At 40.5% G+C, this 121896-nt stretch overlaps 1 protein-coding gene across 5 annotated transcripts; it reads right to left on the bottom strand.

Annotated features, from left to right (window-relative positions):
• Nucleotides 1–385: 385 nt before the first annotated feature.
• Nucleotides 386–116069, bottom strand: LOC126194988 (nicotinate phosphoribosyltransferase). 5 transcript variants are annotated; one of them, XM_049933409.1, is made up of 13 exons: nucleotides 115800–116069; nucleotides 113956–114126; nucleotides 100819–100945; nucleotides 98399–98482; nucleotides 97613–97740; nucleotides 86608–86726; nucleotides 86234–86427; nucleotides 64024–64164; nucleotides 63804–63928; nucleotides 37577–37720; nucleotides 27514–27650; nucleotides 22190–22318; nucleotides 386–2345 (listed from the first exon to the last, which is right to left on the bottom strand). In XM_049933409.1, exons 1-13 carry the CDS (start codon nucleotides 115915–115917, stop codon nucleotides 2268–2270), a joined length of 1695 nt encoding a protein of 564 aa, XP_049789366.1. In that variant the 5' UTR covers nucleotides 115918–116069; the 3' UTR covers nucleotides 386–2267. The 5 variants fall into 5 exon arrangements, with proteins under 5 accessions (XP_049789366.1, XP_049789373.1, XP_049789388.1 ...); XM_049933416.1 differs by having other exon boundaries at nucleotides 86249–86427; XM_049933431.1 differs by having other exon boundaries at nucleotides 100819–100880; nucleotides 115800–115941.
• Between the last annotated feature and the right edge of the window lie 5827 nt (nucleotides 116070–121896).

The raw sequence follows: 121896 nt of genomic DNA, 5'->3' as shown, positions 1-121896 counted from the left end.
TGACACGTTCCACATCATTACGAAGTGTCGTATTCATGATCTATGGAACAAGTATTAATCTAATCTAATCTAATAAAGAAAAACAATTTCATATTAGTACAAGGAGCATTCTCAGCCAAGATATTTCTCAAATAATTTAAATCAAAGGTGACATTACTGGGCTCTGCGCTTGGCTTGAAAATACTGTTTATGTTGTCAGCATCTCTCACAGAGTTTTGCACCTGTTTGACAGTCCACACACCCATGACCACTATCTACCAATACGATCTTCTTGTCTTCTTAACTCTCATCAACATACATCACCATATCTTCAAGAAGTGATGAAGGATTGATCTTGGGAAGTAAGACAAACTTTTTTATTTAAGGACAGATTAACTAGGGAATATATAAAGAAAATATCACATTTATATATTCTGCCATAAATTTACAAGGTACATATACTGAACATTTTTACAAAATCAATACAAGTCAATACATCTTATGTAAACCTTACAACATGTCTTACACCAAAACTACATTAACCTTCAATGATTTACAGTAAATGATTTGCAGTAACTGTTTGTGTCTTTGTTGTTATAGATCCTCAGTCAGAATGTTACCTTCCATAAGTAACATACCATTTATTAATTTACAGGTTATTTAATACTCATGTAATTCAACCAAAAAAGTGAAGTATATTGGAAAATAGACATATGATGAAAAAAGAGTAGAACAATGGAAAGTCCAGGATGGAATATGACCAGATGGAAACGATAGATTGCCACTCACAATGTACAGGAAGCATTGAGCTGCAGGCAGGTACAATGAAATAGAACACTGAAATATTTTCGTTTTCAGACACAATCCTCCTTCTGAAGTGGAAAACTCACAGTCACACAAGTACAACTCACACTCACACATGGCCACTGCCTCAGGTACCTCAGTGCCCAGAGGCAGTGGCCATGTTTTTGTGAATTGTACTTGTGTGAATATGTGTGAGTTTTCTACTTCAGAAGAAAGAATTTGTCTGAAAGCATAAATATTTTAGCGTTCTGTTCATTGAATATGTCTGCAGTTTGATGCCTCAGGTTTGTGGCAAGCAGCAATGTATCCTTTGCATAATGTTAAAAAAAAAGAGTTAAACTACATAAAAAACAAAAATGTAATACTTAAGAAATGTTTTTACACACATCACAGCCCAAAATTACAAGAACAGATGTCCTAAAAACTTATCTTACAAAATATGTCATTTCTCTAAAAGTATACAATGCAACATTTAAAATTTACAAAAAATTAAAACTTGTATTAACACAGTTTAGACAGTAACACATTTGTGCCCAAGTGTTCACATGATTGTTTTTTGTATGTGTTTATTACCTACAGCATGATGTATTTAAATGGTAATTTACAGTGTACATAATAAATGTTTCTCAACAGAGGTTTGCTAACAGTGTTGAAGTCCAAGAAAAAAAGTGTCAGATATGACTAAGGTTTTGCTCATCTAAGTATCTGTGCTGTATATAATAACAGTCAGCAGTTTTTATTATTAACAGTCAGCAGTTTTTATTATAATCAGGTGTGTCGGTTCACATTACATTTCACAGTTCAATGCAGAGCAGTTATTCAGTTGTTCATTACAACTCATAAGCAAACAGCTTGGTTCCTAGGCAAGAACTCCGAGCTAAAGTACTAAGTAGTATGACAGAAGCTCAGATGAGATAGTTTACCTCTATCTCTCTCTCTCTCAACTTATGATCTAAGCAAAAATTAAGAGAACTTCATTCACCATCTATGTGATTAAAGCTCTGTAAAATACAGGACCAATGATGATAACTACTCCGCTCAGCAAGATCTTTTTCCAAGTGCTCAACAAATGTTGCACTACTCTCTCCTTAGACCAAATTACACAAAGCACCTATGCAGACAGAAGCAAAAGATTGAAAAGCAATGTCATGTGCTCTCCAAAAGCATTAGACCAAAGTGATGCAGACACTGACATGTAGCAATCATCTGGAGAAGCTTCCCCAAAATTAAATCTATCTTTCTAATTTGTTTCTGGTAAATATGACTGCCTCAGCTAAAACTTTCTTCAGTATAGAGTATGAAAGGAAGTGTTTAAAAATAACATTCTGTACCATTTATAGTTCTGATACCATGCCTGAGCAATATCTTAGTATAGTAACTTTGTGCAGTATGTTACCAAAAATCATCATTGCCCTTGGTTACAATTTTTAACATATTTACACATGAACTTCCTCATTCTATAATATTTTATAACAATACTATATTTAATACAGCTCACCAATAGGAGCATTCTGAAGCCACAGCTCATGAATAAAGGTGTACAGTTCAGAGCTCACTGACACCTGTTGAAACAAAGAAGTTCAAATTGATATAATGAAGCTAGAGACAAAACAAATAAATAAATGCATAAAAATATAAATTACTTAAAAAGTAATATGCAAACATCAATTCAGTTCTCGTTCCATAATGACAACACTATTTTATGCAACCTACAAAATCACTGGGTCTCAAAGGGATATACACTCCTGGAAATTGAAATAAGAACACCGTGAATTCATTGTCCCAGGAAGGGGAAACTTTATTGACACATTCCTGGGGTCAGATACATCACATGATCACACTGACAGAACCACAGGCACATAGACACAGGCAACAGAGCATGCACAATGTCGGCACTAGTACAGTGTATATCCACCTTTCGCAGCAATGCAGGCTGCTATTCTCCCATGGACATGATCGTAGAGATGCTGGATGTAGTCCTGTGGAACGGCTTGCCATGCCATTTCCACCTGGCGCCTCAGTTGGACCAGCGTTCGTGCTGGACGTGCAGACCGCGTGAGACGACGCTTCATCCAGTCCCAAACATGCTCAATGGGGGACAGATCCGGAGATCTTGCTGGCCAGGGTAGTTGACTTACACCTTCTAGAGCACGTTGGGTGACACGGGATACATGCGGACGTGCATTGTCCTGTTGGAACAGCAGGTTCCCTTGCCGGTCTAGGAATGGTAGAACGATGGGTTCGATGACGGTTTGGATGTACCGTGCACTATTCAGTGTCCCCTCGACGATCACCGGTGGTGTACGGCCAGTGTAGGAGATCGCTCCCCACACCATGATGCCGGGTGTTGGCCCTGTGTGCCTCGGTCGTATGCAGTCCTGATTGTGGCGCTCACCTGCACGGCGCCAAACACGCATACGACCATCATTGGCACCAAGGCAGAAGCGACTCTCATCGCTGGAGATGACACGTCTCCATTCGTCCCTCCATTCACGCCTGTCGCGACACCACTGGAGGCGGGCTGGACGATGTTGGGGCGTGAGCGGAAGACGGCCTAACGGTGTGCGGGACCGTAGCCCAGCTTCATGGAGACGGTTGCGAATGGTCCTCGCTGATACCCCAGGAGCAACAGTGTCCCTAATTTGCTGGGAAGTGGCGGTGCGGTCCCCTACGGCACTGCGTAGGATCCTACGGTCTTGGCGTGCATCCGTGCGTCGCTGCGGTCCGGTCCCAGGTCGACGGGCACGTGCACCTTCCGCCGACCACTGGCGACAACATCGATGTACTGTGGAGACCTCACGCCCCACGTGTTGAGCAATTTGGCGGTACGTCCACCCGGCCTCCCGCATGCCCACTATACGCCCTCGCTCAAAGTCCGTCAACTGCACATACGGTTCACGTCCACACTGTCGCGGCATGCTACCAGTGTTAAAGACTGCGATGGAGCTCCGTATGTCACGGCAAACTGGCTGACACTGACGGCGGCGGTGCACAAATGCTGCGCAGCTAGCGCCATTCGACGGCCAACACCGCGGTTCCTGGTGTGTCCACTGTGCCGTGCGTATGATCATTGCTTGTACAGCCCTCTCGCAGTGTCCGGAGCAAGTATGGTGGGTCTGACACACCGGTGTCAATGTGTTCTTTTTTCCATTTCCAGGAGTGTATATTTATACATCTGGTGTCCAATAGTGTTTTTTATGTCATCATCCGCATGTTAATCTGCACATAATAATTATTACAGAATTTAAATACAAATGTTTGAATGGACCCAAATAGAGATGACGTGTAGGACAGAATATTAGGCAAACACGAATAAAATCAGAGAGAGATGCAATGACAGCAAATCAAATGTTGTACCAATTGACAGCAGTGATATGCAGGTACTTGGCCACAGAATATGACAACAACATAGGATGACAGCTCTCTTGCCCACATGGCTGTAACAGACATTGGGTTTGTCCACACTGTTGACTCAATGTTGTAGCACAGAAATTAGTGTAGACTCACTTGCCCTGATGATTTGATGCCACCTGCTGTGTGCTGAACTTCTGACACACATACCACCTAGTTGGCCTATAATATCCAGAAACTACAAATATCTCAGATTGGAATGGACATGAGGGTGCCAAAATATTGTGTTTAATGGTGAGTTCCACTTCCACCTACTCAACAATGATGGCATCATATGCATAAGACGTTCTTGGCGTCACAAATATATACAAGACTTGTCAGAGTGATTACAATCTGGTAACCTATAATGATGTAAATGAAAGTATTATTCCATGAACTACTTGAACAAACACAAAAAAATTATACTCCAGTATATCCACATCTGTAGTATATGCTGATGAAAATTTCAATCTTATGCAGCTTATTTTCACTACACAAAAAAATTCCTACAGGTAAAGTATGGTGTGAGTACATGATAGATGCTGCGTGTATCTATTGTTAGTGGAACTTTTAAGGTGAAGATCGCAACACAGCATGCCCAGTGGACATGAATGGGCAGCTTATCACCATCTGTTGGACTTTAAATTATTGGCATTATGGATATGGGAGCGTCATATAGGTAGGTAAAAGAGACAGTTGGCTGTAGTGTAATGACTACAGAATAAGTGGTGACAAGATGGACTCAAGATAACAGTGTGGCAGGAAGATTAAGCATGGGTCCTTCCTTAAAGACATCATGAGAAGGTTGTTGGACTGTTTGATTAGGTCTGACAAATAGATGAATGACAACAGCTGAAATCTTGGCAGAGGCTAGTGACAAAATGCCACCATTAACAGAGATGCCAATTTTTAAGAAAGTGAACAAATAATGTGTCAGATAGTGCAGGTGGGAGGGGAAGAGTGGCAGTATATTTTGATGTGTCACTAAATCAGACATTACTGTAAAACCAACAAACAACTGAAACAAATGGAGTATATTCAATGACTGATATACAAGGAGACCCCACTTTTCTTTTCTTTTCTTTTCTTTTTTTTAAATAACTGCTAGAGTTTGATGTAGTCTCAGACCTGCACTATATCTCTGAAGGAGACGTTAAAGGGCCATTTTTTTTAAATGGAACAGTGAGTTTTGAAATCTCATTCCAAATTCTGTCAGCCCTCTCATTCTTTTCAAAAGAGAATGCTTCAGATTGGTTAACAACTGCACTTTGTTTCCAAAGATTCTATTTCTCCCGATGATAGAACGTGCTGAATAAACTTTTCTTTAACTGGCTATTTGCTGACAATGTACTTTTATGTATTTGTATGGAGCAATCTGACATTGGAATAAAAACTTTTCAGTGTAGTTTTGTCTAGAGAAACTTACTTACTGTAAGCCCTCATATTTGCCCCCAATGACCAACTCAGTCACTTTTCTGTGCCTTAACAGACCAAATATCACATGAAGCAAATTACTATCAAAATCTGGAACTGACGAATCTCTCTCAAAGTAGACAATAAAATCATTGCAAAGATTATTTAATTATGAAGGAAGCTTATTCATAAGTGGGGTCTCTTGATGGAGGAATATATTTAAGAAGTTGAGAACTGGAAGAACAGAGCTGAGAAACAAAAGATAAAGCTTAGTAGAAGGATTTTCAAACTGTGCTTTAACCTACAAAAACTGTGCTTTAACCTACAGACATTTTGAATTCAGAATATGATTTACAGAAGAACACTTTCAAAGGGTCCACTGTTCTAAGACCCTCAATATACACCGTAGCAGAGACAATCACCTAGCAGAAACTTACTTCAATATTTTGCGTGGCTTTTCACCAAAGACTCACTGGCATATCTTCAAAGCATTTTGCCCCTCTGAAATCTTTCGCAAGTAATAACAAATGTCAGTTAAAAATTGATCAATATTAATATTTACAAGACCATTAAAGCCCTTTAGAGAGCTAAGTGCACACAATGAGAAGCACAGCCTTGCTGGTGAGTATTAGTATTTTCTTTACAAATAAAGGAACTTACACCTTTGGAAACACTAGCCATAGTACTTTCATTGTCACATGTGAAACCTACACAGTTATCCCAATGACTCTCCGTCTTCTTCAGTTCATTATCCAAAACATTTAATTTTCTTTTGCCTGTATTGTCATTGGTTTCTCAGACTAAGAGAATTAAAGTTGAAATCTGCATAGTTTTGGTGTCAAAAAGCAACAGAACTACTCGGTAGAGCTTCATATCATTACTGCTGTCTGGGGGCAAAGTGCTAGGACTTCATTAACTTCATTACCCTTCCCTCAGTTGTAGAAGCCACACTTTTAACTAGTGCTCCTGTTTTTGTTCTCACACAACCGTACTTGAGGCTATTTTTGAATCAAGAACCATTTTCTTGAACAAACATCTTACATGGTCACTGCATACTAAAGGAAAGTTGTGCTCAACAAGAAAACTGTAAATAATAACTCTGCATTTGTTTTCAAATTTTCATTTTCCAAGGATTGCATAAAAATTGTTAAATTCTTGTTTCCTGTATCTGAGTGAATTTTGCTAGCAACGTATTTGCGGCAGTGGTCTCTTCAAGCAACTACAAAACACATGTGAATCACTTTAGAGGAGTGCAGTAAACAGGGCCATGCTTTTGAGTATTCCTCCCTAATTTTTGAACAATTCTTGGTTTCTTAGCAGTGTCACTAGTCCTGGTACCATCACAACACACATTTTTGCTGCACCAGAAATCACTTCATTGTATATTTCAAAATCTTTCAAACATATTTCCTTAGTATGCAGTAGAAGAGCTTTCTACGTTAATCTGTTTACGACAAATGCAATAAAAGCTTGCTAGTATGTCACACACACACACACACACACACACACATATTATTCACTGAACAGAGCTAGACTCCAATGTGTCATCACAACAAAACAAAGACACCTGCACTGGAACTCGCCAGGAAGAGTCACTGTGTGAATAGCATAGAGAACAACTGCACAACATATACTACTTCATTCCTGGTTATACATTACAATGAGTGAAATCATACACCATACGTGGTATTTGGTTTAATCAAAATTCTAAGAGGGGCAGAAAAGGGCAAGTACCATTTAACAAAAATGTGAAAAGAAATATTGTTGAGAATTCAAATTGTAAAGAATAATTTTCTCTTGTACATCCTTTTGAGTACTTTATACGCTTAAACTTGTAAATCAATACAAAACTGAAAAAACATAATTTTTGCCATGCCACTCATACAGTCATAATTACTGAAGGAAATTCATAATTATTATGACCGATTCATAATAGTTGCATCTCTGCCATAAACTGTCAGGAATAGATTATTGGAAGCTGGGTTAAGATCTGGAGTTGGCATGCTTCATTTACCACTGACACAATACCACTAACAACTGACACTTGCATGTGGTAGAACCACACTCAACTAGGGCACTGAGTAGCACTCTGTGAGGTTCAGCAGTGAATCTCATTTGTGTCTGTGGCGCCCAATCAATGCCACTGTGATGACTTAGTGGGAGGTCACATGAAGTAGCAATTTTCGAGATCCTTAATTCTCCAGTTCCTGAAATTATGGTGTGGTGGGGGGCTATTGGATATAACAACAAGACTGATCAGGTAATCGTTGAAGAGAGGCTGAGTGCTTGCTGTATATGGAATGGTATGATATTTGGAGAGTGTTTGTTTCCAAGCACAATGAATACAAAAGGATATTTATGCTCATGGGGTCACACCACATACTAATGTTGAACATGGACATCAATTCCAAATGGTAAGAAAGTTTAATCCTTTAATACCATTGTGTGATGAGCGTTTCTACAGAGATTGATAAATACCAAATTGGTGCTGATGATGTAACACTTTCCATTTCTGCCAATGCATATTTTAAGCAGAACAATGGACAAACACAAAATCTTTTGGCTTGAGGTGCTACTACTGGATGCAACAGACAGATGATATCTGAAACACAGTCATCACATCAGAAATGTATCAGTGCCTACTACACATGCCATAGTTAGCATGATAATGCGCAGCACATAGACAAAAATGTTTAAGTATTCTTCAAAGAATGACTATACCACTGATTCCCTGACTTGCCCAACTGCCTGATATTCATCCATATAAATATATTGGATACTAATAAACCCTTCTTGGAGTTTCAGCCCCATATTCATGAGCTTTCAGCTAAAGAGCATTCAGTTTAAACCTTTTCGATGTACAGGCTGCAGAAAAACAATCTGACCAAAAGAGTAGAAGTGAAAGACAGCATCAAAAACGGAATCTGCGTGTATGAAATAGGCATAAACAGATGCATCTTTTCGAAGGAATGTAATTGAAATCTGACATATGGATGTCTTTGCTCAAAATGAAACGTAGTTCACAGGAAAGGCACATGTGAACAAAATTACCTGGACTAATCATTCATTGCAACGAGAAAAAGAAAAAATTGAAGCATCACCCCCCCACGCGCATCATACTTAGCTGATGTACCGTACAGTACTTCTTTAAAAATGAAAACAATCACATGTTCATGTTTCAATATGTAATAAAAAGGTCAAACTAAATGAAAAATGAGTATGCTATTGAACACAGACTGGCCACCAGTTAATTAATGTAAGTATGTCGTAGCAAGTGTTCAAACTGACCGCTGTTTTCATGCTGGCATAGTGCTGTAAATATTCAGTTGCGACTCCCAGTTCCTATTCCCAAGTTCATTGATTTGATATTGTTTTTCTGCCCTACACTTTTGGTGAAATTGTTTTTCTGCACCTTGTATAACTCTTGAACACAGTTGAAAGCCTGAGATCACTTTTTTCAGTCATGCATACGTACATGTATGTGGTGGTCGCAACTCATTCAGCATAAAAATGAAATGATAGTATGGCATTTCTGGCTGGAGACTCTACATAGGGTTGTTCAGCTGCCTAGTGCAAGTCCCTTTGTTTGACACCACCTCAGTGACTTTAAAGTCAATGATGATTTTAAGGACAACACAATATCCCATTCCCGAGACGAAAAATTCTCCACCCTGGCCAAGAATCGAACCCGTCCCTACAACACTGCAGTCATCCACAATTAACACTCAGCTATGGAGGCAGACTAATTCGTCATAGTCCTCCAGGACCTGTTGTTCATGCTTTTTAAACTCCATAGAAACTGCCTTGTGAGAGATACTCCTGGAATACATCCAGGAACACTTTTATTCCATGACACAACATATAGAGGTTTTGACTGCACCTCATGTGTTGTTCACCCCATACCAAATTTCTAGAACAGAAAATATACAGTCTAAAAATAGAAAACATGTCTATGTACTCCTGGACATATACTGTGGTATACTGCTCATTTAAATCAAACATATCATTCCTGGCATTGCAAGTTCCAGTTTACAATGCAACCATTATTGGGTTTCCATTTGATTCGCATGTGTGTGTGTGTGTGTGTGTGTGTGTGTGTGTGTGTGTGTGGAGGGGGGGGGGGCACTCCCTAGTTGGATCTTTTGTGAAGTAAAATAAGTGAAACACAATCTCTCACCAACAGCCAACTGCTATGTGGCACATAGACACACACACACACACACACACACACACACACACACAACAGAGAGTGGTTCTCAATAGGTTTCAAGCGCTGGTTCTTTTCATAGCAACTGTACACACACAAATGCCACTGTGGGAGGATGTATTTGGGTGTCTGTGAGTCTGTGTGTGAGAGATTATGTGTACTTTTGCTAGAAAAACTGCCAGAACCCTAAAGCTAGGGAAAACTGTTTTCGTTACATAGGTATGTTCCATGCATTAATCCACTAAAAGTGAGTGGCTGTCTTTCCCTTTTTTTATGTATTTTTTCATCCAGGAACACAGACAATTTGTTAACACAGTAGAACCTCGATTAACCACCACATTTTAAATAGAGAGAAGGGAAAACAGATATTTTTGGATACTGGAAATATATTTGAAGAAATAAATGTTTTTTGATCCACTTTCTTAAACCTTGATATTGGCTGCATTATGCCACTTGTTTGCCCGCAATATGTCCGTAGCTGTGTCAGTTGGCTGTTGTTCCAAATATCCTTTGCTGCATAGTGGCTGATCTTTTTGTGTTCTTCATTCTCTTCATCATCTAACTCCTCTTGCTCAACATTATACGAGTATTGCTGCAAAGGAACATCAATGACTTGCAAATTGGTGACTAAATCTGCATTGCCTGATTCATTAGTTTTTGGACATTCTTGCTCTTGGTTTAGGCTAGGATACCTTATCCATGATTTCTGTCGAGTTCTTACCTTAACCCCCTGGTGCAGCGGACAGCTGTTAATGGCACTTCTTTGGTGTTTATAATCAGTTCAGAGGCTGCAAATGCACATGGTCTACTTCTGCTGTGCCCTGTGTGCATTTGGCAGGAGAGATTAAAAATGCCTAAGATGTGACATTAGCATCTGCCCACTGTAGTGAACAACTCCACAACAGGTTTAAAGTTTTTCCCGAGCTTGACCAACTGTGTAAATTACATATTACACGGAGATGACAAAATGTCATGCGATCCCTCCCAATATTGTGTCGGGCCTCCTTCTGCCCAGTTTAATGCAGCAACTTTATGTGGCATGGACTCAGCAAGTCATTGGAAGGCCTTGCAGAAATACTGATCCAGGCCGCTCTATAGTCGTCCGCAACTGCAGAAGAGCTGCTGGTGCAGGATGATGTGCATCAACTGACCTCTCAATTATGCCCCAAAAATCTTTGATGCGATACACGTAGGGCAATTTGGGTTGCCAAACTATTCGCTCGAATTGTCCCAAAATGTTCTTCAAAACAATCTTGAACAATTGTGTACCAGTGACATGACAACGTTGTTTGTGAACATGAGCTCCCTCTAGTACCATGGAAGTTATTCCCTTATGCCCTAACAGGTGCTCCATCATCCTGCCCATTCTTCTTGTCAGTGTTACCCCTATATTCCTCTCCTTCCGATTCTGTGGAGAACTTTAACATTCCTTATCTTATCTGTCCATCTAATTTTCAACATTCTTCTGTAGCACTACATATCAAACGCTTCGATTCTCTTCTGTTCCGGTTTTCCCAAAGTCCATTCAATATTGTGTGCATATGTACATTCTTAAAAATTTCCTCCTCAAATTAAGGCCTACATTTGATATTTATAGATTTCTCTCGGCCAGGAATGTCCTTTTTGCCAGTGCCAGTCTGCTTTTTATGTCCTCCTTGCTCCACCACCTTAAGGGTTATTTTGCTGTCTAGACAGCAGAATTCCTTGACTTCTACTACATTATCCACAATTCTGATGTTCTGCTACTTCTCATTACTTTTGTCTTTCTTTGTTTTACCTTCAATTTATATTCTGAACACATTAGACTCTTCATTTCATTCAACAGATCCTGTAATTCTGCTTCACTTTCACTGAGTACAGCAATGTAATCAAGAAATTTTATCACTGATATCCTTTTATCTGAATTTTAATCCTGCACTAGAATCTCTCTTATTTCCATCATTGTTTCTTTGATGTATAGATTGCACAGAAGACTACATCTCTGTCTTACACCCTTCTCTCGCCGTTACTGTTCCCTCTTTATTCTTGTACATATTGTATATTATCCGTCTTTCCATATAGCTTATCCTTGCTTTTCACAGAGTTTCAAACATCTTGCACCACTTTACAGTGCCGAACGCTTTTTCCAAGTCGACAGATCCTATGAACGTGTCTTAATTTTTCTTCAGTCTTGCTTCCATTATCAACTGCAATGTCACATCTGCCTCTCTGGTGCCTTCAAAACTTCCCTAAAGCCAAATTGATCATCATCTGGCAGATTCTCAATTTTCTTTTCCATTCTTCTGTACATTACTCTTTTCAGCAACTTGGGTGCATGAGCTATTAAGCTGGTAATGCAATAATTCTTGCACTTGTCACTCTTGCTATCTTTGTAATTGTGTGAAAGATGTTTTTCCAAAAGTCTTATGGTACATCGCCAGTCTCATACATTCCACAAGCCAACATGAACAGTCATTTTGTTGGCATTTCTCTCAATGATTTTAGAAATTCCAATGTAATGTTATTTATCCCTTCTACTTTATTTGATCTTAAGTCTTCTATGTAGCCTCCTGTTTCTTCTTCTATTACATTAGACAAATCTTCCCCCTTATAGAGGCCTTCAATGTACTCTTTCCACCAATCTGCTCTCTCCTCTGCATTTAACAGTGGAATTCCTATTGGAATCTTTAATGTTACTCCCTTTACTTTAAATTTTATTCATTATTGCAGAATCTATAGCATCAGAGAACTTCAAGCATAGCTTTTCATTCCTCAGTATTTCTGAATCTCACTTCTCATTTTTTCTTCCCAACTAATCTCTTAAATTTCAGCCAGCTCTTCATCATTACTAAATTATGATCTGAGCCTATACATACTCCTGGGTGTGTCTTATAATTCAATATCTGATTTTGCAATTTCTTCCAGACCATGATGCAATCTAACTGAAATCTTCTCATATCTCCCTGCTTTTTCCAAGTATACCTCCCCCTCCTGTGTTTCTTGAACAGAGTATTCACTATTACAAACTCAAATTTATTGTAGAGCTCAACTAGCCTTTCTCCTCTCTAATTCCTTACGCTATACTCAACTGATCAGAAATCCTGATCTTCTTTCCATTTCACTTCATTGGCCTACACTATATCTAGATTGAGCCTTTGCATTTTCCCTTTTCAGATTTTCTAGCTTCCCTACCACATTCAAAATGCTGACATTTCACGGCGTGAATCATAGAACATTATCATTTCCTTATTTGATCTTTTCCTCATGGTCACCTTCTCCTTGGTAGTCCTCTCCTGGAGATTTGAGTGGAAGACTAGTCAGGAATTTTTCACCAATGGAAAGATCTTGACACTTTCCAATTATAGACCACATATCCTGCGCATAAACACTGTATCTTTAATGCAGTAGTTTCCACTGTATTCTGCATCCTAATGCCATTGATAATTGCCAATTCTTCCACATTTTAGGAGCAGTTTCCCACCCAAGGGCAAGAGAGTGCCCTGAACCTCTGTCTTTACAAGGCCAGACTTTGGGCGACTTCTTATGCTGAGGATATTTTGATTACTAAGCAAAGATGCTACTCCTGGACCATGGCAAAGACCATCAGCTCTTACCAACTGAAATCAGGACTCACATGCCCAGGCTAAGGTTTTCCAGTAGCTAGGGTCTGACCAATACAGTAATTAACCAAGGAGAGGCACTACAGGTGGTGTCATGCTGTTAGCAAAGGCACTTACGTCGGTCATCTGCTGCCATAGCCCATTAATGCGAAATTTCACACCACTGTCTTAATGGATAGTCATCATATGTCCCCCATTGATTTCTGTGGTTATTTCATGCGGTGTTGTTTGTCTGTTAGCAGTGACAACTCTATGTAAACACTGCTGCTCTCAGTCATTAAGTATTTTTGGCACACTCCTAACTCTGTGGATCCGAACTATTTCCGAAATGAAATGTCTCATGCAGCTACACTATGTGATCAAACGTATCCGGACATCCCCAAAAACATATGTTTTTTATATTAGGTGCATTGTGCTGCCACCAACTGCCAGGTACTACATATCAGTAGTCATTAGACATCATGGTAGAGCAGGGCAGGGCGTTCTGCAGAACTCGTGGTCTTTGAATGTGGTCAGGTGATTGGGTGTCACTTGTGTCGTATGTCTGTAAGCGACATTTCCACACACCTAAACATCCATAGGTCCACTATTTCCGATCTGATAGTGAAGTGGAGACATGAAGGGACACGTACAGCACAAAAGGATACAGGCCGATCTCGTCAGAGTGCCGACAGTTGAAGGAGGTCATAATGTGTAATAGGCAGACATTTATCCAAATCATCACACGTGAATTTCAAACTGCATCAAGATCCACTGCAAGTACTACGACAGTTAGGCGGGAGGTGAGAAAACTTGGATTTCATCGTCTAGCAGCTGCTCATAAGTCACACATCACGCTGGTAAATACCAAACGACACCTAGCTTGGTGTAAGGAGTGTAAACACTGGACGACTGCAAAGTGGAAAAACATTGTGTGGAGTGATGAATCACGGTACACAATGTGGTGATCCGATGGCAGGGAACGTCATCTGCCAGTGTGTGCAGTGTCAACAGTAAAATTCGGAGGCTGTGGTATTATGGTGTGGTCATGTTTTTCATGGAGGGGGCTTGTACTCCTTGTTGTTTTGCGTGGCACTATCACAGCACAGGCCTACATTGATGTTTTAAGCACCTTCTTGCTTCCCACTGTTAAAGAGCAATTCAAGGACGGCGACTGCATCTTTCAACACAATCAACCACCCGTTCATAATGCACGGTCTGTGGCGGAGTGGTTACATGCCAATAACATCCCTGTAATGGACTGCTCTGCATAGAGTCCTGACCTGAATCCTATAGAACACCTTTGGGATGTTTTTGAATGCCAACTTCGTGCTAGGCCTCACTGACCGACATCGGTACATCTCCTCAGTGCAGCACTCAGTGACGAATGGGCTGCCACTCCCCAAGATACCTTCCAGCATCTAATTGGACGTATGCCTGAGAGAGTGGAAGGGTGGGCCAACATCATACCGAATTCCAGCATTACCGATGGAGGGTGCCACAAACTTTTAAGTCATTTTCAGCGTGTCCGGATACTTTTGATCACATAAAGTAGCTCCAATTACAATTCTGTGTCCAAAGTTTGTTAACAATCATCGTGAGGCCATAATCATGCCAGAAACCTTTTCATATTAATCACCCGAGTAAAAATAACAGCTCCGCCAATGCGCTTTCCTTTCATACCTTGTGTATGCGATTCTACGGTCATCTGAATATATGCATATTGCTGTTCCATGACTTAGCACCCCAATGCACATGTTAAGGCTTCAAAAAGATTACAATTACCCTTCTGTTCTCTTCAACAATGTGCTGATGTATTTCCTGCTGTAAAATCATGTTTTAACCAGTCAATAACTCCCTGATCCATTGGTTGGATTACCTAAGTCAAAGGGGAAACGGGGAGGAGCAAAAACATAGATTTTATGTCACCTTGTTGAAGTGGCTTGAGGTATTGTCTAGGAATACAAATGTGCAGAGTGATAGGTTTTTTGATTTCAAGTATGTTTCAACAGCTAGAACAAACGGATCCAAAATCTGTTCTTCTAACAAATTACCATTCATCCAAACACTTTTTCAGCTTTGTAATAAACAGAAAGTGCTGGCATGTTTATGTTTTTCACGGCTCATGTTTTCTTAGATTTGTCAACTACAATCAATGACAATTCATGCTCACCACTTTTGGTTCTTTTTCCAATCTTTAACTGTTGTCACTCCAACACAGATTTCAGAGGCTGATTTAGTAAATGACTCGTTTCTGTCAGGTCTTTGTAGAACACTTAGTTTCTGTTCATGTGTGCACACAACGCGTTCCCTTTTCTGATTTGTACACTTCTTAATCACAACTTAATAAATTGTTTATAACTATACAGCAACTTTAATTTTAAACAGAATACAGTAATAAACTTCCCGCATTTCTGGCACTGTGTTAGAGGAAATGTACCACTTTAAAAATACCCCAATGTAATAGCCACAGTCCAATTACTAGTACTCTGGAAAAAATGAAGTTTCTTGAAATATGCAAAGGTGTCACAAATGATCACAATATGTATTTGTTCAGAAGGACAGTGGGCCATAAATAACAAGACAAGACATTCACCTCTGAAAGAAGCATGTATAAGACGAATATGCCTGGTTTAAAATCAGAAGTATTTCATACAAAGCAACAAATGAAAGCTGTCAAAGTGCACAATGCACATATATAAACTGTAGGAGCAGATGACAGTATAATTGTCAGAGAGATTCAATGTTTTAAAGCTGCATGAAGCTCTACAATCCGTCACTGACATCTTTGTACTGACATCACATTTCACAGTCCAATTTCAGATTCAAGACATGTCCATTTCATTTGTCCAGTTCTTTTCAGAGCAGCCTTCCACAGACTTTTCACATTAGCAAGAAGGAAGAAAAGACGAATAAGCATGGGCAAAACATATGCAGGGAATTTAAAAATGCAACATACACCAATATAAGTACACAATAGGAAATAATTTCACAAAGCTCATGGTTTCTGTCTCAAATACTGGCAAAAGCACTTGTTAGTCATACGATTTCAGAAACCGTACTGAAAACAAAAATGGTGTGCCTTTAGAATTAAGCAGGCAATGTTGGATCGTAGTACTAATTTCTCCCATGACCAAGAGCAATCATAACAATTGTCTTGTTTCACAGAAAGTAAACATTCCATCAGTTACAACTTGAGAGTAGCAATGCGTGTAAATCTGCTACCTCACATGCAGAAAATTCAACAGAACTTGCCATGCACCGCTATCACTCTCGGCAATATGTCAACATACACTGACGAGCCAAAACATTATGACCGCCTGCTTAATAGCTTGTTTGTCCGTCTTTGGAATGAAATACATCACTGATTCTGTGTTATCAGGGATCCGACAGTTTGTTGGTAGGTTTCTGGAGGTAAGTGGAATTGGATGTTTATGCGCAAGTCATGCAACTCGTGTAAATAACAGGCCGCTGATCTGTGTACTCAGTGATTGCATACGATAGTGACCCAGATGAGTTCCATTGAAATTACATTGGCAAATTTGGTCACTGAGACATCAATGTGAGTTCACTATAATGCTCCTCAAACTACGTAGCACAGTTCTGGCTCCAAGACACAGAAAATTATACTGCTGAAAGATGAAATTGCCATTGGGGAAGACAAAAAGCATGATGGGATGCAGGTGGTTTGCAACTGTCAGTGTCTCTTCAATTACTACCACAAGTCCCATGCAAGAGCAGGAGAATGTCTCCCATAGCTTAATACTGCTCCCACCAGCCTGCATCCATAGCAGGCTGCACATTTCAAGTTGCTGTTCACTTTGATGACGAAGTTTGTGGGGATGACCATCAAGCCAGTGTAGCAAAAATGGGTTTCTCCTGAAGATCTGACATGTTTCCCTTGACTGAAGGTTGAACCCAGATGGTTCTGTGCCTACTGCAATCGTATCATTGTTTCAGCATATGAACACATAGGGGCGATTTGCTGCGGAGCTCCATGTTCAACTATGTACGATGAACAGTGTGCTCCAAAACACTTGTGCGTGCACCAGCATTGTGCTCTTCCAGGAGAGACACCACATTATCACCATTTGTCCTGCATTACAGAGCAGAGAAGCCTAGAAACCCCACATTCTGTGAAGAGACATGGGCATGCAACCATTTAGTGTCTGGTGGTAGTTTCACTGTCTTTCTACCTCTTTCCGTAGATGCTCACGACATAAGTATGTGAACATTCAATCAGATTCACCTGTTTTGAGATACTCATTACGTAGAGCCTGTGAATAACAATCTGCCCTTTGTCAAAGTTTCTTATCTCAATGGAATTCCCCACTTGCAGCCCATACTCACTAGGGTGACTCCTGTCTATGTCTGCTCCACTTTCAGACATTTGTTACCGTGCCATGTACCTTGCAAACCACCAGTTGGCATCCAACCTCACGGTGGGCAGTGGTCCTAATGTTTTGACTTATCAGTGTATTTCCTATCTTCCTGTCACAGAGCCACTACCCAACATCACATACTGAAAATAGAGGTGTAACTTCAGCTTGCTCCATCTAAAGCTGAACCTGAAAACTAGACTATGGGAATAAAAAAATATTTTAAAAGTGATTGGTAACAGTTTTCTGTATTTATAGTTACATTTGATTCTGCATTAAACTGTTATACACTCAATAACCTTGTTTGTAATCCAGAGCAAACCCAAAAGGTCCTGTTATGTTTGTCTAAGGATATATAAAATAAATGTGTCAAACATTTAGGAATTTTTATTGATGCCAACTGAATTGGGAAGAACATATCAATCAAGTTTGCAAAAAGATACTCACCACTGTCCTATTAATGTGTAAACCGAGAAATAAGGCTCACAGTAGTTAATTTTGTATGACACATTTCGTTCCCTTTCAGTCACATATCTTATTCCCATACCTTTCTGGCAAAAGCCTCAGATAACGGCTGAAATGAAATCATAGCATATGGCATTATTGACTGGGGGACCCCATATGGGATTGTTAGACCACCTGGTGCAAGTCTTTCTATTTGATACCAAATCGGCGAATTGCGCATCTTTTGTGATGAAGATGGGATGGTTAAGGTAACACAAACACCTAGTCCCCAAATGAAGAAAATCTCTGATGCAGTGAGGAATTGACCCCACAACCCCCATTCTGGAGGTAGCGAAGCTAACCTCTAGACTATGAGATTCAAACACAAACAGCTAAAAAATGGTTAACATATGGAACAAAATTTACACAATTCTCAGCCAGCCAGCACACAACTGCCCCCCTCCCCCTTGCCCTTTCCCCTTAGGTTACCTTGATGACTGTGGCATCAGAAAGGGCATCTGGACACACAATTAAATGACAAAATAAAATTTGCTTATTGCTGAAAAAGCTGACCCTGTACCACATGGGATAAATACCTGGAAAAAAAGACAGATAGATATGGGGACATGCCCCTATTTATCAACACCTAAAAGAATTTCTGTTTAATAAGCTGTGATCTCATCAAACACTGTTGTCCTCTTTGTACCAGGTTTAGAATACTAACAGCATTGCCAAGAAGAACACAAAAAATTGTGTAGTGATCAAAGCAATTCACAAACACATTACCAGAAATAATGCAATGAATGACATCCCAAAGCACAGACTAGAAAAATTGAATCTAGCAGAAAGTAAATGATCTCAAAAATTTTAATCTCTCTCTGCTCAATCCATCCCATTAAAATATTTTAAAATTCAATTATATAACTGGCTGACAGGAAACTCATGTTACACTTTGAGAGATTTGAACAACATTGACAATGCTGATTTTAATATTTAAGGCTGTGGCTGTATCCTTTGATTGGACTAGACCTCTGTTTATACTAGGTTGGTGCACAAGTTTGTAGCGCTTTTGTTTCATGTGTCAGTATTCCGGTTGCTATGGTATACTTACATATTGTCATTTTGTTATTTGGAGACAGTGAGTGGAGCTGTGGACACTAGAAAATGGAGTGTCAAGTGGAGAAATTTGAACAATTCCGACATATTCCTCTGAGTGACAACAGTGGAGACAGCCAGAAAGGTTTGCACCCTATATGAGGATAATGACATTGGACAGAGCATGGCAAGATAATGATTTTCGCGTTTTGAGTAGGATCATTTTGACATTAGCAACTCTCAATTTTCAGGAACACCTTTGAGGTTTAAGGAAGATAGTTTAAACACATTAATTCACAATAATCCAAATCAGTGTACTCAAGAACTGGCAAATGTGACAAACTGTGATCATCCAACCATCATGTGATATTTGCACACAATGAATATTAGAGTATCGCACGCACTGAAGCTGAAATCACAAAACACAGTGGGTGGTCATCTGCTTTCTCATCCATCATCAATTGGCTTGTGAACAACATGACCACTCCTATCCCGTAGTGCTGCTAGTGACGAAAAATAGCGTCTTTATGCTTACATAAGAAAAAGAAATTAATGGTTGTGCCCAAACACAGCAGCAACTCCCCAAACAAAGACATGTGTGCTTTCACAAAAGATAATGTTATGCATCTGTTGGAACAGCAAAGATGTGGTGGACTATGAATTGCTTCCCCAAGGTGTAACTATCACTGCCTACATTTACTGTCAACAACTGAGACACTTTCCGGACCATAAGAATGACGACCTGGAAAACTGTGTCAAGTGATACTAATCCATGATAATGGTAATGCCCACCTGCATCCTGCTTGACTGACAAAAAAGATTACACTAGAGTTGGATTGGGAGGTCATTCCGCACCCACAATATTTATCTGAGCTTGCACCCTCTGATTTTCACAGTATCTGCTCTCTATCTAACAACCTTCAAAGAACTTCCTTTACGGATGAAAGCATGCTCCTATCATGATTTGACGAGTTCTTCACCTGAAAATCACACGATTTCTACAGCCATGGCATTGAAAAGTTACCCCAGCATTGAAACGTTGTACATAGTGAAGGAGAATATATGAGGGTTGTAAGTACATAGACCTGTTTATTTCTACAATGGTTTACATCAGTTTACAGCTTGAACATTTAGCTATTTTGCGACATAATCACCATTTCTGTCGCATTTTTGTAGACGCTGGGGCAGTTTTTGTATGCCCATGTCATACCAGCTCGCCGCCATGCTGTTCAGAAAGTTATGAACCTCTTCTTTCACATCGTCGTCGGAGCTGAATCGCTTTCCGGCCAAATGTTCTTTTAACCTAGGGAACAGATGATACTCACTGGGCGCCAAGTCAGGACTATAGGGTGGGTAGGTGATTATGTTCCACTGAACCTGTTGCAGGAGAGCAACAGTTTGCTGAGTGATGTGTGGGCGAAAGTTGTTATGGAGAGTGGGTACGCCCTTGCTCAACATTCCTCTTCTCCGGTTCTGAATTGCCCGTTTGAGTTTTTTCAGACTCTCACAGTACCTGTCAGCATTAATTGTGCTCCGAGTGGGCATGAAATCGACCAACAATACCCCTTTCCGATCCCAGGAAACAGTTGTCATGACTTTATCGGCAGACTGTGTTTGTTTGAATTTCCGTGGCTTTGGCAAAGAAGGATGCCGCCACTGGCGTGATTGCTGCTTGGTCTCACGTGTAAAGTAGTATGCCACAGTTTCGTCACCCTTGACAATTTAGTCCAGAAAGTTGTCCTGTTCGGCTGCAAGGCGGTGAAGAAATGCGTGGGAAGCATCAACTCGTTGCCACATGTGGTCCTCAGTCAGCATGCGTGGCACCCATCTTGCGCACACCTTCCGGTAGTTCAATGTTCCCGTTAAAATTCTGTGAGCGGTGCTTCCGGAAACCTCAGGAACCAACGTGCAGAGATCATCCAGGGTAATCCGCTGATCTTCACACATGCTTTGCTCAACCTTCAACTGTCTCCTCAGAAATTGACGGTCTCCCACTCCTTTGTTCACCGTGAATTTCGGTCCGACCAGGTGCAAACTCTCTACACCACTTACGAACATTTTTGACATCCATGCAAGACTCACGATACACTTCTGCCAAGTGGCGATGAATTTCAATCGGTGCAGTGGCCTTTGCGTTCAAAAACTGAATAACTGCACACAATTCGCACTTGGCAGTAACATCCAACAGGATCTCCATTCTCAACGGCTGCCAAGCCAAGACTGAGCGCCTCAGCGTGGCGTGCACATGTTTACACACAGCGCGTGAAGCACTCTTCATAACAGTGTGACCAACTGCCACACAAACAGAGTTATGTACTTATAAAAAGCAGGAGACCTTACTTTTGAGATTACCCTCGGATTATTGATGACTAAACTCTCTGTTGTGCGTATCTGTTGTGTATGTTAAACTTATGGAAAAACACTACGAACTCATGCACCAACCCAATACATATGATGAAGTCTGTATCATATAAAATGATCAGTAGTGATTAGAGATTACATACACCAAATGAAAGTTGACCATGCCCCTTTTGAACTGCAGAACTTCCGATCATTCTTATGCTTCCTCCAAGGCATGATCATTTTGGCAAACAATATTATGTAAAATAAAACAAAAAGCTACTATGTTCATTTTACACAATGCTTAAGAGGGCATCTTGTGCCTATCTTTTCTGTAATGCATCATCAGTGTAGATTTCCTTCTTCTGAAGGCAAAAAGATGTGGTGCCTTTATAGACCTGTATGTATCGTCACAAAACTGCCCTGAAGTGTTCTATGGCTGCATGGAAAGTAGATAATCATTACAGTCTTCTCAACAATAGGCATAAAGCTAACTATAATTATTTACTAATGGTCACTAATTTTTTAAGTGCTGATAAAAACTTTTATATCAGTCTTACCTTATATGGTGTTGGATTCAGATTTCGTTTGTGATCCTGCCTCAGAGTGCGTAGAGAAGCATGGACTTTTGATCGCACTTCACTGAGTGTAGGAAGAGGGCAACAAATTTTACCATCCTGCCAGCAAACCTTAGAAAGAAAGCACATCAATTTTAAATTATGCCTGTATGACAGGAATTCCCAAAAAACATAAAGACAAATGAAACACACATCAGAATGAAGTAATCTGTAAAATATCTTGATAGGAACCAACATAAACTGCTTAAGAAAGTTTTCCACTGGTAGCATCAAATAGTTCTTTTTTTTCTTTTTCTCTCTTTTTTCCTTCCAGCTGGAAACCTCTTGCCTCAGTATTCTTTTGACCACAGGAAATTGTTACATACAGCCATCTGTGTATTGGAGGTAAAAGCAAATATGTATTCTCAGTGTAGTTCTGCAGTATGTGCCGTGTCTCCAAGCATTAATGAGGCAATGCAACTTGAGTACGCAGTTCAGTCTGTCGACATGGCTGAAAGGGCAATTTCTAGTTCAGACCATGTACACAATATCACTTCACAGGAAAAAGTATTGCAGCATGGGAAGCTGCCCATCCATCTGACATACACTGCACTGATGTCATTCGATCTTTTGACCAACAGTGTGAGACAAAAATCACTGAAGGTCTGCCTTGTAATGAATGCCCAGGCAACAACACCAGCTGATGATCATTACCTACAAACTATGGTTCAGAGGTACCCAGAGGAGGCTATCAGCAGGACTGTGTTGATCCAGACAGTATGCAACCACTTCCACATAACCAGTTTGTCCTTGAGGAGTCCATAATAAACAACAGGGCAAATCCCTTAGTACTGTGGTGTGCGAAGAAGGCAGACAAGAAAATGCCTGAAACGAAATCTGGATGAATGCTGTTCGGTTCTCTTCACCAAAAAGTTTAGGGATTTCTCTCTGACACCTAATAATCATTGAAAGAGTGTGGAGGCAGCCACTTACCAAAGCACATCTTGAGTTTGCTCAGATTCTACCATCTAGGGTATCAGTCATGTTTTGGGCCAGTATCATGTATGCCTGTCACTGCTATCACAGGTAATTTGAGGGCTACGCAGTATCGGTACATAATCCTCCAAATGTTGTCCAGCTTTACAATCAACATATTGGTAATGGGTTTGTTGAAAGACAGCAATGCATGAACAAACTGTGTACATCTCTATAAACATAATTCTTTCCCGTCAGTCAATTAGAAACTTGATTACAGTGAATATGTATGGACTCTAGCATGGTATAAAAGCTGATCCAGCATGAGTTGACCTCTTGTTGAATTCCAAGATGAGTAGAAGCCACTTTTCTTCATGTGACATACGATGCACATGACCGTATTTGTTGTTGCTGTGATCTTTGGGGCATCGCTAAACAAGAAATTATCTTCATCAAAAATGTGACTAGCTGCTGTGGTAATATGAACAACACACGAAAGCCATTCATGATTTTACAAAATTTTTATTATCTTGGCATGCTGGTCAGAGTAAACAAAGAAGTTATGCAACACTTCCAACAAAATGTTCCAGTCAGCCATCCTCTCTTATTTCTCTCATAATATTTATATTCTACTCAATGTCTGAGGATTTAGTTGCAAATAAAACATTACTCACAAGAGACCAATCTGTGTTTATTCAAAGATGAGTGAAATAGAACATCACTGCCTGTGGCACTGAGAAACTACTGAAATCATTAAAACTGAACAATGTTCCTAGGCCTGATGGTATTCCTACCATATTTTATAATAAATTTATGGCCATGATAATCCCTCTTTCAATCATAATATATAGGAGATCCCTCGCATAAAAAACAGCGCACAGTAGATGGCAGAAAGCAAAGGTCCCACCCATCCACAAGAAGGGCAGCAGAAGTGCTACAGAAAATTACCATCCAATATCAATGATGTCTATTTGTTGTATAATCTTAGAACATATTATGAGCTCAAATGTAATGTGGTATCTTGAACAGAATGACCTCCTCCATGCCAACCACCATGGATTCCGAAAGCATCAATTATGTGAATCCAAACTAGTGCTTTCTCACATGATACCCTGACAGCCTTTTCACATGATATCCTGAAAGCCATTCATCAAATCAGTCAATAAGATGTAGTGTTCCTTGACTTCCAAGGTATTTGAGTCAGTACCACATGTACGCTTATTACTGAAAGTATGATCCATGTGAGATTTGCATGTTATCTAGGATGGAGAGTCATCGATGTGAAAAGGTGTTGGGAGCCCTGCTGTTCATACTGTATATTATGAACTTGCAGACAACATTGATTGTAGCCTCAGGCTTTTTACAGATCAAGTCATTATCTGTCATGAAGTAACGTCTGTAAAAAGCTATGCAAGTGTTAAGTCAAGATCTTGATCAGGTTTACAAGTGGTGCAAAGATTGGCAAATTGCTTTATATGTTCAGAAATGTAAAATTTTGCATTTCATAAAAAAAGAAAAGAAACCATATCCTTGTCTGAATCAGTCGACTCATACAAATATCCTAGTGTCACAATTTGTGGGGATACGAAACTGAATGATGACATAGATTAAATCATAGGTAAAGCAGGTGGCAGACTTCGGTTTGTTCATGGAACATTATGAAAATGAAATGTCTACAAAAGGAGATTGCATACAAAATACTCATGTGGCCCATCCTAAAATATTGATCAAGTGTTTGGATCCTGTACAAAATAGAACTAACAGGGGATGCTGAACAGATACAATAAGGAGCAGCACAAATGTTCACACACATTTTGACCCATGGGAGAGAGTTATAAAACTGCTGAAAGAACTGGCAGACACTTGTAGATACACAAAATGCTCGATGAAGGCCTACTCAGAAAGTTTCTAGAATCTTTTTTAAGTGAGGAATCTAGGAACAGACTGCACTATCACTCCCACAAGGATCACGAAGACAAGATTAGACTGATTACAGTGTGCACAGAGGCCTTTCAGGAATCCTCCTTACCATGCTCCATAAATAAATGGAATGGAAAAAAGCCCTAATACCTTGAACAATGGGAAGTAATCTCTCTCGTATACTTCACAGTGGTCTGAAGAGTATAGATGTAAAAATAATTTGCTGTGAGCACCAAACAGTGCATCTGATTGTGCAAATCAGTCAACACATCAACTGTCACAGCACTTGTTTTATTAACAACTTTCATAATAATGGAAGGCATTTTTCTGATTCAAACTGCATCAGTCTGTCCTCTGTCATGTGTACTTTTGGTGGAGATAAGTGCTATTACATGTGAAATACAAACTTCTCCATAGACTGCCTCTAGATCTATTCATTCTTGGCCTTTTTCTTTAAAACATTCACTACAAAGAGCATTAAAAGGTCTCATATCTTTAGCACCCCCTGCAATAAACTTTGCTGCTATTCTTTTTTTACTGCTAGCATCCCTGAATGAGCTTTTTAAGTGTGGGATTACTTACAACTGTGTTTCTATAAAATGAGTCATTCCCACTTGTAAACACACTAATGTAGAGCAGTTTTTGAACAAAATACCCAGCAGACATGCTATTTTTTCTACAATAAACAATAATTTATTCCAGCTGTTGCTATTTAGACCCTCCCATTTCTTCACAATTTACACCCTGGTTTCAATTTTACTTCTTACTGCACTTGCTTCCTCATGCTGAATGTTTCCAGACAGACACAGCAAGTGAGAAGCCTATGCTAGCTGTAGTCACATGGATAAAATTATATTTCACACCTTTGGAGTCAAACATGACTTAGGATTTTGTCACCACTTGTACATGTGGCCACATTAACTGGGGTGGGAAGCCTATCCAGTTAGGTTGTGTTCACCCTGCCTAACATTTTATGCTCACTTACTCAGCCTTGCATGGTTTAACATGCCAAGGAGCATTCAACTGTGTTCCATGCATGGAGTGGAATAATATGGTAAGGAATATTGCACAGCAGCAGATTCTGATATTACAGAAGTGCATTTTCGAACATACTGTCTTTATGTTAGATACTGTTTTATTTTCTTCACACTAGAATTACTTTTTTTATTTTCACATGGCCTTGTAAGGGACAAACTGAACCTATAGGAAAGTATAAATATGTAGGTGGGCTACTTAAATAGTGGTGTCAGCTACTTGATTTAATAACTTAATTTTTTGCCTTACTTTTGTGTTTAATCTGTCCAACTGTGAGAATTATCAGAACAGAAGCTCCCCAAAATTAGTGCTTACAGCTTTTTTCAGTATCAATCCTGCCTTTAGCAAAAATGCGTCTACACATTTCTATGGTTGTTTTGCATAGCTTGGAACAAAACTTAATGATCAACTGTCTTAAACCAGAATTTTCCAGTAAACGCTAAAACAATATTGTTATTTGCAAAGTCAGAACACATAATGCACTAATACTAGTGCTTTGCAATTATGGACACTCACAGTTGGACAATGACAATATTAACACAACCTGGCAACAGATATGTCACTCAATAAAAATTAAAATAAGAAACTGAAACTTAACTGGACACTCTGTGAATATCATTCTCTTCATGGAGGAGCTTCATAATAGTAACAAAATACTTGCATCTTACACTGTAAATGCCTCTGTCTTGAACGACTGCTTTCGTAATTTTTCCAAATGTGTGGGAATTTGATAAAATGTGTACATTAAACATTCCATACTGTAAGTCTATGTTTTTAACTACTAAACTGAGATGAAGAATTGTTTATGTGCCTTTTGATAACATAGTGAATCACTGAGTTGTCACCTTTACTCCTTAATTTAGGATCAAGACACTGAAACATTTCTCTTCATGTTTACATACTATTCTTCTTTCCTAAATTTTTTTTATGAAACCATCTCTAAAGGCTCAGGAACAAGCATTAGTCTTTACAAGCTAATAGGAATTAGCTGCAATGGGAACAGGGTAGAACAGCACAGACACACAAAACACATTAAACTTCAAAGTTTATTTTTATAGATGAACCACAAAGCATAAAATTACGGTTTTATCTTGCAAGTTATTTTTAGACAGTATTGTGCTCCATGTCACACTTTTTGAAAACATATTTAGTGTCATAAATTTTCAAAGCCGTATTTCCAAGAAAATGATACAGAAGTGTTCCACCGAAGTTCAGATTTTTCAAACATTCAGATCTCTCTACTAATCGTAATCGCTGAAATCAATCAATCCCCTAGAAATTATAACTCCCTCTGTCATAGTCCCTTCTGTATCATTTTGTGGCTCTTCAGTTAAATTGGATGTCATCCTTCCAGTGCCCTAGAAATCAGTTTTAACATGTGACATGTTCAAACAAACCTTAAGTAATGGCTCCACTCTTGTTGGAATGACATAAGCACGTTTTGATTCTTCAAATGGATGCCTGCACAGCACTTTGTGGCCCACCTCCGGTGGTGGCTCTACAGATCTCTTAATTAGATCAATTAGCGCATGCCCTAAAAAATAGAATTTTATCAACATTTACAAAGTTTTCCACTATGAAAATGTTAACAAAACATCTGAAAAATCAAAAAAAATTACACTTAAGAGTGTGTGTGTGTGTGTGTGTGTGTGTGTGTGTGTGTGTGTGTGTGTGGAGCCAATGTTCTACTCATTATTGTTAAAAATATACTAGAGTTGGACAGGGTACAAAAGATCAGAGAAAGCATACAAGAGCTACATTTTCAGCCTTTTCCTATAGTGTGTATTACTTGTGGCACAGTCCATATCAATTCTGGCAGACAAGGAAAAAATCTTACCTTCATAGTCTCGGACCTTATTGAATTTAGCATATGTTAAAATGAAGGACTAAGTAAGGAACACATCTTTTTTTCTCCAAAAAAATTTCTGCTCCAAGATACAGCCCTCCGAATATGACAGTGCGCATACCATTTTGAAGATGCGAATTTTGGAAAAAATGTTAAAATTCTGTATCTCTGGAACAGTTCTAGTTGGCTTTTTTTATTTGAAAGATAATTGCTTTTTGATTACAAAGAAATCCTCCATTTGGACTTATCTGTCAAAGTTCTTTTACTATAGTGTTCTAAACTTTTTTATAATTTACGGAAATTTTTTTTTCAAAAATGCCAGTCCATAAAAGTTTGATTTTTTTCCCTGTTGATTAGTACTATATAGTTCTACATTCCCTGAAAAGAAGAGCTTCCACTTTTAGGTTGAACAGGTTTTATAAACACTGAAATTTTTGCCATACATAAAATCTGTTTCATTATCACATAACAGGCTCATAAAAATAAAAACTAGCCTTATTTAACATAATTTTAGTTCTGAAAGATGAGTAAGACACTCATTTTTCAAGCATTTTAAATGGTTCCAAAATGTATGTGAAAGGTCCGAAGACAAAGGTTTCAATTTATACAACTTCTGTACACTTTGTTTTGTACTGAAATTAGCCAGTCAATTAACTAAAAATGTGTTCCACTGCTTCAGGACCTTCCTTTGATATAGAGAGATGCCTTCCTGTTGAACCAATAAGAACTGAAGCACTTGCAGTCTTCAAAACATTGTGAACAGAAAGTGAGCACTGATGGTGGTGTTGCTGTCCTCCAGCTAAAAATCTATATCCAGGAGCTGGTCCATGTGTTAGCATAAAGTTCACTGCAGTTTCGTTTAACTCTTAACTGGTGTCTGTAATCTCTGCAATCCACCAGTCACAGTCATACACACGTCACAAATATCCCCCTTCTCAGTTGTGAATCTGAATATTATCCTGCTGTTTCTGAGGTGTTGGCCGAACGAACGAAATTTCTTCTTTCTTGCTCTTCAAAGTGCGAGCAATGTGAGTTCGCCCATCACTTTCGAGTGCAAAAATGTGTCTTCGGAATTCCTTTCACAGGAGTAGTTTGTTTGGACGATTCTTTTTTCTGCTCACGGAATCCTTCGATTTGCTCTTTGCACGAAAGAATGAGGGCTGTGGATGTGTAACATTTCACAACTCTCGTAAAATCCTCAGCACGCTGCATCGCAGCTGTATTTGGTCTGGAAAGATTATGTTTTGTTGCATGGCACTTCAGCAGACCACCTACTCCATCACAAGGCCCCTTTCCATTGGGGCATTGAATACCCAGTCAGTTGGCACAAGCGACTTACTCAAAACAAACAGCTGGTAACAATTCTTAAAATGAGTAGGAGCACCATCAGAAATAATTATGTTCTCTGCCCCTGTTTGCAGTTTAAGAATTTTGTGCATTGCTATTGCTAGCCAAGCATGTGCCGAGTCATGTCCTGTGTCATCACCTATAACTGCAACACTTGTGGTCTTGCTTTGAAAATATCTTACTCCTGTAAATACTGAAACCTGGTCGTTACTCCAATGATACCCTTGTACTTCTTGTGGGAGAATTACACACCAGTTCTCAGCAAAATCACAGTGAAGCACTTAATATAGTTCTTCAGTCCATGCAGACCTCTTCACTTCTGCAATGTTTTGTTGCAATTCTTCAGATGCTGGTGTGTTACTGCTTTCACTGATGATTTGCCAAGTTCATCAATGAAACTGCCAAACACAAGTTTTCTTAATTTATTTTTCTCCCATGTCACATACGTAATTTCTGCAGAGTTATCTACTACGTCTTCCAGGCCAAGTGTCTGTAAAGACAGTCCTCCCTTTCCAGGGCAGTCACCACATTCTTAAAATAAAAGAGTCTCTCGCTTTACGTCATAGACTACTAATAACTTCACATGCCCAACCAAGATGTCATATGTCATGTGCTCCAGTAAGGTCTTCAAAGTTTCACAGAAAGTTCAAAATTTGTGCAGTACACACATAAACAGACATCTCTGGGTGGCTATGGAGCTACCCACTTAGGTCGTAGCACATAAAATTTTGATCTTCCAATACCGTAAGTGAAGTTGTGTAGTTGCTCTTATAAATTGCAAAAGTTTCTTTAATACTGCGAGTCATGTACCTCTTCACTTTCGCAACTTTTTGACCTTCAACTGTTACATTTGTAGTGTCTTTTTTTGTTGGCACTCTGGCGAGAACAGTCCCATTTATCGTTCAGATAAAATGACTGCACTATTTGAACTTGAGCTACTTCAACAGGATGACCATAATAGGGATCTGGTCTTCCAAAGACTCCTTTTACAAACCTCACATTTCCTGATTTCCTACCATGTACTTTGATACTGAGGGAACATGGCCCAAAATTGTTTTCTTTGAAAATGTCTCTGGAATAATAGTTAAAACTTGCACCTTTTCACAGTAGGGCGCACAACAGCTGAGATGATATTTGTGAAAAATTCCTGGCAAGAGGTGCAAGAGTGCTTTGGTTCATTTTCTTCTGAAGATGGAATTTCTACTTTGAAGAGAGTGGTCAGTTTCGCTGTAGGGTATTCATCCATAGCTTTAGTTATTTTCTCTGCACTTTCTTGATGCATAGAGCTTATGACTTGACTTCACTGACCACAATTTCTTAACAGAACTAATACCTACCTGTGTAGTTGACTGATTCAGGGTATTTAATTCTTCCTCTATTGATGCAAAATCTGCATCATGGCAGGCTTCACCTTTTTCAGATAATATCACTGTTGTTATTCTGTCAAAACATTTAGAACACAAAAAGTCTTCACTGGAAACAACTTCACTTTGTTTTTTAAACAGTGTCTTCAAATGAGAACACTTATTCCCAACCTGAACAAAGTCTGTTTTTTGTTAGTCTTATATATCACTCTTTTATGGATATGCAAATAGTCAGCACACTTCACTCTCCTGTGGCCCCAGTCAGAACACATTTTGCTGCAATTTAGTTTCTTACCATAAAATAACACACGTAAAGTTAAAAACTATTAGATGGTTTTTTTTTATTAAACTGAAAGTCATAACAGAACAACTGAACAAAAACGCCTGTTTTACTCTTTGATGGTACAGCACTTAACACCCCTCCTCAATTTAATGATTTTACATTTAACACTAACAAAAATTAAAATAAACCCAATAAGCTCCTCAAAGCAATGAATCTAAGAGCTGGTAAGCCTTTGGTAAAAATATCTGCAATCTGGTCCTCCGAACGTACATGCTCGGCCATGATGATCCTGTGGTGGTGTAGTTGACGCAGAAAATTATAATTAACATTGACGTGTATCAACCGTCGATGTTCCCATGTTTTCAGTAAACGTATACAGGACTGATTATCCTCAAATATACGAATTGGTGGCTCATCCAGCAAATATTTCACCCAGAGCAACTCAGCTGCAGCTGTCACCAAAGCTACATATTTTGCCTCTGTAGACGACAAAGCAATACTAGTCTGTTTCTTTGTTGCCCAACAGACGGTGTTTCCAAAACATTTTAATAGATAACTAGAGGTAGACCTTGCGTCTTCTTTTCTATTCCATTTTGCACCAGCATAGGCCAGAAGAACTTCTCGATTCCCCTTTCGATAATGTAGTCTCATATTGACGGTTCCTTTGATATATCTCAAAACTCTTTTTAAGCTTTTCCAGAGTTGTTCCGATGGATTATTTTGGTATCTGCTCAAGAAGTTAACCGCAGCACACAAATCAGGTCTTGTTGCTGTCATTGCGTACATCAAACATCCAATCAACTCTCTGCAAGGCTTATCGATCATTTTTCCTTCCTTGATTTCCAGTTTAACTTCTATAGTATGGACTCTACAAAAAAGACAATTGATTTATTTAAGGGGGGGGGGGGGGGGGGAAGGGGGAAGAGGACTGTTAATCTGTATCTTGTGGAAAGAGGACGTGTTGCTAGGCCATCGCTCAGAACGTATTGTTACATTTAATGAAAATTGATATTTTAGTGATAAAACAGAGTAAAGTACGTGTAAGAGTTGCCAAACATTTATGTAGACAAATTTTACATTTATGTATACAAATTTTCTGGAAGTGAAGAATAGAAATATCTTGTTTTTGGAAAAGGAGGTGAACTTCATTATTGTCGCCGTCTATCAATGGACAGAATTTTAAGTGTACAAAGTTCACTAAAATACAGGAAAAGAAATGCATTCTCTATAGTTTTCATTCAATAAGTAATAACCTCTCATAATTTCTTAATTACAGTAATTGGATTATGTTCTTGTACAATAGTATGGTGCTGAACTCCACTGACCAATTTTGATGTAGCAGGACGTGTAGTTTGAAGGAAGTTTGTGTGCCAAACAATCTCCTTTTCTCACAAAAAGCAGATTGCTGTTTGATCTTATTTACTTACAACAGTGGTCCCTTAGGTATGAAAAGCTAGGAAAACTTGGGCTCAAAGCTATCCGAAATACGTCCAAGTAACTAACAGAGTCGTATTTTAAACCTCATACAACAAGATTTTCATGATCTGGACTCAGAGCCAAGACACTCTATCTTCGATCCTTCAAAACCTCAACACCTCTCCCATCTGCTTCACCTGGTCCTCCTCAACCCATTGTGCCACCTTAGTAGATATTGACCTCCTCTGTCCTGATAGCTTCATCCCAACCTCTGTCCACATTGAACCCACCAGTAGCTGCATTTCAACAGCTGTCATCCCTTTCACACACAAAAAACCTCTCCCAAAGAGCCTGGCCACCCAGGGATGGCATATCTGCAGTAACCAGAACTTCCATGCTTGTAATGCTGAGGGCTCTCTCAAAGGCCTTCACAGACAGACACTATCCCCCAGACCTAGTCCGTAAACGGACCTCCCATACCATCCCCCCCCCCCCCATACCACCAATCCTTGCACCACCCTCAAGAACCAGCCACAAAGGAGTGCCCCTTCTGTCACCCAGTACCAACCCAGACTGGAGCAACTGAACTACACCCTTCATCAGGGGTTCGATTATCTACCATCATGACCTTAAATGAGGGACATCCTAAATGATATCCTACCCACCACTCCTAAAGCGATGTTCTATCGCCCACCCTACCTCCACAAAATCTGGGTCCATCCTTATGCCATTCCCAATCGCAACCTCTTAGCACAAGGATCATACGTCTGTGGAAAACACCTGCCCAATCCACCCACCCAGCACTTCCTATTCCAGTATTCACAGCTTTATCCTATCCCATCAGGGGCCATGCCACCTATGAAATCAGCCGTGTTATTTACTAGCTCTGCTGCATTTATTGCACAGCTTTTTATATTGGTAGGACTACCAACCAGCTGTCCACCAGGTTGAATGGCCACTGCCAAATTGTGCCAAGAGCAAAGAAGCCCACCCTGTGGCACAACGTGCAGCTGAACATAACATACTTGATTTCAGTGGCTGCTTCACTATCCAAGCAATCTGTATCCTCCCTTTCACCACCAACTTTTCTTAACTGGGCAGATGGGAATTATCCTTACAACCTAAAGTACGATAAGTTAGCTTCCCTACTAGCAGATACTGTAAGGGAGGCCACAGCCACACAATGTATGATCCCTGTGGTTAATTGTACCAGGCAGACAGGTTTTTTGGGTTAAAGCCAAAGTCCATAGAGACAACATTCAAGAAAAACAGAATAAAAGAAGCTTCATGTGCACTAAATAGAGATAAAGCTAAGGGTAGTATCAATTTACTTAATCAAAATATCAGGGAAATAAAAAATAAAGTAGATGAACTGTTAGTGTGTTTAGATGATCTCAAAAATAAGAATGAGATTGATATACTTTGTCTGTCTGAACACCATGTAACTGTGGGGATGGAAAGTGTCTGTATAAATGGGTATAACTTAGCATCTTACACTTGGGCAGATCTGGCATGGATAAAAGAGGAGTTGCCATTTACACATAACAAGGGTATAAATACAAAAACCGAAGAAGTAAGCAAATTTTGTGTCGATCAGTGGTGGTGGTGGTGGGTAGTGTTTAACGTCCCGTCGACAACGAGGTCATTAGAGACGGAGCGCAAGCTCGGGTTAGGGAAGGATTGGGAAGGAAATCGGCCGTGCCCTTTCAAAGGAACCATCCCGGCATTTGCCTGAAACGATTTAGGGAAATCACGGAAAACCTAAATCAGGATGGCCGGAGACGGGATTGAACCGTCGTCCTCCCGAATGCGAGTCCAGTGTGTCGATCAGTGCATCGAAGTTTGTGCATGTGAACTACAGTTAGATAATGTAGTGTTGATATTAGCAACATTGTACAGGTCCCCATTAAGAGATTGGGAACTATTCATATAAAAAAGTTTGACTCCCTATTATGCTGTCTGTCAGACAAAAAGAAAAAGTTATTAATCTTTGGTGATTTCAATGTAAACTTTATAAAATGACTTTTATCTTAATAATATGAATAGTTATATATGTGTTTTTGGAGAGAGAGAGAGAGAGAGAGAGAGAGAGAGAGAGAGAGAGAGAGAGAGAGAGATTGGTTTTTGATTGAGATTTTTACTTTAATTCTTAACTGGTACCTGAATTTTGGTTGCTGCCTCCTTGAATGATCAGCTTGGAGGAAGTTAATGTTCTTTAAGGTTTAAAATATGACTCTGTTAGTTACTTGGCCATATTGCGGATAGCTTTGAGCCCAAGTTTTCGTAGCTTTTCATACCTTGCTTCTGGGTATGAATGGTGGTGTTTCTTTTTCTCTGATGAAGGCTACGGCCGAAAGCTTTATGCAAGTGTCTTAATTGTGCCTGTCTGCAACTTAATGTGTCATCTTTATGATACGTAGCAATCTATCTTTTCTAACATTGTTGATATTTCTGCCAGGAGTTCCACTGTTTGACTGACTGGAAATGGTTGTTAGGCAACTTGGAGACCATTGGCAGCCATTCATGGATTTCATGTTCCCAAACAATGATGGAATTTTTATGCCACAGGGACACTATTATTGACAGTTGGTTTGAAAAATATTCTGAGCAGTTTGAGTAAATGATCTGCCCATACAGTTTGCCCAAAATGTATCCCATCAAACATTTGTAGGAGATAATAGAGAGGTCAGTTTGTGCACAAATCCTTGCACCAGCAACACTTTCACAGTTACAGATGGCAATAGAGGCAGCATGGCTCCATATTTCTGCAGGGGTCTCAAATGACTTGTTGAGTCCAGCCTTTTCTCGCCTCAGTGTATGTTTTAGATAGTAAATTTCAACACTGTGGTGCACAACATACTTTTGTTTATAAACAAATACATAAATAAAATGTTACTATTGCAAAGTATGTGGATTACATTATGACATGATGACAAAGGAGTCTTATGTAGCATACTAGTGTCAGAACTTTATTGGGAAAAAAGTGGAAAGAGAAGAGGTGCGTAATCATTGTACACAACTGTCAAGATAATTCCAGTTTGTGGGAGACACAAATAAGAATTTTGATGTCTCTGTGGGACACTTCTATTTCTGCCTGGAATAGACACTACTAAAAAATGTTGAAAATCAATGCACTAGGCACATGCCTGTTGAGAGGCAAATTTAATCTCTTGATGTCATTTATAATTCGATGCTGCAGACCCATAATTTGGACCTTATTAGTCAGAGGATAATCCCTGGATGTTTACAAGTACCATATTTACTCGAATCTAAGCCACACTTTTTTTCTGGTTTTTGTAATCCAAAAAACCGCCTGCGGCTTAGAATTGAGTGCAAAGTAAGTGGAAGTTCTGAAAAATGTTGATAGGTGCTGCCACAACTAACTTCAGCCGCGAATATATGTAGTGCTACACAGGCATGCTTTGCAGGCACCAAAACCTCTGTGTCAGTAAATAAATTTAAAAAAAAGGTGAAAGACGAGCTTTTTTCTCCGCCCCGAGTTTCGCCCACTGCATTTTCATACATTATCCAATGAAGTAAATACAAATTCCGTACTGTTCATCTTCGAATGTAGCAGCATTTCAATGTACTACGAAAATTCGACTGGCAGGACTGTTTGGGATGTTTGTCAATATGGCCAACTCTTTGTTCTGAATTTTTTCCTACCTGTGAGAAGAGATGGTTGCTAATAGGAATTTTTATGAATTGTAAATCATATGCAGTATTCTCTTCACCATAAGAATAATACGAATATAAACATTTTGCCATGTATTGTTTCGTGTTTGCTGCTATCTCATTTAAATCCTGCCTGCCTAATAAACTACGAAACTAGTGTGAGACAAAAGCAAACGCGGAAGAATATACATATCATGTCATGTTTATATTCATATTATTCTTATGCCTAATAGTGATATAGTCAGAAATGAAGCACGGCAATTGACTAGATTTTTAAATCTAAGATGACTAATTTCTGTGCAGCATGTTATGTACAAAAGAGGCATCTGAAAAGATTTTCAAACGGAGAAAAATTTTAGCTAAACTCTCATTCAGAACATCATCTATCATATGCAGTCTATTATTTGGTTCTTGTTGATCATTATCAAAGAAAGCAGCAGTGTAAGTAACAACAAATAGCAGTCTCTTGCCATTGTTTCGCTAATGAGACAATTCCTCTCTTTTTTTTAATTGTAAGCAGCGGTAGCGCACACAAAAGCAAGCCATGCCGCGAGCGGTGACAGGCCGCAAACACTCATTATCAGAATGTGACAAACAGTGCACAACACAGTACAGTAATGCAGTTTCAGCTTATAGTGACGTAAACACCTATAACAAAGAGAACGGCACTTATCAGATCAAAGAAAAATAAGCAATCAATTCAAACCTGACGAAGCACGTGAAAAAGGAAGGGTACCTGTATAAATATGGACGGAGCGCCTGACGCATAGCAATGGCTACCTGGTAAAGCTTAACTGCTAAGCTTACGACTCGAACCAAACTACTGTAGCTGTAGCGTCATTCATTCGACCTAAATTGTGTCTCATATTACAATGGACCAACTTTGTTTCGATTTGGAGGTGCGGCCTGAAACTTTTCTCTCCCCTTGAATTTCGAGTCTCAAATTTCAGGTGTGGCTTAGATTCGAGTGCGGCTTAGATTCGAGTAAATACGGTAGGTCAGACACAGACAGCAGTCTGGAAAGCACTGATTACAGCAAAGTACCAATTCTATGTTCCAGGAACAGTTCTGAGACACAGGAGCTGATGAAGGCCAACAAATGCTGACCATTCCACAACAGGACCAATATAGACAGCATGGACTGGCCAGTGAAGCCTTAGAATCTTAATCCTAATTAGCACACTTGGGATACATCAGAAAAATGTCTCACACATAGCAAGTTGCAACCAAAGACTATTCCTGACCTCTGCACAGTTTTTCTCAGGAATAAATAGACTGCCAATTAAGTTCTTGGATCACTGCATAGTATTCCATGTCACTACCAAACATGTATGACATATCTGCTTTCTTGTTGTAGAAGAGATTTATCAGTTTTGTTACTTTTTTGCGTGTATATTTGGATCCATAGCCTTTGTAATAACATGACGTGGTAATTAATGTCTGTTCAGAAATCACTTGTTTATTTTTGATTAGTTTCAATTTTGGACATATATATATATATATATATATATATATATTAGTTTATTTACCATCTGATCCATATAGTCTGTACACATCCTTCTTTCCTGGCATTGTTATCTTCGCCACATCTTGACTAAGTTTTATTCTAGGGCTTCCATTGATTTCTACCATTTTGTACACACATCCAAGAGCTGGCTGCCTCTGGCATGTAACTGTTGAGGAAGTAAGATTTTAAAATTTGGCTCTCTCTTTTTCTGCCACAAATATACATACTGCATCATTATTAACATGATAAAACAAAACAACAAATGACAACCATTTATACCAATGTGACATTACCAGTGATGGAAACAGACATGCCATAGTCTTTGGCCAATTCAAGTTACTGGAAATATGAAAACAGAAATGACTGTACAAGTAATTTAAAAAATAAAAAGTGCAAAGATAAAAACTTACCCTATAGTTCATGTGTTGGATGGTAGATAAGACATACAAACAAGATTTTCAACTTGTTGAGCTTAGATTTCAGATACCTTTCTTCAAAGCTAATAACAAGCAAATTTGCACGTATACTATCCCAACACTGTGGCCCAAGCGGAAGGGCAGATACTCAAATGAATGACATTATGTATGCTATAAAAGTAAGTACGTGATTGTGATGAGAGGTGTTTCACAATAAAGTAAATAGGATGTCCATTATAATTATCCGGGCTGTTATGCCGTGGTCGGTTGATGAATTCTGAGGTGATTCCCAACGTTTCGTCTCCGACTGCGGGAGACATCTTCAAGGGGGTCCGTAGCTTGATGTCCCAACACACACACTGGCTCGCTACTGACTGTCAGTAGCGAGCCAGTGTGTGTGTTGGACCATCAAGCTACGGACCCCCTTGAAGATGTCTCCCGCAGCCGGAGACGAAACGTTGGGAATCACCTCAGAATTCATCAACCAACCACGGCATAACAGCCCGGATAATTATAATGGACATGATATTTCCGGCCGTGAAAGTTTACATTTTAGTAAAAGTAAATAGGGCACTGCTGATGGTGATCTTTTTGTACACCTGCAATTGTGACATACTTGATGTTCAAAATTCTCAATATTTATTACACAATTCACTACCATCACCAATCTGACAACAACTGCTGGAAGAATAATTCCTCGAGGGTCTTTAAGTGCACACCTGTATGCTGCACTTTTACATTTTCTAATGCATTTACATATCTTCCTTTCAGTCATCCTAACCACTTTTTCTTACCTCCTGGAATCCAGGAAAGAGCTTTATTGATCCAATTACCATCCAGTTGTCTCACTGTAAGACCTACCTACTTCCATTACATTTCCAGTATGGTGAGAACCACATCTTCCTTTCTTGACTGATCTGTGATCCTTATATTTGTTTCGCTATCTCTCCTAGTACTCCACAACATGCACCTCTCCAGTGCTTGCTGAGCAACCTTCAGTTTTTGAATGTTTTTTACAAATAAAGACTATGCCTCACAGCTGTACAACAAAACTTGTTAAACACCAACAATAAACTTTCCTTTTCACACATGGCTGATGCTCAGTTTTGACATCCCTTATTTAGTTTGTCAGCAGCACTTCACTTCAGGCAATAGCTGTTCACTGATCTGGATCGGTTTTGTGACTCTTCTGTTAATTGTTACAATTCTCTCATCAATGTGTTTGTGCTATATTATTTTAGTCCTATTACAATTTATTTTCCAGCATACTTTCGAACTTATTTAATTTGCTGAACCACTAACAAAACTGATCATCAACATGCAGATTCCAAGATACATAAAAGTATACATTCACAACACCAAAAGAATGTGGTAATCATATTAACTTCTTAGATACAAAATTAAAAAGAAAACAATTAGTACCTTTTTGAAATTAACTGTAATGTCACAACAGGCACAGAGACACACCAGAGCTTTTATTATCCAAACTCACAAAATCAGGCACCTAGAACTATGTTACATTAGGTCAACACAGTACCGCTCAACAAATAAACTTACTAAAAAGAGCTAGACAATATAATGGAGATAGCCGCAAACAATGTTGTGTACAACAGTTGCACAATCACCACACACACACACACACACACACACAAGAAAGCAAGCATACATGTGTGCTCATAATACTATTACACAGAATAAACAAAACAATAGATTAGATTAGATTAGATTAATACTAGTTCCATGGATCATGAATACGATATTTCGTAATGATGTGGAACGAGTCGAATTTTCCAATACATGACATAATTAGGTTAATTTAACAACATACTTAAGTTAAGATAACAACTTTATTTTATTGTGTGTGTGTGTGTGTGTGTTTTTTTTTAATATATATATCTAAAAATTCCTCTATGGAGTAGATGGTATAAAAACTTACAAATAATACCCAGTATTTTCAAAAGACAATACATCAGAATCTGAATTAGACAGAAAATTCTATTCAGAAATTCATCCCAAAACCAACAAAAGACAAAAACACATACAAAAAGAAGACATAAATCAATTACAATTTAAGATATGTGATGTGAGGAATATGAGCAAAAAAGGAGAACATCTGGCATCCGAAACAACAAAGTGAGATCCTGGAAATAAGGGACATAAAACCCCACATTAGCAAAACATATCAGTGAACGTATGTGTATTATGGAAGAACATATGAAAAAATGAGAATAAAAAAATATAAATGCCCTATAACCTTACAAAGAAATATACATAAAACTAAAACAGAAAAAAACCCTTTAAATGACCAAGTAAACATAACAAACACTTAGTGTTTACATTAACAGAGAAAACAGCAGAACAACATAACAACAGGTGTTCACCAGAATACTGCCACATAACTCCCTTCCCCATTCACTCCAAATAATCTACAAAACAGAAGTGCAACTGTCTGGCCACCTAGATGCATTATCCCCGAATGTTTACCTACCCTGCTGACAGTTATTTTATAAGCATTTGTAGCTGTCCTTCCCCCAAAACACACACACACACACACACACACACACACACACGAACATGCATGCAAGCACAACTCACACACATGGCAACTGTCTCTGAGCACTGGGGCTCGCCTGCAGACTGCACCTAACATACGCAAGCAATATGGGATGGTTGGGGAAGGTGATGTGCTGCTTTTGGGAGCATGCAGAGATGTGGTGGGGACAGGATGGGCTGCTAGGTGGAGAGTCAGGAGGCTGTGCTGGAGGGTGAAGTGGAGAGGAGAGGGGGAAAGGGAAAGGCGAGACAGTGAAGTAGAAAGACCGTAGGTGCGTAACTGAAACATGCAGTACTGGAGTGCAAGCAGAGAAGGCGATAGTTAGGGGGATTGATTGATTGATTGATTAATTGAGAGGAGTTATGAGACCAAAGAGTGAGGCCATCAGTCTCACGATTCCGAAGTGAGTCACAGAAGAAAAAGGGTCTTCTAAAAGTAGACGGATCCAGTCAGGGGAGTCAAATTATAAAATAATGAACATTAAACAAACACAGTAAAGGCATAAAACGTGAGACCAAATCTAAAAACTGGAAAAAAGGGGGGCAGTCATGAGTTCAAAGACTGAGAAGACTGTAAAAGAAGTTCCAACCACAACCAACCTGCCCCTGCTCCAAGACTAAAGTAAAACCTTATATCTGGAAATAAAAACCACTTTCACAGAGGAATCTGAGGACCAGTTCAACCATCTATGGATCGTCTGCTAATATTAAATTTAAGGAATCGGGAAGGCTACACATAACACGAATTGCCGAAAGAAGGGGACATTCGACTAATATGTGAGATACAGTCAGTCTGGTTCCATAATCACATTGTGGAGGTGGGTCGTTACATAGGAGGAAACATTGGGTGAGCCAGGTATTACCAATGCGTAAATGACATGAAACAGTGGACTCCTTCAGAGAGGAGCGGAAAGAAGAGCGCCAAACTGCAGTAGACTCCTTGATTGTGCGGAGTTTATTATTATGAACAGTAGCGCTCCAGATGGCATTCCACTTCTGGGCAAAGAGAGATTTGACATAGATCCGCATATCCGCAGTTGGAATCTTGAAAGGAAATGGGTTAAGTACCTACTTCTCTAGCTAAATGGTCAGCCAGTTCATTCCCTGGGATGCCCACATGACTTGGGACCCAGAGAAAGATGACTAAACAGGCAGCACACTCAAGGGCAGAAAGAAGGTCATGGGTAGCAGAGAACAAAGGGTGACGAGAGTAGCATCAGTCAATAGCCTGCAGGCTGCTCATGGAGTCTGAACAAATTAAAACACTGTGTGGAGGGAGGCCCAAGAAACAAAAAGGAGGGCCCTGTGAATGGCTAGAAGCTCTGCTTGGAACACACTACATGATCCCAGCAATAAATGGTGTTTGAAGCCAGGAGGAGACGTGAAAGTGTATTCCACCTTATCGATTGTCTTAGAATAATCAGTGTAAAAGATGGTGACACCCTGGAACTCTGCAAGGATAGCACATACAAGACGGTGGAAAACCACAGGAGCGACAGAGACCTTAGGACTGTGGAATATATCGGTCCTAATCCATGCTCTGGGAACCATCCGGAGGTGGGGGAATGGGAGAAAAGACATGGGGTGCAGTCCAGTGAGTGGAGATCGCAACAGGGGAAAGTGAGACACGTCTACCCATGAACGGGTGTTAGGAGGGAGACATCCCTCATTGGCGATGAGCACAGGGTACACAGGATGGTCAGGGAATTGGCGAATGGCGATTGCGTAAGAAACAAGTAGTTGGCTCTGTCGGATGTGTGGAGGGGGAATCATTGCTTCTGTGGGGAGACTATCAACAGGACTAGTGCGAAAGGACCAATAGCCAGACACACTACACAATGATGGACAGGGTCAAGGAGTTCCAAAGTGGAAGGAGCTGCTGAGCCATAAACCTGACTACCATAATCTATTCTGGACAAGACCAGAGCACAGTAAAGATGGAGAAGAGTAGAATGGTATGCACCCCAAGATGTGTGGGCCAGGAGGCAGAGAGCATTAAGCTTCCGCATACATGTAGCCTTTAGATGGCAAATGTGGGGCAGCCATTTCAGCTTGTTATCAAAAATAAGGCCCCAGAAACGGGACTGTGCTACAACATTGAGCAGCTGGTTGCCTAAATAAAATTCTGGATCAGGGTGTACTGTGGGTATGGCACCTTAGAGCTGGTGCTCAGCAGATGCTAGCAACAGAGGTCACAAGCCCATTGATGGTAATGAGGAAGAGTGTCACACTTAGCACAGAACCCTGTGGGATACCATTCTACTGAATTTGAGGGGCGTTGAGTGAAGTGCCAGCTTGCCCGGAAGAGCCAGTGAGATAAAAACTCACGGATAAAAATGGGAAGGGGACCACAGAAGCCACAGTCATGGAGGGTAACCAGAGTGGGGTCTGTTCAACTCTGTGTTTCTGCCGGAGAAAGGTAGAAGGGTAGGAAGAGGATGACAACGCCATCACAAAGTGTGTCACGAGGACCAATGGATCAGTTCACAGAGCACCTTGGAGATTCAGAACCTGGACAGTTGACTGTTGCTGGCAGCCCAGAAACTAAGCAGCTTGGACCAAACCTACGATAAAGAGGCATACACCCCACGGAGGAAACATTGCGCTCCCAGTATTCCTTTTTATTCTGCTTAATAAGTAAGGAGCCTTGGCACAGAGGCACTTAAAAGTGAGCAGGCTGCTCTATGAAGGGTGTTGATTAAATCACTGCAGCACTTGTTGGCAGTCCTGGACAGCGACTGCGACATCCTTGGTCCACCACGGTACCGGTCGATGGCGAGGGGGACCTGCAGATGAAGAATAGTGGCAGAGATGCCTTGCATGACTGCATCATTGGAATTCGAGAGGGAGGTGTCAAAGTGCGCAGTACACTTATATGAACGCCAATTGGCCCTGCAGAATGCCCAATGCGGGGGCCTGTCTGCCTGGTGGCAGCAGGGGAATGATAGAAACACCGGAAAGTGGTCATTGTGACAAAGGTCATCATGGGATGACCAATGTAGAGAAGCCACGAGGGCAGAGGAAGAGATCGTGAGATCGACAGCAGAGAAGGTGCCATGAGAGACACTGAAGTGGATTAGGGAACCATCATTGAGGAGACAGAAATCGAGGTCCATGATAAGTTGGTCAATTAGGACACCCCTACCCATTGCAGTGACACTCCCCCACAGTGGATGGTGGGCACTGGGGCCCCCAAGGAGGAGAAACAGGGCGGGAGTTGCTGGATTCAGGTAAACAGTGCAACGTAAGCAAGTGGCCTACCTGGAAGGAGGTCGACATTGCAAATGGTAACTGCTGGAGTCGTTTGCACTCTAACCACTACCGCTTTCAAGTTGGTACATAGGGGGATCCAGTCACTAACGACATCGGAGCAAACCAAAGTGCAGACACCACCAGATGCTACCTGGGGCCAGCACAGTTCCGACAGAACACCTGATTACAACAAAATGTTGGAGAGTGGTCATCACGGAAATGTGTTTCTTGAAGAACAAGACAGAACGCAGAATAGGAGGAGACAAGACATTGCATTTCCGATAGGTGCCGATAGTATCCATTGCAAATCCACTGGATGATCGTGTGGCGAGAGCCCAAGCTAGACATGAAGAAGCCATGGAGGAGATCAGTAGCCATCACCAACTAGGATTGGGTGACATTTACAAATAAGATGTCAGACTCGGGTTGCGAAGGGAAGATGGTACCTCTGGGGACACTGGGGACGCCTTGTCTTGGGATTTATGTTGCTTCTTCTTCTCTTTCTGAGGTGGAGGAGGGCTGGACACAGGGGGAAGCACAGGCTTCTGTAAGATCTGGAACCGAAAGAGAGTGGGCAACCTTGGGGCGCACAGATGGTGCGCCTCATGGCCGAGTGGTGCTAAGGGTCTTCTGGCCTGATAGATGCCGGGGATAGAGGTCCCAGGAGGGTGACCGATAACTGGCAGATGCCGAAGAAGGGGGGCACTTCTTTGGGCTGGGAGGGGGAGCGGTTCCCTGATGGGAGGTCGTGGGAACTGCAGGGGAGGGGAAAGGGAGAGAGGGATGAGGCTGGGATAAGGATGGCGAAGGAGGAGGAGGAAATGAAGTAACACAGGTTAAAGTTGAAGATAGTGACATTGGATGGAGTCTCTCATATTTTTGGTGAGCCTCAACATAAGACAGGCAATCCAGGGACTTCTATTCTTGGATCTTCTTTTCTCTCTTGTAAGTCATACAAGCTGATGAGCGAGGGGAGTGATGGTCAGCACAACTGACACACATAAGTGGCAGGACACAGGGGCTTCCCTCATGGGAAGGGTCTTCCGTAAAGCAGGAAGAAATATGCCCAAAATGCAAGCACCGAAAGCCCAACATATGCGGAGGGACATATGGCTTCAGTGTCACATCTGTAGCACATAATCTTGACCTTCTCTGGGAGGGTATCCTCCTCAAAGCTAGATTGAAGGTGCCAGTATCGGTGCAGTTGTCTTTGCCACCCTTCTGCAAATGTCGAGCAAAATGAACACCATGCTGCTCCAGATTAGCCCGGAGTTCCTAATCAGTTTGCAGGATGAGATCCCTATGAAAAATTAGTCCCTGGACCATGGTGAGACTGGTGAGGAATGATACACACCGGGACATTGCCAAGACGATCGCAGCCATAAAGAGCTGCGGACTGGGTGGCAGAAGAAGCTTTGATCAACAGAGAGCCTGACCACATCTTACTAAGAGCTCCACTTCACCAAACTTGTCCTCGATATTTTCCACAAAAAACAATGACTTTGCGATGGTGAATGTGTCCTCATCCGCCCCAGTACAGACGATGTAATGGGGAAAAGAGTTTCATCCCAAGATGGAGAGCCTGGCCCTCCTCCCAGGGAAGGGAAGGTTGCCGGGTCATATGAAGCAGCATTCAATAATCCTTCACCATTAGAAGAGACAGCTGTTTGAGAATGGCCAGATTTTTGCAGCTTGATATACTTCATGCACCAAACATCATACTTGATACCACCCACTCTGACCAGGGGCTCTCTCCACAGGCGCCACCTAGCCACAGCAAGGGCAGCCTGGCACGGCGGCTGTTGCCGAGAGTTCAGATGCTCCAAGAAGACAAGCAACCACTCCTTGGCATACGTGGGGAGGGAACAGCACAGGCATCAGTAGTTTTTTTTTTTTTTTTTTTTTTTTTTTTGTGGTTTTAGGGCGCACAACTTCAACAGTCATTAGCGCCCAGATTACGTGAGGAATGCACCGCGAGTCACAAGTTTAAAACAGCAACGAAACGGAAAACACGATAAAAGACAGACTGACAGGCATAGGATTAAAAAAGGAAAACAGCAGAATCAAATGTCCTTTGAGAGGGTTGTCAAATTGATAAAATGAAGAACGCGAGCAGCTGCTCGTGGGTCATCCGCTAAAATGGCTTCTACAGTACATGGCAGGCCAAGATCAAGATGCAGGGTGTTAAAATCCGGACAGACCGTTAAAATGTGGCGGACCGCCAGCAATTGCCCACATGGGCAGAACGGCGCCGGCGCAGCCATCAGCAGATGGCGATGGCTGAACCGGCAGTGGCCAATTCGTAACCGGGCCAAAACAACCTCCTCCCGCCGAGAAGGGCGTGAGGAGGATGTCCAAGCCACGGGAAGAGGTTTCAGGGACCAAGTTTGTTGTCTGTAAGTGCAGCCCAATCGGCATGCCACTGCGATAAAATGCGCCGACAAATTACCCTGCAACAATCTGACGAAGGGACACAACAAGAAGCTGTCCGAGGCTGGAGGACCGCAGCCTTGGCCGCGGCATCTGCAGCTTCGTTCCCAGGGATACCGACATGGCCAGGAACCCACATAAAGCTAACCGGAGAACCGACGTCCACCAGCTGCTGAAGAGAGCGTTGGATCCGGTGCACGAAAGGGTGAACCGGGTACGGATCACTGAGGCTCTGGATAGCGCTCAGGGAATCGGAGCAGATGACATATGCAGAATGTCGGTGGCGGCAGATGTAAAGGACAGCCTGGTAGAGGGCAAAGAGCTCAGCTGTGAAGACCGAACAAAGGCCATGGAGCCGGTATTTGAAACTTTGTGCCCCGACAATAAAAGAACACCCGACCCCGTCAGTGGTCTTAGAGCCATCTGTATAAATGAAGGTCATATTAATGAACTTCGAACGAAGTTCAATAAAACGGGAGTGGTAGACTGAACCGGGGGTAACCTCCTTCGGGAGCGAGCAGAGGTCAAGGTGGACGCGAACCTGAGCCTGGAGCCAAGGTGGCGTGTGGCTCTCGCCCACTCGAAAGGTTGCAGGGAGTGAAAAATTAAGGTGTTGAAGGAGGCGACGAAAGCGAACTCCAGGGGGTAGCAGGGCAGAGACATACAACCCGTATTGACTGTCGAGAGAGTCATCAAAAAAGGAACGATAAGACGGGTGGTCGGGCATTGCCAGTAGCCGACAGGCATACCGACAAAGCAGTATATCGCGCCGGTAGGTGAGTGGCAACTCACCAGCGTCAGCATGAAGACTCTCGACGGGACTAGTATAAAACGCTCCGATCGCAAGTCGTAAACCCCGATGTTGTATGGAGTTGAGGCGGCGTAAGATGGATGGCTGTGCAGAGGAGTATATGAAGCTCCCATAATCCAGCTTGGAGCGGACGATCGACCGATATAGGCGAAGTAGGACGGTTCGATCCGCTCCCCACGACATACCACTGAGAACACGGAGGACATTTAGAGAACGGGTACAACGGGCAGCCAAATATGACACATGTGGAGACCAACTAAGTTTCCTGTCAAATGTAAGACCTAAAAATTTTGTTGTCTCCACGAATGGGAGAGCAACGGGACCGAGTTGTAAGGACGGTGGGAGAAACTCTTTGTAGCGCCAGAAGTTAATACAGACCGTCTTCTCGGCAGAAAAACGGAAGCCATTGGCGACACTCCAGGAGTAAAGACGGTCAAGAGAACGCTGAAGACAGCGCTCCAGGAAACACGTACGCTGCGCGCTGCAATAGATGGTAAAATCGTCCACGAAAAGGGAGCCTGATACATCAGCTGGGAGGCAATCCATTATTGGATTGATCGCTATGGCGAAGAGAGCGACGCTCAAAACAGAGCCCTGTGGCACCCCATTCTCCTGGCGAAAAGTGTCTGACAGGACAGAACCCACACGTACCCTGAACTGTCGATCCATTAAAAAGGAACGAATAAAAAGAGGGAGGCGACCGCGAAGGCCCCATGTATGCATGGTGCGGAGAATGCCCGCCCTCCAACAGGTGTCGTAAGCCTTCTCCAAATCAAAGAACACAGTCGCGGTCAGGCGCTTCCGCAAGAAGTTATTCATAACGAAGATCGACAAGGTAACCAGATGGTCAACAGCAGAGCGGCGCCTACGAAATCCACATTGTACATTGGTAAGTAGGCGTCGAGACTCGAGCAGCCAAACCAATCGAGAGTTAACCATTCGCTCCATCACTTTACATACACAGCTGGTAAGCGAGATGGGTCGATAACTGGAGGGCAAGTGCTTGTCCTTCCCCGGCTTAGGAATCAGGACAACAATAGACTCGTGCCAGCATGCAGGAACATGTCCCTCAATCCAGATGCGATTGTAAGTACGAAGAAGAAAACCTTTACCCGCAGGAGAAAGGTTGTTCAGCATCTGAATATGAATAGAATCAGGCCCTGGAGCGGAGGACCGTGATCGGCCAAGTGCGTTTTCGAGTTCCCGCATGGTGAATGGGGCATTATAACTTTCACGATTCGAGGAGCGGAAGTTAGGTGGCCTAGCCTCCTCTGCCTGTTTGCGGGGGAGGAAGGCAGGGTTGTAATGAGCGGAGCTCGAAACCTCTGCGAAAAAGCGGCCAAAGGCATTGGAGACAGCCTCAGGGGCCACAAGGACGTCATTCGCGACCGCCAAGCCAGAAACTGGTGAGTGGACCGTAGTGCCGGATAGCCGGCGCAGGCTACCCCAGACAACAGAAGAAGGAGTAAAACTGTTGAAGGTGCTTGTGAAAGCAGCCCAGCTGGCTTTCTTGCTTTCTTTAATAATACGACGACACTGTGCACGTAATCGTTTATAATTGATACAATTTGCCACTGTAGGGTGGCGGTGAAAGGTGCGTAAAGCACGTCGACCAGCACGTAAAGCGTCTCTACATGCTGCGGTCCACCAGGGGACCGGTACGCGACGTGGAGAAGAAGTAGGGTGAGGGATGGAATATTCAGCAGCAGTGAGAATGACTTCCGTGAGGTGTGCGACCTGACTATCGCAGCTTGTGAAGGTTTGATCCTGACAGGTCGCCCTGGAAGAGAAGAGCCCCCAGTCTGCTTTGGAGATGTTCCATCTAGATGAGCACGGAGAGGGGGTATGCTGCAGGAGATGGATAACACACGGGAAGTGGTCGCTCGAATATGTATCAGAAAGTGCATACCACTCGAACCGGCGTGCAAGTTGGGGAGTACATATAGAGAGATCTAAATGGGAATAGGTGTGAGATGTGTCCGAAAGAAAAGTAGGGGCGCCAGTGTTGAGGCAGACAAGATTGAGCTGGTTGAAAAGGTCTGCTAACAGGGAGCCCCTCGGGCAGGATGCTGGAGAGCCCCAAAGGGGATGGTGGGCATTGAAGTCTCCAGTTAACAAAAATGGTGCAGGGAGCTGAGCAATAAGTTGCATCATGTCTGCTCTGGTAACGGCAGACAACGATGGAGTGTAAACGGTACAAATGGAAAATGTAAAGGTGGGGAGAGTAATGCGGATGGCAACTGCCTGCAGGCCGGTGTGCAACGTGATGGGATCGTAGTAAATATCATCCCGGACCAGCAACATAACCCCTCCATGAGCCGGGATACCTACCACAGGGGGTAGGTCAAAACGCACAGAGGTGTAGTGTGCCAAGCCAATTTGATCGCATGGGCGTAGCTTCGTTTCCTGGAGGGCTACGACGAGCGGACGGTGCAAGCGGAGCAGCAAGTCCTCTCGGTTGGAGCGAATGCTGCGAATATTCCAGTGAATAAGTGCCATCGTAAGAAAAAAAAAGAAGATGAAAGAAGGGGTCACCTCGAAGGCCGCTGAGGGCCTGGCTTCGAGCGAGCACTGCCGCCGCTATCAGTAGGCGGACAGTCATCGTCCATTGGGTCTATAGGTTCATTGGCCATCTTGGGAGGATGGCCGGGAGGGGGAGCTTCCTCCGCCGGTGAACGACCAGATGTTCGGCTACCAGCGGTGCGGCCAGGCGAAACGGAGGACGGCCTGGGGCGGCAACCGCTGGGTGGCGCAGGAGAAGAAATGCGCCGTGGCGGAGAAGGAGAACTGTGCTTCCTATGTGCCTTCTTGGAAGGTCGTTTGGTGGAAGTACCGGTCGAAGGCTGGGAGGTTGAGGTACGGAGGAAGTCTGCACGGGACGGTTCCTTCTTGAAGGCCCGTGCATCTGACTTCTGGGTCTTCGTCTTAGCAGAAGCTGATGAAGGGGCTGGTGTCTGTGGGGTGATGGGAGGAAGAGGAGACGTCGACCGCGCGATCTTAGCACTGGCCGAACGGACGACCGTGGTGCTGAAGGTCAGATCGCATGTCTGGGTTGCCACCTCCCTGGTAGTCCGAGGAGAGGCAAGGACAGTACTGTATTTCCCCGCTGGGAGCAGCGTGGGCTTCCTACTAGCCAATAGCTTGCGAGCAGCCGAGGTGGACACTTTCTCTTTGACCCGAATTTCTTGGATACAGCGTTCTTCCTTATAGACAGGACAGTCGCGGGAGGATGCGGCATGGTCACCCTGACAGTTCACACAACGAGGAGACGGAGGTGGACAGTCACCCTCATGGGCATCCCTGCCACAAGTGACACATTTAGCCGCATTGGAACAAGACTGTCGAGTGTGATTGAAATGCTGACACTGGTAGCAGCGCGTAGGTGTCGGGACATAGGGGCGAACTGAAATGACCTCGTAGCCCGCCTTGATGCGCGATGGCAGCTTAACACTATCGAAGGTCAAGAAAAGTGTCCGGGTCGGTACAAGGTCATTGTTGACCTTTTTCATGACCCTATGGACAGCCGTCACGCCCTGCTCAGCGAGGAAAGATTGAATCTCCTCGTCAGTCAAGCCATCGAGGGATCTAGTATAGACCACACCACGAGATGAATTCAAAGTTTGGTGAGCCTCCACCCTGACAGGGAATGTGTACAGGAGTGTGGCCCGAAGCAGTTTTTGTGCCTGAAAGGCGCTCTCAGTTTCGAGTAATAAGGTACCGTTACGCAACCTGGTACAAGATTTAACAGATCCGGCTATGGCATCGACGCCCTTCTGGATAACGAAAGGGTTGACAGAGGAAAAATCCTTTCCGTCCTCAGATCGAGAAACGACGAGGAACTGTGGGGCAGGCGGTAGTACTTTTGTCACTGGTAGCTGGTCAAGTTTCCGTTTTTGGGCAGAAGTCGAGAGAGATGGGGTGAAATCCATTGCGGAGGAATCCCCCATGATTGCCAGCGTCTCCGATGGCGCGCTCCTTCCTTGTGGGGACCCTCTCAGAGGGCACTCCCGCCTTAGGTGAATGTTTACACCTCAGGTCACACCTCCCGAGAAACAGACGGAGGGACCAATCGGCATGGTCAGAAGGTATCAGCTCAGGCAATCACCCCTCCCCGGGCCTGGCCTTTACCAGGGGGTACGCGCGTGCCTTACATGTCTACCCAGGGCGGGGAATTACGCGTTACCCCGTCACCGGCTACGCGTGCGAACGCGTGGGTCGGCCTTCAGGCGCGCACAGGGAGGAAGGAAGAAGAGGAAAAAGGAGGGAGAGAGAGAGAGAGAGAGAGAGAGAGAGAGAGAGAGAGAGAGAGAGAGGACAGACTGTCTCAAACACCGAGGCGGAGACCAGAGAAGGCAAGGAGAAGAAGGCAATGAGAAGGCAAGGAGAAGAAGGCAATGAGAAGGCAAGGAGAAGAAGGCAATGAGAAGGCAAGGAGAAGAAGGCAATGAGAAGGCAAGGAGATTTTGCAGGGGAAAGAATAAGGAAGACAGTGAGGTGGAGAAGAGCAAAGAAAGGAACCAATCAAAGGAAGGAAGAAACGAGAAGTGAAAAAGCAAAATGACCGCAAACAGAGGTTGTGGAACCGTCCGTCTCTGGACGCAGGCGCTAACTACCCCCTTGAGGGGGAGGGACTCCTTTTAGTCGCCTCTTACGACAGGCAGGAATACCTCGGGCCTATTCTAATCCCCGGACCCGCAGGGGGGAGGTATCAGTAGTGTGATCCCTGTGTTGTCAGCGGGCTCAGCCATAGGGCTCAACCATATGGATACATACTAGCCCCACCACAGGGACTGGCTACACTTGCTGGTGACCTAGCAGTGACGAAGGGGGGCTGCAGTGGGGAAGGAAAAGGGGGAGAAAGGGGGAAAAGGAATTCACACCGTGGATACTAGGGAAGGAGTTCTTCTCCACATGGCTCGCACTAAAAACAGGAAATTTTGAAGTTGAGGTCACACCTCAGGTAGGGACCTAAATGTCAAAAAGGATGAAAGAACAGGCAAAAGGAAAAAAACTGTAACCAATACAGGAAACCAGGTGGATAGCCAGGTCAACATAAATCATAATACTGAGAGAGGAGGAGGAGGTGGCAACAGGGAAGGAGCAAGGATAGGGAGGGAGAGCAGGGTGAAGGAAATGCAGCCAGGGAAGGAAGAATTGGCTGCAACAGCTGGGGGCCCGTGTGCACCACGCATGAACTCATGAAATAACCATGGGCCCCCTGGGGGGGACAGTTACGGGGATGTTGAGGCCAGGGGATTACAAGAAATAAGAATATTTTGTTGGGCGAGTTCCCACATGTGCAATCTGGAAAGCTAGCATTGTTAGAAGGGACCTAGATGATGCAGGCTGTGAAGTAGTCACTAAAACGAAGAATGTCATGTTGGATGGCATGCTCAGCGACTGGGAGGTTCAGCTGTCTCTTGGCCAGAGTTCGGTGGTGGCCATCCATGAGGACAGACAGCTTGTTAGTTGTCATGCACTACAAGAGAGGCGCTCTGCATCGCGGTGTAGTTTGCTGTCCAGATTTAGAGAGGGTGCGTTTCTGGATGAGGTATCGAATATATTGCTTCCTCTTACTTATACCTCCCGAGGAGATCACGAATGTAAAATTAGAGACATTCAAGTGCGCATGGAGGCTTTCCGGCAGTTGTTCTTTCCGTGAACCATACGCGACTGGAACAGGAAAGGGAGGTAATGACAGTGGCACGTAAAGTGCCCTCCGCCACACACCATTGGGTGGCTTGCGGAGTATAAATGTAGATGTAGATGTAGAGGTAGAGGTAGAGGTAGAGGTAGAGAGAGATTGGTAGCCACGATCACAGGCACTAGGCTGTATGAAAGAGACTTCTTTGTACAGAATGGGCAGCAGCTGTCGAACTGGAGGTGGTTGATAGGTTTGATGTGGATGGTGGTGCTGACACAGTCATCCTTGAGGTGGTCAATGAGGAAGTGAAAGTGGGAGAAGGTGTTTAGGTTCTGGAGGAATGTGAATAGGGTGCCCTCACCCTCGGTCCTTAGCAGGAACATGCCATCAATGAATCTGAACCAAGTAAGGGGTTTGGGGTTTTTGTGGATGAGGACATAGTGGGCCATGGCAACTTGAAATGAGGTTGTTCGTCTGGACTAAGTTAGGCACTGGGAAAGGCGGTGTTCAGCAGTGGGAAGGCCACAGGCATTTGGGTGTTAGCATATAGGGAGGTGGCATCGACAATGACAAGCAGAGCACCAGGTCATACAGGAGTAGAAACTGTGGAGAGTCGATGGAGGAAATGGTTGGTCTCTTTTATATGGGAGGATAGGTCATGGGTAATATGCTGAAGGTGTTGGGTCACGAGAGCAGAGGTTCTCTCAGTGGGACACATTAATCGTTCACAATGAGATTTACTGGGTGGCTGGGTTTATGAAATTATGAAGCATGTAGAGGGTAGGAGTGTGGGGGGATGAGGAGAGAGAGGGACACAGGAGAAATGTTCTGGGATGGGCCTAAGATTCTGAGAAGGGACAGGAAATCTTGTTGGATTTCTGGACTGGGGTCACTGAGATAAGATCTGAAGGTAGACATATCTGACAGTTGGTACAGTCCCTGTGCCAGGTAATCTCTGTGGTTCATAACGACAGTGCTGGAGCCTTTGTCAGTAGATAGGATTACATGGTTGGGATCAGTTTTTAGATGGTGGAGTGCTGTTTTTTCTGTGGATGTAAGTATGGTTTCCATGTTGAGTTACTAGGGGAATGATAATGAGGGGGATGGGCAAGGTTAGGAAATTCTGGAAAGTTAACAGAGTGATTTTGGGTAGTGGGGGTGGATCACACTTGGATGGAAGACTGAATCCTGATTGACTCATTTCCCTAATCCAGTTACCACTGATCAATCCCCAGTGTCACCAAATCACTTCCTTTTAACTTTCCAGAATGTCCTAACCTTGACCTTTGCTTCACCATCATTTCCCAAATAAACATGGAAACCAAACTTACATTCAGAGAAAGAACTGCACTCCACCACCTAAAAACTGATCTGTATCTTCTAAACCTACCTGCCAACAAACGCTCCACCACTGTGGTTATGAAGACACAGGGATTATCTGGAAGAGGGCTCCACCAGCTGTCAGTAACACATCTGCTTACAAACCTATTCATAGTGACCCTGTTCCAAGAATCCCACAATATCTCCAGCCCCTTCTCAGATCAGTAAGTCCCTCCCAGAACTACTTCTCTGCATCTCTCTCTCTCTCTCTCTCTCTCTCTCTCTCTCTCTCTCTCTCTCTCTCCCCCCCCCCCCCCCCACCACCACCACTCCCTACACTACCATCTTCTATTTGCTTCATAAAAAGTCCATAAACCCACCAACCAGGGCTCCTCAATATGGCTAATTAATGCGTCCACACTGAAAGAATCTCTGCTCTTATGAACCAACACCTTCAGCCTACTACCCATAATCCACACTCCCATATAGAAGACACCACCCATTTCCTCCAGACTCTCCACAGTTTCTGTTGCTTTAAGCATCCAATGCCCTACATGTCACTGTCAATGCAATCTCCCACTACACTAACATACTCAAAAGCCCATGGCCTTGCTGCTGTTTAATACTACTCTTCCCAATGCCCGACTGACAAGTTGTCTGTCTGCATGAATGGCTACCACCAAACCGTGGCCAAGCGACAGATGTACCATCCAGTTGGTGAACATACTACCCCGCACGATGTGCTTCACTTCAATGACTGCTTTACAGCCTGAAACACCTGGATTCTTTCTACCTGCCCAGCTTTTATGAACTGCACAGATGGGGATTCTCCCTAAAACATATTCTTCATTCCCGTAAACCTGCTGGCCTCAACCTCTGCTAGTCCATCCCCTCCTCCACCCCCCCCCCCTCACACTCAGTACTACACTTTCCATCAACACACCTACTGTCTTTCTCCTTCTCTTTATCTCTCCTCTCCCTCCACCTTCCCCCACTGGCACAGCCACCAGACTCTGCACCTAACAGCCCATTCAAGCCCACCGCATCCCTGCATACTATCACAAGAAGCACATCATTTTCCCCCACTCCTATCTCATAGCCCACCCACTTCCCGACCCATGTCACCTCCTTACACTTACCACCCACTCCCAATTGCTGCACATGTCAGATGCAGTGGATCGATTGCTGTTATGCCATCCTGCACTTTCCATTCAAGAAAATCTTTGAATATTTCTTAGGTATCCATCCAGGCGGATACCCAGAAGGCATGATATTTCAGCAAGCCAACTTTTTGATGTCCTCAGGCGTTTCTGATGACTGATTTCTGCTGGGACCCACCTTTATATCTTCTCCCACCCCAGGCTGGGTCCAAGCATTTCATAAGTGGAAACCACTGTCTTTAGTTATTAATCCTTCATGTAGAAGGATCTCTACATGGTATCTCTCTTTACACTGGTATCTCTAAGAGATTCTCTAAGCTTCACAGGAGAAAAGTTTGGGTCAGCACTAATGAAACTGTCTGAATTTGAGCTTATGTCAATCTAGTTTCTATTTTAAGGAAATTACTAGGAACAAACAAATGGAATAGTGAGAGGCTGCCCACTATCACCACTTGTGGCCAATATGTTCACGAAAGCATTTGAAGCAGCAGCCCTGATTTCAGCCATCTACAAGCCTCTTGCTTTTTTTTATATATGCAGATAATACATTCATGATCTGGCCACACAGAGACAACTTCAACTACAAGACTTTCTGCAACACCATTATTTTTTTGTTGTGATTTTAGGGTGCAAAACTGCTACGGTCATAAGCATCCATTCTGTGGCTTAGGGAAGGGTAAAAAACCAAATGTTAAATCAGCAGCAATTGAAGCAATACTCAAAAAGGCAGGAAACTAAAAATGGAAGGAAATCTTAGAAAACTACTACTGAAGCGGAGTGGGGGGGGGGGGGGGGGGGGGTTGTTTGTCCCAAAACATGAGCTTCAAATGACCGATGTCATCTTACTGACACTGATAAACTCGGAAACTCAAGGACGCGATCGGCTGAGTGCGTGTCATCTGCTAGAAGAGAAAATATATCAGGCAACGGCTGTAGCTGGGTGCGTAGCCGATTAAAATAGGGGCACTGAAGTAAAAGTTGAAAGCAGTGGGGACAAAGCAGGGGAGGATCGCCACTTAAAAGATGTCTGTGGCTAAAAAGACAGTGCCCTATCCAAATTCTAGTTACAATTACCTCCTCCCGATGATGAGGCCAGGAGGAAGAGGTCCAACCACAGGGAAGAGGTTTTACGTCCCGTAATTTATTATCAGGAAGCGTAAACGAATGTGTGTGCCCTAAAAGAGCAACACAATGACATAAAATGCTCTGTAGATTGGCTAAGGGAACCATGCGAACAGCGGGCCGAGGAAGAGAGACTGCAGCCTTGGCAGCTATATCAGCTGCCTCATTTCAGTGGATTCCAACATGCCCCGAGAACCAGAGGAATGCCACATAGACGCCCACCAAGTGGAGCAAATGGAGGCAGTCCTGAATCTGGTTGACCAGAGGGTAGACAGGATAAAGAGCTTGGAGGTTGAGGAGAGAGCTGAGCGAATCTGAGCAAATAATATACTGTAGTCGGATGTATTGGACAGCCTGGAGAACAGCATAAAGCTCTGCACTAAAAACTAACAATATAGGCACTCCCAACACCAAATGTGGTTTTTGAGCCGTCAGTGTAAATAAATGTGGTATCCTCCATTTGTGCGCATAGAGCAGCAAACACCTGACGATAAATTATAGGTGGGGTACTATCGTTGGGAAGCTGACAAAGGTCATGGAGCACGCAGGGCCGAGCATGAAGCCAAGGCGGTGCCGTGCCCCCATTTGTCAAGAAAGTTTTAGGAATGTCGAAGGAAAGAGAACAGAGCAGTTGACGGATGTGGACTCCCGGTGGTAGTAGAGAGGAAGGGCGGCCTGCATACCCTAAATCCAAAGAGGCGTTGAAAAAAAGGGCATGGATCAGATGAGCAGGCATGGAAAACAGATGACTAGTGTAATGACTCAGGACAGTTCACCAACTGGACAGCGGAGGTTCAGCAGTCTCAGCATAAAGGCTCTCCACAGGGCTAGTGTAAAAAGCTCATGACGCTTAACACAATCCACGGTGGTGGACAGAGTTGAGACGCCAAAGGACAGTCGGCCGTGCAGAGGGGTATGCTGTACTTCCATAGTCCAATTTCGAGTGCACTAAGGCGTGATATAGGTGGAGGAGGACAACTTGGTGAAAAATCGGTATTAAAGCATTCGTAATTTTGAGAGGAGAAAGTAAGAGGTCACACTTTCGCTGCTCGTTTCTTAGGGAGAAAGGCTGGCGGGTAATTTGAAGAGCTCGAAATCTCAGCAAAGTGTTGACCCAATGAGTTAGAAACTGTGACTGGATCTACTAAGGTATCATGCGTGACAGTTAGTCCAGAGATGGGGGAAAAACTGGACGTGCCAGATAACCATCGAATGCCACTTCAAACTACAGAGAATGGAGTGAAGGTGTTAAAGGAGCTGGTAAAGAAGTCCCAGCTTGCCTTCTTGCTATTGTGGATGATGCGACGGCATCACGCACGTAACTGCTTACAGCAGACACAGTTGGCCAATGTAGGATGGTGGCGGAAAAGTGACGAGCATGTCTCTGCTCGTTTATTGCATCATGGCACGTCTCGTTCCACCAAGGAACTGGGGGCACCGGGGCATAGAGGAGGTACGAGGTATTGTACGTTCCGCAGCTGTAAGAATAACTTCCATAACATGAGCGACCTGATTGTTGATGCTAGGAAACTGATGGTCATTGAATATCGCTAGAGTGGAGAAAAGTGTCCAATCAGCTTGGGAAAAACTTCCAGCGTCTTGGGCACATAGATGGCAGTTGTGGCTGTAATCAAAGGACACATGGAAAATGGTCACTCCGGTGTGTATCAGCAAGAGCGAACCATTCAAAGTGCTGAGAAAGTTGAACAGTACCAACCGAAAGGTCCAAATGAGAGAAGTTTGACACGTGAGGCAGACAAAAATGTAGGTTCCCCAGTGTTGAGGCAAACAAGATCCACTTGGTGGAAGAGGTCAATCAATAGGGAGCCTCGTGGACAAGGACACGGAGATCCCCAAAGTGGGTGGAGGGCACTGAAGTCCCCAATCAGCAAATATGGTGGCGGGAGCTGACCAAGGAGATGAAGGAGATCGGCTCTTGCCATTGGCCTGAATGATGGAATGTATATGGTACAAAGAGAGAAGGTGTATCCATCCAGAAAGGGAAAGATGTACAGCGACTGCTTGGAAGGAACTGTTTAAGGGGATTGGGTGATAATGGACAGTATCATGGAGAAGAATCAAAGTCCCCCATGTGTCAGAGTGCCATCAACAGAGGGGAGATCAAACCGGATCGACTGGAAATGAGGGAAGACAAAGTGATCATGGGGATGTAGCTTCGTTTCCTGAAGACGACCAGGAAGTAGGATCACAAGAGGATCGACGACCAGGAAGTAGGATCACAAGAAGATCAACAATTCATCTCGACTGGAACGAATTCTGTGGATATTCCAATGGATAATTGACACAGGGCAGACAGAAAGGGGAAAATCTCATCACGGCTGCCATCAACTCAATGACCGCTAAGAGCCGGCAGCTGACGGTGTGGAACAGCATTCAGCCAAAGGCAGAAAATCCTGATTCATAGGTTGTTCGGGGGCAGCTCCTGCCGCCAGTGATCGGCTGTTTGATCAGCTGCCAGCGCTGCATCTCAGCGACATGGAAAATGGCCACGGTCGGCTGCCGCTGGCTGGCACTGTAGAGGAAACATGCCGTGTCGGAGAAGGAGACGGACTTTGTTTCGTATGAGCCAAGTTGGAAGTTGAGATGAGGGAGGAATCTGTGGTTGTGAAGTCGAGGTATGTAAAAAATCTTCACGAGTAGGCACTTTTTTGGAAGTCCGGGTGTCCGATTTTTTCTTTGGGGCCCGTGATTTAGCAGGAGCCGATGAGGGGTGAGCCTCAGAGTGAGCAGGTGATAGTGTGGAGGTTGAACGGGTGATCTTTGGACTGGATGATCGGACGACCGTGGCGCTAAAGGTGGGGTCGCAAGTCTGCGTGGCTACCTCCTTAGTAGGCTGAGGAGATGCAAGGACAGTGCTATATTTAACCGCTGGGGAAAATGTGGGCTTTCTACTGACGAATAACTTATGAGCAGCAAATGTAGACACCTTTTCTTTCACTCAGTTTTCCTGAATAATTCATTCATCTTTGAAAATAGGATAATCACGAGACGAAGCAGCGCGATCACCCATACAGTTGATGCAACGAGGGGATGGAGGTGGACAGTCACCCTCATGGGCATCCCTGCCACGTGCAACGCATTTGGCCATATTGGAACATGACTGGCTGGTATTATTAAACAGCCGACACCGAAAGCAATGCGTAGGGTTGGGGATGTAAGGGCAAGCTGAAATTATCTCATAGCCCGCTTTAATGTTCGATGGAAGTTGAACTCTGTCAACTGTTAAGACGAGAGTATGGGTCGGTACCAAGCCCTTGTCAACCCTTTTCATGACTATGTACAGCCATTATGCCCTAGTCAGACAGGTAATTTTGAATGTCCTTGTTGGATAATCCATCGAGTGAGCATGTATAAACCACCCCGAGTAATGAATTTAAAGTACAGTGCACTTCCACCCAGACAGGGAAGGTGTGTAACAGTGCAGTTCACAAAATTTTTGTGCCTGGAGGGCACTGACCGTTTCTAACAAGAAGTTGCCATTTCGTAATCAGAAACAAGGCTTTACAGGACCTGCAATTGCATCCACACCTTTCTGAATAATGGAAGCGTTGACTGTGGATAAGTCATGACCTTCATCAGGCCGAGAAACAACTAGGAACTTTGGCACTGAGGGAAGAATTGTCCGTGGCTGAGACTCTTCTAGCTTTCTCTTGTGGGCAGAAGTTTTATACGTAGAGGAAACAATTGCAAAAATATCCCCCATGATTACCGGCGTCTCCGATGGTGCGCTCCTTCCTCATGGGGGCCCTCTCCAAGGGCACTCCCGCCTTAGGTGATTGTCCACACCTGAGGTCACACCCACCGAGAAACGGACGGAGGGTCGGCACGTTCGGAAGGTACCAGCTCGGGTAATCACCTCTCCCTGGGCCTGACCTCTACCTGGGGGTATGTATGTGTTCTACCTGTCTACCCAGGGCAGGGAATAACACGTTCCCCCGCCACCGGCTATGTATGGGAACGTGTGGGTTGGCCTTCAGACACGCACAGGGAGGAAAGAGAGAGGAAGGGAGGAACAAAGAAAAGGAAAGAAGAGGGGTCTCAAATGTCACAGCGGAGAAGAGGGTAAAGAGAAGAGGCAAGGAAAAGAGGACAGAGGGTGGACAGAGACTTCCCAGCATAGATAACAAAGAAGAGAGACTACGTCTTACAGTCACAAGCATCCGTCTCCAGATGCAGGCACAAAACATACTCCAAAAAAGAGGGAGAAGGGGAAGGGAAGGGGCAGAGGGAGGAGAGGACGGGGAAGGAGTGGGGATGGGGAGGGATGTGGAAAAGCAAGGTATGCAGCCCGGAAAGGAAGGATAGCTGCACTAGCTTTGCTCGTAGAGCAAAGACCAGATAGCACACTAAGTCACAGCATCTACTGTAAACACTTGGCTTCAGCTGTCATGCCCCTTTACAATGAGAATGTGTCCTAAGCACCCCGGTGCACAGAGAACATGAAATCTCGGATTGTGACAGTTCAGCAACTGAACAGCAGCATTTATAGGCCATGATCCATATGAACGATTATGACAACCACTAGATACAATGTGCCTTAAGTCTGAAAAAGCAGAGACGGCAGCTTGCTGAGGACAAACAGTAGCCGGTTGCAACAGTGATCATCCTGTATGTCTGGAACAAATCAGAGGAATATTCTGAAACGATTTCAAGTGCATGTTCTACCCACTATCTAAGACAAAAGCCTTGCTGGGATGTGTGAAGAATGATCTACGATCTGGAAACCAGGAGTCTACTGCATCCCTTGCCAGTGTGGGGAAATGTATTTAGGTCAGACTATTCGAACGGTACAGGAGAGATGCAAAATGCCACATAGGCAACAAACAGCCAACAAAGTCAACTGTGGCAGAGCACTGCATCTCCGAAGACCTGTCATGATTTACAGCAGCAGCAAACTGTTGCAACAATCCAACACTTTCTAGAATTTCATTCCTACAGAGGCTGTAGTAGCTTTCAACTTAGCAAGGTCTAGAACCTAGCCATGAGTATGATCAAAGTACAGAGGCAATCCACACGGAAATCTGCTCCTCCCATTGAAACAACAGTAGATGGGAATGCATTGTTGCCACGCCAGCAGGGACCACATCCAAAGCCGGATGAGGGGGCGGGGCAGGAGATGATAAGGCAATGCCCAGCAGAAACCAACCAGTCTTCAGGAAAACCTTAAGATGTCAAGGTTGGCTTGACAAAATATTGTGCTTTCTGGATGACACACCTGGCTTAATACTTGGGATACAGTCAATACACTGAATATGCTTTGATTGACTTCTTCATCAGTTCTTGCTGCCTTTCATGTAAAAGGTGAAACTTGTCTAGATAGTATGAATTATACTGTAGCAAGAAAATTGTTCAGTTTTAATTTTCTCAGTCATATTAAGGGGCTTGGGGAGGGGGGAGACCAGTGCAGTATGCAAATAATGAACTAGTCTGCATTGCCACCAAATGGTCAGCAGAAGTTTTGTCTCTGTTACCTGTTTCCTGCATTTCATAGCAGTGTATCAACACACCCAAAGTCACACATAACACTCAGGTATGTCTGAAGTATTATACAAACTAAATACATCAGACAAAATGCTGGACTTATTTATTTTTACGGTTGTTGTTAATAAACTGCAATTGCATGGGTACCTTTCCAATGCACTATGAGCTGTAAAATGAAACTGGGTGTGATAAAATATAACTTTATTTACTGCATTGGGTTCATATCACTATATAACAGCACTGATGCTGTGATGTTGGTTACCATTTACTGCCATCATAGAAGGCTCTCTCAGACATATTCAGTCAGTTCCTCACAGTGGTGCAGCCCATTTCAGAGCCTGTACTGAATGTCATTCTCCTAGTCTACCCATAGGGAAACACTGTCATTCTAGCATTGTCATCATCAACATTCACATAGTTTCTGAGTACTTTTAGCATTTATGCCTTTGACAGTTTAGTTTTTGTTCCATTACTTGCCACTTATAGTGTTGCCATAACTGATTGCTGGAAGTGTGCTGCACATGGCGAAAACATTATGAGCAACAGCAGTGTGCAATACATGCTTTGTCAAATGATCCACTGCTAAACTTGTCAACAATGACTCCTTCAAAACCCACTTCTTGATGGTCTTCCTGTAAATTATCACTCAAGAGCCTCATCACACAAATATGTATGATTCTGTTATTCAGTATGTACGTTAAAGGTGAAGTTCCCTGTTCTGGCCAATAACATCATCACTGGATGTGGTAAGGACTCGCATGAGGACAGCACACTGCCCTCTCGGCCTTAGGTAGTCTCATGGAGCTGAGTGAACCCCGTATCAGATCTTTCACCAACGAAAAGTCCTTGGCAGTGCTGGGAATCAAAGCCAGCTCCTCTGCACAGAGGCGGACTATTCAATAAGTAGCCTACTTAGAAAACAAACTATTTGTGTCTTCCAACTGTGGGTACAAACATGTCTAAAAATAACAGTCCATGTTCTTCCTTCCCTCACTTGACAGCCTCTGTCTGTGCAAATATTAGAATGTTGTGTGCAGTAAGATAAGCTGACTCGTGGTACAGCATATATCTTTATTATTCTGCACATTACAGCTTCTTCCCATTCAGTTATGGGAAAATGGCTTCCATATGTCTCTGTGTAATCTATTATTAACATAATGTGATAGGTACAGTTTAATCCAGATTTTGTACATAAAATGAGACTGTATTATTACAATTCATTGCTCAATATGTGCTGCATACAGAGAAAAGAGTAACAGCTGCAAGCACTAAACACATTCTCAAGTGATTCACAGCTAAAGATTTGGGACGCAGACATCAGGCTTTGAATGGATTATTTAAAATATATATATATATATATATATATATATATATATATATATATATATATATATATACTTAATACGCTACCAACTATGCTGATTCCACAGACATGTATCCAGGTTAAACGTGAAAGTACAAGCAATATTATAAAAAGGATAGTTGCTACTCACCATATAGCGGAGACGCTCACCATATAGCGGAGATGCTGAGTCACAGATAGGCACAACAAAAAGACTGTCACAAAATAAGCTTTCGACCAACAAGGCCTTTGTCGAAAATAGACGACACACTCACGCAAACGCAACTCTCACAATTGACTGCAGTCTCTGACAGCTGAAGCCACAGTTCTCCACTATATGGTGAATAGCAACTAGCCTATTCATAATATTGTTACATTCCATCCTGGATTTTTCATTGTTTAAGAGTGCAAACATATCTTCTTAGGCATTCCATTGATGCATAATAATGAGCAGCCTCACACAGCCAAAAGCGTTATAACAATAATTTCAGTAGTGTTAATGGAAGGTGTTATCTCCTGTGGCGAGGGTAAGTTTGCTGCCTGACACAACACACAGACTAAATATGGCAAGTAGTCTAGAACTTTCCCTAATACACAAACACAAAACAATGATATATTTAAATCAAAATTTGTGAATATTTACCTCATTATCCAATAAAAAATTAAAATGTAGTTTTGCAAAAGAAAATATACGGACCTAAATGGGTTCCAATACCAAAGCAGTCTATCTTGTGGTCTTGCTCATTGAGACTTAAAATGGTTTCTTCATTGATGTCATTTGAAGCCACAATCATAAGTTCTGCAAACCATGGGAGATGCAGGCTGAAACCATGAACTCAATTAATTGCACGTAACACATAACAAACCGTTATGAATATCCAAAAAAGAAGACACCAAAAGACTCAATACATTCTTACTTTTGAGCTACAGTTTCAAAAATTTCTCTTGCTTTATTGGAAAGGTAGGCTAAATCGCCGCTGTCAATCCGAATGCCTTGTGCACGATATCCTAAGTCATTCATAGCCAGTGCAACAGCACAGAAATTTAGTAGTCCACTCCTAAAAACAGACAATTCAAAATTAGAATTTGTATCAGAAGAGTCTCAAGTTAATTATATGAGTCAGCAAACACAAACAATTTTATTTTTTAATAACTTTATTGAAACTAAAATTATGACTACAATGAAAACTTGTTTTAACATTTCACAACTAATAACAATTCAGACGCATACTGAAAGTACTGCTAACAATGAATTCAGCATAGAATACATATTGGGTATGAATGACTGTTTTTTTCTCAAATGCATTTTTAGCAAATAACAATGCACCCAGTAAAAATTGTATGGAGAAAGTCTCCAGCAAATGCAGAAAACAAGTGTACAACTGATGAAGATGAACTCTGCCAAGCAGAAGTAAATAAATAGAAATTGGGACAACAAAAAAATTTACATTACACAGACAATTTCCATTTTAAATAAATAGGAGCTGAAAACTGATCTTAATAGAATTTGTCAATCTACCAAGGAACTTGAACCAAGAGAACTATTTTTTTTTCTTCACGGCTCCTGTGTTATCTTATAGATGCACATTTTGAGATACAGAAAGGAAACAAAAGCCACTCTTGAGCCACCTTAGTCTGACTTGGAAATACTCATTAGCTTGAAGAAGGGAACATATCCGAAGTTTGAGTATGTTCATCCTCAACTCTGTGATCACGCTAACAGCTGGTATTCATATCTGCTGTTCAGCTGCTTAACCATTTCACTGCTCCAGACGTAAATATACGCTAATCGTTTCAGTGCTCCAGACGATATATACTATTTGCTATAAAAAATGCTTACAGTGGTTCCCTGCTACAGTCGTATAGTTACGTGTAACGCCAACAATCAGGCCAGCGAGTCGGAGGTAATTGTCATGCAAGTATGCAGTTTAATTGTTGGAATACTAGGAAATACCTGAACGACTATTGAATGCTGAATTCTCTTTCTGCTGAGTTCATTCGTATCGCTATATTACCTAGTTTGTGTGCGGCCGTTTCCGCATTACCGAATAAAACGACGCGAAGTTACCGTCCGTTTACAGATGATGAGCTGCTGAGTATTCTAAACCAAAGTGACGACAAGGACATCATCATGCCCAATCCAGCTGATTATGGGTGGACAGATAATGATGACGACGAGCTGGCAGATAAATCTGTCACCACAAATATAAAAAATATTTGGGAACCAACAAACATTGAACCAGTAAATGCAGATCCAGATTTTGATGTTATCGTCAATTCTTTCTCCGATTCCGAAGAAGAGCCTGAGTGTATGCCTGAAAAATCTCCTAAGAGACACAAAACAGTTGATTTTAGATGGACTCTGATTTGGACCCTAAAGTGTATAATTTCAATAACAGTGGTTCCGGTTGCAAAATCGTCAATTTAGATGACTTGTGTACTGTATACGACTGCTTCCAAGTTTTTTTTAGCCAAGAAATTGTGAGCTACATAGCTGAGCAATGTAATTTATATTATGAACACCTTTGCAATGACGCCAGTGAAAAATCAAGACTGCAACGTTGGAAAAACACAAACAGTGACAAAGCTTACTGTTTCCTTGCTGTAAATTTTCTGATGGCTCAAGTGAGAAAAAATGAAATAAACAGTTACTGGACCAATGATCAGTTACTGTCTACTCCAACGTTTGCGCAAATCATGCCGAGAGATAGATATCTTCTGTTACTTAGAATGTTACATTTTGCTGATAACAGTAAGGACCCTGGAGATGACAAAATCTGGAAATTCGTCGAATTGTGGATCACTTGAGAAAAGTATTTCCAGGTGCTTTCTATCCTTTTAAAAATTTGTGCACTGACGAAAGTTTAGTTCTCTTCAAAGGTCGTGTCTTCTTTAAGCAGTACATTCCTTCCAAACGCCACAGATTTTGTGTAAAATTTTTTGTGTTAAGTGATTGTGAAACTGGTTATATTCTTGACTTTATTATTTATGTGGGTGCAGCAACAGACATAAAAAAAGAAACTGACTTTGGTGTAAATGTTGGAATACCTGGAAGCATTGTTCTCACTTTACTTGAACTTCACCTTGGTAAAGGTCACACATTATATGTTGACAATTGGTACACTAGCCCAACGTTATTTTCTTATTTGCATGACAGAGTGATTAATGCCTGTGGACCTGTGAGAACAAATCACAAAGGCATGCCTGCTTTATCAAAAAAAACTTAGAAAAGGTGAGATCGAGTTTCTGTAAACAGATAAACTTCTTGATCTGCAGTGGCAGGACAAGCGGGAAGTTAGGATGCTTTCAACTCTTCATACAAGCGAAATTACAGCGACTGACAAAATTGACAGAACCACGAATGAACCAAAAACAAAACCAGCTTGCATTGTAAGCTACACTGAAAATATGGGAGCCGTCGACAGGAGGGACACGATGCTAAGTTCAGTAGAATGTGTACGAAAAACTGTAAAATGGTATAAAAAAGTATTTTTTCATTTGGTGGATCTGTCTCTGCTCAATGCACGTGCATTATATAAAACTCAAACGGGACGAAATATTTCAGTATCTGATTTTCAACAGAAACTTATCAAGGAGATCCTAGAGATTCACCACCAACCGCAAACAGGGACGTCGTGGAAGGAGATCGGCTGATGGTGACAATCCCTTACGCCTAACGGATCGCCACTTTATCTCGCTAATCCCAGGAACTTCAAAGAAGAAGGCCGCCCAGAGAAGGTGTATTGTATGTGCAAAACATGATAAACGAAGTGACACAAGATACATTTGTGTAAAATGTAATGTGCCTTTATGTTTGAATTTTTGTTTTGAGAAATACCACACTTTCAAGTATTACTAATGTAATAGGTTTTGTGTTTTTTTCTCTTAATAAAGTACCTTTTTTGAACAAAATAAGACTTTCTGAACAAAGATTTAAAAAAAGGAAATGATTTACACTGACAATACTGGATTTTGCGTCTCATTGTTATCTCTATAATAATGGTAGACTGCTACAGCCGTATATGTACGCACAGGGTGAAAATAACGCGCACAGAGCAGGAGCCGCTGAGAGTAAATGCGCAGTGAAAGGGTTAAAACCTTGTGTCTGTAGTGGATCAGGGTATTCTTTCATATTTAATTCTGATGTCTGAGTATAGATATTCTTCATTAACGGTAAATGAATAACAGTTATTGACATAGTAACTATTCTAGATGTTTTACAAGCATGTTGGCTTGGCACTTCTGATGTGATGGCGTGTTTTCGGTTGCAGCCTTAAGATTCAATTGTTTGGTGTTGAGGTTACTGCTACAATGTCACATCTGAAAGTGATATGACTCTATTACAGCAAAGAAGAAGAAAGGTATTTGTCATCCAGAAACATAAAATTATGAAATGCCGCAAAACAAACCACTTCGCTGTGATGAGTATACGAGCATTAGGACAGGTGTAACATCAACAACTCAGACCAATAATAGTGGTGTTTGTTTTGTAAACATAAATGTACTGAAAGGTTAAATGTACATGAGAAGGAACTTCGTTTTATGTGCATTCTAAAAATGAGTAGGACACATTCTTAATTTGACTGATTGATCGGAAATCAACATTACAGAGGTAACCTCAAGGGCAAGAACCACTGAAACACGTTAGCACATTTTATCATGTAATGAAAGGCAATGCATGTATGACTGGGTGTAAAAATGCATTTAGTGTTGTGTACTGAACAAAGAATAAAGCAATATTTCAATTAATACCATTAATAGCAGCAAACCAGGTTCCTGTGGATAATAGATGCAAGCAATGCAATATAGAACATTTGTGCTTTTGTAGATGAACTGATTAACAAATTTCCTGCTAACGAAACACACTACAGGAATCAGAATAGAAAGTATTTGAGTGCTGCACTTCACACCAAAACCATGTACAACCTCTTTTTAATAGAAATCCAGTTCTTTCCAAGGAAATAAACTATAACTTTTGAAGAAAAATTATGATTATACATCTGGGGGTCCTCGAATCAATGTCTATAATACTTACGAAGAACAAGTGTGAAGATAAAAAGTGATGACACAAAGGTTGGAGCACTTTTATCTGACTGTGTGCAAAACCTCTCTTTACTGGAATTGCCCGTTCAGGAAATTTGTGGTTGAAAATAATAACATGGACGCTGAGATTAAAGACCTTTATCTTTTCAGTGACACCTGTGCAGTTCAAACTGCAACAAAACTTTAGAACACTTTCTCCTTCAATAGGTAGCTAATGGACGATTTACAAAGATTGATCAGTGCTTCCTGTTGCAAGGTGTAACAACCCTAGGGTAATTTTCTCTCTTCCAAATTGACTCTATTGATGTCCGCCTCAATGTTAATGAATCTCCCGATACCACTTTTTGTCAATACTCGTGTAATTCTCAGCTTCTTTTGAGGTGATACTTTTTACTGTATTTATTCATTACTCCTATTCCTTTAACCAACTGGATAATTATGAAAATATTCAGTATGCTTTTTGTACGTCCTCATTTTTTTGTACATCCTCATTTGATTTCCAAATACAGGCAGTTAGAATACTTCTTGCCTAAAGTTTATTTAACCGCATCTGGTGCCGTGAAAAAATTTCCTTGCTGCAAAAGGAAAAAACAGAAGTGCCTCACATTCCAACAGTTTTTTTCACTGCACCAGATGCGGTTAAATAACCTTTAGGCAAGAAGTATTCTAACTGCCTGTATTTGGAAATTGAAAATGAGGATGTTTCCGAGGACTTCAGAATTTTATTTTTAGAACTTTGGCCACCAGTTCTTAAAATACAGGATACTTGTACAATGGAAGAACTCCAATACAAGACAAGCACATCCAGGATGTATGCCACATACATTCTATATATGTAAATACAGACCATTTTATGGGGTGGTACTGAGAGAGCAACAAGAGCTACTGCTGAGAACGATGAAGGTGATGGACAGTAATGATAATTGGAGTAAATTTTGTAGATAATGTTTTCAAACCCTGTGAGTAGCATAGATATTTCTTGTACATTCCATTCCACCCCGAGATAAAAATTCTTGAACTTTTATCTAATATGTACCAATTTCCATGTATTATGACCCATAGAATCAAGTAAAAATACTAATGAAATTTGCCTTTCGATAGATTGTTCAAGAAGTCACTAGCGTTATTGTGCCACTCAACTTTAAATCTTGTAAAAAATAATGCATGTTTTAGACACCTTACATATGTTAGATGAAATATTCTATCTAAAATAATGTAGGAATTGCCTTAAGCTAATGAAATGTAGGAAAACGTATTTATCTGGATGATGCATGGCTTTGTCTTCTTACTGAAGTTTGAAATGATCTGCTGCATTATGCTCTGGTGGTCAGAATGTAAAACAAAACAGCTGCCAAACAGAAGCTGGTAATTCTAAAAATTATCGCAGTCTGGAGGGATGCAGAAAAGTGATGTAACTAAACCAGGACAAATTTAAAACCAAACCAGCATGATTGTGTGGGGCAGGGTGGAAAGAATTAAGTTGGATTATGAATGTTTTGTGAAAATATAATTATTTCTGATTTTGTAATAAGAAGTTTTAATGCCCAAATCATAATCAGTTTGAAGATAGGAACAAACACTCGGTTTTTAATATTATGATGCATCCTTCAGGACAGTCCAACTCATCTGTGCAAGGTAAATGAGATAGGAGGTTAATGTAAATAATATCATATTCCTGTTTGTTTAAGGAGAAGGTGTCTTTTATTTCACCACAAAAGGATGCTTTGGATTCGTTCCCATCTTCAAACTACTGATTCAACTACTGAGCGAAACCATCTAAGCGTAAACTCCTGATATTAGGGATTTTATTTATTTATTTTTAATGAAGACTGTACACCAATCTTTGTCAACTCAAATGCAGAATATTACCCGTCCACATGCATAACAACCATGGAATAATTCATGAGTAATAAAGGGTGTCACACCTAACTCTACCACCTCAAATATCTCTGAAACAACAATAGACATTAAAAAACAGTTTCCACCAGCATGAACATATGACAGGATCTTAGGAAACCAAATACTATCCAAAATCTTAAAACCTAAACAAATACTATTTTCAACACAAATTTGTGTATTTTTAAATGGAAACCCCCCTATTATTTTTATGCAATCAATAGCATTAAAAATCACAAAAATAATGGCGTTGGTTGCATCGCAATACGTCAGTTATATCCCAAGAAATTGCGAAGCAAAGTTGACGCTTGAAATAAATGAAGCGCACGTCCTTAGACTCAAGCGTGCACCTCATCCTGCCAGAAATCGTGATGTGATTGACGTACTACGTCAGTGAAGTGTTAATGTAGAGTGTGGTATTGTATGACAAAACATCACTGGCCCATATTTCATTGATGGAACTCCTAAAGGGGGATAGTTTAGCCCCTTCTTGAGCTGTATATTACTTGAACCATCCACCTCTTATAATGTGTCAAATAATACGGTATCAGACTGATGGATGTCCTCTGCATAATGTTTATTGTTGTGAAATGACAATTATAAGTACAATTAGTGGTAACACGCTTGGTTTCATGCTTTGAACCTCGTAAGTTCTGAAATATGTGGCTTGTAAAGGATAGCAACGGCATCACAGTTTCTGACGTAATGCATTGCATGTAGTACTTGCTCAGAGCAGCAGTTGCCTGCACTGGTGCCTGTATCCTGCCATAAACATACCAATATCACCACAGCACACACTACCTTCAGTGTACTAGTGTTTCCTAATCTGGTCTGCTGAACTTCTCTCATACTGTAATATATTTCACATACGTTGCCACATTAAAACCCGTTTTCTTGTGGTTTATTACATTTGCCATCATCTAGTCGATATGTCAGCCTTCAGTAATGAAGAATAACTAGATATTATTTTAATTTACGACAAATGTCACAGAAATGCAACTGCAGCTGTGAAACTGTATGCTGAATGCTACCCAGATCGGTAACTGCACGACGTGTAGGAATAAGCCACAGTAGTGTGTGCAGAATTTTGCATCAGCATCGGTTTCATCCGTTCCATATCTCACTGCACCAAGAACTGCACAGGAATGACCTTGATTCCCGCATTGCATTCTGTCGTTTTGCACTTCAGCAGTTATAAAGTAATCGAGTATTCCTAAGCAATACATTATTTACGGACGAGGCTTCATTTACAAATCATGGTAATGTGAATCTGTGGAGCATGCACTACAGGTCCATGCAAAATCCCAACTGGATTCGCCAAGTTGCTCATCAACGACAGTGGCGTGTCAATGTTTGGCGCAGTATCATTGGTAACTGTATTGTAGGTCCCTATTTTTACCGTGGAACATTGAATGGACAGAGAATTGCATCATTTCTTCAACACACACTAGCGCTCCCCATGGAGGATCTGGGATTGGAAACTCTTCTATAAGTGTGGTTCTAATATGATGGATGTCCCGCACACAATGCAAAAGTTGCCAGAGACATTCTAGATGTGACATTTCCAAATAGGTGGATGGGCGGGGAGGTACTGTGCAATGGTCAGCACGGTTCCCTGACTTGACGCCATTTTTGACTTCTTTCTTTGGGGCGCAGTGAGAGACAGTGTAGCAAGAACCCTCAACGACAGTAGAGGATATGCAACATCATGTTACTACAGCGCGTGCAGCAATATCTGTAGAAACTCTACAATCTGTGCAACACTCTCTCGTTACTCATCTGCAAATGTGTATTAATGCAAACAAAGGGCATTTCGAACATATGTTGACGTGACACAGTTTCACTGCTGGACATAATGCACTAGTAAATGTGTTTAGCACAGTGAATTTGTTATCTCTAAATGTAGCTCTAGTTGTCATTTCGCTAGAATAAACATACATTTACAATTTGAAAAATGTAACTTTGAGTTGGACGTGTTACTTGTTTATTTTTGTGGATTGTGCATACCTTCCCATTCTGTGAACCCGACACAGGCAGCGTGAGGTGCACGCTCCGAGTCTCAGGATATGCGCTAGCTGTGCGCTTCATTTATTTCAAGTATCAACTTCGCTTTGCAATTTCTCGGGATGTAACTGATGTATTGCGATGCAACCAATGCCATTATTATGTAATTTTTCATGCTATAGATTGCATATGAAATAATAGGGAGCGTCCATTTAAAAATACACAAGTTTGTGTTGAAAATAGTATTTGTTTACATTTTAAAATTTCGCATAGTATTTGGTTTGCTAAGCCCCTGCTGTACGTTTGTGCTGGTGAAACCTGTTTCTGAATATATATTGTTGTTCCAGAGATATTTGAGGTGGCAGATGGTTCAAATGGCTCTGAGCACTATGGGACTTAACATCTGAGGTCATCAGTCCCCTAGAACTTTGGAACTACTTAAACCTAACTAACCTAAGGACATCACACACATCCATGCCTGAGGCAGGATTTGAACCTGCGACCGTAGCAGTCGCGCGGTTCCGGACTGAAGCGCCTAGAACCGCTCGGCCACCGCGGCCAGCGAGGTGGCAGAGTTAGTTGAGACACCCTGTATATACAAATTAATAATTTGCTTCAGTTTTGTAAGTGTTCAATGAGATTCACAAAATGGCACGCGATCTGGACCACGAAAATACATAATTTACATGAGGGACGGGGGGAGAGGGGGGGGGGAGGGAGAACAAATAAAGAATGAATGAAACAGGCCGACATTCTAGCACTAAGTTAAGGAAGTGTCATGAAAAAGTAATGTCTAACATACTGAATATCTTAGTTAGAATGCCAATAAATATTTTCAAAAAAATGTATTGTGTTGCACACAATGGTGCAGCAATGAGATAAACACACAACACTATTATTCAAGTGAGAAATCACTTCCTGTAGAAAGAAATGGAAGGAGACTGGACAAAGGCGAATTCTGCCAAGCAGATATATTCGCAAGAGAATATACTGAAAACATTGTTCTGCGTGGAGTGTACTAAGAGAGTGCTATTTTATGTTATGGTATGGTGTTGGATAACTTTTAACACAGTTTCAAACAAAATTTACATGTACAATTGGGAAAAGAGCTCAACTTCAAAAAATGATTGCAAATACCATGAAACAAGTTATTGTCACAAAATAACAGGACGGTGTGACTTGTACTCTAACTCGGCACAGTGTGGATGTCATTCACTCCCTATCCTGATCCCCCCCCTCCCTCCCCCCTGCCACTGGAGTTAACCATTTACGAGTTGCTCCAACAGTTATGAGCATGCATGGACCTGTGCTACCTCATGTAATACTGACTCCTCATCTACTGCCCATCACATTTCTCACCACTGACCACTTCCTGTACCATATGCCTGTGCACTAACAAGAAATGTAAGATGATGAAAGCTGAGCTACAATCATCGATACTACTGTTTACAACTTTGTCCTTCACAATGCCCTAGTCTCACTTATCTATATGGCTAATTTCATATAAATGGTACACATATTTCTCTAATATGTACAGTAATATCCATTTGTGTGCAACATTTTCATTGGGAGTTACAACACGAGAGACTTTATAAGCTTTGGAATTCATCTAATTGCTATCTCTTGCTGATATTCTCTATTATACGCAATAAAGATGATCTTACAGAAAACGACTAAACTGTTTTCCCAATGCTGTAGGCGAACATTTATGCACACAGGCAAGCATGCAAGCAAACGCTGACACTTACACTCAATAGCCTTACAAGCATTTCAACACAACAACGGACTTTCATTTTTTGTATTACATTCAATACTAGAATCATACACACGCATCCTACATGTGAGTTTGCAAGAGGTCAAAATAAACACTTAACTGTCTTCATCATTAAACTGTCATTTGCTCTAAAAACAGTCATTTAACAAGTGTGGCCTTTCATTTGTATCTGAGAGATTTCCATTTCTGATCTTCCTCTAGTACACTTAAATATGAACCTTAAAAAAGGAATAGATACTTTACTATGGATAAACAACTATTTACATCACAATGAATACAAAACAAACAAGAAAAACAATTAAAAATATAACTGAGGCATGTTGGCACAACTTAAGAACAATTAGTCACCAGATGAAAAATAATTGAGAAAAAACAATATTTTAATAATTACAAATTGTGCGATTTTCACTGTGTACACAAAAGTTTACATGGTGTGTAAAAGAGTGATGACTTTCACATGCTTAAGAAAGTGACACATTCAAGGCAACTTTGCCAGTGCCAACAATAAACTGCTGTTCCTGATACAAGTCTTGATTGTTCAGGCTTGTTATTTTTATTTTGAATAGATGATTAAACTATGTTATGGTGTTAACAGTTTGCTGCATTCAAGAGATATGACAGTAACAGCTCTTATTATGCCATTCAAATCACCACACCAATCAGCTACATACCCCAAATCAAAATCTATAGTTGGTACTCTGTGAAAGCTTAAAATTTTGTGAATTATTCATACTTTTACAATATCAAAGTAACTGCTATCTGCAGAATATTTTTTCCATGTTTTTATGCAATGTTGAGATCGGAAAACTTCATAATAAAATCTATTCCTTGTCCTTTACAGCATTTTTACTATGCCAATGTGCATCTCAAAGTCACAGCTTCGTCATTAGTTTTTCAAGTACCTTCATTTCCACATCAACACACCAGGAAGTTACAATGCATTGTTAATTTCAGTTTGCGAAATTCCAATGGAAAATTATTTAATTAAAATTTATAGTATAGCTGCAAACTGTGACACTTTGTTTTACATATTATAAGCTTTAACAAAAATCTACATATATTCTACCATAATCTTTACACAGTTCATGAGAACACTGCCAATCACAATTAAGAATACACTATAACTGCTACCAACCACATTTTTGGCATGTTGACATCATTATAAATGTTCTTGCATAACGACTGGGCCATGATGATGAAGCTATATCTTTGTGAAATGTGGACTGGTATAGTAAAAATTTTATAAAAGACAGCAGGAACATTTTATTACTACATTTTACATTTATTTCACTCACTTGGTTTGCCAAGAACAGTAACTAAGGCTACCATCGAAGATATGTTCCCTGACTGCAATGTTTTGTTGGTGGTAGTGACACATTTGTGGCAGAATGACTTTGCAAAAGGAGAGGAGAACTGCAACAGCTACCATCAAATGCCAGACAATCTAAAAACCTTACATTGGGCTGAAATGCACAATCCTTTCTTTGACAGCTAGGTCACCATTTACACATTTATTCGAGACAAATCCACAAAATTTTATGAAACAACACAAACTTCGACCCATTTCTCATTCAAAATTTAAGAAACAAACCATCAGAAGCTTCTCACAAATGCCCAAAATTAACCCTTACACACCTCTTTAGGGACCAGTAACACGTACATAAAACACCAAACACAAGCTTACACACAGAAAACACACACATAATCCCAATCCCTCAACTTCATGTAAACCCCTAACGCATTCTGAAGTCAGATGGGCACAGCCCAGTGATACTTCATATGAAAGCAAAAAATCCATAGCCTTGTCGAGAGCTAGGTAATTCCATGCTTTAATTAATGGAAGAGTTATGGGTTGGCATAAAGCTCTGTAATACCTTCTTATCATAAGAAGACCACTTACTGTTAAATTTTAATCCTTAAATTCACTTCCTTTCATCCTGCCCTCTTGTTTCCCTCACCATCATATGCTGGGTGACTTTCTTTTTATCCCCATTATTTCCCCCAACTATTGTTTCTCTTTCAAAGGAAGAAGAAAACATTGGTTATTCCTAAGATGAGTGTTACAATCAGTTTCTGCAGGTATATTACCATTCTTCCGGTACCAGGTAAAAGTTATTTTCTAATTTATTTGGTAGTAAGTCAGTTCCCAGTTGTTCTTTTTTTTTTTTTTTTTTTTTTAATAATCATCCTTTTTATTAGTTACAAGAATCTCGCGTGACTTTTGGAAGCAAAAGCACATTACAATGGACAGTCTATGAAAAAATATATCACAATTTGTTGGACATTTCCAAAACAGCCTCATGAGTAAGGTCGCCTGGATGGCACTCAGAAATGTGGTGAAGTATTGGCACGTTTACCATCAGCAAAATCATTGCAATATGAAATGCAAGGACGCAGGGTCAACAATGAAAACTAGTAGTTTCACAAGTACATGGAAAAAACTGTTCAGGTGAGCTGCACAGCCAGTACAAACAATTAGGGGTGTAAAGGATGTGAAAGTTGCTGCACAGAGCTGAACCTCTACCAGTGACAACTGCTGTAGCCCAGCTGGGCAATGAGTAGAACTAAGAGTTTTAAACATGGCTGCTTGTTTCAGTGACAGTTTATAAATTAAAGTTGAACCAAATAAGCCCTCGGGCACAATTTTTAGCCTTCTTGACTAAAGACTAAAATTTGTGACTGAGGACTTATTTAGTTCAACTTTGAGTAGAACTGAGCTTTGAAGACAGGTGCAGGTACACTGTTTCACACTGCCTCAATTCTATGACCAAGTTCTTACAATGATACTGGTTGATGAGGGGTGGTGTACCCATCACTGGGCAACCCAAATTCATGTTTTTAATGGCCGACACATCTGGAGAACATGCCAGTAACTGCATCAGTTGAACGCCCTTACCAAAGTCAGTCAGGACAGTACAGGCAACATGTTTTGTTGCATCGTGGTGACCTCAGAGACAGGTAATAGCCACTGGTCTTAACATGTCAGAAATGTAAAGGCAGCTATCCACATTTATTGGCTGAGCGAACTGGTAGCGATCATTTCGTGTATCTGATGGTATCCCCATACAATCGCACTCAGCTGTCCGCCCCGATAGCTGAATGGTCAGCATGACAGACTGCCATCCTAAGGGGATTGGGTTCAATTCCCGGTTGGGTCGGGGATTTTCTCCACTCAGAGACTGGGTGTTGTGTTGTCTTCATCATCATTTCATCCCCATCTGGCGCGCAGGTCATCCAATGTGGTGTTTAATGTAGTAAGACCTCCACCAAGGCGGCCGGACCTACCCGTAAGGGGCCTCCCGGCCAATGATGCCAAACACTCATTTCATTTTCCATTGCACTCCGTGCTGGGCCTGTGTGATGACTGAATGTTATCTGCCATCATCTGTTCTCCCAGGTGATTCCATGCATAAGTACATCCCTAATAATGCTGTACACAGAACTGAGACTCATCTGACAAGATGACACAGTCCAGTGTCATCATTGAGCGCACCACTGTTGGCACGTCTCTCTCTGCCATATCAAGGGAAGCCGCAGCAATAGTCACCATACTTACAGTCAATGGTACTCCATACATCACAGCATTGCCTGTGCAGATACTAGTCTTACTCCAAGTAAGTCCATTACCTGACTCAAGGTACGTTATGTAGATGTACAATCCTGCATAGCCGAAAGAGCAATATGTTTGTCTTCTTGGGAGCTAAGATCCTACAACGTGTTGCATATGGCCCACCTGAAACCATCAATTCACACAAAAGTTGTGGGATGGCACCAAAGCCTGTATCAATATTGTAGAAATTTATCCACAGCCTTGACTGAGCTCATGCTGCTGTCTATTTCTGACACAGGCCGGTAGATGTTTATCCTCCTTGCATGAGGCATAACTCTCTTCTCACAAACAACTAACACTCAAATGCAATTTCAGTCTTTCGGTCTTTGTGCAGAAATGCACAAGCATCAGTTCAACAACTGTTGCATGTTGTCTCCATGGTGTTGCAATTTTAATGATCAGAATGTAAACGACAAAGTCTAGTTCCAAATTCCAACGGTTTTTGTTTTCTGCATCGTTTTTTTTTCCTTTCTCGGAGAATCTTGTGTCATTAGTGTGTCAATGTTGACAGAATATTCTTCTATGTTTGTTTGGGCAGTTTATGTTTTACAGAAAATTTTACTGTGTAATATTCATCTCATTATAATGTATGTTTTAATACAACATTGTGGTAAAACTAGTCACTTCACTGGTGGTTTGTAAACAGAAATGTCTGGGGGCAGCCAAACTGAATCTTCACCAAATTTCTTTCCATTTTTCCGGCTAAACCATATGAAATTCATATTTTTGAAAAAGACACTGGTTACAGAGAAAGGATTACCTGTGGAATTATCTGATACAGTAATGATTTGATACCGAAATAGTCATATAAAATTTCTTCAGTAACAAGGGGGACAAGCAAGGTATTCACATTAAGTGCCATAAATTGAAGCCATACGTTGAGTCACCATTCCAGTTTACTGTTAGTAAATGTAGATGTTTAGTTAAAAATTTTCAAAAATGCACCAGGTGTAAACCGATTTATTTCTTCACACCTCAGTGTGAGACTTCATCTGTTAGGAAGGACACTGTCCAAAAGTTATCTATGATTTCAATCTTGTGCATTTACTTTTTCACCACTCAATGCCTCAATTAATGGCAAATAGCTACTCTTAACCTTCCATTGACTGTACTCTGTCCAGGACTTTTCTTATCGTATTAATAATGCAACAAAATCATCTATGCAACACCATTTAAATAGGTCAGTTCTTTCCGAATCACAACAACATAGATACATGTTAGATTTTTCTCTCCAAAAGTCACTGCCAGTCCACAACAAATTACGATGGAAACAATTCTTGATACACAGCCATACCATCAACAAAAACATCTTTCTTTTTTAAGGATTCACTAAGCTATAATGTTATATATTAAAGATAAAAGGGCTGTGTAATCAACATATGATTACAACCAACACTTAAGCATTTTAAGGATTGATGAAGTGAGATTGTCTTTGAAAGTGCTGTGAAAATTCAGTTTTTTTAACAATATGGTTAATGCATTTCTCCCCTCAATAACTGCAGAAAATATGTCAAATTACAAAATTGAATGAAAATTGTGCCCTGCTATCCCTCCCATCTTCCCCAACTCACTCCAGACTGCTATTCACGTGACAGTCTCATTCCGGTCAGAGCTGCTGGTGGTAGTGTTAATGTTTGCAATAGGTGTGCTTCCTTGTATGATATATATATATATATATACACACACAAAATTCAAGCTTTCGCAACCAACGGTTGCTTCGTCAGGAAAGAGGGAAGGAGAGGGAAAGACGAAAGGATGTCGGTTTTAAGGGAGAGGGTAAGGAGTCATTCCAATCCCGGGAGCGGAAAGACTTACCTTAGGGGGAAAAAAGGACAGGTATACGCGCGCACGCGCGCACACACACACACACACACACACACACACACACACACACACACACACACACACACACACACAAGCACACATTTGTAAAGGCAAAGAGTTTGGGCAGAGATGTCAGTCGAGGCGGAAGTACAGAGACAAAGATGTTGTTGAATGACAGGTGAGGTATGAGCGGCGGCAACTTGAAATTTCAGTATATCCTCTCTTCTCGTTACCCACCAGGCCTCAACCTCCTCTCTCTCTCTCTCTCTCTCTCTCTCTCTCTCTCTCTCTGTGTGTGTGTGTGTGTGTGTGTGTGTGTGTGTGTGTGTGTGTGTGTGTGTAATGTGCATTAGTCTTTCCATTGTTCCTGTCTGCAACTCGACTGGTCACCTTTCCGCTTAGTACAAGTCTATCCTTTTCCAAATATTGTTGATATTCCAATCTGGAGTTTCCATTGTCTGAGGTAGCTGATTTGTTAAACCTCTACAAGAAGCATAAAGACAGCTAGTGGAACCATGGATATCATTAAGTTATGACAAGTCTCTTAAAAATGGTAGCTGCTGAAGTATTTCAAAGACATATAAACAACAAATATTAAAGATAATAAAAATCTCATTTACAAGACTAGTTGAAAAAAACTGTTAATACCATAACACAGTTTACTTGGATGGAAAATTTAATAACTTTTTTTAATAGATGGAATAGATTTTTAGTTTATGTTAAATATAGAATTTTAAATATGCAATTGTTTTTGTGTACATGCACTCTTCACATGACATATGCTGAGTTTCATGCACACCTCACCAATGACATCTTCTCATTCTACAGTAAACCTGCGACACTTCCTGTCCTTTCAGATGTACTTGTGACTGATCTCTAAACACTTACAAAATCACATTCAAAATTTCTGACAGGTATTCAAGCATTCTTTCAGATATGTACGTTCAATCTTTCTGAATCATCCCAGCGGATCTAAGTGACTCCCTCGCCTTTGAATGCTTTTTAAATTTACTAAAAGAACTAAGAGATAAAGAACATAATTAATTTTAACTTGTAGAAATTTTCACACATTTTTTAATGGTGAATTGAAGATAAATCCAACTCACTTTCAAATCTTTGCATATGCATAATCATTTATGTTGCATCAAATTAAATATCTAACTTACATACTGTATAGAACTATCTATTGAAGCATAGATCACTATGCACCAAATAGAGAATGTGCTGGGGAAATGACAGAATGATTTCCAGCTCAACTGGCAAACTCCTTCAAGTGTGTGCACATTAGTCCCCCCACCCCCACCCTGCCCCGCTCCCCACACAAATAGGTGAAAGTGAAGGTTGAGGTGTGGGGGGAGGGAGGCAGGGAGAGGGAGGCAGGGAGAGGGAGAGAGGGAGGCAGGGAGAGGGAGGCAGGGAGAGGGAGGCAGGGAGAGGGAGGCAGGGAGAGGGAAAGGGGGAGGGAGGCAGGGAGAGGGAGGAGCAGCTATGCCAAAATTCAGCAGTTGAGGGAAAGGGGGAGGGAGGCAGGGAGAGGGAGGAGCAGCTATGCCAAAATTCAGCAGTTGAGTATTGTGGGGGGAGGGAGGCAGGGAGAGGGAGGCAGGGAGAGGGAGAGAGGGAGGCAGGGAGAGGGAGGCAGGGAGAGGGAGGCAGGGAGAGGGAGGCAGGGAGAGGGAGGCAGGGAGAGGGAAAGGGGGAGGGAGGCAGGGAGAGGGAGGAGCAGCTATGCCAAAATTCAGCAGTTGAGTATTGTCAATCTGTTGTTCAATGTCCCCTCTATCTGGTATGCAGTGATATATTCTAATGTAGACATTCATATTCTGTCCCAAACTTTCCACCACTTATAAGCGCAGCACGTACTAAATATACGAGTCTCACAGCAGGATATGCTGCAAGACATTTGTGTGCTGATCACAAACTATTATTCCTCCTGTACCTGTTACAACATGTCTTAGTAATTTGTTTCATTTAAGCTTTTCATAATACAATCTATTAGCTTAACATGATAAATATTAACCTCGAATATCAACTTACAAATGTAGAAAAAGTTGTTCAATTGCTATTTAATTATTTTAGCATTTATCAACTCCGAGTGTTTGTCTGTGACAACAGCAAGTCACACGCAACTGAGATGTGAAAGAATAAACAACAATGTCATGTATGTAACTCCAACACACAGAAACAAGTTACCACATGCATTTTTGGACTCCAGCCCAATTTCTTGAGACATATGCAAAAACCGATAAAACAGAAAAAGAAGGTAAGGAGCTAAAGGATATTTTCCTTATTCTTGTTGCCATACATTTCTGTTTGGAAAAAAATTTCTTTTGTTACACCCCCTTCCACCAAATTTGAAACTTAGAAATAAATTTTCTGTAACAGTTTACAGTTAGTATACTGATTTGTCATACATTGTTTACCATAGACACCATATTGCAAAAAAAAAATTAGCATTTTGTAGAGTAAAAGTGAACTGACACATCGGGTGACATTTGGTGCTGTTCAGCAATGAGGAGAGGTGGTGCAGTGGTTAGCACACGAGATTCACATTTGGGAGGACGATGGTTCAAACCAGCGCCCGGCCATCCTGATTTAGGTTTTCTGTTTTTTCCCTAAACAGCTTCAGGCAAATGCCAGGATGGTTCCTTTGAAAGGGCACAGCCAACTTCCTTTCCCATCCTTCCTTAATCCGAGCTTGAGCTCCATTTGTAATGAGCTCATTGTCAACTAACACCAATCTCATCCTCCACCTTCAGTAATTCAGCAAAGAGTCTCGCTTCTGTTTGTGGCAGCCAGAGTGATGTCAACAGGTCCACAGATGATCTGCTGAAAGTTCACAGGAAGTAAAGATTCTTAACACCCATACCTCTCCAAATCCTGGAATTATGGTGTGGGGATTACTGGTCATGACAATGGGACTGATTTGTTAAGTGTTGAAATAAAGCTGCATGCCTGCTAATAAGTGACAGAATTTAAACACTGCTATCATACCCTTCACAACAAACGTACCAAATGACATTTTTCAGGAGGATAATGTAAGATCCTACACTGCAGTTCACACCACAAACACCATGACGAACATGTGGCTTCTTGACTGGCAACTAGTCTCCTTACCTGTCAATCATCTACGTCTACATGATTACTCTGCAATTCAAAATTATTAAGTGCATGGCAGAGTGTTCATTGAACTGTCATCAAGCTATTTCTCTACGGTTCCACACTCTTAACGGTGCACGGGAATAACAAGCACTTAAATCTTTCTGTGCGAGCTCTGATTTATCTCATCATGATGATCATTTCTCACTATGCAGATGGAGGCCAACAGAAAATTTTCATGTTCTGAGCACAAAGTTTGTGATTGAAATTTCACAAGAAGAATCTGCTGCAGCAAAAAATGCCTTTGTTTTAATGACTGCCACCCTAATTCATGCAACATATCTGCTGGACTCTCTCCCCTATTTTGTGATAATACAAAATGAACTGCCCTTCTTTGGAATTTCAGTGTCCTCTGTTAGTCCATTCTGATGCGGATCCCACACTGCTCAGCAATACCACAGAAAAGGGCAGACAAGCATGATGTACACAGTCTCTTCAGTCGATCTGTTGCATTGTATATGTACTCTACCAATAAATCGCAATCTTTGGTTTGCTTTACCCACAACATTATCTACATTATCATTCCAATTGAAGTTATTTGTAATTGTTATCCCTAAGTATTTAGTTGAATTTACAGCCTATAGATTTTTGCGATTTACTGCGTAACCGAAATTTAGCAGATTTCATTTAGTACTCATGTGGGTAGTCTCAACTTTTCATTATTTGGAGTCAAATGCCACTTGTTGCATACAGATACCTTGCCTAAATCATTTAGCAGTTGCTTTGATCGTCTGATGACCTTATAACACGGTAAATGACAGCATCGTCTGCAAACAGCAATCAGATTGTCTCCTACATTGTTTATGTAGATCAGGAACAGCAGAGGGCATGTAACACTTCCTTGGAGAACACCAGATTTTTACCTCTGTTTCACTCGATGACCTACCTGACAGGAACTCACAAACCCAGTCACACAACTGAGACGATACTCCATAGGCAAGTAATTTGATAAGAAAACCTTCTGGATATCTAAAAATATCTTGTATCAACAGCATTCATTACTTCGTGAGAATAGAGAGATAGTTGTGTTTCACAAGAATGATTTTTCCTGCAATGTATGTATGTCTAGGATGCAATGGGAAGACATTTTACTTTTATATAAGCCTCCAACCAGCAATCTTCATGAACTGACATTGTATGCATTTCAAGCAAGGGCAGAAATTCGTCAGGGTGATATTTGTAAGTTGTTTGTTTCCATACCCTAAAGAAGAATACAAGATGGAGGATTTTAGTGTTTAACGTTCCGTCAACAAAGAGGTCATTAGAGACCGAGCATAAGCTCGGATCAGGGAAGGACGGGGAAGGAAATGGGCTTTGTCCTTTCAGTGGAACCATCCTGGCATTTGCCTCCAGCTATTTAGGGAATTACAGAAAACATAAATCAGGATGGCTGGATGCAGGTTTGAACCATCATCCTCCCGAATGAGAGTCCCGGGTGCTAACCACTGAGTCTCCTCGCTCAATCTGAAGAATACAAGATTGTATTCACTCCAAACGGGGGGGGGGGGGGGGGGGGTCACACCCCAGACTGATGTCGATGATGGTCATTGTTCCAAATGGAATGAGGGCTTAATCATTTAGTATAAGTTATGTGATAAATATCTCCACAAAGTTATTAATGTTGAACTGTGCTTCGTGGTGTAACTCTCTCTATTCCCATCAGCTTATTATCCATGCAATTTCCTTTGGTCAATGGTTCACCAATCCTCAATTAGAGATAGTGAACAAAGTCCATCAAAACTGTTAGTGAAAAACAAAGCTGCCCATAGCAACTTCTTCACAGTAGCAAGAGGAAAATGTGTGAACACATTAGAGGGCAGCAACAAACACATAGTAATATTTCAGGTTTTCCCGGTGTGACTGATTAACGGTGTACTTGTACATCTGAGTATTCTGCTGGCAAGTTGTTGTTTCCAATTCATGCACAAGACATTGTTCAAAACTCACAACTTAAGGCCATTTAATCACAATGTCAATCAAATAACAAGTAAACCATTCTTGCTTTTTATGAAAAAATGCCGCCCAAATACACATTGCTTCCTCATAAATGATTAACTGGTTGAGAAGCAGGAAATGAAAGTAACATTTTGGAGCAATATTGTGACAAGTTTAATAATTGTTGTCTTTGGGCAAAGGGAAGAAGACTGGTGGAAATCTGTTAACACAATGTTTGAAGATGATGCTGTCATCCATCTGATAATCTGAAATTTACCACATAAGACAGAGCTTTAAAATGCAGTTATACTGTAAGATGAAAATTTAAAGAAATTATTAAATGGATACAAAAGTCAATTGCACGGAGTCAACCCTGACGAACTTCTATTAAAAACTAGTTATACAAGACATCTTCCATTCATGTGATTATCAGATTATGGATACATATGTTGGATGATACTGCATCTCATATTTCATGTAAAGTAAAGGCTTTCACAACAAATTTGGTTAAATACATGACATAGTAAAAGGGAAATATATGCCAACTCTAGTATCTAGTCTGGTGGCTCTGTAGATCAGTGTCAGTCCACAATCCAAAGGACTGGGTTCAGCCCTCAGATGGTTCCAGGATTTCTATTGCCATTTATCCCTTCTTCCACATCTAACAGTGATTTGTATACATGAAAAATGCTAAGCTGCATCATGGTTCAGAGTCCATTAAGCTTTATGCCCCCCTATCGCTGGCTGGGTCAGTCAGTTCAAAGGCCAGAGAAAGCAAATGCATATGACCTCTCATAGCTCCATATGTGGTAAAGCCCTGTGGTTTTAAAATAACCTTTTTGGCTGAGGTATAGCTGTAACTAGTAACGCTCTACTCATCATATTGCCAGAAAACTGAGCAAATGTTCAAGTAAGAGGCAGTCTACACTACAGCTGATCTTTAAAGCATATTTTTACGTATAACTAAACTCAGTAGCAATGTTAACCTTCAGCAGGAAATGTGTCTTTGAAATACAAATCCTACAGAATCTGATAGGAAGATCTTTGGAATGACTAAAAATCACAAATAATAATTATAAGTATGTGCTCAAATGCCAACAGCCATACCGCAGTGGTAACACCGGTTTCCATCAGATCACCAAAGTGCTGTCAGGCTGGGCTAGCACTTGGATGGGTGACCATCTGGCCTGCCGAGCGCTGTTGGAAAGCAGCGTGCACTCAGCCCTTGTGAGGCAAACTGAGGAGCTACTTGACTGAGAAGTAGCTGCTCCGGTCTCGTAAACTGACATATGGCCAGGAGAGCAGTGTGCTGATCACTTGCCCCTCCATATCTGCATCCAATGATGCTGTGGGCTGAAGATGACACGGTGGCCAGTTGGTACTGTTGGGCCTTCCGAGGCCTGCTCGGAAAGAGTTTATGTGCTCAAATAACTCTGTAAGGAAGATGCAGCACAACAGAGAACCATCTTCACTTCAACTGTGGTCTGGCATGTAGTTGTAATATTCACACAATGGTTAATTATCATACATATCTGAAACACTTTTCAGGTTTTCAGTTGATTTCTAGCCTGCCCCTTCTCCTCAAACATGCCTCACTTTAGTATGGACAGGATTTGAAACCATTTTCAAGCCATAAATTCTCCCACATTCATTTTAACAAAAGCACAAAAAGCAAGTTTTAATGTATCAGAATTCAGTACTTAAATGATTTCTCAAGTGCTATAGCAACATTCACAATGACAAAACCATACAACACAAATTTTATGTTTTTCTTAGCTGATCTGTAGTTTCAGTAACACATAAAAGTAACAGTGACATCAGACAAAAACAAACAAAAGCTGTGCCTGTGTTCCCCATGCAAGGCAAGCTCGCCCTAAGATACCTCTTAACATCATACGTATCAACGAGTGCTGTGAAACCCTCTGGGAATGCAATTGCAAAGGAGATAAGTGCTGCCATTTCACCATCAGAGGCTTCATTGTCAGAGATATCGAGCAATGCTGATAATTTCTTTCTCCATTCTATACACAACGGCAACATGTCATGCTTCACGCCCGTTGTTCGATGAGCCAAGAACTGTAATAGTGATATTGATTATGAGACTCAAAGAGCAAAACTAGAAAAATAGTATTAGATTTTGATTTACTGAATTATGTTTTACAAGGCACTGTAATATTAAGAGCGACTTATCATTTCCTACACTATCTATCTTTGTCTTTTTATTTACTTAAGCAAATGTATAATGATGTTACTTACTCTGTTCTTGAGCTCATTCACATCAGAAAATGATGTTACATATGAATGTGCGTGTGTTCCTTTTACTGGGATGCCATACAGTTTGCCAGCCAGAACATTGCTTGTCCCATCAAATCCACCTAATGGAATGCCCGTATAAATATGAAACATTTTTTTACTTTAAGAGTACCAAAAACAATGAAATCAAAATAGAAAAGGAATCAATAAATAATGTCATATTTCTGAATAGTATTACCCCCTGAAACAAAACACAGGTGTTTACTTCAAAAACTAACTTACCACTGAGACTAGTAGAACCAGGGAAAGTGCAAGGAAATGATTAATGTCAAACAACAATTGTATCTGGAGCTCCTTTCTCTTGTTTATACAACAAACTAATATCCGCAGGAAGCAGTCATATAGTAAATAAAATTTTGGCAGCTGCTAATTGTGAACAAGGACAGCTAGGTAGTTAACGGATGCAAAAGAATTCATAAACCTGCAGTTACACTTCCCGAGTGAGCAGAAGGCTGAATGGAAGAATGACTGATGTGGAAAGGGTGGCTAATATCAAAGAAAAGGCATTCTGCTACCACTCACTCATTAAGAAAATAAATACAGAAGTTCTGAATAAATATATTGTATGACATGTAATGTAGCAAGTAAATAAGAAAAAAGACAAAGCAATTAAAAACTACTGCCATTTCACCATAAGCATGGAATGTCAAAACAGCTATTTTGCTATTTACTGATCTTTTCCCCCAACTATCCCCAGTGTCCTCCAACAATGTAGAACTATAATTCATTTTGAATGCTTCTCCAGTCATTGTCAAAACTGAAGACTTATTCATTTGTTGTGTACTGTAGATCTCATCAGGAAGGAGAACCTTCAAGTGTGTGGAACAAGTCAAGGTAAACATTAACATATGTTAAGGCAAAAGCATCAAATCAACATCATTTATCCACAGATGAGCCAAAACATTATAGGACCACCACTTAACAAGTTGTATGTTCACCTTTGGAACAAAATACACCACCAATTCTTCGGACCCGGCATCCGACAGTTTGTTGGTAGATACACGGCATCAAATGTTTGTGCACAGATCATGTAATTCACATTAATAATGGGCAGCTGATTTTTGTATGCTGTGATGGTGCCCAATAGTGACCCACTGAATTTCATCATCGAGCCATTAATGCAAGTTCACTATAATGCTCCTCTAACCACGGTAGCCGCTTCTAGCTCTGAGACACAGACAATTATACTGCTCAAAAATGACATCACATTGGAGGAAGACATCAAGCACGAAGGGATGAAGGTGGTTCACAGCTGTCAGTTTGTCTCTGATTACTACCACAAGTCCCAAGGAAGCACAGGATAATGTCTCCCATAGCATAATACAGCTTCCACCAGCCAGAATCTGAGGCACGCTGCACGTTTCAAGCCATCATTCACCTCAATGACAGTGTTTGTGGAGATGACCATCAATCTAGTGTAGCAAAAACATGATCTACCTGAAGAGCTGACACTTTTCCATCGATCGATGGTTAAATCCCTATGGGCCCGTGTCCACTGCAATCATAATTGATGATTTAGTTGGATCAATATTCGAACAAGTAGGGGTGGTCTGCGCCATGTTCAACAATATATGATGAACAGTGTGCTCCTAGAAACTTGTGCTTGCACCAGCATTGTGCTCTTTCAGCAGAGATGCCACAGATTACCTTCTATCTTACTTTATAGAGAAGACAAGCTCCGAACCCCACATCCCATTAAGATTCGTGGACATCCAACCATTTAGCACCTAGTGGTAGTTTCACGGTTCTTCTAGGCAAAGGCAACTGTATTTTCTCTTCTCCTGGTAGCTGTGGAATAGAGCAGACACAAAGAAAGGTGCACTTGAGTATTTGTACCATTAATGTTATTAAAACTGTGATTTTAAAGAAGGCGTGGTGTGGACTATGTTACTAAACTATCCTGCATAATTGTTTTGCATATTATGTTTAAAAAATTCAAGAAGCAGTCACTGCAGCAGAAACAGAAGGGACACGAGGAAGCAAGATGTATTAGATCCACCAGAGGAAGTAGAAGATTTGTTAGGAGAAAAGACCAGATACCTGAAGAAATAGCTCACTCTGGCATATGAAGAAACTGGGGAAGCTACCGTATTTACTCGAATCCAAGCCGCACTTTTTACCCGGTTTTTGTAATCCAAAAAACCGCTTGTGGCTTAGAATCGAGTGCAAAGTAAGCGGAAGTTCTGAAAAATGTTGGTAGGTGCTGCCACAACTAACTTCTGCCGTCGAAAATATGTAGCGCTACAGAGGCACGCTTTGCAGGCACAAAGATAAATACTGGCGCCAAAACCTCTGCGTCAGTAAATAAATTAAAAGAAAAGGTAAAAGAATGTAAACATTATGCCATGTATTCTTTCGTGTTTTCTGCTATCTCATTTAAATCCTGTCTGCCTAATAAACTACAAAACGAGAGTGAGAACAGCAAACGCGGAATAATATAAATATCGTGTCATGTTTATATTCGTATTATTCTTATGCTCAATAGTGATACAGTCAGAAATGAAGCATGGCAACTGACTAGATTTTTAAATCTAAGATGACTAATTTCTGTGCAGAACGTAATGTACCGAAGAGGCATCTGCAAAGATTTTTGAATGCAGAACATCTTCTATCATACGCAGTCTATTTGGTTCTTGTTGTTGATTATCAAAGAAAGCAGCAGTTTAAGTAACAACAAATAGCAGTCTCTTGCCATTGTTTCACTTATGAGACAATTCCTCTCTCTCTCTCTCTCTCTCTCTAAGCCGCAGTAGCACGCACAAAAGCAAGCCATGCCGCGAGCGGTGACAGGTCGTAAACACTCATTATCAGAATGCAACAAACAATGCACAACACAGTACAATAATGCAGTTTCAGCTTGGAGTGACGTAAACATCTATAACAAGAAGAACAGCTCTTTTCAGACCAAAGCAAAATAAGAAATCGAATCAAACCAGACGAAACACGTGAAAAAGGAAGGGTACCCATACAAATACGGACGGAGCGCCTGACACATAGCAATGGCTACTTGGTAAAGCTTAACAGTTAAGCTTGCGACTCGAACCAAACTACTGTAGCTGTATCTTCATCCGTTCGACCTCAATTTTGTCTCGTGTTACAATGGACCAACTTTGTTTCGATTTGGAGGTGCGGTCTAAAACTTTTCTCTCCCCTTGAATTTCGAGTCTCAAATTTCAGGTGCGGCTTAGATTCAGGAAATTTTTTTCCTCGCTTTTGAGTCTCATTTTCCAGGTGCGGCTTAGATTCGAGTAAATACGGTAAGGGGGAAAGCGAGGGTCCTTTGTCTACACAACAGTCAGTGAGAATAAAAGTGAATCACTGAAGAATAAAAAGAACAATGTCCCCACAATTTATCAAAATGTGATGATGAAATTTCACATGGACACATTGGTGTGGATTAAGGTGAAGAACGATAACTCGTTCTAAAAGGAAGTAGAGAAGAAGATATACTAAAATTAAAAGTTTAGTGTAAGAAGAGATGGACAAATGCAACTTATAGTCACTCGAATCTGATTACAATTGTCCATCCTTTGTCTCCCTCTAAAATTTTTACATCCAAAACTTCCCTCCACAACCAAATTAACTATCCCTTGATGCCTCCGCATGTGTTCTATCTTGATGCCTCAGCACATGTTCTATCAGCCAATGCTGTCTATTAGTTAAGTTGTGCCAGAGAACTCTTTCCTCACCAGTTTGATTCTGTACCTCTTCATTGGTAATGCAATCTATTCATCGAATCTTCAGAAATCATCTTTACCACTAGTACCTAGTCTCTTGTTGCCTGCACTATTTTCCATGTTTCACTTCCATAAAAGGATACACTCCACACAAATACTTTCCTAAAATACTTTCTAATCGTAAGAACAATGTCACAATTTTATAGAAGTTGTTAGTAAGTTTCTCTTTTTCACAAGTGCTAACGTAACATTAATAACAAATGCAGTGCATTTTTTGTGCTGGAAGTTCAGAAATGGTACACACAGCCTTGTGAGGGCAAATGAGAAACTGCTTGAATAAATAAGCAGCAACACTGACAAGCAAGCCACCTAAGTGGCATCAAACTGAAAGATGACAACATTTACATTAGTGAAAAATTAGATGTAATTTTGCATTAACATGTAGTCACACAAAGAAATATTTAATGACTATGTTTATGCAAATAGGAAAAAGCACACGCATGAGTCAGTCAAAGAGCAAGGTGGTATGGTTGCGTTTTTTGACTACAAAGGCATTATCCGTCATTAATTTGTGGCCCGTGGTCAGATGGCAAGCTAGGAAGTCTACAAGGGAATCCTAGGGGCATGAGGGATGCTGTGCACATGAAGAGGCCTGAATTGTGGGAAACTAGAACTGGATGTTGCATCATGACAATGCCCCCAGATAACACGTCCCTCCTTGTCTGCAGCTATCTAGCAAACACCAGATGCCCATTGTGCCCTATCCACTATATTCTATAGACCTAGTCCCAGCAGACTTTTTCCTGTTCCCCAAACTGAAAAATATGTTGAAAGGACATTGTTTCCAAACCATAGATGAGATATAGGACAATGCAATGAGAAACCTGTGCCCCAGGAGGTGTTCAAAAACTGGAAGAAATGATGGGAATGGTGTACTGCCAGTAGACGGGACTATTTTGAAGAGGAGAGTGCTTAAAATGTTGTACAATAAGCAGTGAAGCTAATACAGCAAAAGTTCGGTTTCTTTTTGAAAACACTTCGTATTGCCACTATTTACCCTTGACGTTACTTGATGCCTATCTTCTTGTTATAATCCTACCACAAAAAGGCATATTTGAAAATAAAACCACTTTGGAATAATGTACTAAAAGCACTTTCAACTGAAATCTGGATTATAAGACTTACTGAAATTTTTTCTTGACCACAGTCTACATCAAACCCAGAATTATTTGCAACATAATCTTCAAAGATTTAATGTCGCTGTTACAAAATCATAAAAAACTCCAAAAAATTTTGTCACACTGAGTGAACTGCATTTCACTGTGTTGATGCCACTACGTGTAAATGCATCAGAATCAGGACCCCACAGAAACCTACAAAAAGGAACATACACACTTCTACATGTTCACACCTTCTACCTATCAATACTTCAGCTACTGAGAAACCCAGCCATTTAAGGACAGAAATCAGAAATGAAAGAAAACAATGGAAAAGAATGCCCAGGATGAGTCTGTACATCAAGGACGGGTAAAATTGAAATGCTAGGGAAAGAAATTCAGGATGTGTCATATAAGCACAGAATTACGATAAGGCGATGTTATTTTGCCAATGTGGTTTTAAAAATGAAGAGACAGAGGGTAGGCAGCAACCTGTTGAGAAATTGAGGAACCTAGTCCAGTGACGGTGTTTATCAGTGGAGTGGAACACAATGTCCCAAAACGAGCTTAGGATTTGTTTATTGTATATAGTTAAACATTTGTTTCAATAAGCACAAATTAAATTTGAAGCAAACATAATGGATTATGAATTCATCCAAACCAATTTTGGTATGAAACAGCATCTCCAGCAAAACAAAAAAGAATATATGCAGTAATGCTTCCCAACGTGTTATATGTAACGAAAAGCTTGACAGTATATGGATTGTCAGAAAACTGTGTGTGAGAATTTTTCTGGGCTGAACAAGTGTCTTGCATGCCAGAACCCCTTTGTACTCAAGATGTGGACACCTGAAGCAACCTACCTACATCTACATATACATGCGTACTCAGCAAAACACATTTAAGTGCCTGAAAGAGGGTTCATCAAACCACCTTCACATTGGTTCTCTATTACTCCAATCTGGTACAACAAGCGGAAAAAAACAAACACCTGTATCTTTAAGTGCAAGCTCCGATTTCCCTAATTTTGTGAGAAGATTCTGCCACAGTGAAAAACACCTCTGTTTTAATTATACCACCCCAAATCCTATATCATTTCAGTAACATTCTCCCCCTATTCATGATAATACACAACATGCTGCCCTCCTTTGAACTTTCTCAATGTACTCCATCAATCCTATCTGGTAAGGATCCCACAACCCGCACCAGTATTCTAAAATAAGGTGGACAAACCTAGTGTAGGCAGTCTCTTTAGTAAATCTGTTACAGTTTCCCAGTGTCCTGTCAATAAAATGCAATCTTTGGTTAGCCTTCCCCACACTATTTTACATATGTTCCTTCCAATTTCAGTTGTTCGTAATTGTACTTTCTAGGTATTTAGTTGAATTTATGGCCCTTAGATTTGACTGATTTATCATGCAACCAAAGTTTAACGGATTTCCTTTTAGCACTCATATGGATGACCTCACATTTTTCGTTATTCAGGGTCAATTGCCAATTTTCACACCATACAAATATCTTTCCTAAATCGTTTTGCAATTAGTTTTGATCTTATGATGACTTTACTAGTCGATAAATGACAGCGTAATCTGCAAACAACCCAAGACAGCTGCTCAGATTGTCTCCCAAATCATTTATATAAATACGGAACAGTAAAGGGCCTAGAACACTACCCTGGGGAATGCCAGAAATCACTTCTGTTTCACTCAATGACTTTCTGTCAATTACTATGAACTGTGACCTCTCTGACAGGAAATCACAAATGCTAACACATAACTGAAATAATATTCCATAAGCACCAAGTTTCATTATACGCCACTTGTGTGGTACAGTGTCAAAAGCCTTCTGGAAATCTAAAAATACAGAATAAATTTGGAATCCCTCGCCAACAGCATTCAACACTTCATGTGAGTAAAGAGTTAGTTGTGTTGCACAAGATAAATGTTTTCTAAATCCGTGTTGACGGTGTATCAATAGACAGTTTTCTTCGAGGTAATTCATAATGTTTGAATACAATATATGTTCCAAAATCCTGCTACATATTGATGATAATTATACGAGCATGTAATTTGGTGGATTACTCCTACTACCTTTCCTGAATAATGGTGTGACCTGTGCAACTTTCCAGTATCCTCTTGGAACACCTGCAATGGATGGATCAAGTCATGAAAGACTTAAGCAACTGCAAAACTGAAGGTAACTGGACGGGAAATGACCACAAACACAGTTACTACAGAAAGACTGTGAGATCAGTGCTTAATCTTCAAGACTGATAAATGCAAACAAGAACAAGAGGGTAATCGTAGAATCTTTAGCAAAAATGACTCATCTTCTTACATCAAGAGAAACAAAAATATTGCAATGACATCTCATGTTTGGCATAAAAAGCAGTCCAGGTATAAATGATTAAAATATTAATGTTGATAAACAGAAAAACAACAGTCCCCATGAAGAGTAGTAATTAGGATTGAGGTATGTATAAGTCTTTTTCAGAGCAGTGGTAGGAGGCTATGTTTTCTTGCATATGACAGACCACATTGCTACGATCAGCTCATATTCATCAGTTACATAATGTGTCACATGTCACAAACTGAAGACTGCTTGTTAAAAGTTCACTACACTGCAATATATGCTTCCATTTCACGAATTACATACCTCAAATGTGTTTAACACAATACCTACAAATATTGCCATAAACAGTACATTTAAATGCATATAATCCTTACACATATCTTTATTTCCCTTACTGTCTTTAGGAAAATGAAGAAACAACAGTCATACAAACAGTGCACACTCAAAAGGCAACAAAGCTGGTGTTCTAGAACACACACTGAATGCTGGGCTGTTGTTAAATATCATTATAAAAATCTCATAAATAATATAACTTCTGTAGATATTGTCTTTCAGCTTTAATTTCCTCGTACTGTAAGATATTCAAATCATGCTAATTGCCTAAGATTAAAACTTTATTCATTTATTAAAAATAACTATGAATTTTAGAGCATTCAGTTACAAGTTGCTTTGAAACTTTTTAATAGGAAAGGCGGACGTTTTCTAACATTATGAAGTACAGTCTACTGGGATAAGTAAAGAAGTGCAGTGAAATCACATCCAACAAAAATGTGTAACGAACCTATGCAACTATTTTCTTGTTCTCTGTCTTACATTCTGAGGAGTATAGGTTACCGGCCCTTGCTGACCCCTGTGTCACCCTGTACCATGCACCAGCAGAAGGTAAATCAATATTGCTGGAAGAGGGAAGTGAGAAGGAGGACTCTGTACCAGGTGTAAAGTGGTACCATTACATGATTAACAATGATTATATGGCACAAAAATCCCTTGTATGGGAATTACGGAGGGTGTTGCTGTTTATGGAAGCTTGTGGCAATGGCACTGAAAACATATTATTATTGTTGCTTAAATTTTCCTATTTCATAGAGGGCTATAAGCCTGATTGACTAAACATAATTTGGATAAATGAACTAATTATAAAATATCCTCTTGGCCACTTAACTTCTGGATGAGCCGGGAAAAAAGACAATCTGGAAAAGTAAACTAAAGCCTTTTCTCAGTAATTCCTCATTACAAAAATTACATATAGTCTTAATAGTTTCCTTCAGTAGCAAAGGCTGGCTGTCTGGATGAATATTCTCCAATAATGTGTGTGTGTGTGTGTGTGTGTGTGTGTGTGTGTGTGTGTGTGTAGGGGGGGGGGGGGAGATAAGAAATGTATGTTTGCCCTGACAGCAGCTGCTTTCTGTATGTACTTCAGTACCTTTAATGTTCCATCCTGAATAAGGATCACTCTAGATGGAATATTAGCTCAGGAAAAAAGGAGAAAGAATAACCAAAAATTGAGTGGAACCTGTACTAAAAGTTAATCCGGATTGTTGAATTGAATTTTGAATGAAAAAAAAAAAAAAAAAAAACAACACTTGCAATCTTGTGTTCTTTTTTCCCAGTTTCAACATTTTGTTGATAGACAACCAGCAACTTTATTAAATTTTTTAAAGTGGATATTATTTATTCTCTCTTAACAAGTTCATTTGAGGCTTGGCCTACTGAGGCTGCACTGACAGTGCCTGACCTTAATAATAAACATCATAGTGGCAACACATGCTTTATAAATGTTTACAGAATGAATGCCACAATCCACATGTGCCTCTTACCAAGTCAAAAATGATTTTGACTTGATAAGATGCATGTGTGGATCTGCAAGATTTGAAACTAGTCACCTATTATAAATACTGCGAATGCTGACAGAATTGTTAATAAACATTAACACTGTTTATTTTAATTATTTATTTTTCTTCATGTTGTGGATGTCCTACAGCTGTCACTGCATCCAGTATCTCTGTTGACAAATGACTTTATCTTGCCATTCTTCCTCATTCCCTTCTATTCCTCTTCTCTACAAAGTTTCTTGGATACTTCTTAGCCAACCTTTTAGTTGTCCTTTTCCTCCTGCTATGAAACTGCTTTCTTTGGCCATTTGTTTTCTTCCATTCTATATACTATAATGAGTCTGCATTCTTTCTCTTATTTCATTTCTTAAGGGATTAAGCTACAAAATTTTACATGTTCTTCTTAAGTTGTCCATTTCTAAAAGTTCTAAGCTTCTTTTTACTGGTTTCCATGAGTTCCCAATACCCACTACTAAAATTTGTTATTAGTTCCACAATGGATTTGTATAGTCTCATTTTAACCTTTAAACTCATTTCTGAGGACCAACGTACAGTGTTCAATTTTTGGGTAGCAGTCCTCCCCAGCCTGATCTGTTATTGGATATCTGTCACATATTTCATCATGTGATACCATACTACCCAGACACTTAAGCTCCACACTTTAATTTGATGTCCCAAACATTTAAGTTACTTCCCTCCTCTCTGCAACATAGATGTTCTGCCTTTTCAAAATTAATTTTCGAACCGCATTTTTTTATATCCTTCCAATAACTTCCTGAACATATAAGATATGTCCTCTTTATTGTTTGCTGCAACAACCATAGCATAGAAAAGTGTGTACATGCATTGGTCCCCTACTTCAACACCATGCCTATGCAGTTTCTACACTAATCTTTGTGTCTTCTACACATACAAGAGCATGGGAGACAGGTAGCAGCCTTGTTTCAGTGTTTTAGTTATTCTAATGACCTCTCTATAAATTTCTTTCCCCACTTTAATGACACATTCTGCTGACTTAGAGATTTACAACACTTCTTAGATAAATTTTTGGCAGTTCTGCTGACCCCAGTACCTCAAACGATATATATTTAGTAGCACTGTGTCATGTGCTTTCTCAAAATCTATGGAAACCAAATGACTGCTTAGAATCCTTTCCTCTGTGTAAAGTTGTTGTCTACACATGAAATGTCTCTGAAATCTACTTTGTTCTTCTACTTTAGTGATAACCTGCTCAATTTATCATTTTAAAATCATTCTATACAGTCTGCTAATTGAACTTGTGATAATTCTGCCACACTTTCTTGCTTCCTTTTAATGCGTGGGGCTTAGATATGCTAAGTTCTACTCTGGTGGAATTTCCTCCCCATGTTACACACATTTATTAAATAACTTAGTTACATACTGATACAGAATACCTAGGCCATACCTCAAAAATTCTGTTGGCACATTTCCACGCACTGATCATTTCCAGATTTTCATTTGTGTAGCCACCTTCTTGTACCTCTTTCATGGTTACTTTTTCTATTTCTTCACCTCCCCGATCCTCTCTCATCTCCCACTTTATTTCCTTTGTACTCAATCCTTTCTTCTGTTAGTAGCTATTTAAAATGTTTGTCCCACTCTATCAGACTAACGATTGGCTGGTTTGCTCTTTCTTTTACCTCTTCTCCCAGTCCTATAAGCATTTTCCATACTGCCATGACTTATGCCCCCCCCCCCCCCCCCATTGCCTCTCCACATCAATCAACTTCCTTACATTTATCCCCCCCCCCCCCCCCCAGGCATCACTTTTTGAACTACAGATGTCTTTTTCACTTCTCTTCATTCCAACATACAAGGCTCCATTCTGTTGGTCCCTTGACCTCAACCAATTATTATACGACTAGTAGTAAAACTAAGACAATACAATAGTTACGTTTACTGTACTTACCAACATATGAGTATTTTGATGCTGACAAGCCACCATCAGGTCCCTGAGCCCGCCTTAATCCAAACTCTAGTAGTGTGATGTTCTTCCCTGCAGCCATTCGATAGCGGGCAGCATTAGTTGCCATAAGGCTACAATTTAAAATTAGATTTTTCATCATATATTCTTTCAATAACACCAATTTTTCAATAACACCAATTTAAAATTAGATTTTTCCATCATATATTCTTTCAATAACACCAAATACTTAAAGTATGTCTGGAGACTTTTGATCATACAATGCAGATGAATGCGACACCATTACCAGTCAAAGAAATACTACGCAATAAATGTCTCGAACTTATGAAAACTTTGCAATCAGAAGGTTGCCCTCAAGCAGGATGTTGTTGATAAGATACTTAAACAAACATAACATGTATAAGAAATTACTTAAACAAAAGTTACATGTCTATTATTCTGTGGAGTACGTAGTGTCACTACAACATTATGTATCGAGCTAGTTAGTTATTATATCCACATTTTACTTTCAAAAAACTTTTTTTCCAATAGCCAAAGAAGTTTGAAAGAATAATGCAGTAGTAAACAGATGAATCACAACACAGCTGTTTGTCATGCAGTGTTTCTCTATCATTAAAAAACTTCCCCATCCTCACATCCAAGCAAATAATTTGTAATTTTATGAAGAGAAAAGGTGTTTAGCCTTTTTTATGATATTATTGCAATTTGCTGCGGTTCAAAATTCAATTTAACAGTAAACGAGCAAAGACAGAAATAGTGCAATATGCTTACCTTGCATAATTGACAAGAGTGAGTAACGTTGTTTCTAATAACTGAACGATGATCAAGGGACCCTCAAGCCGAAGTAATGGGACTCTGGAATTGGAAAGTGCATGTAGCAGACTTAAAAATATTTATCAACTCACTGCAGCATCTGAAGCATTACATTTGTTAATCATTTATGTGTACTAATGGAACAACCAGCAAGGCAATTACAATAGAGGGTATGGATCACAAATGAATTACAGACATACTACATAGTTAAGAAAGGTCAAATTTTAATAAACAAAACTACAGAATTAAAATCAAAGCACCAAACAAAACAAACACTTCTCATTGAAGAATGGTTAGTGATTTTAATATGTTATCTTGTTGGCCTCCGATCACACAAACATTTTAAATTTATGGATTATGGGTTGCAAAGCTCCAGTAGCACTGAAGGAAATGATTTTATAAATCAGCCTCAGCTTGTACTGTTCTTTATACTTGCCACACTTATCCTTCAACAGTCATCAATACATTAATTTGGTTGTAGCGACAGGTGACAGCAACTTATCAGCATATTTGCAACAATAAGAGCTTATCCCAAAGCAACAATTTACTTGGCAATTATGTAAGATGCTAATTTGCAGCTTTTTACAATGTAAATGAAGAATCGCAAGCACCAATGAAAAACAACAGAAGGTGCTAACCACTGATACAAGAAAGCTGCTAAACTGAGCTTGTCCATGAATGAATGGATGAATGAATGAATGGATGGATGCACACTCCAAAAATGTTTTATTTTTTTATGGAAATAAACAGATAATTTCTTGCTGGACTTCCTGCAGTGTACACACAACAGTATATGATAAGAAATGCTAAAGAGAAAAAAATTACATACACCGTCTCCACAAAACTCATGGAAGTGTTCTTGAAATGATAACAGTAATGGCATCTTTGGTCAAGGCCAGTACTGTAATATTTTTCACCTTGGTTGAGCTTCGCATACAGAAGAAAATGTTTCTTGGTTTCCTTTTTGAAGAGACCATCACAATGTGAGTCCAGGAGAAGATATGCCAAGATTTATGGTCAAGATTTGTTTCCAACAATGTGGAACACCATAAAAAGGTTTAAAATATGTTATAGTGATTTAAGATGGTGTAAAACTGGTACAAATGACAGCAAGAATGAATGGAGGAAGAACAGATTTCAAACTGTTGTCAAAATCATTAATGGTTGAGCATTACCGTGAACTGGACAATTATGGTCCCCAGTATTCTATTATGGCTTTTATTTGCCAGATAGATTTAAGGAAACAAAGAAATGAAAATTTTAACTCATTTTGCATAAAACACATCCCTGTGTCTTAGACATTGTACCACCTTGCTTGGTCAAATGATTTTGTGACGGTGTCAGTTTTGGCTATTATCCAATATATGGAAGCCTCATCAATAAGAAGGTAAAAAACTGTTCTCCTTTTATTTTTCCTTTTTACTAATGTTCAGCAAACTGAAATGTTGAACACTTCTAATGCTATAGCGCAAATGCATTTTGCAGGAAAATAGTAACAAGAAGTCCATAGGTTTGTTTTATATCTCCTCAACAAACTAATAAATGTAACTGAAAATACAAGACATCACACTTTGATTAAACTATGCTCATATAACACTAGATACTTGAATGTTTATAAACCAAAATCAAAGAAATGAAGATCTTCTACTCTGAAGACAATACCTCAATTGCATTCTGCAGTACCATACAGTGAGGATTCAAAATTCTGGTATAGGCAGGCAAAAGAATTTTCGACATTAAAATGAGAAATCAACTGCTAACCAATCTAACATGAAGAGATGATAGATTGACAAACCATCAGTGATTACAAGACAACTAACTGTGAATCAACGGATAAACACAACTTCTCAGTCCCATACCTCACAGTACAAAACAAGGATGTACCACTTTAATTCTCAAAACATAAAGCTTTATTTAAAATAAATTTAACAAGATTCCATTTCTGAAATGAAACAACCTGTGTTCTACGCATTTTAAGATTTTGTAACTTCTTAGAGAAGTACCCTGAAAGGCAAATGAATTTTATGAACAAATAAAATTGTTCATTTCTTATCACAATTTGTCTCATAAATAATTTTCTTGGTGTACGTGTATTTTCCTCAACAGAATGTTATTTCTTCTGTCATTAATGGGCATGTACAATGTTCAGCTGTTCTAGCACACAAATAATAGTAATATTAAAGGTGTATTTGCAGATTTAAGTATTTTTTTTATTAGGTTTGGTTTACATTTTTCCTTTTTTTTAAAATCAGTTTTACTGGCAGCTTGCGATCTAACTATTTAAAAGATAAAAAGACACCTAAACAGTTATAAATGAACTTAGTTCATTGCTCAAAATTTAGTTACATATTTTAAATGAACATAATCAGGAATTTTACCTTGGAAAACAAACAGACCCTTCTTCAATGGCATGGAGCGTGACATCTCTCGGTGTGAGATTCTTCAGAAAGACAAAGAATTCTGGCTCAATTGTTTGTGGGAGAGTTTGCTTCAGATACAGTATGTCTATAAACATTATTCAGACAATTAAGTAATTTCCTGGAAATTAGTGAGTTTTCTAACAAGATCAATTTTTTGCTACCAACTATCACTAAATTAACGAAAGCAATTTGAACATAAGTGCTTTGCCACAAGCCATTCTAGTCCACAGCCAAGGTACAATGCTGATTTCCAACCTTATTTTGTAAAGTACAGTGGATAACTAAGGTTTTCGATTTGTAACTCATCTAATTTCTCCATTCAAAAATCAGATTTAAAAATGAACAACCAACAGCAATAATTTCCCAACAAAAAACCAAAGAACCATAAAAAAAAGAAAAGATAAGAAAGAAAAATAATAATAACAACAAATATAAAAATTTATCAATATTTTAGTATAAAATATTGATAGTTCAGGTCACAAATATATTCTGCATAATATAAGTTTATTGAATACATATAATTTTTCTTTTCTTCTTCTTTTTTGCTGGATTTGTGACTGTGCACCAAATCGATACCTCTGATTGGGGGGGGGGGGGGGGGGGGGATTAGAATTGCAGATTTTGAGACGTGGTATGACAGATCTTCTGCTTTTGTCTAAATGATGTAAAACAAATCTTGTATTTACACTTTTAAAAAGCTCAGAAAAACATTAAAATAACATTTTAAGAAGTCTAAATTTAAATAACGCCCCCTGGGAGATCACAGTACTAGAATCCTTTTTTTTTCCAAATCAAGCACTGTGTGCGTGTGTGAGTGTGTGGGTGTGTGGTTTGGAGTCCATGTTAAACTGTAGGTACCCTTATGACTAATTACATAAGAAAGTTGAAAGGTCAGAGGAAGGCAATGGCTTACCACCTCTAACAGGGCCATACCTGGTGAAGCACTGTGGTGTCAAACCAACCTTCAGTTTAATGACAGCTTCCATCTTATTCTTACAGTTCTGTACTTGCATTCATCATAAGCACCAATATCAAACAGACATATACTCAATGTTTCATAAGCCGCAGAAAAGCAACACGAAAGCAAGCTAGAATATTGTCCACAGGAAAGCAAGCTAGAATATTGTCCAAGGCAGCATCGTAGGATTCCCACATCTGTCCCCAATGCTCATTTCCCTAATAAGAGACTCACTTGAAATCCTAAACAGAAATTGAGAAAAAAAGTATCATCTCAGTCTTTTAGCATCTCTTGGAATCCAGCAAAGATTTTTCTGGGTCTAAGTATTATATGTTCACCTCACGTTGCATCCCACCCTCCTCCACCTAATTTTCATTCCAGTCATAATTGCATTTATAGTCCATTCTGCCCCTTATTTTGTTTGCTTTTCTGTCTCTTCACGTGATTCCCAACATATATTTCCCCATTGCTCACTGAGAAAATCCTTCAATTTTGAAAATTTTTCAAATTAAAAACCGATGTGTCATTGTCACAAGTCAAAACTGGTAACATATTTCCTTTTTCAGACACATCAGAAGCTTCATTTTGAAAAAACTATTTAATTCAACAAAAGAATTCCAGAACATTGTTACTTTTCTGTGTTAGTAGTCATTGACTAATAAGAGCAAGATTTAAATTGGATACAAAAGATGAAAGATTGAAACTAATTAAAGAAAAACGAAAAATTTTAAATTTCAAAAATCTTGAAGAACGGAAAGAGAGATTTCAAGAACGGAATGATGCAGAAGTAGTAACAAACATATTAATCACAACAGCTGAAGAAGTGGCTGACTTGTACAAATCTCAAAACGAGCCAAAGAAGCTAACACACAAAATTATAAAAGAAGAAAAATGAAAGTAGAAACAAAGATAAGACAGAATACACATACTGTGCAAGGCTCTAAGCAAGAGCATGAAAGAGGACATCAAGACATATGATGAGAATATACTAAAAGCCAGTCTTGAAAATAAATAATCTAATTTGAAGATGGTCAAGCAGAAGCTTATGATTGGAAAGAATCAGACGTAGACCAAGACCAAATTACAGATAAGGAAGAAATACTCGAAGATATGAAGAATTTTTATAGTAACCTGCATAGTAAAGTCAATGATGATATTTTAATCGTAGACAATTCATCACTCCAAGTGGCAATGATCTCAAAGTCAATATTTTGAAGATGATGTATGATGAATCTGTAAGGCATTTGGCTAATATATTTTCAAGTTGTTGGCACAGTGGGAAATTACCATGAGATTGGAATATAGCCAAAATAATCCTGATACATAAGAGAGGCAGTACTAAAGATATACAGAACTATCGCCCTATCAGCCTCCTGTACATACTGTGCCAAGTGTTTACTAGAATCCTGAATACCAGACTGAGCACTACACTTGACCTGGTCCAATCTATTGAGCAAGCTGGGTTCCGAGCAGTGCTTAAAAGAATATCATACCCTCACTCTACACAAAACAATTAATGGAACTAATGATACCACCTACCTCTTTGCCTTACCTTCATAGATTTTGAAAACACATTTGATTGGATCAGTCACACAGTGGTGTGAGTCTCTCTAACAGGAGCAACGAATAGAACAAGTCAATATTAATGTCTTGTACAACATACACAAAACTTCCACAATGTTTGTGAATGTAGCTGGGTGGGAAATAAGAATTTCCCATTGAAAAGGGTGTAGAACAAGGTGATGGTATACGTCCAAAACTATTTTCAGCAGTCCTCAAAGAAGCAATGTCAAAATTAGATTGGAAAACAAAGGGAATCGAAATTCTGGGAAAGATATTAAATAACCTGAAATTCACTGATGATGATGTAAATTTGAAAATAGTATACAAGAACTTCAAATACTGGTTAGTGAATTTGTGCCAATCTGCTCTGAACTTGGCCTAAAAATGAAATATGATAAAAGCAATATCACGATGAATGAATGGAATCTGGAGGGAAATATATCTGTTGGAAGTACACAATTGCAAAGTGCCACAGAATATGTCTTCTGTTTCATCCGCTAATTATAAAAGGAGACCTAAAACAGAAATATTTCAACATGTTAAATTACACTGGCAAGCTTGTATATGTAAATGAGCCTTTCACTTGAAACCATTGATGCTATTGTAAAACAGAGATTTTTAGTGATAAACTGAGGAACTTCTGCAAATGTAGTGCACCTTAGCAGTCAAGTCACAGTGTTCAAAGCAACAACTGGCATGGAGATGATGCTATATGACTGCAGGAGATTATGACACAGGTTGTTTTTAAGTGCCAATATTGAGATCACTGCCCACGAAAGTGGGTAATCTAAGTTATTGTAACACACACTTGAGTTTGTACTACTGCTTTGACATGTGTTACCGAAATGAACCCAGTGGAACTGTACATAGCTGTGAAACAAAATTTATTAAATTTCAGGCCCATTTTTGTGGTATTTAGGACTACAATCTGTTTTAGGCATTTTGAGTTCATGGAAGTTTCAAGATGAAGGATTTTGTCTACGAAAAATGCACAATTGCTGTCAAATATATCACATGAAATGATGGGTGGCTGAAAACAATGGTTCCAAAGTGAATTCACCCCCTCAAAACAACTGATTGTTTACCTTTACCAATTTTGTTTTACATTTGCTGCTTACTATGTTAACAAAGATTAATTTTGTGAAAAATTTTACATTTATATTCCAAAGAGCAACCCTCTCCTTAAAATAACTGATGGTTCACTTTCTGCCAATTTCTTCTTGTATTTGTTGCTTCTAGGATAATAAAGCCTGTTGTTGTTGTTGTTGTTGTTGTTGTGGTCTTCAGTCCTGAGATTGGTTTGATGCAGCTCTCCTTGCTATTCTATCCTGTGCAAGCTTTTTCATTTCCCAGTACCTACTGCAACCTACATCCTTCCGAATCTGCTTAGCGTATTCATCTCTTGGTCTCCGTCTATGATTTTTGCCCTCCACACTGCCCTCCAATATTAAACTGGTGATCCCTTGATCCCTCAGAACATATCCTACCAACTGATCCCTTCTTCTAGTCAAGTTGTGCCACAAACCCCTTTTCTCCCCAATTCTATTCAATACCTCCTCATTAGTTATGTGATCTACTCATCTAATCTTCAGCATTCTTCCGCAGCATCACATTTCGAAAGCTTCTATTCTCTTCTTGCCCGAACTATTTATCGTCCATGTTTCACTTCCATACATGGCTACACTCCATACAAATACTTTCAGAAACGTCTTCCCGACACTTAAATCTATACTCGATGTTAACAAATTTCTCTTCTTCAGAAACGCTATCCTTGCCATTGCCAGTCTACATTTTATATCCTCTCTACTTCGACCATCATCAGTTATTTTGCTCCTCAAATAGCAAAACTCCTTTACTACTTTAAGTGTCTCATTTCCTAATCTAATTCCCTCAGCATCACCTGATTTAATTAGACTACATGCCATTATCCTAGTTTTGGTTTTGTTGATGTTCATCTTACATCTTCCTTTCAAGACACTGCCCATTCCGTTCAACTGCTCTTTCAAGTCCTTTGCTGTCTCTAACATAATTATAATGTCATGGGCAAACCTCAAAAGTTTTATTTCTTCTCCATGGATTTTAATTCTTCCTCCAAATATTTCTTTTGTTTCCTTTACTGCATGCCCAATATACAGATTGAATAACATCAGGGACAGGCTACAACCCTGTCTCACTCCCTTCCCAACAACTGCTTCCCTTTCATGTCCCTCGACTCTTATAACTGCCATCTGCTTTCTGTACAAATTGTAAATAGCCTTTCGCTCCCTGTATTTTACCCCTGCCACCTTCAGAATTTGAAAGAGTATTCCAGTCAACTTTTCAAAAGCTTTCTCTAAGTCTACAAATGCTAGAAATGTAGGTTTGCCTTTCCTTAATGTATTTTCTAAGATAAGTCATAGGGTCAGTATTGCCTCACTTGTTCCAATATTTCTACGGAATCCAAACTGATCATCCCTGAGGTCCGCTTCTACCACTTTTTCCATTCGTCTGTAAAGAATTTGCATTATTATTTTGCAGCCATGACTTATTAAACTGACAGTTCGGCAATTTTCACATCTGTCAACACCTGCTTTCTTTGGGATTGGAATTATTATATTCTTCTTAAAGTCTGAGGGTATTTCGCCTGTCTCATACATCTTGCTCACCAGATGGTAGAGTTTTATCAGGGGTGGCTCTTCCAAGGCTGTCAGTAGTTCTAATGGAATGTTGTCTACTCCCGGGACCTTGTTTTGACTCAGGTCTTTCAGCGCTCTGTCAAACTCTTCATGCACTATCATATATCCCATTTTATCTTTATCTACATCCTTTTCCATTTCCATAATATTGTCCTCCAGTACATCGCCCTTGTATAGACCCTCTATATCCTCTTTCCACCTATCTGCTTTCCTTCTTTTGTTTAGAACTGGGTTTCCATCTGAGCCCTTGATATTCATAGAAGTGGTTCTCTTTTCTCCAAAGGTCTCTTTAATTTTCCTGTAGGCAGAATCTATCTTACCCCTAGTGAGATAAGCCTTTACATCCTTACATTTGTCCTCTAGCCATCCCTACTAAGCCATTTTGCACTTCCTGTCGATCTCATTTTTGAGACGTTTGTATTTCTTTTTGCCAGCTACATTTACTGCATTTTTGTATTTTCTCCTTTCATTCTGGACAGTGAGACAACTGCGCTCAACCAGCTGCACCAGTGGTTTCAAGGCCAGGCTGCGCCTGCCACATGCAGGAAGTCGTTCACAGGACTTGGTGTTGGTGGTCTGCAGCCAATGATGCTAGGTTTCTAGTTTGGAGGAGGAGGACGAGGAGGAGATTAGTGTTTAACGTCCTGTTGACAAAGAGGTTATTAGAGATGGAGCACAAGCTCTGACTAGGAGAGGATGAGGAAGGAAATCAGCCCTGCCCTTTCAAAGGAATCACCCCAGCATTTGGCTGAAGCGATTTAGGGAAATCATAGAAAACCTAAATCAGGATGGTCGGATGCTGGTTTGAAGCTTTGTCCTTCCAAATGCGAGCCCAGTGTGCTAACCACTGCGGCACCTAGCTCGGATTCCCAGTTTGGCACACAGTGCCTGCCTGAGTGCAGCAGGTTGTACCTCACACACAGCAGACTCCACACACTGCCAGAGGACCTGCATGCAGAGCCATCTCCTGACTGGGCCGCCGCCGCAGCACAACACAATGTGCCCCGACATCAATAGCTGTGGCCTACAGAGGTTGCTGGCCTCAGCAGTGCAAAGGCGCCTGTTCAGCAGCACCGGGCAGAAGAAGTCACCTGTTCATCATCCCAGCCATGATCCACCAGGAGAGGTGTGCCTGCCTCATTACGCCATTTAAATCAATAAAAGTTCTTTGAAACTGTTAACAGTGTTTGCCCTGGGCCTCACGGCCTCTCACCATCCCACCACTCACTCATCCCCCCAACACGCTATAGTAGTGAAAGAAATTAAATTATGGATTTATAACTCTGTCCTGAATTGTAATTCATTTTAAATTCAATAAAATTTGAGATTATGAAGGTAAGGTGTTTTTCTTTGTCTACCCAAATTAATCATGGACAATGCCATGAGTGTAACAAACCATCATACAAATAGCTGGCTAAAGTGTGCTCAACAAAGTTGAATGCATACATTAGCTTCCCACTGTGGGACGAACATGTTCACCACGCTATCCATAAGGATCTGATAATTATGTAAGAATTTGTAATGACCAGAATATCATCATATCTGCATAAAGCATTGCTATTTATTTTCCATGCCATTATATAGCACCATTTGCTGACTTACTCGGAAAAGATTAACTGAAAAATACATTAGACCAAAACATCGCAGTTCTTGGAGGACAGCTGGACGAACAGGGAAAGTAATATCATATGTAACACTGTGTAAAGCAAGCACTGATTGAAATCTTAATCATTTCTATGTCAACTGTGATCTCACAGAGCACAATTCATAACACGTTGTTGTAACATGAAAAACATCTATTTGTATTAGATCGGTTGACTCTTGAATATCTTTAAGTCAAACCGTTGTTTATATCATCTAATTCCTGGTATTAGTAGTCCACTGTCTGTATCATTTCTAAACTAATGTAATTGTCAACAAAGTTGTAGTCATCTATACATGTGTACTGGTAAAATGGTTTAATAATTGTACCACCAATGTACTAATACTGTGCCAAAATGGAAAATATAAATGTGGCAGCTCACACATGCCAAAGTAATTCCAATAAACAGCAATGCATCTGTGTTCGGTGGGAAGCAGCCACAAATACATTTGGTATATAATTTAATTTATGCTCACTTGACTATTATATGTGCATTGATGGGTTTACAGAAGGTGGCAGCAGTTTAAGACTACCAGATTTTTTTATTATTAAAAAAAAGGCATCATATATACCTAGTAAGTATGCAGAATATTCTGCAAATTTGTTGCTCAAGAGGAAGCAATAGCTATCATAACTGAAAATAATAATATTTGAGTACTCTAAACAAAACAGTACGATTTTTCCGTTAATCTCATATTTATCTTTTCTGACAAACAAATCAGTCTTCCTTGAGCCTGTAAAGAAATATTTTAGAACGAGCTTCATAATCACAGATGTTAGAAGTGATGCCCTCTTAATACGATCAATGTCAATATCAAATTTTACTTCTGAAAGCATCTCTTAAATGAGAACATTGTGATAATTTACTATCACAAAGACTGTCAGAGTACTGTATTTATATAGGTGGTGGTGGTGTAGGAGGAAGAGCAGGAGGAGGAGGAGGAGGAGGAGGAGGGTGAGTGGGGTGGGAAGACAGGTATGCAGCAGTAAAATGATTCATTCGTCACATTATGCCACAAGGACCAGCATCATTCTGCTAGTTCCAAAAGTTCTGAAGTATGGGTGCAAAATAATAGGACATTTTTGCATTAGTGTGCATACTTGATTAACTTTCATTCATTACACCTAGTGAAATGAGGTACCACCCTCCCCATTATTCAAAGACTATATATTTATATCTCTCTTGAGAAACTTCATTGAATTCTGATGCTCCAATATTGCCAATTATCAAGCGAAGGCAACAAAAATGTAATAGCATGTGTAAGGTGCAATTCCACAGAGGCAACATATGGGCAATATGTGGCAGGCGGCTATGACTAACGCTACATGGAAAAATTTGACCAGAGTGCCATGTGGCAACACACCCTATTGTGACATTCTGCAGTAGGCAAATTGTTGACAGCCGCATATACTGCATGTTGACAAGGCACAACATGTTTACCCTCGTCACTCACAAGCTGACAGTCAGCGGATCCATGCAGCTTGTTGGCTGTGACATGGTATGGATTCAATTCATGTTTGCTGTGACACATTACAAGTAATTCACCAAATTTACTGCAATTTTTGTAACAGCTTGCTACTGTCAATCTCAGTGATCCACAAAGATAGGATTAGTTATAATTCATACATAGTTCAGTTTAGTTTGAGTTTTTTTGCACTATAAGAATTCATATTTCCTCTTGCTGTGCACAAGTCAGTAGTGATATTGGCAAGGCAAATGTCCTTCACGTGACATGTAATACCTCATAAAATCATCCTGTACTTCTTTTGCTTACGAACCTGACTTCTGTGGTCTGCACTGCAAGTTCTCTGTGCCAGTATCATTCTGAATTATGGACTGCCATGATTCATGAACAACATTTCCACTGCTTGGGTCAGTGTAAAATGTTCCTCAAGACATGTACAGTGGTTCTGAAGTGTTTTCTCACCATGCTCTAAAGTTAGATATACACTGAAGTGACAATTTATGCATTCTCCACAGAGGGCAACAGTGTTTTTCTGAACACACGATACACTGATACCAAAAGCCCAAAACTGTTTTCCATTTCTCTGTGAGCATATTAGTGTCTGACGTCATACTTTCGTCTACAAAAACCTCTTTCATGGTGGACTGAAAATGGTTTCATAATGCATTTCTGTAGTTGAAATGCATCATCAGCCACTATTACATGTGGTTACACATTAAAGCTAACCAATCATGTAAGTGTACTACTGTATGATTAGCAAAAATGGCTATGAGCACTATGGGACTCAACATCTGAGGTTATCAGTCCCCTAGAACGTTGAACTACTGAAACCTAACTAACCTAAGGACATGACACACATCCATGCCCGAGGCAGGATTCGAACCTGTGACCGTAGCGGTCGCGCGGTTCCAGACTGAACCACCTAGAACCGCTCGGCCACACCGGCCGGCTGTATGATTATCAGTGAGGTTTTTTTTTATACTAAGGCAGGGTTGCCACAAGGTTCCCAAAGTGAAATTCCCTGATTTCCAGACAAGTTTTAACATTTTTCCCTGACAAATTTTGAGAGCTCATATGTAAGGTAAGACCTAAGTTGACAACCTGTCTCTGCAGTTATGGTAAAAGAAACAATAGTGCAAATGAGGAATTATCTAAAAAAATTTGCAAGTAGCTGGCGTTTCCTGATGAGAGGAAAAAGCTGAAGTACTAACATAAACATCTTTTGTAATGAACTGTTTTTAGATGGAGAAAGCAAGCCAAATGGTATGCGTGTTTCATTAAGACCACTGATATTTCATTTTAGTAAACCAAATAATCACAGTTGGTGACAAAAATAAGCATTTCCTTGGAGTTGCAAGACAGATTTGAAATACTTTCACTGATTTCAGATATGACCTCGGAAAAAAGTAGGCCTCTTGAAATAAGTGTATAAGGCGAGGAAGAATTGTGTAAACCACCACTGTATGTGACAGCCAATAAAATGTTGATTCTACTATGTTCGTTATTGTCGGATATTACCCACTGTGGAATATCTATTATTTTTACAGGTATTTTGTGATTCTTCTTTCAAAAAATATATGAGTACATAACACACAAACTGCCAGCGGCTGACGATTTTCTTCTTCTTATTGTCCATACCTTATAACATATAAACGACTTTTGAAGTGACAAAATGTACTAGAACAAATAAAATGTCTATAAAATGCCACACTGTACAACATACTAGCAGTGAGACAGGCATTTCCTGAAATCCGTCAGCCATGGCCTCTGACCTCCTGAGGAGCACTGCAGTCCTGGGTCCATGGATAAACCATGAAAATCTGCTGCATTATGCCACACACATCTGCTGGCAGATCAGAGAAACTAGATCCAACAGGCAGGGCCTGCACATTACTGCAAATCGAATGGCTTCAGATCGGCAGGCCCGATTGATTACAGATACCTACAGAAACAGCCTGCGGTTTTGGCCCGTCATGGAAATCCACTTCTGTAGACAGCTATTCATGAGCCACAGACAACACGTTGATGAAATGAGACCACGGTGATCAATAACTCTGAGAATCAATAACAATGACAGGTAGCAATTCACTGTAAAGATGATTGCTGAGTTGCAGACAGGCACGAAGAAAAGACAATTGCACTCTTGCAACTAAATTTCCTGCCATAGCCTTTGTCAGTAAACGAGAGCACACACACAGTCATACAATCACTCAGACAACTCGTGCACAAGTGACTGCCGCCTGGCCACTGCGTCTACAGTCTGAGACTCACATCCAAACAAACCACTCCTCACTTCTCCCTGCCTCTCATCAGCAGCTGTTAGGCTATCAGCAAGAAGTCATGGCAGCACTGACTGCAAGCAGGTGAGGGGGGAGGGGGTAGGAAGGAAAGAAGCAGTAGCAGTAGTAATGAGAGAGTAGGGAAGTGGCGAACATACTCGGCTGCACTGAGGTAGCGACAACACATGACACCTCAGTAAACAAACCATTTCATCTACTGAGACAAAAAAGAATTTTACAATTTTTTTCCAAATTTCCCTGATACCTGCCTGACGTGTTTTAAATTCCCTGATTTCCGGAACCTGTGACAATGCTTTAGGGCTTTGTTTTATAATCTACTGGGGATTTTGAACAAAATTGTGTGATATACTTCAGCCTACAACATGTCATTCTTAGTGTAGTTTTTCCATGTTATTGGTGTATTCCCCACTTTTTGTTTAGTTGGTGCCTTCTTGGTTAGATGTAGCTGCAAAATTCACATCCTCGCTTATGCAGTGAAGTTTTTCTGTATTCTGTTAACAGTAATTACTTGACTCAGAATGAAGTTAGTTAATTCAACTAAGAGGCACAGGTTGGCACAAACAATAGGTGACGATATAGTAAAGGAGAAAAAAATTTAAACACTTTACCTCAAATGTATTATCACCAACTTTGCATTAATAATGTTCAAAAAGATAAGTTACTTACAAAAATGACTGAACTAATTATTACAAACAGCCACATCAAGAAGCTATAAGCTGGAGAAGATCACCCAAAAATATGGTTGCAGTGTTTTAGAGGTAAACAAGAAAATGAAGAATTTACAGACAGCACTCTACTGTGAACATAAAAAACTGCAACAGTAACAGATCACTTAAACAAGGAGGAAAATGGTTTGCATTATGTTCTACGAATTTCTTACAAGGTGACGATAAACCAAGGAAAACACATCAACCAAGAGCAAAAGAGAGATTCTTAGGTAAGTTCACATTAGTTAACTGTACAGTGATTCAATCATATTGGGTATGTTTGTAGCTTCCACCGTGTTTGCAGATTTAATTCTGAGTTAAATACTCAATATGTCTGTTTTTCTTCTGTTACCTGCACTCATGGTTAGTTCTAAGAACACAGTTGCTGCTATCATTTGCAAAGATATAGTGCACTGTTCTGACAATTCTTCAGTGGAAATGCCTGAGGCACATGCTACAAACACATAACATGTGACACCAGGCAACACATTTTCTGGGCAACAAGAACTTTGTAGCACGACTTCATGCTGCACACTAACATGCAACTCGAAGCAACATGTTGTCTAGTGTTGCTTCGGTGGAATTTCACCTCAAGAAAGCAAATGTGGGCAGAGCAAACTCGCAACGTTACTATGTATTCTCTTTCAAACACCACACTATATGTCACTCAACTGCAGTCTTTAGTGCACAATACTCTAGTGAAAATTCCACATTTCTTTCATTAATCCACAATGAATATGTGGCTGTCCAAAAGAGTTCCTCTTAATACTGTTTCGTGATTCTTCTAAAATGAATTTCATCACTAAGTGTTACACCAAAATAAAAAATAGTGAATGGACAAAAGATGGAAAAAATTCTCTCCGTTCCAGTTGAAACAAACAGCTGATTTCTAAAGAAAGTATAGTCGTGCATGTCATTTCAAATCCACCCTACAGGAACACCACAGATTTCAAGGTGCAGTCTTTTTTTTCCTCAGGAATATTTTCACTCTCTCCTTGAAAGTACACAATTCAGTACATTGCTGAGAAATTCCCTTTCCTATACATTTCTGGGATTAGGACTAGACCTATCATTTATGTTATTGGTTGGATGGAATGGTGTATGGAAGAGAAGGAATGAAGGTGCATGTGAACAGCAGTAGTGAATATTTATAAAAAAATGCAGACTGTAGCAATATTTACAAGCCTTTTTTTGTCTTGCAGCATTCCAACATGTGCCTTATGGTATATATATACAACCTTCAGTTTCCACATTAAAGATTAATTTATTGAGTTACAGAATGTGTGGAAGGCAGAGCACTCACTTCTCGTGAACTATTGAACGCTTTGAACATCAATGTTGTGAAAGTCACAGAACAAAACCTTGTTTCTAACAATGGAAAACTCTCTTCAGTTATTACCGTATTGTTAAGAATATTTATTACCTTTTACCATCTTTCAGATGGTCTATAGATCCAATTTAAGGAAACTATAAGCACACATTATCATGGTACCATACAGCACAAGGGAGTACGAATACATTCTACAATTATGCTTCAACAAATTTTAACATAAAACACTTTCACACTATGACAAATGAATGCACATTTCCTTAAGAGAGAGAGAGAGAGAGAGAGAGAGAGAGAGAGAGAGAGAGAGAGAGAGAGCTTGTTTTTAAAAAACCCCAATACCTTATTGGCAATGCAGCAGCAAGAATATGAAACATTAAAACACGACTTACTATTTATAACAGCGTCATTTAGACACTGTACGATGTAAAGTGTCTTTCAGATATTATGAACTTACCACTTTCTGAATAATGAAAATTCTCCAGAAACAAAAGACACTCTTCAAGCCCAGCAAATATTGTGAACTCTCCTTGGAATGGATTTTTGCGGAAATACAAATCAAAGACAGCAACATCATTCACCTTCCCCGACTTCCAGTACGCATAGGCCATAGTAATTTGGTATAAATCTGTAAAATCATGTCATTACAACTCCAAGTGATACGGTAAACTTTTGGTGTAAAAAAAAAGAATACCAGTAACAGCTTTCTAGCCTCTTTCACACACCTGCCAAGTAATTGTAGCTAATTTTAACGTAACAACAACAATTTGTTTCAAAATAGTAGAAATTAAGGAAATGTCATTTGTACCACTCTCGTAACACAAAACTATGCACTACATTAAAGTGTCATTTGTTACATAGTTGGTATAAAAGATGTAGCTACTGTACATTCTACAGAGAAGTGTAATTCTACATTGTTCTGAGATTATTTAATTTTCTTTGGATTCTGCACCCTCTTAATATGTTGCACTCTAAATTATCTGAAAAAATTATTTGATCTTATAGGAATTTATGTATTGATTAAGCCTCTGTTAACAATTCCATACGATAAATTCCTTTTAACATTTTCTTTCAACTCTTCTAACCAAATGAGTAAACAACCTTGAAATTACATTCACTTTGTAGGCTAAGTGAATAGTAACTGCACTCAAAAGCATCTACAGCTGTTATGTTCATTAACATGACTACAGTTTATCTACAGAAAGAAATTAAACTTGTTAACAATGCCTTCGGTTGAAAACTTTGCCTACGGCTAATGTTGATAATTATTAAAGCAGCTTAACTATCACTGCACTTCTAGGAACAGAGCAGTTTTACTTTCCTCGATTATAAATACACCATACAAGATAGGCACATCTATTCTCTCGTCCATCATCATCCCAAATATTCCTTAAGTACAAACTAGTAGAAATTCTAAAAAAGTATCCAATTAATCGAATGGGAATTTCGTTGCACACTTCGGTAATTTTGTACCAACATAATGTTTCATTAAATTGTCACAGAGGAGGGTAGCTAAACTACACGATATTCGTAACTTAACATTTACGACGCAAATATGAGTGGAGTAAGCCTTGCCTCCATGTGAGATTAAGTTTACAAATACACTTCGAACTGTCATTTGAAACAGGCGCTCGAAACGTGCAAACTATTTTGAAAACAAACTCTTCTTCCCAGTGACAATGTATATTACGCAAACAAATTTTGTTTACGGTAATTTGTAACTTGGTATAAATAGAACACCTTAGAAAGGGAGAGGTTAATTTCTAAAAATATTAAGCACCATGAATTAACATGCAGTAAGTTGTTATCCTAAATGAAATTCTGATACTGCCGGTCGCATAAGTGGTGATTCTACCAATAGAAATAGTCTTCAGACATCGGTCTCAATAATCCTACAATGAGCTTGCTGGCTATAGTAAACCACAAACGTTGTATGGGGATGATCAACATTTACGTGGCACTGATTTCGATATTTTCTTTATTACATAACTAAGAACATCAAATTACAAAGTATAACAACAAGCGAAAACTAACAAAAGTAGAACACGATGTAAACTCCATTAGGACCATCAACTCTTCATTTCCAGGTGCAGGTTACTGTAACGGAACTTACAATACCTCGCAGCTTATATTTATAAACAAACGACTCTGGAGCACAATACGTCATGTTTTTTCTTTCTTTTTTTTTTTACAACAGGTCTGCCTTATAAATCTAACACGAGAGCTGCCAACCTAACACCTATTGTATTCATAAAATAACAAATGTTGTTACTACTAAATGTTGTGTTTATATTTTCATACCTGTAAGTAGTGGCTGTACCACACCATTCTGCCTCGCACGTAGGAAACGGATTGTGTCGGGAGGCGTAACTCTGCCATGTTCATATAACTCCGAGTTTACCAGGTCTTGGTCTGACATTATTCAGCAACACACTTCGCTGACCACGATGCAAACTGCGCGTGCCGTGTTCACCAACTAACATTTTCCACCGGACGCGCGCCTTTTATTACAACACCATTTACTACGGGGGAAGAGCCGAAGTAGGGAACAGTTTATCGATCAACTGGAGGTCAACAATAAGACAAGCGCGAAGCAAATGGCGCATTTACCTAACAGGTGGGCCAACGCAATGACGAAGCGCGAAATTAAATAAGGGTTTCGATATGAACTCGTGATATGTTGCAGATGAAAATTTCGTCGCGTTTTTACTCCTCTACATTTGCATGGCAAGATCGTGATTCGCAAGACAAAAATGAGAGGCAGAAAACAGTGAACTTTAATTCTTCTAAACTGTGTAGTGTGGTAGTATTGTCCCAGTTCCCAGTGTTAGTTTGGAACAGAGTTCATTATTTTGGAATTTGACTTGCTTACGTAGGCTATTTGGTCAGTGCGGCTCTAAGATTGTAATTAAGCAACAAATCCGTCATTTTTAATAAGGACCGATTGTTTATCTCGGTAACTGCCTTGCGTTATTATATCATAGCACCGCTGTACAGCTGTGTATAGTGGAATCCATAAGGACTGGCAACATTTGAAATGTTGTGCATCAAACATTATTTATTTTCTTCCTAAAAGCATTAGGCTGCTTGACACAGAAGTAGGATTTTTATTCCGATGTAAGTTTGGAGAAATATATCCTTAGCGAAAAGTATATTTCAAATTATAAAAACAGTAGTTTCCTATTTGGAGTACTACCCACTCAATAAACTCTATAAGCTTTTCATGTAGTGGCTTTTAATAACGGTAAATAACTTTGCCGTGCGCTTTTCTCACGATATAGTAGTTTGTGTTATAAATTCACGGGCTTGACTAGGCAGTGTATCAGTCGTCGTATCCTGCTGCATAACAGTATGAATACAAACGCGCTTTGTATTCGTAGTAGAATATGCGAATTTCACATTTTCAAACATGACCTTCCAACAACTTATTTTTAATTTCCATTTCGTCTATTCCTCTGGCCAAATGTAGTGCAATAGATAGCCACGTAATGCTGTAGACAACAGGTTAATGGTGAGTTTTTAATCGACACGTTCGACTACCGTTATTACAAGCCGCAATGTGAAAAGCAATGTTTATGGACTTATCCAACTAGGAGACTAGTGTTGTTCTAATTTGAAACATACTTTTAACTGCCTACATATTTCTCCAAACTTATACAGGAAATCGGAATCAAAACCCTACTTCCGGGTCAAGTAGCCCAGTGTTTTTGCGAAAAGAATAAATATGTTCCACAAACTAATGAATGCAGTATGTAATCTGAAATTTTTTTATTATGATTGCAGCCTTTTCCTCTGTGAATCTACAAGCCTCTGACTCGACTGACGTAGTACAGGAACGTAGTTGTCATTCTGCGTCAATGGTAGAAAATTGCAGCGCGATTTAGACAAATGATGACTCGATGATTAACAGTTTAAAGTACCTGTTCGACATGATGAATATGACATAACTAAACCGAAATATCTACTATAAACCATACTTCAAAGTACTATTATGTATTGAAATCTGTTCGCGTCCTATTCATGGGTGTACAAGTGGAATAATTACCTAATGCTCATCTCTCTAACCCTCGTCCGGCCAACAAAATTTAGGATTTCTGTGCTTTTCCTAAATCTCTTTAGACAAATGCCGGGATGGTTCCTTTGAAAGCTCTCGGCCAATTTCCTTCCCAATCCCTGACACAATCCCAGTTGTGCTCCGTCTCTAATGACCGCGATGTCGACGGGACGTTAAACCCAATCTTCCATTCTTCCTGTTTTCATATTCTCTCTATATATGCATCTACGCAACATCACAATGCAGTATAGTGTCAAAAGTTTTTAGATTCATACTAAAAAGGTTTCTCAGCATTTAAAAGTAAATTTTCACTGCACGTAAGGTAGTTTTTTTATGTCTATCAGCGCAGCTTTCCCTGCAGTAACATGCGTTGTTACTCCAAACTGACAAGAAACCACACACGTGGAAGCAGTTCCGGTATGCACAATATGTCGTACTACCTTCTTAAAAGCAGTCCGTTGGTTATACCAAAAATACACACATCAAAACAAGTTTTCCATCACCCCGGTTTCCAGAACTCCTGAAGACAGACGTTGACTGTGGATATCGTATCACAGACACAGTCCTTTTGACTGCTCAGAGATGTCGCTAAGCCCACCCAAAGATGTAAACAACCATGCATGAGCAGCGCCTATTAGACGGAGGGGGTCCGACAGCCGATTAGTTCCAGTCATTCCACCAGGAAGGAGGTACACGGCTCGTGTTGTCTGTAGTGCAACCATGCCTAGACGGTCAATACCGCGGTTCGATCGCGTCCGCATCGTTACTGTGTGCCAGGAAGGTCTCTCAACAAGGGAAGTGTCCAGGCGTCTCGGAGTGAACCAAAGCGATGTTGTTCCGACATGGAGGAGACACAGAGAGACAGGAACTGTCGATGACATGCCTCGCTCAGGCCGCCAAACGGCTTCGCCTACAGTGGATGACCACTACCTACGGATTATGGTTCGGAGGAACCCTGACAGCAACGCCACCACGTTGAATAATGCTTTTAGTGCAGCCACAGGACGTCGTGTTACGACTCAAAATGTGCGGAACAGGCTGTATGATGTGCAACTTCACTCACGACGTCCATGACGAGGTCCATCTTTGCAACCACGACACCATGCAGCGCGGTATAGACGGGCCCAACAATATACCGAATGGACCGCTCAGGATTGGCATCACGTTCTCTTCTCCGATGAGTGTCGCATATCCTTTGAATCAGACAATCGTCGGAGACGTGTTTGGAGGCAATCCGGTCAGGCTGAACGCCTTAGTCACACTGTCCAGTGAGTGCAGCAAGGTGGATGTTCCCTGCTGCTTCGGGGTGGCATTTTGTGGGGCCGACGTACGCCGCTGGTGTCATGAAAGGCGCCGTAACGGCTGTACGATACGTGAATGCCATCCTCCGTCCGATAGTGCAACCATATCGACAGCGTATTGGCGAGGCATTCTTCTTCATGGACGACAATGCGCGCCCCCATCGTGCACATCTTGTGTGTTGTGGTTGAACTCTGCCAAGGGATTACTGACACCAAAAGACAGAAAAATCAAGTTTGCCTGTGCTGGAAACATTTAATTTGTGATTTATTTTTTAAATCTATGTAGGTCAATGTTAAGTTACGTATTTCGAACTTTTAAGTCACAGCTTGTTTTCAGCGTGTAATTTGAATCCCGTAATCGGGCAGGTAGGTTAGAAAATTTATAATTGGAAATGGATAGTTAAAGTTAGATGTAGTGAGAATTAGTGAATTTCGGAGGCTAGAAGAACAAAACTTCTCCTCAGGTGAATATAGGGTTATAAATACAAACAGGGGCAATGCAGGAGTATACTTAATGATAAACAAAAGAATAGGAACGCAGATAAACTACTGCGAACAGCATAGTGAACTCATTATTGTGGCCAAGACAGACACGAAGCCCACACCTCCACAGAGTACAAGGTTGTATTCCACCTAGCTCCACAGGTGATGAAGACATTTAAGAAACGTATGATGAGATATAAGAAATTATTCAGATAGTGAAGGGAGACGAAAATTTAATAGTCATGGCGGAGTGGAATTCGATAGTAGGAAAAGGAAGAGAAGGAAAAGTAACAGGTGAATATGGAATGGGTGTAAGGAATGATAGAGGAAGCCGCCTGGTAGAATTTTGCACAGAGCATAACTTAATCACAGCTAACACTTGGTTTAAGAATCATGAAAGAAGGTTGTATACATGGAAGAGGCCTGGAGACATTGGACGGTTTCAGACAGATTATATAACGGTAAGACACAGATTTAGGAACCAGGTTTCAAATTGTAAAACATTTCCAGGGGCAGATGTGGAATCTGGCCACAACTTATTGGTTATGAACTGCATATTAAAACTGAAGAAACTGCAAAAAGGTGGGAATTTAAAGAGATGAGACCTGGATAAACTGAAGAACGTGAGGTTGTAGAGAGTTTCAGAGAGAGCATTAGAGAACGATTAATAAGAACAGGAGAAAGGAATACAGTAGAAGAAGAATGGATAGCTTTGAGAGATGAAATCGTGAAGGCAGCAGAGGATCAAGTAGGTAAAAAGACAAGGGCTAATAGAAATCCTTGGGAAACACAAGAGATATTGAATTTATTTGATGAAAGGAGAAAATAAAAAAAATGTCGTAAATGAAGCAGTCGAAAAGGAATATAAGCATCTCAAAAACGAGATCTACAGAAAGGGTAAAACGGCTAAGTGGGAATGGCTAGAGAACAAATTTAAGGATGTAGAAGCATATATCACTTGGGGTAAGACAGATGCCCGTTACAGAAAAATTAAAGAGACCTTTGGAGAAAAGAGAACCTCCTGTATGAATATCAAGACCTCAGATGGTAAGAAGGAGAAGGTGGAAGGAGTATATAGAGGGACTATACAAGGGCAATGTACTTGAGGGCAATATCAAGGAAATGGAAGAGGACGCAGATGAAGACGCGATGAGAGATATGATACTGCGTGAAGAATTTGACAGAGCACTGAAAGACCTAAGTAGAAACAAGGCCCCAGAAGTAGACAACATTCCATTAGCATAACTGATAGCCTTGGTGAGCAAGATGTATGAGACAGGTGAAACACCTTCAGACTCCAAGAAGAATGCAATAATTCCAGTACCAAAGAAAGCACGTGCTGGCAGGTGTGAAAATTACCGAACTATCAGTTTAATAAGTCACGGTTGCAAAATACTAACACAAATTCTTTATAGACGAATGGAAAAACTGGCAGAAGCCGACCTCAGGGAAGATCAGTTTGGATTCCGTAGAAATGTAGGAACACGCGAGACAGTACTGACCCTACGACGTATCTTAGCAGTTAGATTAAGGAAAGGCAAACCTATGTTTCTAGGATTTGTAGACTTAGAGAAAGCTTATGACAATGTTGGCTAGAATACTCTCTTTCAAATTCTGAAGGTGGCAGGGGTAAAATACTGGGAGCAAAAGGCCATTTACAATTTTTACAGAAATCCAGATGGTAGTTATAAGAGTCGAGGGACATGAAAGGGAAGCAGTGGTTAGAAGAGAGTGAGACAGGGTTGTAGGCTATCCCCGGCGTTATTCAATCTGTATATTGAGCAAGAAGTAAAGGGAACAATACAAAAATTTGGAGTAGGAATTAAAATCCAGGGAGATGAAATAAAAACCTTGAGGTTCGCCGATGACATCGTAATTCTGTCAGAGACAGCAAGGGACCTGGAAGAGCAGCTGAATGGAATGGACAGTGTCTTGAAAGGAGGATATAAGATGAACGTCAACAAAAGCAAAACGAGGATAATGGAACGTAGTCGAATTAAGTCGGGCGATGCCGAGGGAATTAGATTAGGAAACGAGACACTTAAAGTAGTAAGGGAGTTTTGCTATTTGGGGAGCAAAATAACTGATGATGGTCGAAGTAGAGAGGATATAAAATGTAGACTGGCAATGGCAAGGAAAGCGTTTCTGAAGAAGAAAAATTTGTTAACATCGAGTATAGATTTAAATGTCAGGAAGTCGCTTCTGAAAGTATTTGTATGGAGTGTAGCCATGTATGGAAGTGAAACGTGGACGATAAATAGTTTGGACAAGAAGAGAATAGAAGCTTTCGAAATGTGGTACTACAGAAGAATGGTGAAGATTTGAGGGTAGATCAGAACTAATGAGGAGGTATTGAATAGAATTGGGGAGAAGAGGAGCTTGTGGCACAACTTGACTGGAAGAAGGGATTGGTTGGTAGGGCATATTCTGAGTCATTCAGGGATCTCCAATTTAGTATTAGAGGGCAGCGTGGAGGGTAAAAATCGTAGAGGGAGACCAAGAGATGAATACACTAAGCAGATTCAGAAGGATGTAGGCTGCAGCAGGTACTGGGAGATGA

This window comes from Schistocerca nitens, chromosome 1 (genome assembly GCF_023898315.1).
Source record: "Schistocerca nitens isolate TAMUIC-IGC-003100 chromosome 1, iqSchNite1.1, whole genome shotgun sequence".
Lineage (NCBI taxonomy): Eukaryota > Metazoa > Arthropoda > Insecta > Orthoptera > Acrididae > Schistocerca > Schistocerca nitens.
This window is presented reverse-complemented; position numbering and strand designations above follow the sequence as displayed.

What these genes read in the sequence shown, in the direction of transcription:
- LOC126194988 (XM_049933409.1), bottom strand. Translation starts at nt 115,917, where the DNA reads ATGTCAGACCAAGACCTGGTAAACTCGGAGTTATATGAACATGGCAGA. An exon ending in TTTTCATTATTCAGAAAGTG is followed by an intron (nt 100,946 to 113,955) that starts GTAAGTTCATAA and finishes TAATGTTTATAG; the next exon opens with ACATACTGTATCTGAAGCAA. An exon ending in GGGTCTGTTTGTTTTCCAAG is followed by an intron (nt 98,483 to 100,818) that starts GTAAAATTCCTG and finishes TTCCAATTCCAG; the next exon opens with AGTCCCATTACTTCGGCTTG.